This window comes from Symphalangus syndactylus, chromosome 2, assembly GCF_028878055.3.
Source record: "Symphalangus syndactylus isolate Jambi chromosome 2, NHGRI_mSymSyn1-v2.1_pri, whole genome shotgun sequence".
NCBI classification, from domain to species: domain Eukaryota; kingdom Metazoa; phylum Chordata; class Mammalia; order Primates; family Hylobatidae; genus Symphalangus; species Symphalangus syndactylus.
Genome location: NC_072424.2, coordinates 137,551,495 through 137,693,483, shown reverse-complemented (window position 1 = coordinate 137,693,483; position 141,989 = coordinate 137,551,495). Strand labels below are relative to the sequence as shown.

At 43.7% G+C, this 141,989-nt stretch overlaps 5 protein-coding genes, 3 non-coding genes and 1 pseudogene across 22 annotated transcripts; 5 read left to right on the top strand and 4 right to left on the bottom strand.

Annotated features, from left to right (window-relative positions):
• Positions 1-21,155: 21,155 nt before the first annotated feature.
• On the bottom strand, positions 21,156-43,418 carry PNLDC1 (PARN like ribonuclease domain containing exonuclease 1). Of its 5 annotated transcripts, none has more exons than XM_055268790.2 (19): positions 41,542-43,415; positions 41,097-41,154; positions 40,740-40,813; positions 38,568-38,607; positions 37,795-37,918; positions 37,245-37,333; positions 35,839-35,909; positions 33,065-33,141; positions 32,723-32,866; positions 31,774-31,843; positions 30,081-30,166; positions 28,242-28,297; positions 25,854-25,918; positions 25,257-25,310; positions 24,698-24,740; positions 23,185-23,284; positions 22,716-22,891; positions 22,500-22,598; positions 21,156-21,406 (listed from the first exon to the last, which is right to left on the bottom strand). In XM_055268790.2, the coding sequence occupies exons 1-19, from the start codon at positions 41,615-41,617 to the stop codon at positions 21,343-21,345; spliced, it is 1,566 nt and encodes a 521-aa protein (XP_055124765.1). In that variant the 5' UTR covers positions 41,618-43,415; the 3' UTR covers positions 21,156-21,342. The 5 variants fall into 5 exon arrangements, with proteins under 5 accessions (XP_055124765.1, XP_055124773.1, XP_055124757.1 ...); XM_055268798.2 differs by having other exon boundaries at positions 35,809-35,909; positions 41,097-41,222; positions 41,542-43,413; XM_055268782.2 differs by having other exon boundaries at positions 35,809-35,909; positions 41,542-43,413.
• A 74-nt stretch (positions 43,419-43,492) lies between these two features.
• On the bottom strand, positions 43,493-51,185 carry MRPL18 (mitochondrial ribosomal protein L18). Of its 2 annotated transcripts, none has more exons than XM_055268894.2 (4): positions 50,337-51,185; positions 49,850-50,036; positions 44,405-44,636; positions 43,493-43,870 (listed from the first exon to the last, which is right to left on the bottom strand). In XM_055268894.2, the coding sequence occupies exons 1-4, from the start codon at positions 50,383-50,385 to the stop codon at positions 43,799-43,801; spliced, it is 540 nt and encodes a 179-aa protein (XP_055124869.1). In that variant the 5' UTR covers positions 50,386-51,185; the 3' UTR covers positions 43,493-43,798. The 2 variants fall into 2 exon arrangements, with proteins under 2 accessions (XP_055124869.1, XP_055124875.1); XM_055268900.2 differs by having other exon boundaries at positions 44,554-44,636; positions 50,337-50,471.
• On the top strand, positions 51,138-62,634 carry TCP1 (t-complex 1). The gene is made up of 12 exons (XM_055268740.2): positions 51,138-51,567; positions 52,830-52,915; positions 53,102-53,230; positions 55,281-55,378; positions 55,780-55,890; positions 56,416-56,597; positions 57,512-57,638; positions 60,463-60,638; positions 61,018-61,141; positions 61,496-61,688; positions 61,791-61,954; positions 62,326-62,634. Exons 1-12 carry the CDS (start codon positions 51,504-51,506, stop codon positions 62,540-62,542), a joined length of 1,671 nt encoding a protein of 556 aa, XP_055124715.1. The 5' UTR covers positions 51,138-51,503; the 3' UTR covers positions 62,543-62,634.
• LOC129478167 (small nucleolar RNA SNORA29) lies at positions 55,545-55,684 on the top strand. Its single transcript, XR_008656322.1, has one exon. It is a non-coding gene; the product is annotated as a small nucleolar RNA SNORA29 (small nucleolar RNA).
• Positions 61,203-61,334, top strand: LOC129478162 (small nucleolar RNA SNORA20). The gene has a single exon (XR_008656317.1). It is a non-coding gene; the product is annotated as a small nucleolar RNA SNORA20 (small nucleolar RNA).
• Positions 62,536-79,854, bottom strand: ACAT2 (acetyl-CoA acetyltransferase 2). 2 transcript variants are annotated; one of them, XM_055268834.2, is made up of 9 exons: positions 79,619-79,854; positions 78,713-78,847; positions 74,604-74,785; positions 73,158-73,275; positions 66,270-66,413; positions 65,308-65,430; positions 64,115-64,269; positions 63,284-63,394; positions 62,536-62,921 (listed from the first exon to the last, which is right to left on the bottom strand). In XM_055268834.2, the coding sequence occupies exons 1-9, from the start codon at positions 79,671-79,673 to the stop codon at positions 62,751-62,753; spliced, it is 1,194 nt and encodes a 397-aa protein (XP_055124809.1). In that variant the 5' UTR covers positions 79,674-79,854; the 3' UTR covers positions 62,536-62,750. The 2 variants fall into 2 exon arrangements, with proteins under 2 accessions (XP_055124809.1, XP_055124799.1); XM_055268824.2 differs by lacking the exon at positions 79,619-79,854 and adding an exon at positions 78,988-79,285.
• Positions 79,855-85,408: 5,554 nt separating this feature from the next.
• Positions 85,409-141,649, bottom strand: WTAP (WT1 associated protein). Of its 9 annotated transcripts, none has more exons than XM_063623120.1 (9): positions 125,723-125,928; positions 115,162-115,390; positions 105,736-105,773; positions 102,998-103,053; positions 99,920-99,978; positions 98,269-98,396; positions 93,689-93,867; positions 88,451-88,605; positions 85,409-86,683 (listed from the first exon to the last, which is right to left on the bottom strand). In XM_063623120.1, the coding sequence occupies exons 3-9, from the start codon at positions 105,763-105,765 to the stop codon at positions 86,100-86,102; spliced, it is 1,191 nt and encodes a 396-aa protein (XP_063479190.1). In that variant the 5' UTR covers positions 105,766-105,773; positions 115,162-115,390; positions 125,723-125,928; the 3' UTR covers positions 85,409-86,099. The 9 variants fall into 9 exon arrangements, with proteins under 9 accessions (XP_063479190.1, XP_063479182.1, XP_055124657.1 ...); XM_063623112.1 differs by having other exon boundaries at positions 115,162-115,357; positions 125,723-125,914; XM_063623158.1 differs by lacking the exons at positions 85,409-86,683; positions 88,451-88,605 and adding exons at positions 136,426-136,663; positions 141,386-141,649 and having other exon boundaries at positions 92,636-93,867; positions 115,162-115,357; positions 125,723-125,810.
• LOC129478178 (U4atac minor spliceosomal RNA) lies at positions 121,826-121,951 on the top strand. Its single transcript, XR_008656332.1, has one exon. It is a non-coding gene; the product is annotated as a U4atac minor spliceosomal RNA (small nuclear RNA).
• On the top strand, positions 126,940-130,562 carry LOC129476080 (heterogeneous nuclear ribonucleoprotein H2-like; annotated as a pseudogene).
• Positions 141,650-141,989: the final 340 nt, after the last annotated feature.

The window sequence follows — 141,989 nt, the reverse complement described above, 5'->3', positions numbered from 1 at the left end:
GAATTTCTACGATGGATCTTCCTAGAGATGTAATGAACAAAGGCTTCAAAATCAACTTTACAATAAGTGCAACTCTGGAGTCATCAGATGGTGTTTCTTTTTCTTTTTTTCTTTTCTTTTTTCTTTTTGAGCAGCAGCAAGATTTATTACGAAGAGTGAAAGAACAAAGCTTTCACAGCATGGAAGGGGACCTGAGTGGGTTGCCTGAGATGGTGTTTCTTATGACTCTTTTTTTTTTTTTGAAGACGGAATCTCATTCTGTTGCTGAGGCTGGAGTGCAGTGGCGCAATCCCAGCTCACTGAAACTTCCATCTCCTGGGTTCAAGTGATTCTACTGCCTCAGCCTCCCAAGTAGGTGGGATTACAGGTGCCCACCACCACGCCCATCTAATTTTGTATTTTTAGTAGAGACAGGGTTTCACAATGTTACCCAACCTCAGATGATCCACCAGCCTCGGCCTCCCAAAGTGTTAGGATTTGGGATTACAGGCGTGAGCCACTGTGCCCAGAATTTTTTTTTTTTTTTTTTTTTTTTTTTTTTTTTTTTGAGATGGAGTCTCGCTCTGTCACCCAGGCTGGAGTGTATTGGCATGATCTCGGCTCACTGCAACCTCTGTGATTTTTCTGCCTCAACTTCCCAGGTAGCTGGGATTACAAGAGTGAGCTACCATGTCTGGCTAATTTTTGTATTTTCAGTAGAGACGGGGTTTTACTGTGTTGGCCAGGCTGGTCTCAAACTCCTGACCTCAGGTGATCCACCTGCCTCCACCTCCCAAAGTGCTGGGATTATAGGCGTGAGCCACCGTGCCCAGCCTCTTATGACTCTTTTAAACATTTTTACTGGAATATAATTCACATATCATGAAATTCACCCATTTAAAATGTATAATTCAGTGGCTTTTAGCATATTCACAGAATTGTGTAACCATTACCACAGCTTAACTTTAGAACACTTTATCATCCCTAGGAAAAAGCATGTACCCATTAGCAGTCATTCCCTACTCCCTGACCACACACATTTCTGTCTCTATAGATTTGTTCATTCTGGAAATTTCATATAAATGGAATCATACCATATGTGGTCTTTTGTCACTGGCTTTCACTTAGCACAGTGTTTTCAATCCGTGTTTTAGCATGTGTATACTTCATTTCTTTTTATTGCCAAATAATATTCTAACATATGGATTTATCTTATGTTTCCTTTAAAATTACACCGAGAATACACTTCTAGGGGGGTCGGGGTGGGTAGACTTTCTGGTAATCCAGCTGGGTCCCATGGAGTTAACAGAATATCTAAGAGATGAGATGTACAACAAATTCTTCAATTATGTTCCTAAACTTTTCCAGGGGAATATTTAATCAAAATTGAGTGGAGAACAGCCCAGTATATACTGACTAAAGGCTTGGACAAGCAAGACATATGCTTAGCCAGACTGAAGGTTGACTCACAAACGTCAAAAATTAACTGATCGGTTGAGATGAAGAAAGAACCTTTTGTGAAAATTAAGAACCCTAATGAAGATTTATATTTAGAAAGACAACCATTCCATCTGTGCATGAAGGTAGGTCATGGGAGCCCTGGCAGGTCGAGACAGGGATTTACTTAGAAAACGGTTCTGAGGACCAGGCGTGGTGGCTCACGCCTGTAATCCCAGCACTTTGGGAGGCTGAGGCAGGCGGATCACGAGGTCAGGAGTTCCAGACCAGTCTGACCAACATGGTGAAACCCTGTCTCTACTAAAAATACAAAAAATTAGCCAGGCGTGGTGGCGTGCTTCTGTAGTCCCAGCTACTCCGGAGGCTGAAGCAGGAGAATCGCGTGAACCCAGGAGGCGGAGGTTGCAGTGAGCCAAGATCATGCCACTGTGCTCCAGCCTGGAGACAGAGCAAAACTCATCTAAAAAAAAAACAAAAAACAAAAAACAAACAAACCAAAAACAAAACAAACAAAAAACCAACACACACACATACACACAAACTGTTCTGAGTCTTCCACGGCTTGTGTATGAAAAATAAATTTGCACGGCTTAAAGCCCCGCTCAGATGACTTTGATCTTGAAGACTTTCAGAGCAGCAGTTAGCAGTTGCCTACCATTATCATAGAAAAACATTAATGCACCCATGAAAAGCTGGAATTTGAGAATGTAACTTCTAAATCAACCCACTAAAATGAATAGGTTGCAAATGAACCTCTCAGTGAATACATTAGTTTACTTACTGGATGTAGACTAACTAAATCTGGGCAAATTATCTGCCAAAATAAGCCAAGAAAGCTATTCAAAGCAAAATGGGGCCAGCTCACTCCTGTAATCCTAGCACTTTGTGAGGCCGAGGCAGGTGGATCACGAGGTCAGGAGATCGAGACCATCCTGGCTAACATGGTGAAACCCTGTCTCTACTAAAAATACAAAAAATTAGCCGGGCGTGGTGGCAGGCACCTGTAGTCCCAGCTACTGGGGAGGCCGAGTCAGGAGAATCGCTTGAACCTGGGAGGTGGAGGTTGCAATGTGCTGAGATCACACCACTGTACTCCAGCCTGGGCGACAGAGCAAGACTCCGTCTCAAAAAAAAAAAAAAAAAAGCAAAATGGGAATTTGGGGACCTTGTTTAGATTGTAATATAGTTACGCCCTTTCTGTGATCCTTCTTCAGATGGGTACTCCAGACTTTAGAGAAGAGACTGCTGTCTTCTCACCTTAACTCTTATCACAGAAGTCCTAACTATAAGTCATCCCTATGAGTTGGACTGATGATATAGGGTGATTTAGAAGAATAAGATAATTTGAGGATCTCTTAATTTCTTTTAAGGCTTTATGTTATCCAAGGATCCTTCGAATTTTCATACTGAGCACACAATAGATCTAATAATCATGGCTACTATTAGTAAGTACTTATGTGTGCTGTGTGGTGTTCTACCGGATTGTTTCACTTCATCTTCACAGCATCCCTATTCCTCCACTCATTCATTTCTTCCATTCAGCAAATACTAGGCACCCACGCTGTGTCAGGCCTGGGCTAGCACTGCGAATAACATGAACAACAAAATCAGCCAGGTTGCCACTCTCATGGGGCTTACAGTGGCAGGGCAGGAGGGTGGAAGACAAACATCAAACAAACTAACACACATGTCATTTCCAACTGTGACAAACGCGGTGAAAGAAAAGCACAAGGTGCTGTCACAGAGTAGGATAATGAGAGTAATGCAGACCTGGGGAAGAGGGCAAGCCCTTCTGAGGAGACCACACTTAGATTGAAACCTGGAGGTTGAATGGGGCTTTGCATGCACTGACTCTGCCTGAAAAGAAAAGCATCATAGGCTGTATTTGAAATTGAAACAGGTCCAATTTTCCAACAAGCTGGATGCCCATAGAACTGAAGCTTGAGAAACTTAACATTTGCACAAGACACACCTGCTGCCTGTTGACCAACTCTTCCTTACTACTCCCTAATTCCTGTTTTCCTACAAGTAGCTACAATGAGAGGCTAGACCCCCCTCCCCCAACCCATTCAACCACCTCCTACCTGTTAACCAACTCCTCCTTCTTGCCCTGTCTGTTTTTCTTCCTGGCTGTATAAACCCCTGATGTTGGTTGGGAGGGAGGGATGGATTTGAGGTTTGGCTCCAGATTCTACAGCTGGTATCATCCATAATACATTAGAGCCTTCTTCCCTGGCAATACTTTTTGTCTCAGTATTAGCTTTCTGTGCAGTAAGCAAGGGGACCTAGACTGAACCCCTAGTGTTTAGTAACAAACTCACACATGAAATATATTTTTAGATGATTAGAAAGGGATAATAATTACCACTCTATGCACCTGTGCTAAGCATTTTCTTTGTTTTAAGAGACAGGATTGCCGCTCTGTAGCCCAGGCTGGAGTGCAGTGGTACAATCATAGTTCATTGCAGCCTGCTCCAACTCCTGGACTCAAGAGATCCTCCCACCTCGGCATCCCAAGTAGCTAGGACTACAGGTGTGCACCACCACACCCATCTAATTTTTAAAATTTTTTCTGGAGATGGAGATCTCATTGTGTTCCCCCGGCTGGTCTCAAACTCCCTGGCTCAAGCAATCCCCCTGCCTCGGCCTTCCAAAGTGAGCCACTGCACTGGGCCACTATAAGCATCTTACACATACCATTTCACCAAACACGAAAACGGCAAGGTTGATATTAACACTACTGGCACGACTTTCACAACCACAGACTTGGATGTGAAGAAATGTCCCTTCATAATTTCTCCAGAATTAAAAATAACTCCATTTCCCAGGTCGTGAGGTCGAAAATATTCAGTCCTACCAATTCAGAACTCAGTTTCTCAGGAGTCCCTTCCTCCGACGCTTCCCCGTCTCCCTGGAGGTGATGGCAGCCCCCTGGGGAGGGCGGGTGGTTTCTGCTCCTGCCACAGGGAAGGAGCACCCGGTCCTCTGGCTTCCTCTGCTGGCTTCTGTGAAATCTGTTTCTTGCTGGTCCTCACAGTCATGCATTGCCTCCTTGCTGAGATCCTACGTCCTGGCATGGGCCCCTGCTCGCGTGGTGCTCCCCTCCTGCATCGTTGGTCCCCCAGAGCTGATACGGTCCCCTTGGGGCGAGCTAGTTCTGGGCCCTGAGAGCCACACCTCACTTTTCCCACACTGTGTCTCCAGGCCGCCGGCCCCAGGTGACTTGCCAGCTACGGTCAGCTGGGTTCAGTCAGTGGGATGACCTGTGGGGAGGTGGGGGCAGGAGGAATGGGGGAGTCAGCTGATTTCATCCATTCTCACCCAGTCTCTTGGCTTCTCAGGCAGCACCTGCAGGACCTCCACAGCCTCCGCAGCACCCTCCTCCCTCCCAGCCCTCCTAAGGGCCCATGGGGATTTCGGGTGTTACTAAGCTCTGGGGCCTGTCTCATTCCCTGTGCAGCCTTTTGGCTCTTCCATCATCTGTAGAACTGAAATAGTGCATCCAATTCCCTAAAGTGGGTTATGTTTTCCTGATGTGAAGCTGCCTGACAGAAAGTCGCAGGACACTTAGCAGCTCCTGCCCTCGGCCCACCCCCCTGCCACGCCTCGCCAGTCCTGTTTGTTGTGGGGTCTCACTCACTCCCTGGGAAGCCCCCAGTAGCCTTTCTGCCTCGGGGTCCCTCCAGGCTTCTTTTCTACAGCTCCTTGGAGACCCTGGGCCTTCCAGCCCTGGCCTCCCACCAGCCTGGCTGCTTGAGCACGTATCTCTTCTTGGATGGAAAATGGCCCCTTTATCATCGTGCATTTTTCTACCCATGATTTCCCTCACAAACTGGGCAGCATCCAGGAGGCTCTGCTGGGGATATGCCATGCCAAGATTTCAGAATTGTGAAAAACATGAACTAAGACTTCTCTCAAGAGTCAGCTTTGCAAATCAAAAGCACTTTGGCTTTCATACAGTTGCCTCTGTTCTGTCTTCCAAAATCCTACACAGATTAAGCTCAGAAGCCAAGAATTTGACTTTCTGGTAGAGGCTATAGCCTACCATCCCCGTGGGACAGTTAATATTCCTGATTATGGTGGATAAAGAGCTGTGATAGGAGGAGCAGGAACCTCAGCTTTAAAATCTCCAAAATGGCCAGGCGCGGTGGCTCACGTCTGTAATTCCATCACTTTTGGAGGCCAAGGCAGGTGGATCACCTGAGGTCAGGAGTTCGATACAAGCCTGGCCAGCATGGTGAAACACCACCTCTACTAAAAACTAAAAAATAAAATAAAATAAAATAAAATAAAATCTCCAAAATGTATCCTGTTACCTTATTGCCATTTTACAAATAAAGAAATAGAGAAAAGTTTTTCTTCTCTTGACAACCGACTACTGGCAAATCAACAACCATTTTCTTTAATATTTGAGCAAATTGTATCCCAATTCCTGTCTTGATAAAGACAGTTGGGCATTCAAGAAAATTCCTGGCCAATGGCAATGAAATTGAGAAGAAAACAGACCACCCAGGGCCTTCTCAGATACAAATCTCATGTATTAGCGTTATGTGAAGATCCACTGATATATTCCTTCTCTCATGTGCTGTTTACTGTAGGCTTCCCCTACCCCATCTGGGCAGCCAGGCAGGAGAGCAGCCATGGGATAATAAAATGGATTATTCCATATTGAAGGCCTTTTTGGACAATTGTCATATGGTGGCCTTGAAATGTACTTTCTCATTTAGACGTGGTGAGCAATGGGTGAACCAGAGAAACAACGAAATCAGTTATTGGCTTTTAAGCTAAAAATAAAACAGGAAAGATTTGCAAGTCTGTCCTATTCCACAGAACTGCTTTCCCTCCTCCTCTCCTCCAGGCCTCTTGGCTTCTCAGGCAGCACCTGCAGCACCTGCACTTCAGGTGGAGGCAAAAGGAGCCAGGAAAGAGGAAAACTTGGGTTTTCGCCTGTTGCTGGATCCCTGGCGTTGGGCAGGGAAGGAGTGAGAATGAAGACAGGTGCCTCCAGGCCTCGGAATAACGATGGGAACCAGTTTAAAGGGGAGGTGAGAGACTGAAGTGTGGATTGGTAAGTGAATGAAAACAACAAAGAGAATGCTAGAGGGAAACTGCAAAGCTACATATGGACTGATTAGTGTCCTAAATAAAACCACAGGTTTTGGGGTTATCCTCTCCTATGAGCAAGAACTATTTTCATTGTTATTGGACAACAAGTATTTGCATCTTATCAGTTTTCAAAAAGTGAACACCTAACTTTACAGGATTGTAAAATGTTTGGCCTCTAATCGGTAGAAACTAATAAGCCAATCAAAGTTACATTGGCTTAAAATAAAACGACTCCAGGTGAGCTTGTTAGTATGCCAATGAAAGTCATGTGGGTTGGGCGCAATGGCTCACACCCGCAATTCTAGCACTTTGGGAGGCTGAAGTGCGAGGATTGCTTGAGGCCAAGAGTTTGAGTCCAGGGGTTCAAGGACAGCCTGGGCAACACAGACCTCATCTCTACACAAAAAAAAAAAACCTAAAAAATTAGATGGGCATTGTAGCATACATCTGTGGTCCCAGCTACCTGGGAGGCTGAAATGGGAGGACTGCTTGAGCCCAAGAGTTTGAGGCTGCAGTGAGCTACAGTTGTGCCCCACTGCATTTCAGCCTGGGTAACAAGGCAAGATACCTGTCTCCAAAAAAAAAAAAAAAAAAAAAAAAAAAAAAGTCATGTGGCTTGTTTTTGCCTGACATCCACATTTTGGATAATTTTTTTCTTAATAGATTCTCATGCAGAGTGTACCTGTCACCTGGTTGGTCTTTCTAGAACTCAGGTAGTTGACATGGCAGCCTCACCAGGGTCCCTCATGTGACGTTCACAGAGAGGCTACAAGAGGTATCCAGAGTGAGCTGTAGGGGTGTGCAGGAAGCCAGACAGCCCTTCCACCTGCCACAGGAAATGGTGGGGGATGGGGGGTCGGCGGTGGGGAGGAGGGGAAGAGAGAATATGAGGGACCTGAAGCACCTTTGGGGGGCTTTCAGCTGAGATAAGGGCAGCCTGTGGCAGAGATTGGATGGCCCATCCCCACAGAGATCACAGAGGAAGCCCCTCCCTCCCAGCCCACATACAGGTGGGAGTGTATGAAGGCCACCCAGCTAAGTCACACCCCAAAGGCTGCTGGCTTAGAATCAGGACAGAGAGAAGTCCAAACTGACCCCCCACCCCCCACCCCTCTCCCCCAACTTCATGCCCTTTGCATCTGCCTCTCAGAGCTTAGCCTCTGTCTTAGGGTAGGGAGGAGGGTGGACACCAAAGGGAAACAGCCCTGAATGTGCAGCGTTTATCTGGTATTGCCTAAATTATGGGTTCTGCATTGGGCAGAATGGGAGCTTGCAGCAAGGAATTAAATTGAGTTAAAGGAACTTACATGCCCACATCTGAGCTCATGGTTTGTGAATTCATTTTGACTGTATTTATAACCCTTTAAATCTCTAGAGTGAAGCTTTGTGGAGGTTCTCAGACTGGCCACTAGAACAAGCAGTGAGGCAAATTTCAGAATGTGCTTCCCATGGTAGAAATCTGGTGAGCAGGATCATGGAAGCTTGGATTCTGACTACCCGCTGGAGCTTTGCAGCTCCAATTTTTATAGAGCCGGACTTCCTAAGTGCCAGGACCCTCTCCAATTAGGTCCTCAGATAGAACTGATTGAAATCTTGTATTAAATATAAGTACTTTGGCTGGGCATGATGACTTGAGCCCATAATCCCAGCTCCTTGGCAGGCTGAGGCAGGAGGATTGTTTGAGGCCAGGAGTTTGAGACCAGCCTGGGCAACATAGCAAGATCCCATTTCTAAATTTTTTACAAAATTAATAGGGAGCAGTGGTGGGTGCCAGTAGTCCCAACTACTAAGGAGGCTGAGGCAGGGAGATCACTTGAGCCCAGGAGTTGAAGACTGCAAGTGAGCTATGATCATGCCCCTGCACTCCAGCCTGGGCAACAGATTGAGACCCTGTCTCTAATAAAATAAGTGAATAAATACTTTGAAGGCTTTTTTCATGCCAGGAGTGTCCAACTCTGCCTTCTGATGGGCTCCACTTGTTTCCTGCCTGCTTGCGCTGATTAGGCATGATGAGCGTGCTTTATGCTGCAGAGGGCCTTCCTTCCCTTACTGCCAAAGAAGAGAGACGCCACCTGTGAGGTATATGCAATTTCACCCGCCAGACAGTTAAACCTCTTTTCTGCTCCACCCAAAAAATAGCTGAAGGGAAGACGGCCAGGATCGAGGGTGCCCCTTTCAGGAGGCAGCGTCAGACTTCATCAGATCCTGAAGACATTGTGTCCACAGGTCTGGGTGTGGCTAACCACGGACCAGCCTCCAAGGCTTCTCATAAATCCCTGTCAAACTCCTCACGTTGATATTGAACCCAGGGAAATTACTAGAGCAAACAGTCTCCAAACTATTTCAATCCTGTTTCCTTATCACTGAAACAAAGCTGAGGACAAACCCTGGCTGTGCACATGTATTAATAAGATACATATGTGTATTCCATGTACTAATATATTGCATACATGATAAAACAAAATAAGAAATTTACTATTATTATATTTTTAGAGATGGAGTCTCCTTATGTTGCCCAGGCTGATCTCAAACTCCTGGGCTCAAGCAATCCTCCTGCCTCAGCCTCCCAGTTTTGGGATTACAGGTGTGAACCATTGTGCCCACAAAATAGGAAATTTAAAGGGAGGGGTGTGCATTGTTAGGGAACCCAGGCACCCTGGCCCTCAGCCTGGCCCTGTGGCTCTGGATGAGGCTCTCATCTCCTTTTTCCACCTTTCTGCTTTCCCTAATCCCCAATAAAGGAGAAACAACAGCATTATGTCATTCACAGGCACAGTGATAAAACAATTTAGATACAACCAGATGGCAACTCTGATGCAGGACAGGTGAAGCCCAAGACTGGGGCTTCGCCCAGGAGGGTTCTTGGCTTCCCCCAGGAAAGAATTCAAGAGCTACCCAGTGGTGTTCAACAGCAACTTGTATTGAAGCCGCAGCATCCAGGAGCAGCAGAGGCACTGTTCCTTGCGGTACAGGGCACTCTCCAGGAAGTGTGTCCAGAGGAGCAGCTCAGATTTAGGGCTGCACTAATATTTATACCCACTTTTAATTATATGTGAATTAAGGGGTGGTTTATGCAGAAATTTCTAGGATGAGGGTGGTAACTTCCTGATCACTGGGTCATTGCCATGGAAAGGGGCAATAATTTTTGGGTGTTGCCATGGCAATGGTAAACTGACATGGCACACTGATGAGTGTGTCTTCCGGAAAACTGCTTCCCCTATAACCTGTTTTAGCTAGTCCTCAGTTTGGCCCGGTGTCTGAGCCCTGCCTCTGGAGACAAGTCCCACCTTCTACCTCAACTCCATACCTTGGCTCAGGCCAAAACTTTATCATTCTTGACCCCTCTTTCTCTTAACTCCACATTCACTCTGTCAGGACATCATAGCAGCTCCACTGTCAAAATACACCCAGATCTAGAACCCCCGCACACCTCCCCACTGGGCCACAGCCACCTCTTTTGCCTTCCTCCTTCCCTAGTCAGCCAGACCTTGTCACTCTGAGCTGGCAGCCCCTCAATGGCTCACACCTCTGCTGAGAAGTCAAAGCAATCACCAGTGCCTTCTGTGCCCCCACCTGACCAGCCCTCCACTTCTTCCCTGGCCTTGGCTCCTGCCTCACCCACCCAAGTTCTCTCAGCCATCATGGTGGCTGGAGCCTCTTTGCAGGGCCAGGTGCTCCCACTGGGCCCTGGGCCAGACAGCGCCTGGAGCTCTGTCCACAGCCGGACAGGTGTCTCAGCCCTGATCTTTGCCAGGTCTCTGCTCAGGTGTCCCCTTCTCTGCACACCCTGCCTGAGCACTGGAAGGCAGCACCCGAACTCTCCTCCAAGTTTCTCTGTAACCAGCACTCGGTCACCTCACAGGCACTCTCATCTCGTTGCTTGTCTAATGACTCCACGCGAATGCAAATTCCTGAATCTTTGCTTTAATGGCTGCAGCCGGGGCATCTGGAACAGTGCCTGGTACAGAGCAGGTACATTTGCATGGAATGAAAGCCTGCGCTCCAGGGTCTTCCAGTGTAAAACATATGCAGATTTTAGGGACAGGAACAAGCCCAAATTGATCAATAAGGGAATGGGAGACTGAGTGCTTCCCTTCCTTTTCTGTTTTACACAATACAATATTCCTTTTTTAGTCTTTAAAAAACTATAACCTCTGGCTTCCAGGAGTTCAGAACATCCCATCTGACTATGAGCAGAGGTCTCAGCAGGGTCACCAGGCAGCGGCCACTGCTGCTGCTCCGCTGGGCTGAGGACAGGGCCTCGGCAGCCAGGAAGGGTCGGGCAGCTCCCTGCGATGGGAAAGAAAGCATCTTTACAAGCTCACATGTCAAAGCCTCTGTGCCCTCCACAAACCAGTCAGAGCCAACTTGAGAACAACTTTATCTGGCTTGTGCTGCCCAGAGAATACTTATTTTTGGATCTCCACTTTCTCACGATCTTTGGCGGAGCCACATCACACACTGGGGGAGCTCTTCTGAGGATTCGGACGAAGTCTACACCAGGGATTCTCTCCCAGGGGAGAGTAGGGACCGAGCAGGCAGCTGTGTGAGAGAGCTCTCCTATCTTGCGCTCAGAGCAGGCCCGGCCCGCAGTTCCCCTCACAGTGTCTTCCTCAGAAACACTATTGCTGGCAGGCAAATGTTTGAATCTGGTTCTTTTTGTAGGAAAAAGGGATAAAGGCAAACAATATCAAGAGCTGGGGCCGGCATGGGGCAGAATGAGGGACCTCTAGGGGAGCTTCCGAGAGCTGAAATCGGGCTGAAGCCATCCAGCACCGCGGCAGAGCTTCCAGAACAGCGTCGCAGGAGACTGTGTGGATGGTGGGTGCTGGGTCACTGTGGTGGCCGTGCAGTCTGCAAGGCCTGTAACCAGCTCAGCCGCATCAGACCCTGCTTCCTGGGCCGGGCTAACCCCACTCACTGGGGAGTATGCGGTAGGAATAGTACTTAACCTGGGCAGGTGCTTCATCAGTGTGTCGCTGGCGAATGTGGCAGGCAGAATAATGGCTCCCCAAAGATGCCCAGTGCCCACAGCCTAACCCCAGAACCTGTGAGTATAGCACCCGATGTGGCAAGAGGGACTCTGCAGACGTAATTAAGGGCTTTGGGATGCGGAGATTATCCAGGGTGATCTGGGGAGGAGGGTCCACCTAATCACATGGGTCTTAAAGCATGGCAAAGGATTCCCTGCTGTGGTCAGAGGAGACGAAGCTACAGAAAGATCGATCAGAGAGATTCCACATCGCTGCTGCTGAAGATGGAGGAACAGGGCCACGATCCTGAGAATGTGGGCGACCTCTAAAACTGGAAAAGGGGAGGAAGCAGCTTCTCTCTGAGGCCTCTGGAAGGGCACACAGCCCTTCCGCCCCGACATCTTGATTTTAGCCCCAAGAGCTGTGTTGGACTTCTAACCTCCAGAAATGCAAAATGGTAATTGTGTGCTATTTTAAGCCACTACATCTGTGATGACTTGTTACAGCAGGAAATAGAAAACTAATGTAAAGAAGTAGGTGTGACTGTGTCCAGTAAAATGCAATTAAATAAGAACTAAAAATATTTCATAGAGCTGTCCCCACAAGCAGGACAAGAGAGCTCTATTTTCAACAAAAAAATTTTAATGCATTTTCATGTTTAAAGTGATAGAAATACATGCTCATTGTAAAAAAAAAAAAAAAAAAAAAGGTAAAAAGATCCCTAAAAATACAGAAAATAAAACCATATGGTCCACCTACTCTGGGGTAGCCCCCACCAAGACTTCTGTGCATTTTCTTTCAGTTTTAAGTTCACTTTTTTTTTTGGAGACAGGGTCTCACGCTGTCAGGCTGGAGTACAGTGGTGTGTGATCTTGGCTCACTGCAACCTCTACCTCCCAGGCTCAAGTGGTCCTCCCACCTCATCCTCCTGAGTAGCTGGGACCACAGGTGGGCACAGTGATGCCCGGCTAACTTTTTGTATTTTTGGTAGAGATGGGGTTTTGCCATGTTGCCCAGCCTGGGGTGGAACTCCTGAGCTCAGGCAATCCACCTGCCTCAGCCTAAGTGCTGGGATTACAGGTGTGAGCCACTGTGCCCGGCCTTTAAGTTTTTTATTTTTTGAGATGGAGTTTCACTCATCACCCAGGTTGGACAGTAGTGTCACGACCTCAGCTCACTACAGCCTCCACCTCCTGAATTCAAGTGATTCTCCTGCTTCAGCCTCCTGAGTAGCTGGGATGACAGGCACCCACCACCACACCCAGCTAATTTTTGTATTTTTTTTTAGTAGATATGGGGTTTCACCATGTTGGCTAAGCTGGTCTTGAACTCCTGACCCCAGGTGATCTACCCGCCACAGCCTCCCAAAGTGCTGAGATTACAGGCGTGAGCTACCGCGCACGGCCGATTTCACTTCTAAAATATAACTGCCATCACTCAGATGCTAAGTTATATGTACTAATTTTTTAAAAATAGCACGTTTCTGGTTTTGAAGGGATGCACACTCAAGATTTTTATAGTACAGAAAAATATATGACAAAGAAATTCCAAATCACCAGGAGCCCCTCGAGAGATAACATTTTAATGTATTTTATTAGTTTTTTTAAAGGATTACCGAGAACACCTTATATAGTACACCTTTTCTTGCCTACACAGGAATAATCACAGGTGTTAGAAGAGGGGAGAGATGATCGATTACAGGTTATTAGTGTTTCCTGCCAACCACCACCATCCCCCAGATTCCATCACAAAACAAGAGTCCGAGTTATTTAAAGGTCAGCAATCCAAAGATCCAGATCACTTAGGTTCTTTGGCCATAAAAACAGGCAGCAGACGATGCTTGATATGGTTTGGCTCTTTGCCCTGCCCAAGTGTCATGTGGAATTGGAATCCCCAGTGTTGGGGGAGGGGCTGGGTGGGAGGTGATTGGATCCTGGGGGTGAACGACCCCCTGCTGTTCATGTGATAGTGAGTTCTCTGGTTGTTTAAAGGTGTGTAGCACCTCCCCCTTCTCTCTTCCTCCTGCTCCAACCAGGCAAGATGTGCCGGCTTCCCCTTTGCCTTCTGCCATGATTTTGCTTCCTGAGGCGTCCCTAGCCACATTACCTGTACAGTCTAGGGAACCGTGAGTCAAACCTCTTTTATAAATTACCCAGTCTCAGGTTTTTTTTTGAGAGGGAGAATCTTAGTGTCGCCCAGACTGGGGTGTAGTGGCACAATCGCAGCTCACTGCAATGTCTGCCTCCTGGATTCAAGTGATTCTCCTCCCTCAGCCTCCTAAGTAGCTGGGATTATAGGCACATGCCACCACACCTGGCTAATTTTTATAAAATTATACTAAAAGTAGAGAGGGTTTCACCATGTTGGCCAGGCTGGTCTCGAACTCCTGAACTCAAGTGATCTGCATGCCTCAGCCTCCCAAAGTGCTGGGATTACAGGTGTGAGCCACCACGCCCGGCAGGTATTTCTTTATAGCAGTGCAAGAAAGGACAAACGCTCTATAGCTCTGTTCCTATGAAGAAGAGAAAGTCTTTTGAGAACCACTCCTCCCTTCATACCTGGAGTGAGTGCTGGAGCAGCTCAGCACCAACTGTGGTTTCAAGAGCTGGACGAGTCTCAAGATGACAGGTGGGACACAAGAGCCACATGGCTGCAGCTGGAACAGAAGCCGCAGCCGAAGAGCAGCCCAGGAGAGCCCCAGGGCCACACTCTGCCAGGAGGCGCCGGGGCTGAGCCTGAGCCTGAGGCACGAGCTGCAGTCCTGTGGATGCTACCTGACTTGCCTTGTTTTTTTAAACCAGTTTGAAATTACACTGTATTCACGATAGACAACTCCAATATAAAACCAAAAAAATAAGAAAACTGAAATAACTCATGACCCCGCAGGCAGCGTGGCATCAAGAGAAGCTGTTCACCGCTGGCCGGGGCATGCCAAGGCCAAGCACCCGCCCTGTGGGTGTCAGGCATCTCCGTCCTATACGGGCACAGTGACAGTACTTACTTGGAAGGTCACTGGGCAGTGAGAGTACTTACTTGGAAGGTTACTGTGAGGAGTACATGAATTAATAACTGCAAAGGACTTTATTCAGCATCTGGTGTGCAGTAATTGCTCAGCAATGTCATCCCCTAACATTTGGGGGTGAACCTTCTCAGGTTTTTCCAGTGTACTTATGACCACACTGTACATGGTTGATACAGTTTGGATATTTGTCCCCCCTCAAATTTCACATTGAATTGTAATCCCCAGTGCTGAAGGTGGGGTCTAGTGGGAGGTGTCCGGCTCATGGGGCCAGAGTTCTCATGAACAGCCTGGGCCATCCCTTGGGTGATGAGTGAGCTCTGGCTCTGAGTTCAGCCGAGATCTGGTTGTTTAGAAGTGTGTGGCACCTTCCCCCTACACCACCCTCTCTTGCTCCTGCATCCACCATGTGAAGCCTGTTCCTGCTTCACCTTCCGCCATGAGTAAAAGCTTCCTGAGGCCTCCCCAGAAGCGGATGCTAGCACCACACTTCCTGTACAGCCTGCAGAACTGTGAGCCAGTCAAACCTCTTTTCCTAAAAATTACCCAGTCTTGGGTATTTCTTTATAGCAGTGGGAGAATAGACTAACACAGTGGTTTTCCCGTGCTAATGACAAAAACACCCTCCCTGTCGCTCACCCTTAGGAATTGTTCTGGATTAGGTACCCTTGGCGGGGACGCCCCAGCCCCTCCCTAGCCAGGACGTGCTGACCTTTACAGCCATTGCTTGTGTATTATCGCCCCACTAGACAGTGGGCAGGGACTGGGCCAGCCCCAGGCCCTCAATGGTGCTGCCAGCCCACATGAGCAGGAGGCACCCTGCTCCAGAGAGAAGCTGCATTGTAGAGAAGACACACACTGGGGAGTTAGGGACACAAATCTACCTCTCTACGTTATGATAAGCACTCGTGGCTCTAACTGATGTGAGGAGGCGCAGGAGAGGACGAGAGTCTGCAGAACGCCCGGCCCCGGCGCGGGCTCCTGCTTCTCATCCACCACCACCAGCAGCATCCTCGTAACCCCCTCCTCAGGGTAAATTGCCAAAAAGTAGAGTAGGAGTTGCAGTGGCAGCAGCAAGGCCACCCCAGTTGTGCCAAAACTGTCCTGCAACTAACCCACCGTGACAATGCTGGCTTCCCATGTTCAAGTAGTTTTGGGTGGTTTTTAGGTTTTTGCTTGTAAGTAAGCTTATTTTTCTGTGTTTCACCCATTCCAAGATGCAATTTCCCTCCATTTCAACATCTTTGAGATCAGGGTGTATCTCAGGATCAGGGACAAAAACCTCCCCGGCAGCATTTTTCCCTTAGTGGAACACAAAACAGTGGTCACTCTCCAGTGAAGGATGTTTCAGACAACATGAGATACGGTTGCACCAAATCAATCAACTATTTCATTACCACTTGAAGCTTTTGTTTCATGCTTAGAAAACCCTTCTTTATCCCAAGATTAAATTGTTTTCATTTCCTATGATTTGCCTTTCTTAACCTTAAATATATGACAGGTCTAATTTATTTTGATATAAGGACTAAAGAATTGGCTTTTGTTTTTTCTAAACGACTCTTTGTCCCAGATTTAATGTTACCTTTATCACAGCAAAATTCTCAGAGGCACTCAGTCTATTTCTTACCTATATTCTATTACTATGCCAATCTCACAATGTATTAATTATAACTTTATGCCATAGTCTCATCAACATGCAATTACAAAGGCACCAATTTTGTGCACATTAAGAAAACACCAATTAAATTAACACACACCATTGACTGTAAGAAATAACCCAATCTCAACGATGTGAAAATGGTAGAAAATGCACAGCTTTGATCAACGTACTCCCATACGGCAGGTGGGACAAGTCATCTTGGTCACTTTTCTTTTTCAGAAGTTTCCTGATTATTTGGGAAAATATAACAATTTTTTTGAGATGGAGTCTCACTCTCTTGCCCAGGCTGGAATGCAGTGGCATGATCTCGGCTCACTGCAACCTTTGACCCCCGGGTTCAAGCGATTCTCCGGCCTCAGCCTCCTCAGTAGCTGGGAGCACAGGCATGCATACTCCTGGCTAATTTTTATTTTTATATTTATTTGAGATGGAGTTTCGCTCTTGTTGCCCAGGCTGGAGTGCAATGGGGCGATCTCGGCTCATTGCAACCTCTGCCTCTTGGGTTCATCACGTGATGCTCCTGCCTCAGCGCCCCCCCCCCCCCCCCCGCCCCCGAGTAGCTGGGATTACAGGTGCCCGCCACCATGCCTGGCTAATTTTTTGTATTTTTGTAGAGACAGGGTTTTGCCATGTTGGCTAGTCTGGTCTCGAATTCCTGACCTCAAGTGATCTGCATGCCTCAGCCTCCCAAAGTGCTGGGATTACAGGCATGAGCCATTCCACCTTGCTTCCAGCTAATTTTTGTATTTTTTGGCAGAGATAGGGGCTCAACATGTTGCCCAGGCTGGTCTCGAACTCCTGACCTCATGTGATCCACCCGCCTTGGCCTACCAGAGTGCTGGGATTACAAACATGAGCCACCATGCCTGGCCCCAGATAATTTTTAATTTGGCAAGTCACCACCACACAAAAAAATGAGGTTTTAATTAGTATTACAGTGGATTTTCAGACAAACTTATAGAAAATTACCCCAAGGATTTTAGTGGTTAGAAAGTAACAGCCTTTTTTTCCCCTTAGTCAGAAAGTATCTCAAAATTTATAACCTCTACCACATACTTCATGTCAAGAAATTTAGTATTGCTGTCTCATGAGCTAAAAAGACCACAGAGAAAGAGAAAAGCTTTCTGTAGTAACAATAAATGATATGAACCTCTGTATCTTTCAGAGAAAAGGAAAGATACTTGCTATGGACTGAATGTTTGTTTCCCCCAAATTCCTAGGTTGAAATCCTAACCCCTAAGGGGATGGTCTTAGGTGAGGCCTTTTGGGAGGTGATGAGGTAATCAGGGTGAGGCCCTCTTATTGGATTAGTGCCCTTACAAGAAGGGACATGAGAGAGATGTTGGCTGTCTCTGCCACGTCAGGATGCAGCGAGAAGGTGGCCCTCTACAAGCCCAGGAAGAGAGCACTCTCCAGAAGCCGGATCAGCTGGCGCCGGATCTCAGAGTTCCCAGCCTCCAGAACTGTGAGAAATAAGATTCTGTTTTTTAAGCTACCCTGTCTATGGTATTTTTGTTACAGCAGCCTGAACTTAGTACTTGAAGGATGGAAAGAGAAAGATTAGCTAATTTTAAGATCATTTAAGGCTATTTCTAGTCACTTTCTTCCTCATACCAAAAATCTCATGGAAATAATTTAAACCACAAACAAGAACCAAAATTGTAAGAACAAGGATATGAAGTCACATCACTTCTAAGTGATCAGGCCGTGTGGGTCAGTGAGAACACCCCGGGCTGGGGAGATTTGGAGGCTGCCATTTGTCTTTTCCCTCTGCTGCAGAAGCAGAAGCACATCAGTTACCCAATGCCATTTTCAAAGCACCTCACCTGAGCAGCAGCAACAACAAACTCAAATCCCTGTCAAAAAACACAGCAGAGGCTCCAGTAATGGGGAGCACTACTGGCTTGTGAGGATACTGAGAGCCCCTGCAGGTTCCAGAACTCCACTGCCCACCTGTGCAGGGCCAGGCCAGGGGACACTGCCACATAGCACCAAGTGCTCCTGCAGGGACAGGCAAGAGGCACTCAGACAGGATGAGCCCCCGACACCTGACAGGTACAGCAGGCAAGTGACCTAGAACCTAGAGGAGACGTCCACTGAGCTGGGTCTTGAGCGGTGAGTGGCTCAGAGAACAGTGAGCCCAAGGACACCCGTGGGGGACCAGAGAGACAGCAGGACCCCAAATGGAGAGAGAAAGGGCTTGTGGACTTGGTGCAGAATCCACAGAAGGACCTTGGGCAGGAGAGATGACCAGATTTGCCTTCTGGAGCCCGCTTATGTCCGTGAGGGCCACAGCAGAAAAGGGAGAAGAGGAGGCAGGCAGGGCTCTCCCAGAGCTGAGGAGACCCTGAAACTGTCTAGGTAATATGAAGGGGGTCTGGACAGCCAGGAGGACTGCACGAAGACAGAAGTTGCCAGTGAGTGGCTGCTCAGAAGAGGGGCAGGGGATTGGGGAGGGTCTAGGAGCTGCAGGTGGGTGGCTGCTCAGAGGAGGGGCAGGGGATTGGGGAGGGTCTAGGAGCTGCAGGTGGGTGGCTGCTGAGAGGCGGGGCATGGAGGTGGGGAGAGTTTAGGAGCTGCAGGTGGGTGGCTGCTCAGAGGAGGGGCAGGGGATTGGGGAGGGTCTAGGAGCTGCAGGTGGGTGGCTCAGAGGAGGGGCAGGGGATTGGGGAGGGTCTAGGAGCTGCAGGTGGGTGGCTGCTCAGAGGCGGGGCATGGAGGTGGGGAGAGTTTAGGAGCTGGAAGCTACAGCTGGGGAGATGCTCACAACCTCCACCAAGGCAGGCGTCTTGGAGGAAAGTGATCCATCCCGCCTGTGTGGAGCTTGGCGTGTCTGTGGGAAAATCTAGAGGCTCAGTAGGTAAACTGGGACCCAGGAGAGAGACGTTAGCTGAGAACAAACTTCAGAGTCATGCTAGGGCCCGGCACTGTCACGGCGGATGGTGCCAGGTCCTTGAACATCACCATCTAAAGGGCCAGGGGAAGAGCTGAGGGCAATCGAGAAGAGAATGACCAGAGACTTACGGAGAGCGTCCAGAGGAGCTGCACCACCCAGGGCCGTGGAGGAGTGAGAGGGAAGCCAGGGGGCCCTAATGACTGGCGTGGGTCCCGGGCACGCAGGGGCGGGAACGATGGAAAGCACGTGCTCGAAAGCCCGGATGGAGAGGGAAGAGCAGCTGGGCCACTGGGAGAGGGGACAGAGTTAGGGAAGGAGAGAAGAATGGCTGGCTTTTTGCCTTGTTTCGGTTTTATTCATTTAATGATGGGAGGGAGACCTGCAGGTAAAACACAGCCCTTGAAGAGCTAGGGGAGCGGGGAGAGCACCTTGGGAGAGACTCAGAGCTTGCCTTGTCCCCCCACTGCCATCTAGGCAGGGTAAGAGCTGCTAAGGGCAGGGGGACCCGAACCACTCAGCATTACTGAGCAGTGCCCTGGTCAGCAGCGCCTGGGCACTGCTCAAAGTAAACGATCAACAAAGCCTGACTGTGGCACAGCTTCCAGCTCTTCCAGCTCAGGGCTGCCCTAGGGAACAGCAGGTGCAACACAGGGCTGTGGGGTCAGCCAGGTCACCATGGACATGAGGACCCTGCCCATAGCACAGTGCACTGAAGGGCATGCAGCAGGTGCCCAGTGAAGGCACGCTGAACAGAGAAGAGGTGAATGAACAAGGCCTTACGAAAGTGCTGCATGCCTCCAACTCCAGAACTCTGCAGAACAGCTTACAGCGCCTGGCCCTGCTCCGCCGCTGGGATGCCAAACAGCCCTCAAGACAGGCAGCTGAGAGGGGCTCGCAAGAGCCCCTCTTGCCCAAAGCAGGACTTACCCAAACACAGTCAAGCCCAAAGCCCATGAAAGAAAAGTGGAATTCTCCTCAGCAAAGTTATGTTCAATCAGCCTGGCGTGGTGGCTCACGCCTGTAATCCCAGCACTCTGGGAGGCTGAGGCAGGAGGATGGCCTGAAGCCAGGAGTTCAAGGTCAGCCTGGGCAACATAGGGAGACCCCATCACTACAAAAACAATTGTTTTAGATTAGTCATGTGTGGTGGCATGTACCTGTGGGTGCCAGCTAGTCGAGAGGCTGAGGTGGGAGGATTGCTTGAGCCCTGGAAGTAGAAGCTGCAGCTGCAGTGAGCCACAATTGTGCCACTGCACTGCAACCTGGGCGACAGAGACCCTGTCTCAAAACAAGTTACACTCAATGAAAAAAAAAACAAAAAACAACAAAAAAAACCCAACACCCTGACACTGACCTGACAATGCGGTTTGAGCAGATGAGGAAACAGCTGCTATTCGGAGTGTGGCGTGGCTGGTCAGATCGTAAGTCGCAAAGGATCCTGTAGGGCCACTGGGCCTCTCACCCCTCAGGAAAGGGGTGTGACCTCTGGAAAAGCAGTTCCCAAACCCTCCTGTGGACAGCTACCACCACTAATCCCTGTTTTTCTAGAGGAAAAATGTCTCCCAAGCTGAATTTAAATCAGCTTTGCAGAGCCCTCAAGTGAAGCTCCAGGTTGAACAAAGAGCCCAGCCGAGTCTAGATCCCCACAGAGAAAAGTTACCGAGAAAGCTGAGCGTAGTGCAGACCGCTGCGGAGGAGACACAGCGTCCGATTGTGCCGACATCGAAGGCGCACACTGGGGCTGTGGGTCATTGTTTCTAAATGCATGTGAATGTCTTACAGTTTATAACACTTATCAAAAATGTCCCCAGTGCACATGACTTTCCCTCTTCCAAGCTTCACATCCTTCCTTTACTAAACTTAGGAAGGCCATTTCTCAGACCTAAGTCAACAATAGCCAATAATAAGCCATTAGTTTTTCTCCCAGAAATAACGTCACCTTTTCTTCATCTGGTGTCCAGCTCCTAGCACAGTGACCTGCTCATGAGACATTAGCTTAAATCTCGAGGTGCTGACTGCTCCACCTGCATTTATAGCAAGAAAAGTTCTGACCACACATACAGGTACGATACCCAAGGACTGATTTATCATTGAGAGTGTTGACAGAATTTCACGTTCAGAACATAAAAGAATTTCTAGAAAAGACCAAACAGATTCATCTGCAAGCAGAATCTGATTTACACAAACACACCCAGCACGCCTCCGAGAGAGCATGGGGACCCGAGGGTGGCCGCAGGAGGCCTTGCTGCACTCAGGGACCAGATCTTCCGAGGATGAACGCGAGAAGGGCCCAGGCAGTCACTATGCCACAGACTCTGCAAGACAATGACACGTGTCAGTGGCCAGGGCACCCAGTAGGCCGAGAGGCACTGACACAGGCTTGCCCCTCCTCCTTCCCAGCCCCGTGCACTCAGATGTTCTTTCTCTCTGTCACCCTCCCAGTGCCAACACTGAACTTCTGCCTCTCGAGGTTAGGCTGGCTCTGGGATGCAAACCGCAGGTTGAAAGAAAAAGGGTTTGCCTCGGAGCTCAGTGCGCTCCTTCAGCAATGCTGTTTCCTAACGGATGTGCCCCTAACGCGCAAGCCAGAACCTCACCAAGCTCAACCGACAGCAGCTCTGCCTTTCCAGCTGTTCAGGACGCAAACCCTGGATTCGCACTTGATCCTTCTCTGGTCTGTCGCTGACTCCACCCCGCTGCCCCTGGCTGCACAGAGCTGTGACCCAGCTGAAGCATCTCCTTCCTGACTGCTCTCACGGCGTCACCTCTACAGTCTACCCCAACACGGAAGGCAACCTGAGTCGGGTTATGGACCTTCTTGCTGTAACCTCCACGATTCCCTCTCTCCTGAGAGAAGCCCACGTCCTCCCTGTGTGGCCCCCACCTGGGGGGCACCGGTTCCTTCTCCCATGTCCCCTCCATGCTGTTCTGCTCACAGTGGCTCCTCCCCTCCCCGTGACTCTCCTGGCACATCCTGACTGGAAGGCTCTGCCCTGCTGTCCCCTCGGCCTGGCTCACTCCACGTCTCTAATGAGGACCCCCATCAGCTCCTTTGAACTGTAGCCTGCCACCCACCCCGACCCTTCTCTCATTTTTAATAAACACTTGTCACCCAATACGTTATAGGGTCCATTTGTTTATCCTGTTTATCTCCCCCAGCACGTGAGGCTCCATGAGAACAGGGATTTTCTGCTTCACCGACGAGGCCCTAGAACTATGACGGTGCCCAGCACAGCAGGTGCTCGACAGACACACAGTCAGTGTCAGTGACATTCAGGACACCACACTCATCAACAACCCCCTTGGCAAAACACACCAGCGAGTGAGCTGTGCTCGAGTCACACCACGCTGGGATGCTGGGACCCCGGGGACTCCAGGACAGGCAGGCGGCCTCAGCCTGTCACTTACTGGAGCAGGCAGTTGACGTTTGGGGAGTGTCTCCAGTAGTGGTACAGGGAGATGCACAGGGTCGGGTGGCCCCGGTACTCCTTCAGGATGTTCCGCGCGCTGCCAAAACAAGTTTGCTGTGGTCAGCCAGGCAACAGGATCGCGCCGCCTGCTGTGATCAGGCGGGTGGAGTCAGAGAGATACAGGGGTCGGGGACGCGGACTTAGAGGCACCTACTCCTTAAACTTATTGGTCAGGAGTAAGAACTGGCTTCTTGTGAGTCGCCTGACATCAAACTTGCAGAGATTCTGAAACTTATGGTAGACTTGCTGCTCGCTGACCCCAGGCCACCTTTTGACGCTGAGGATGAGGATGGGAGGTCGGAAACTGGGATAATCTGGACCAGAAAAATTCTAGAAAACATGCAGAACACAAGAGACTTTCCACAGTGCTTCCTAACTTCTTATCCAGTCCGAAGATCTCAAAAAGAAACTAGGAAAGGCTCTGCTTGGGGTGGGGAGGGGAAGAGAAGGAAGGATGAGTCCATGTTGGCCTTGGTGGAGAAACATGAGAGGAAAGAAAAACCCAGCTCTCATCTCGGCGACCACTGAAATCCCTCTCACGAGTCCCAGAGAGCACTGGCCACTTCCCAGCGAAGCCTCATGAACTCTGAATGGGGCGACGGGGCCAAATGAGATCTACTCACGATCTTTGGGACCCCCGCTCGGATGAGGTTCACTTGGTTCACGTAAGGAGCCAGCACATCAAGGTACTGAGGAAAAGACGACTCGGGCACAGGGTCGATGCTGCAAGGACAGAAAACCCCAAAGCTGTTGGGCACATGGAAGTTCATCCATTTCCTCAGCCACAGCCAAGAACCCAGTGACAGAACAGGAGGAGGACACTCCCTCGGACGGCTCTCCCTCCCTCCTGCCCTCACAAGTTTTGGGGCTCCGGTTGGGCACTTCCCCAGCTGGCAAGTCTAAAAGCATTCTCCGTGGCCACATAGAAGAACAGCTTCTGGATGGTCACCATCTGCTGGTGATGGTTTGGTGAGGGTCCCACTGCTGACAAACAGCAATAGGCTCAGAGAATCAGCGCAAAGCCACTATTCAGAGAAAGCCCCATGCTGTCCCCCCTTGGCATGACATCACCTTTAATTCCAAAAGGGCATCCCTCATCCCACAGCCTCCTCCCACTGCCAGTGCCCCCTCTGTCCAGGGAGCACACACACCTGAGCGCAGGCCCCAGCAAAACCACGGGCCACACAGACAGGCAGGGAGGGCTTTTAGGCCATAAGGATTAAAAGAAATAAAAGACGTGTGACCCCGGGCACTGAGGTGCTCCACTACTGCTAGCTCCTTCACTGTCCAGCACACACATACTTACCAGGGGGCCCTTTAACAGTCAAACCACAAGAGAGGGGGATAGGCTGGCACATTTAAGAAATAAGCTCCCCATCCATGTGTCACAGAACTTTTGTATTTATAACATCCACTGCTAAAACGGACAAATATAGGCAGTACCCAAGTTAATAGATTATAGTCCAAAAAGATATTTCTACATCAATCCCAAAGCACACATTAGAATCTTGATGGGCTCCTTCACCTGGCCGGCTAAGTCCTACTTAACAAACATGCATGCCAAGGACGGTGCTGTAGCGTGCACGCTGCTAATGTGTTTCTGGTGCCTATGTGCCCAGGGCTGCAGGCATCAAAGATGGTGTTGCCGTGGGGAAATGCACTGAAGATTCCAATGTGGGGTTCCACTAATCTCTCCCCAGCCTATGTGCCCCCCAACAATGGATACATCATTCATTGACCTGAACACTTTCTCCTCATACCTCACTGTTGCTTACATGGCTATAAGAAAGCAAGTGAGAGACAATCAAGCACACACCAGGCTGGGAAGGACTGAGACAGGTGTCAGAACCTAAGCCTAACCCCACTGCCTTGGCCTCCTGACACCTGCGGGGATGAGGGGGCCAGGGCCCATACAGGCAGGCAGGCAGGCACAGGGGCGGTAGCAAGGGCTACTCCTGTGGCACAGGGCCATTTGTGGGCTGCTGCCCAGTCAGGGACAAGATTTCTAACCAGTGACACCTCACATTCTCCCTTCTTTGGTAGAACTCTGGGACTGGAGAGGTGTTGGCTTCCGGCAAGCGCTCAATAAATCCTGACCACCGACTGAACAGCAGGATGAAAAGAAAGAACACTTACCGGTGTATCTTCTGTAGAAGCAAGTGTGCCACTTTCAAAAGAACTAGGAAGGAAAAAAGACAGAAATGCAATAGAGCTTATCAAAATGTGCATGCTTATGCTTTATCTCATTATGTGCAAGCCAATCTGAAATAAATGCAGAATCTAGGGATGGCAGGGGCACACTGCCAACAAAAAGTGAGTCTCCAGCTGGGGGTGGTGGCTCATGCCTGTAATCCCAGCACCTTGGGAGGCCGAGGCGGGCGGATTGCTTGAACCCTGGAGTTTGAGACCAGCCTGGACAGCATGGTAAAACCCCATCTCTACAAAAAATACAAAAATTAGCCAGACGTGGTGGCGCACACCTGTATTCCCAGCCAGGCATGGTGGCATGCACCTGTAGTCCCAGCTACTTGGGAAGCTGAGGTGGGAGGATCACTTGAGCCCAGGAGGTAGAGGCTGCAGTGAGCCGAGATCCTCACCACTGTACTCTAGCCTGGGCAACAGAGTGAGACCCTGTCTCAAAAACAAAAGAAAAAAAAAAAAGTGAGTTTCCTTTTAAAGGAACCGCAATCCTTACCTGACCCACAGAGGAAGGCATCATACGCGGCTTCGTGGGGGCACTTTGTCTCAACTGAGGCATTTTCCACCAGGAGGAGAGAGAATTGGGCAGTCATTAGAAACACGCCCCATCCTAGCTCACCATCCACAGTGGCTGTGGCTCATACAACCTCCCCATGGTCCTGCATACCCTTCTCCGGGCCCACACACCAACTTCACCTTGGTCCTCCCCATGGTGGTGAAAGCCTCAAGATCAGAGCTGCCTTATAGACTAAGGGCCACATTAAGGAGGAAACAGACAACTCCCAGGGCTCTTGGATGCATTCTGGGCTTGCTCGTTTGGGGCAGGATTTACATGGAGTAAGTAGAGTGAAGGAAAACCCCACACAAACCTCCCCCTCCCCTGCTGTCTGGGACGGGGCGGGGCAGGGGGAGAGGTAGGAGGAGGGGAGAGGTAGGGGGGAGGGGAGGGTTGGGGGGGAGGGGAGGGTTGGGGGGGAGGGGAGGGTTGGGGGGGAGGGGAGGGGTGCAGGGGAACCAGGGTCAAGGACAAGCTCAGCTGAGCACCTCAGCACTCTGCCGACTGTGCAAGGATTGTGGGCTCATGGGAACGTACCGTATTTCTCACACCTGCTTGCGTGAACAATCTCTGGTCCAGAATTCTTGGTGGGATTCAAGTCACTATTGGAAAAGAAAAATAGAATAAAAAACAATTTGCTGAAAGTAATCCCTTCTTGTTTTCCCCCTCAGTCCCTTAAGTTAATATAAATTTTTTAAATGTACTGAGGACTTATCTTTAAGGTGCAAATCTAGGCATGGACAGGTAAGGTCTTGGTAACTGGGCAACAGGAAAGGGGAAAGAACAATGGTGCAGGAGGCCCCAGTGGAGTTACTCCAGACATTTATCAAATGCTTCACTTGAGCCCAGGCACCAAGATAGACAAGATACTGTCTCTATCCTCCGGAGCTGTCTAGTGGCCTGTCTAGCGACAACTACAGAGACAATTATCCCTGTCTCTTGTAAACGCAAGGCCTGAGGCATGACAGTCACGCCAGGACCCTGCAGGCTTCTGGAGGCAGACAGCACTCATGGAGAGTCCCAAACCACAGGAACCAATGGAGTTCAAGAAATGGGGAGATGGCAGGCATTTCCAGCAGGCAAAGACAGTGAGGAAAAGAAGGAGGTCTGACCCCAGGAGCTGTGAGCTGAGAAGTAGGGCTGAAGCCCCTGTGTGAAGGGAGGGCCAAGAAGGTGGGGAGGAGCCCCCATAACAGGCAGGGGCTTCAGAAACCATAGAAAGACTGTGACCAGAAAAAAACAGCCCATTTGAATTCACATTCTAGGTGAATTCAAGGGGCGGTGTGGGGTATGAAGAGGTCAGGCCACAAGGCTGGGACACCACTCAGGGGCTACTACCACAGTTCCATGGTTGGAATGAAAAGACAATAATCCTGAGAATGCAGAGAAAGGAGAGGTTTGAGAGACCTACAGGGTCACGTCCATAAAACCTGACTCAATAGATGTGAACAACTCAGCTCTGTGACCCCTTCTAGGTCTTGGCTCCAGGACCTGGGTGCATGGAGATGGCGTGTGACAAGGAAACCTTCGCTTCACTGGTTTGCAATAAGATGTTCTAGAACCTCATTTGCTTAGCCTCCTGACCCCTAATGTCCCCATCTGTAAAACAGGCATCGTTGTCGTGCGTGTGCCATGAGCTGTCCATTAGGATCAGGATAGTTGTCAACGGCAGCTAAGATTCAACAGACCTGGACTACATGCAAGGGGATGTTCTAAGTCCTTCCACATCTATGAACTCATTTAATCCTCACGACAACCTTGGAGTTACACACTATTTTCTCATCTCACAGATGGTTAACCTGAGGCACAGAGAGATTAAGTAATTCTCTCAAGGTCACTCACAGAACCAGTGAGTGGCAAAGCTGAGATTTAAACCCAGGAAGCCTGGAATCAGAGCCTGGGCATTTACAACAAAGCTCTCTCCCCACTTCGTCCTCTCATGCACACACAGCCCCCAGTATCACGCCTGGCACCATCAAGACTTCTGAGTTTGCAGGCACTGGAGTGTGCTTAAGGGACAGAGAGGAGGGTCAAGTTGAAGGTGCCCGTAGGTCATGTAGGGTGGGAACATCAAGAAGACAGCTGGTAAATGCAGTGTCCTAGATGCTGAGGTCTGGACCGCAGCCGCACACAGGAGCTGGGAGTTGAAGCCCAGGAGGTGGACCAGGCCACACGGGAGCCTGGGAATGAGCAGGAACAGGGCTGAGGAGGGGCCCGTGAGAGAAAACTTAGGAGACAGGTAGAGAACACAAACCACAAGGAATGGGATTAAAAAAATCGCACACACACATCCAGGACAGGGTGCCGCCCCGTTCCAAATGCCTCTCGTGCCTCGACCTGCTGACTGGGGACAGACCGGCGGCTCTGGGTGCCCCTGTGGAGAGCAGAAATGAAGGAGACAAGACCCTGCCTGCCGTGGGCTGAGGGAAGAGGAGTGCGGAGAGTTCAGGAGGCTTTGTTGTTAAGTTAGGAGAACACTTGTTGATGTGGAAGGAAATGAGAGGGAGACAAAGAGGTGGAGACACCCCGGGAAGGGGCAGGGAGGGGTGGGGAGTCGCTGAGCAGGGGTGAAGGTGACGAGTAGGTGGCAGCTCCTCCTGCCTGGCCTTGCACAGGGAAGGTGCTCCATTTGCTGGTGACAGGGGTGAGACAATGAAAAAGGGGACAGTAATCGCGCAACTCTTTGAGGGGCAAGGGTTGAGAGATTTCCTGTCTCTGGCTTCTCTCTCTTTGGAAACGGAGGCAAGAGGGTCATGGGAGGAAGGGGGCCATGAAGCAGGAGGAGCTGGAGGAGACCCAGTCCCAAGCAGGCATCACTGTGAATGGTGGGCGTGCCTAGGGAGCCCAAAGGCCTGCGGGGCACAGGGAGGCCGCCACGGCCGCAGACCCTGCTCCAGCAGCAGCTCCAGGAATCGCCGCCCTCACCTGTTCAGGACTTCATAGACTTCGGAAAGATTCGACACCCTCGGGAAATTCATCTCCTACAATGATGGAAAACAAACCAGAGGAAAACATTTGCGCTTTTGTTTATTCTCTGTTTCAGGAAGTACCAAATGGTCATTAAAACGGCCTGGAAAATGCTCACTCCTACAACCTCCTCTTTCTCTTCAAATGGTGCAACTATCCTTAATCCTTAGTTAGGATGTCAGGGTACGCAGTATTCCTGGGTTTCCTAGAAGGACTCTCAAAAACCCAGGCTAGAAAAAAACTCTACATACACTATCTCCCTTAGAAAATGTGTTCAACAGATTACCCATAAACACAGGAAAGGCAGGCACTAGGACAAAGGCCAGGGACATACATGTAGCATACAGGCATTCTAAGGCCTAGAGGGCCTTGGGGTAATGCCTAGTTACTAAACCCTAAAAGTTCATAGTAGCTGGAAATACGCCAACTACAAATAATAACAGCCTCCGGGCAGAGATAGACCACACACCCCATTCCCATCTGTGTGGCTCCCTTCCTGGATAATTCACTCATAAGGGATCACTCTAAGGCTTCACAAGATTGATCGGATGCCCCGTTCTCTGTTCCTCAGTTGTTTTCTTTCCCTTGAGACAGGGTCTCCCTCTGTTGCCCAGGCTGGAATACAGTGGTGCAATCTCAGCTCACTGCAACCTCCACTTCCCGGGCTTTAAGCAATCCTCCCACTTACGCCTCCCAAGTAGCCAGGACTACAGGTGTGCACCAACATGCCCAGCTAATTTTTGTATTTTTTGTAGAGATGGAGTTTCACCCATGTTGCTCAGACTGGTCTCAAACTCCTGGGCTCAAGCCATTCACCCACCTCAGCCTCCCAAAATGCTGGGATTACAGGTGTGAGCCACTGCGCCTGGCTATTCTCAGCTTCGTTTCTAAGCAGCATTTAAACCAGTCAGGTCTCTTTTCTCTACGCATAGTACATAGCCTCGACTCCACAACAGAATCACCCGGGGAGCTTTAGAAATACCACCTGGCCCCACTCTAGGTCAGACAAGAAGCTGCCAGTGCAGCCTGGCTATCAGCATTTTCAACTTCCCACATGATTCTAACATGTTGTCAGGACTGAGGAACCCATGACTGGAGGGCTCAATAAAGAAGAAGTTTTCTCAAGATTCTTCAGGAGGGAAACCCCTCCCCCCTGGTGCTCTGCACACATGTTGCAAATATTCCTAAGGCATGCATCAAGTTCTAAAATAAGTTGTTCTGTTGTCTGATCTAAATAAGCACAAAAACTCTATACAAATAAGTCAAAATGTGGAAACTGGAGTGAGAGAAAGGAAAGAGTCATATATAAGCTAATACAATGACGCACAGGTGCCAAAATACAAAAGGAAACTGATACTGGTTTGAAGAGAGAAAAGCATTCAAGTAACAACTTTAAAAAACACAAGTGGCAGGCCGGGCACAATGGCTCACCCCTGTAATCCCAGCACCTTGGGAGGCCAAGGCGGGTGGATCATGAAGTCAGGAGATCAAGACGATCCTGGCTAACGTGGTGAAACCCCGTCTTTACTAAAAATACAAAAAATTAGCAGGGCATGGTGGTGCGCACCTGTAATCCCAGCTACTCAGGAGGCTGAGGCAGGAGAATCGCTGGAACAAGGGAGTCGGAGGTTGCAGTGAGCCAAGATCGCGCCATTGCACTCCAGCCCGGCTTTGAGAGCAAGACTCCCTCTCAAAAAAAAAAAACACACACACAAGAAAAAAAATCCCACAAGAGAAAGCTAAGTGTAACCGGTATGGAAAAAGCAGTTCTTAACCCAAAGCAATTCTATTCATTACCTTCCAGATATCCTTTGTTACGCTCTTGGTATCAATGAGAACAGGAAACAGCCTGTGGATATTCTGCTTAAATTGATCGTAGCTTTCTGAGGGGAAAAACCCAGGCAGTCAAGAGTGAATTTGTTGGCAAAAATGGGAAGGGACATTCTTGAACCTAGCTTGCCACCAGCACTGATTAATAAAGCAAACTGAAACAAAACAGGAATTGAAAACACCATTAATCCTAGCCACTAAGGATTTCTAAACTCAGATCAAGCTGCCATCACCACTTTTAATAGTAAAGGCCGAACGGTTTTCTTATTAAATTCAGGATGCATTCTATTGCCAACCTTAGTTAATGTAGTTTGTGAAGTTCTAGCCGATGGGATAAGACTTAAAAATAGAAGTATTATCAGAAAAGCAGACATGAAATCATTTGTAAATAATTGCTTAGAGAAAAATCCAAGAAAAAAATCAAAAATTATAACTAGTAAAGTGTCCTGATAAAATTTACACAAGAACTCAGTTGGTAAAGTTATCAAAGTTATACCTGCATCTAAAGAGGCTTATTGCAAAACACACACACTAAAAACAAAACCCTGTGATCTCTTCCTGCTACTCTCCCATTTCCTACTCCCCAAAGGCAACCACTTGCAGTTTTTCCTTTTGGTATTTATTCCCATCTCTCTAGCACATGCATGGTGCAGTGTTAAGAGAAACACCTCACTCCTAACCTCCCACCAGCTGAGAGGGTAATGACCCCTCTCATTCCACCTCCACACACATGCCCATATTGCCCCACGAGCGTGATTCACAAAAGGCTCTGTGGTGGCTACAATGACTTCTCCTTTCTTGCACAGCTTTTGTTCTCCCAGCGATTATTTTGTTGTACTTAGTTTTTTGGTGAATGCATATTATTAATTTCACCGCTAATTCTCCAACTCTCTCAATATGTCCAAACTCAGGTGTTTCATCGTTTCTTGGGGAAATGGCTCCTAAAACTTTCTCACCCCTTGTAATCTAGACTAGTGTTCTTTGTACGTTTATTAATTCATTTACTCTCACAACTCTGATATTGACACTATTATCCCAATCTTACAATTAAGGTAATGTCAACTCACTGGAGACTACACACGTAGTGAGTGTGGGATGGATGAGATCACCAAGGCTCGAGTCCCCACTTTACCCACTAGGCTGCACCACTGCATGTCCAATAATGGAATCAACCATGAAACAGCAGGGGACAGCCAGAAGACAGTGTCACATGACATTGAAGCAGCATTTATTAGGTTTTTAACAACATAAAATAATGCTTTGGGTAAGTGGGAAAAAAAAGCCAAACAAAAATCAAATACATAGTGTAATCAAATATGTAAAAATTCAGGATACTAACTGATTAAAGGTGACTTCTGACTTCATGCATTTCTGATTTTGCCAAGTTTTATACAATAACTCTGAACAGCTTCAGTAATGGGGAGAGGGGTATCAATTCAAATTTAAATTTTTTTCCCCTTGACAAAGTCTCCTGGTTTTCCACTCTGGGGAGACAGTAACAGATCAGAGTACAGGCCTCTGCCCGAACTCTCCAGAAACCTGCAGACACTGGGGAGGAATGTGCATTTTAGGAGCTGCCTCAGGGGTACGATTCTGTACCAATCCCTCTGCCAGATGGCAAACTAGCATGAAGGAAGAGAAATGACAGGTTTGCCCCTACCTGGGAGGGGTCTGAAGAACTTCTCATGGAGGTGCAGCAGGTCCATCATCATATTATGTCCCACTAAGGGCTACTTGGAGTAAATCAACAGGTGAGAGAGAAAATAAAAAAATGTAATCCAGCCACTACAGACTAACAGTTTCTTGCAAAAGATACAGCGTTAGAACCCACTGCAATTCTGATCACTTCACAGTTCCATCCTAACCTTCGTTTGCCTCTGTGAAAGGTAGTTCAACTGCTTAAATGCCAACAAAAAGAAAAAAGAAAACAATTCACAAGTAGAAGGCACGCAAGGCAGGGTCTGCGCTGGAAATCTATACTGTGAAGCAGGCACTTGCAGTTTTCCCCAAGGAGTCTTAGGTCAGTTAGCACTGAAATTCCCGTGTTACGGAAAGGAGCAAAGAAGTCGTACTGTTTCTTATGGATACTCTTGCCCCAAATTAACCTATCATGATTTGGTGAAAGGAAGGTTAAATCCAGGAAGCTAGTTATAAATGAGAAGGAAGGCCAGGTGCAGTGGCTCATGCCTATAAATCCCACCATTTTGGGAGGCCAAGGCAGGCAGATTACTTGATCCCAGGAGTTCGAGACCACCCTGGGCAACACTGCAAGATCCCGTCTCTTAAAAAAAAAAAAAAAAAAAAGAAAAGAAAAATTAGCCAGGTATGGTGGCATGTGCCTGCAGTCCCAGCTACTCGGGAAGCTGAGGTGTGAGTTTCACTTAAGCCTGGGAGGTCAAGGCTGCAGTAAGCCGTGTTCATGCCACTGCACTCCTTCCTGCCTGGGTGACAGGTGAGACCCTGTCTGAAAGTAAAACACGAAAAAAATTCATGAGAAGGAATCATTTATCTTAAGGAATTTTATCTTGCTGTTGAAGGAGCCTTTAGTATCTATGACCAGAAATACTAAAGACGGCCTTTAGGCCAAGAAAAGAGACATGTTTTCCTACCTTCTGGGCTTTCACCAGCATTTGGAAAAAGACAGAAAAACCCCTTGCTGAGAGAAGAATGTTTTCCTTCCAACAGCTCTCTCGGTCACAAGAGGTGTTCTGAAGATACCGACGATGTTGTTTACTCACTTTCTTCACTACCACCTGAAAAGCAGGGACAAATTCCCTGAATCCTGGGTTACCGGGAGTGAGGCCTAAAGAAATGGCTCTGCATCTCGAAACAAAAGGAAACAGGGAAAAACTAGCAGCATGCAAGATAAAAGCTTTTCAGAGGCCAGATCTGGCCAATTATGAGAGAGAAACGATGGCGCCACTGATGCCCTGTTCTCAGTAAGAACTCACCCCCTCATCTTTCAGCACCGTCCAGATGTTGGGGAGGGCCTGCCTCAGCACCAGTTGGACCTCAAAGGCCTGGAAGCCTGCAGCAGGGAAACACAGGGGCACACAGCACCTGGAACCATGTGGCATGTTCCCCATAAGAGAAGCCCCAGAGGAGCAGAAGCTGAGAGACGGAGAGGTCAAATGGAAAGGAAGCTTGAAGGGTGCTCAAGCCCATGAGCCATGTGGCAGGGACTGGCCTGTCATGATGGGATCTGGGGCAGCATTCTAAGAGGTTTTTTTTTTGTTTTTTTTTTTTAAATCTCAGGGCCACTCTTAAGTTGGGGATGCCATAGAGTTTGTGTTTATGTGAGTTACAGCTATTGATATTAAGCATGTTAGAAATTAAAACTCTTACATTTAAAGAAGTTTTTTAAATAACAAAAACCCATTATACATGAACAAAAATAACACTTATAAAAAATAACTTTTCTAAAACAAAAACTTAGCGAGAAGAGTGACACTGTTTTACATTTTTGCAAATCTCTAACATTTGGCTGGAATGTTACATCGGCATTTGCATTCAATCTGTTGATATGTTGTGGTCGTTGAAACATAAGAAAATCCAGCCTCAGGGCTGGGCATGGTGGCTCATGCCTGTAATCCCAGCACTTTCGGAGGCTGAGGAGGGCGGATCACCTGAGGTCAGGAGTTCGAGACCAACCTGCCCAACACGGTGAAACCCTGACTCTACTAAAAATACAGAAATTAGCCAGGCATGGTGGCGCATGCCTGTAATCCTAGCTACTCAGGAGGCTGAGGCAGGAGAATCCCTTGAACCTGGGAGGCGGAGGTTACAGTGAGCCGAGATGGTGCCACTGCACTCCAGCTTGGGCAACAGAGTAAGACTCCGTCTCAAAAAAAAAAAAGAAAAAAAAAAAAGAAAAACAAATCCAGCCTCAAACAGATATGTAGGTGGAAAAGGGAACAGAATTAGTAGCCTTACCAAATGACTTTGGATATTCTTTAAAACTGTACCAAACTCAACAAGTGGTAGTTTCTTAAAGATTAATTGCACTGTGGAATCTGAAACCATCATTAATGAGTTTTCTTGTACTGCTACATTGCAATCCACTGGCCTACCTCATACCTAGAATAGATCTCTTATCCATGAGATAAGATAGTGCACAATAGTAATATTACGTGCTAGTAATCTGGAAAATGCTGGTTGGCAGGGTTATGTAGGTCTCCCAAATGTTTGCACATTTTATTACACAATACCAACAGAAGACATTGGAAAATATGATCACTGATCTCATCAGAAAGGTCGTGGTACTGGAAAGCTGTCAAGCTTATGGTGGCACATGTAAATTCTTCAAAATTCCAGGTTTTGATTGAAAGCCATAATTGTATCACTAGGAAATACTGTGAGTTATCTTCCTTAAAGTGACAGGCTTTTTTTTTTTCTTTGAAACAGAGTCTCGTTGTGTTGCTCAGGCTGGAGTGCAGTGGCGTCATCTTAGCTCACTGCCTTGGCCTCCCAAAATGCTGGGATTACAAGCATGAGCCACTGTACCTGGCCAACAAGCTCTTTTCACTGAGAAAATGATTGTGAAACCTTCAAGTCTAAGCAACCAATCAGTTCTTTCCAGTAAAAATGACATTTCATGGGGCCGGGTGCGGTGGCTCATGCCTGTTATCCCAGCACTTTGGGAGGCCAAGGTGGGAGGATCACCTGAGGTCAAGAGTTTGAGACTAACCTGGCCAACATGCTTAAACTCCATCTCTACTAAAAATGCAAAAATTAGCCAGGTGTGGTGGCGGGCACCTGGAATCCCAGCTACTCAGGAGGCTGAGGCAGGAGAATCACTTGAACCTGGGAGGCTGAGGTTGCAGTGAGCCGAGATCGTGCCATTGCACTCCAGCCCAGGGAACAAGAGCAAAACTGTATCTTTTAAAAAAAAAAAAAAAAGCAGCTAATTCAGCTCTCAAAAGACTCACAAGCACTTTTCCTTGACGCAGTCACTGTATTTTGGCACACAGCCGAGCAATGTTTTATGCATACTTATTTTTACATACCTATATTGACATACAATATTTAAAAGATGAGTAATCAAAAGATTGAGATTTAATACAACCAAGAATATTACTTTTTCATCAAGGAGGCTGCTAGTAACATTGGCCTTTCCGTTTTTAACAGAGTAAGTGGTAACAAAGAACATGGTATGATGCTCCTGCCTTACTGTGTGCTGAGGTGCCAGCAGCTTTGTCCGACATTGCTTGGGCATCAATGCAAATGGCACAATGACAATAGCAAGTACAGCTGAGGGATACTTGGAAAACCATTTTGACCTCACCCACTGGAAAGGGTCCCAGAGACTCTAGGGTCCACAGACCAATCTCTGAGAGCTGCTAAGCTACAGCACATTCACTGTGGCTCCACACCACATGGTGGGGGAAAAGCTTAGAGATTAACAAAAGTCAAGATAATACAGGGCACCCAGGACTGAGATAAAAGGAATGGCTCAGGAATGGAACTTGACCTTCTCAGCCTTGAAACCCAAAGTACGTTGAAAGCTTTGGGTGTGAATGCAGGTCAGAGCTTTCACCACAAAGATTACGTATCCGCCGAACAAATGCTGGCATCAGACTCAGTCACGAGGCATTTGGGACCAGGATCCCAAGAAACGGTGTGTTTCCCCCAACTCCTGGCAGGTGACAGTGACCTGTCCCAATGCTCCTGCGTTGGGAGAACAGCCCCTGCCTACCAGTGATCCCAGGAAGAGTCATCCAGTCGCCTTCCTTGGCCAGGTCCAGCCACCGCGTCACTTCGTCAATCACCACCTTGATTTGGTCTTTATCCGGAGTGCTGAAAATGGGCGCATGAAAGTGAACATGTCAGAGAAAAACACATCAGAACCGCAAGACTATGTCAACATGAGAGCAGTTTCTGAACCCTCTGGTTTTCATGTTGCAATCTACAAAGAAAATAGACCAAAAGAAGACGATTTCTTCTCTGAGGCTCTTATGCAATCGGAAGCCAAACAATTGGAAGAACAGCCCACAACCTTCCATAGGATCCAGGCATATATTCAATCCCCTCCTGCTTCACTAGGATGTATGGAGGAAAAGCTATTGGTATCTAGCCAATACCAAGCATTGCTGTCAGGATCGTCTTCTTTATTCAGCTTTCAGGGGTGATAAAGCCTCTATCTGGGACAATCAGGGAAAGACAAGGACTTTGGTAAACACATTGTCTCTTGCGTCAGAAACAGAACCTAATATTTTGAGATAAGGAAAGGCCTTTCTCCAACTCTTGCAAATAAAAGAAGGTTAAAAATTCAACTTGTTTTTCCCTTATAAAAAGCTACATTTTTATATGAAAAGCAGCAGGAAAAATACAAAGAGACAAAAATTCCTCCAACATAACAGAATTATCTGGAAGAGATCATCACTCATCGCATTTCAGATGTTCATTTAATCTCCCCCTTCCTGATAAAGGCAAAGAGCTTCCATGCCTTGTTCAAACCCACACCTAGCTGACAGCACTTGGCTCCAGGTGAGGGTACCAGCCCCAAGGACCCCGGTCCGTCTACCCACAATGCTGTTGCTCTCGCTGTGGTCACTCCTGACCCCAGCTCTACAGGAATACGAGGTTTCAGAGACTGGGGCTGGCACAGAGAGCCAAAGTAAAAAGGCAGAGGTCCCGGCCTAGGGGAGCAGGGTCAGGCACGGCGGGGCAGACACAGCCTAACCAAGGCACACATCTGAAGTCAGTGCCCAGTATAACTGGCACAGTCAAGGTTGCCCGAGAGATATCCTTGAAAAATCCCTCAGAAGATCACATGCGGGATCAACATAACATCTCACAGCAAGTCCAACAGAGCCATTTCTTCCCCTCTAGCACTGGAATGGAATTCTTGTTTCTTTGAGTTCCAAATTAGGAGTCAGTTTTTCTTTTTAAACACCGAAACTCACACTCGACGCAGTGAGAGGTTCATGAGTGGAACACGATGGAGACAGGTGAAAGCCATTCTCAGTTCGGGCACGGGGAGAGCAGCGCCAGCTGCACAGGCAGCTGAAGCCATCCCCGCCAAGCATGGATGGAGGTCGCCACACTCCTGGAAACAGCACACCCACCCACAGGAAATGCAGACAACAGCAACTAGGAAACCAAAAGACACCTGGAGAAAACAGGCCACACCTGCGAACTCTCCAGTTCCCAGTCAGGATATCGTGTCTAATTTTCTTCTCCTGTTCTTCATTCATATATGGGATTCCGTTTTTGAGAAACTTAAGACAAACAAAACAAGAAACAGAACAAGGAGACAAGTCAGAGGGATCCTCTGTGCCTGATCTCACGAGGACAGGTAGAAAGGGGAAAGGAGACGGGCTGTATAGGCCAGTTAGTCTAGATCACTTTTAAGATATTCCCAGGCCGGGTGCGGTGACTCATGCCTATAACCCCAGCACTTTGGGAGGCTGAGGCAGGTGGATTGCTTGAGGGTAGGAGTTCAAGACCAGCCTGACCAACAGGGCGAAACCCCGTCTCTACTAAAAATAACAAAAAGAATTAGCTGGGCATGGTGGTGGGTGCCTGTAATCCCAGCTACTTGGGAGGCTGAAGCAGGAAAATAACTTGAACGTGGGAGGCGAAGATTGCACCACTGCACTCCAGCCTGGGCAAGAGAGAGAGAGACTCCATCTCAAAAACAAACAAAAGACATTCCCGTTCCCCTCCTCCAATGCCATACCTTGTTATAGTTGAAGCCATACTGATTCAAAAACTGAACACTGGAAGCCTGGAAAGAGAATTCTGAGTCCAAAATCCCAAACGTTGTAGGGAAGAGATAGAAGTTACACGAATGGGCTATATACCTATAATAAAATAAACATACAGAGAAAAAGCCACAACCATTTAAAAAACTCTGGCTCCCAGGGCCGGCTTCAGGGTGGGCTCTTTATTTTAGGCAAGAAGAATCTGAGTGTGCCCGAGTGTCTGCTGTGTTTCAGGAGCTATGATTGGCACTGGGGGTGCTAAATGAAAAAGGCAGAGAGCCTGCCTTCAGGGCCAGGGTTTACCACAGAGACAGCCCCTCCACAAGCCGCCTAGGGATGCCAGGTTAGGGCCTGCAGGCTGGCATCCTCAACTGCTCATGGGGGGTGGGGAGGCACCCTGATGGTTGGGGCATCCTTTCTGCCTACTGTGTCAGGGAGTTTAAACATCACTTTCATTATACCACACTGTGTCAGGTGCTTTTATTAATATAGGTGCACACTGGAGGCGATGGAAATGGGGAAAGGAGCACTTAAGGCACAGAGCAAGGCTGGCAGGTACTGCTTCCAGAGAGACGTCAAAGACAAGCTGGAATCCGCAGAGGGCAGAGCGAGTGGAGGAACAGACACAGCAGAGAATACGGAACATCCAGGGCAAAAGTGATCGGGGCACCTGAGGCAGAATTTGAAGGGGGCAGCTGTGGAACATAGGTGGGAAGCACCTATGTTTGCAGAAGCTCTTGATACGTACTTGTTTGCCTCTCCTTCAACAGCAGAAAACACAGACAATCCTGGAAGAATGACCATAGAGGGAATGAATGCCAAGGAAAAGCAACCTGAATTTCACTACAAAGACAATTCAAACAGTACTTTGCGCCCACAGATACTATGTGGGCTGTACAACAGGATAACATCTTTAATGACAAAAAAGAAAAGACAGACTGGAAGCATGAGAAACGTCAAATTGTAATTCCCACTGAATTTGCTAAAATCAAATTGTGGCCTGTTCTTTAAATACAGAAGTAAATATTAAAGTGACATTCTCATAGTTTTAAAACTAACCACAGAAAATACCAGAAACCATTAAGATTTATATATTTAACTCATTTAAAATGTCTATTCCTCACCCCTCAAAGAAAACCATACGCAAACAAACAAACAAAAAAAAGACTTCAGGCCAGGTGTGGGGGCTTATATCTGTAATCCTAACACTTTGGGAGACCTAGGCAGGTGGATCACTTAAGGTCAGGAGTTCGGTTCGAGACCAGCCTGACCAACATGGTGAAACCCTGTCTCTACTAAAAACACAAAAATTAGCTAGGTGTGGTGGTGCACACCTGTAATCCCAGCTACTTGGGAGGCTGAGGCAGGATAATTGCTTGGGCCTGGCAGGCAGGGGTGTTGCAGGGAGCCGAGATCGTGCCCCTGCACTCCAGCCTGGGCAAGAGAGCAAGACTCTGTCCCCCCTCCCACCAGCCAAAAAAAAAAAAAAAAAAAAAAAAAAAAGACTTCAAATTTGGGTACAACACTGGAAACATAACTACAACTGTTTCCCATACTTCTCAAAGAGGTCTTATAATTAAAAACAAACAAACAAACAAAAAAAAAAACATAACAGAAAAGTAGCAAAGGATCAGGATAGAGAGGAAAACACACACACGTTCAGCATCATTCATGGTAAAAGCAGGGGCTGGGCATGGCAGCACTCCCAGCTACTTGAGAAGCTGAGACTGGAGGATCTCCAGAGCCCAAAAGTTTGAGCCCAGCCTGGGCAACATAACAAAAACCCCATGGTGCAGGAGAGGGCACAGACAAACCCAGAAAAGTAAAATCTGGCCCAGGGTCTGTTTCTGTAAATACAATAACATTTTAGTGGAATGGAGCCATGCTCATTTGTTCATGTATTATCTACAGCTAATTTCACATTACAAAAGCAAGTTCGTAATTCACATTACAGTTGAGTAATTGTAAAAGAAACCTCATTACGCAACTGTTAACAGCTCTGTCTTGACCAGCCTGGCCAACATGGTGAAACCCCGTCGCTACTAAAAATACAAAAATTAGCCGGGCCTGGTGGCAATTGCCTGTAATCCCAGCTGCTCGGGAAGCTGAGGCAGGAGAATTGCCCGAACCTGGGAGGAGGAGGTTGCAGTGAGCCCACATCGCACTACTGCACTCCAGCCTGGGCAACAGAGCAAGACTCCATCTCAGAAAATAAACTAATAAATAAATCAACAAATAGACCTGTATGAACCGATACAGAAAGATCTCCAAATCCCATCAAGGAAAAAAAAAAGTTTCTGAAACTGAGATGACCTTAAAAAAAATTATTTTTGTGTGTAAATTTTCTTAAGAAAAAAAAATCACAGGCCAGGTGTGGTTGCTCATGCTTATAACTCCATCATTTTGAGAAGCAGAGGCAGAAAGATTGCTTGAGCCCAGGAAGTCAAGACCAGCCTGGGCAACATGGCGAAAACCCATCTGAACAAAAAATTTAAAAATTAGTTGGGTGTGGTGGTGAGCCTGTAGTCCCAGTTTACTCAGGAGGCTGACGTGCTAGGATCACTTGAGCCCAGGAAGTCTAGGCTGCAGTGAGCTGAGATTATGCTACTGCACTCCAGCCTTGGTGACAGAGCAAGACCCTGTCTCGAAAAATAAAATAAAAATCGCACACACACAGTTTTACTTGAAAGAGTAACAGTGAGTGTTCCTTAATACTGACTTATTTAAGCACAGAAACAATGCTGCTAAATTTTATTTGCTCCGAAGTGTTGATTCCATATGTATAAAATTGCCCAACACAAAACAAGCATACAAAACGGTACTCAATATCCTTGAAAAAAATCTCAGAGCTGTTTTTACAGTAGGAAATCCAAGGACAATAAAAATACCTTTCTGAAAAACAGCTGGATATTAAACTCACCAATCTGACAGATTGTAAATTGCTGAACACTCTGACGGGTCTTTAGATACCACTCCGATGGCAAATCAAAAAGGCTGTGAACAAACAGGCATCTCATTCCACGAGCAATGACATCCCATCCCGGCACAATGGCCTCCGCGGCAGGATCACCACTCGCAACCGGGGAGGATTTTTTCCTTGTTACAACAACTAGGGAACACTACCATCATTTAGTGGACAGAAAGCAAGGTCCTCCAACACGTAGGAGCAAGCCACACAAAACGTCCTGCCCCCCAAATGCCAACAGGCTGCTGGCCAGAAGAAACAACGCTGGTCTGGCCAGGATCTTACACAGAGGGGACACAGCTTTAGTTTTACCTGATCTGCTGGGGCCCAGACAGGTTAGAACGAAGGCCCGTGAACTCCATGTCCAGACCTGCCGGGAAGGCAAAAAATACCAGTCCTCGGGTGCAGAACATCACCAGCACTCCTCACACTGTAGATCTGCAGGCGGCCAAGGCACCCGAGCTCACCTCTGTGCTCAAGAAGCCAGGCGAGGTCAGGAAGGGAAAATGGAGGAACCAAGGCAAGGAGCAGCCAGGCACCTGGGCGCACGGGGCTCTGGCCAACAAGGCACGTGGGGCTCGGAGTGTACTTGCTGCTCAAAGTCCCATCGCCCCGGGGCCGGAGAAGGAAGCCCCCTGTCCTTACCGAGGCCCTCTCTGAGGCCCTGTGGCCTGGCAACCGTCCCGCCACCCCCTCCCCAAGCTCGCCCGGGGCAAAGGGCTCTGTCCCGCACAGCCGCGAATCCCAGGCTCCTCACCCACGAAGTCGGCCTCCTGGACGAGCTCCTGCAGCAGAGGGAGGCTCTCCTCGAACTCGTCGGCGCCCACGTCCATGGCCGCGCAGCTCTGCCGAGTCGCCCAGCTCTATCACGTGCTGCCCACGCGCTTCCGTCGCGCCGCCGGGTCTTAAAGAGCGCCCGCGTGGAAACCAGGCAGCTGCCTCCGCCCCACGTGCCCAGCTCCCCGTGTGCCGCTGGCGTCGCCCACACCTGCCTGCGGGTGTTTTAATTGTACGATTTGCTACAGAGGTTTGATTGCATTTGCAATCAAAGCCTGTTTACCCGGCTCCTCACCAATTTCTTTGCAGCCCTTAACGTGAGAATGTCATTTACAGGGCTTAGAATGTTAAGAGGCGTGGCAGGAGAGCAAGACAGAGTCCCCAGAAAGGGTGAAAGCAGAAGAGCGGAGCAGGAACAACCCCGGACGCAACTGCAAGCAGCAGATCCTTTGCTGCGGCTCACGGTCTTCTAAATCACCTCTTCCCAACTTCTCCATCACTGCCAGTATTAGTCTGTCCCCATTCCCTCTCCCACGCCCCTGGACATCTTTTTCCTCATTCTCCTGTCCACCTTACCACTGTCTTGACACCTGCAATCAAACTTTGCAAAGCCTCAAGAACTGCCCATTAAATTGAAAGAATCCTTGGTCCCTAGGGATTATCTCGTGCACTCACTCCTTGCGGAAATCCCTACCTACACCATCACTTACACGTGGGCTTAATTTTTACTTTTGTTACTGTTTCCAGTGCAACCAGTCCATGATCTTCCTTAGTGTCCTCCCTTGAATGCTAGGCTTCTACTTGAACAGCGCTTTGGAACTATGGTCCTCAAAGTGAGGTGCTCAAATCAATCTTTAAGGTTAGGGGAGAAAACATTACCATTATACTTTTTTATTTCTTCCTTTTGAGACAGAGTCTTACTCTGTCACCCAGGCTGGAGTGCAGTGGTGCCATCTCGGCTCTCTGCAATCTCCACCTCCTGAGTTCAAGTGATTCGCCCTCCTCAGCCTCTGGAACAGCTGGGATTACAGGCATGCACCACGCCCAACTCATTTTTGTTTTTTAGTAGAGATAGGGTTAAACCGTATTGGCCAGGCTGGTCTCGAACTCCTGGCCTCAAGTGATCCACCTGCCTCAGCCTCCTAAAGTGCTGGGATTACAGGTGTGAGGCACTGCATCTGATATTCAATTATACTTTTAAATGCCTCTATGGGACATTAATTAAGCAAAACGGGACTATTAAGCCATTTGATTCTGAAGGCCTCTCAGAACAAATCATACTTCATACAGATGTGTTCCATTTAAAATAACACATTGAATACTCAAATTGGCAGAAGTAACATATTTCACTTCTAAACAAACGTGTAATTGGGGTATACATTTAAAAAACTGGAAAACAATGCTCTAGAAGCCACCTTAACTGCCTACAGGTTTTTTCTCACGTTTATCAAATAGCCAAAAATTAACACCTTAATCAGCTCCTTTCAGAGAACTGCCATGATTCCCATCTACCCAAGCTCAAATTTTAGATTAACTTGCATGCATTTCAAGTTTCTTCTATCTAATAAAATGTTCACTTCATGGCAGATTGAGCGCCCACTAACCCCATCCATTTCCACCTCTGCTTTCAGCTCCTCATGCCACCTCCTTCCTCTTTCAAATTTATTTCTCTTACTGTTGGGAACCAAGAGTTCAAGTGAGGTTGGCATTTGGTCCTTTCATTTTCACATACTGACTGTTCTATAATAAGCTTAGACTGATACTGACATTTCCTATTTTAAAAAACACCCCATACTCTGAGCAGCAAACAACTATCATTCACTGAGATCACTCGCCATGAACTAGACACAGTAATAAGTGCTTTACATCAACCTCATATGTGCTCCACTGCCACAGTGAACTCAGACAGAAAATGTCATATAACCAGAAAATAAGAGTTCATAATATGCCTTTATTTTGTAATTTATAAACAACTTCTGACTTGCCCTTTGAAAGTTAATTATAATTGATGACTGCTTTTCTTAGATGCTTCTGAAGCCCAAGAGAGGGGCAGAATGTAGTTCTTGATTTAAAAAAACAGAAAACGGGGGAGGATGACCTTAACTACAAATAATATTCTGCTGCAACATTATTGCTGTAAAACTTCCAAGCTGGCTGTTCTTCCAGATGCTCTCTTTTGACGGCTGTAGTGGCTGACAGTTTTATATTTACATGTTCAAAACAACTAATGCTTCCATTTATTCATAGATTCTCTGAGGTTCCCGTAGAACCACACCACCTTCTGTCATGGCACTTCGTAGTCGTTTCATCTGGTTTTGAAGATCAGGAAAAAAAAGGAAAAGATTAAGTCAGCAGCACGAGTAGGCTGGAAATACTTTCACCTTCCAAAAGACAGAAATAAAGTGATTTGTTCTTGCTAACTTCCCAGCCTACAATGGTTTTTCAGAAAGTGATCTTAATAATGACGTAAGTAAAAAGGAAATGCAGAGATGTCAAGGTTCAGCAGCATTTCAAAATATTATATGGACAAGATGTCAATATATGAACAGGAAATACAGTGGCTGACATCATGGACTACAGAATCAGTCACCCTGGGTTTGAAATCCACCATACACTGACTCTGGGCAAGTAAGCCTCAGTTTATTTCTGTATAGAATGAGAGTACTAGTCCCTACCCTATGGACTGATGTGAGGATTAAATGAAGTAACACTGTTGAGTACTCACCAAAGGGTCTGACACATGGAAAGTATTTGGTAAGTAAAAACTGTTATTATTACGTAAGTTATCTAATGCCAAGAATTAACACAATACCTTTTCAATAAGTACATGAAAACAAAAATACCGAGTCTGAGGCTGCCTCCCATGGGGTTGGTTGGTAGACCATGAAGTTGATTCCCGCCTCTAAGCATCTCTGTGCCAGCACTCGTCCTATACTCTCACAAGCCACCACATTTCTGGTACTATAAAGGTGCTTTTTAATAGCCCACTCACGAGTGGAGGCCGAAACCACAACCTTGCCATTCTGATGCTCCACAAGTGCTTCTACATGATGCTGAGTCCTTATAACTCGCAACCTAAATGGGGTGAGAAGATAATAAAATCACAGAAGAATCTGTATCCTAAAGTTACGTTAATTGAGGTGAATAAATGACTAAATATTTTTCAACAATCCAGTGTTTGGTTAATTTACTTCAACATATTTAACTTGGATTTTGCTTGGGAAAAGTGTTTTTCCTCTGCCTTTATGAGAATATCCTCAATAATAAACTAAATACTTCAAGTATCATGAAGAAATTTGTTTCTGAAGAGCTGAGTTTTATTTACAGATCTACTTCAAAAAGAGATTTGAAGAGGCAGAGCTAAGTTACTGAACATATGCATGATGTGGATATACTTACTCTTTGCTTTTATTTATAGCTAGCATGAAAATAAATATGAGACGGAGCAAAAATTTAAATGCAAAAACTGAAATCATAACAGTACTAGAAGAAAACATGAGAAATTTTTTAATAATCTCAAGGTATGCATATTTAAATATGACATCAAACCATGTCATATGGCTTTTATTATTTTTCAGAAACAGGGTCTCACTCTCACCCAGCTCGGAGTACAGTAGTGCAACCACAGCTCACTGTAGCCTCAAACCCCTGGGCTCAAGCAACTCTCCTGCCTTAGTCTCCCAAGTAGTTGGCATTACAGGTGCATGCCACTGCACCAAGATAATTTTTATTTTATTTTGTAGAGACAGGGTCTCACTATGTTGCCCAGACTGGTATCAAACTCCTGGCCTCAAGCGACCCACCCTTCTCAACCTCCCAAAGCACTGGGATTACAGGCATGAGCCACTGTGTCCACCTTCATATGGCCATTTTTTTTTTTTTTTTTTTTTTGAGACAAGGTCTGCCTCTGTCCCTCAGGCTAGAGTACAGAGGCACGAACTTGGCTCACAGCAGCCTCTGCCTCCTGGGTTCAAGTCATCCTTCCACCTCAACCTCCCAAGTAGCTGGGACTACAGGCACATGCCACTGCAGCCAGCTAATTTTTGTATTTTTTTGTAGAGACAGGGTTTGCCATATTGCCCAGGCTGGTCTCGAACTCCTAAGCTCAAGCAGTCTGCCCACCTCAGCCTCCTAATGTGCTGGGGTTACAGGCTGAGCCACCATGCCCAGCCCCTCATGGCATAAAAAAGAAATGATGGACAAAATTTGCTGCATGGTTAAAAAAAAAAAAAGTAAAATGAAGTCAAAAGAAAAGCAATGAAACAAAAAATATTTTAGGCTGGGCATGTGACTCATGCTTGTAATCCCAGCACTGTGGGAGGCTGAGGCAGGAGGACTGCTAGAGCCAAGGAGTTCAAGACCAGCCCAGGCAAAATAGTGACACTCTGTCTCTACAAAAAATAGAAAAAAAATCAGCCAGGCGTGATGGTGTGCACCTGTAGTCCCAGCTATTTGGGAGGCTGAGGTGGGAAGATTGTTTGAGCCCGGGAGGTTGTGGCTGCAGTGAGCCGTGATAATGCCCTGCACTCCAGCCTGGGTGACAGAGTGAAACCCTGTCACAAAAATATAAAAAGAAAAAATATTTTAAACTCATATATTGTTCAAAGAGCTAATTTACACAATACGTTAAAAGCCTCCTATAATTAACAAGAAAATGATCAATAACTTAATAGGCAAAGCATTATCTGAACAGACTGTTCACAGAAAAGAAAAATATTAATGACTCAAATTCACAAAAATATGCTCAATCTCACTAACAAAATGCATGGACAAGACAATTCAAAGCAACATTGTAATCATAAAAGAGAATCACCCTCTGGGAGCCAGTTAAGTAAAATCCATGCAATGGTATTCCATATAGTTAACGAAATGAATGAAGTAATGCTTTATAATGATGAAGATAATAGTTAACATTTACTGAGCACTTAGTATATGCCAGGCCTGTCTTAACGGTTTATAGATAAAGCTTATGTCTCAATTCTATTATTTTTTCTATTTTTTTTTCTAAGCTGCAGAAACTAACACAGAAAGGTTAAGTAACTTGAAAAAGATTAAAACTAGTAAGTAATGGAGCCATGGTTTAAGTCCCAGTGTCTGGCTCCAGTCAATGCTCTTAACTGCCATGAAGAATCTTCAAGATGTATTTTTAAGTGCGTGCTTGGGGTGGTTGAGGGTGGTGGTGAAGAAAGATGGGGAAGTGTTTATGGTATGCTAAGATTTATTAAGTTTTCGCTTATATGCATAGACAATCTTTAGAAGGACACACAAGAAACTGTACTCCCTTTGGATTTTATAACATACGTATATATTATACTTTAAAAAGTTAAGTTTAAGTTAATGAAAACACACCCAAATCAGAAGAGTCTCACTAGGATTCTCAATGTGAAATAGAAGAGGCATTAGATTTGGAAATACGGAGTCTACTCCTGGTTTTCCTGGTGGCTCTAGTAAAAAAACACAATCTCTTTTTTTTTTTTTTTTTTTTTTGAGACGGAGTCTCGCTCTGTTGCCCAGGCTGGAGGGCAGTGGCGCGATCTCGGCTCACTGAAAGCTTCGGCTCACTGCAAGCTCTGCCTCCCGGGTTCACGCCACTCTCCTGCCTCAGCCTCCGTAGTAGCTGGGACTACAGGCGCCTGCCACCATGCCTGGCTAATTTTTTTGTGTATTTTTAGTAGAGACGGGGTTTCACCGTGTTAGCCAGGATGGTCTTGATCTCCTGACCTCGCAATCCGCCCGCCTCGGCCTCCCAAAGTGCTGGGATTACAAGAGTGAGCCACTGCGCCCGGCCAAAAATCACAATCTCTTAAACCAGGAGTCAACAATCTTTTTCCACAAAGTGCCAGATAGTAAATATTTTGGCTTTCTAGGCCATACAGCTTCTGTTGAAACTGTTCGACTCAGCCATTGTAGTGCTAGAACAGCCAGGTGATGCGTAAACAAATGAGAATAGGTACAGCTATGCTCTAAGAACCCAGGCAACGGAATTTGATTTTCATTTAATTTTCGCAAGTCACAAAACATTCTTTTGATTTTTTTTTTAACTTAAAAAAGTAAAAACAAGTTTTTAGCTCACAAACTACCTTTGGCCCACGGGCCGTAGTTTGCTGACCCGTCTTAAACCATTTGTTCAATGAAGGGCCCAATTCATTACGTCAAAGGTCATTTCCTACTATAATATTCTGAAATTCTCTACTTTTAATATTGCGAGTAAGGCAGACAGAGAAAAAATGAGGAAATACATCTTTAGTTATTTTTAATGATCCAAATATTAAATCAAAGTAATAAATTGGGGTCGAGTGCAGTGGCTCACGCCTGTAATCCCAGCACTTTCAGAGGCTGAGTCAGGCAGATCTCTTGAGCTCAAGAGCTGGAGACCAGCCTGGGCAGTGGTGAAACCCCATCTCTACAAAAAATACCAGAAAAGAAAAAGAAAAAAATTAGCCGGGCATGGTGGTGTGTGCCTGCAGTCCCAGATGCTCAGGAAGCTGAGATGGGAGAATCGTTTGAGCCTGGGAGGCAGAGGTCACAGTGAGCTGGTACTGTACCACTGCACTCCAGCCTGGGTGACAGGGCCAGAGCTTGTCTCAAACAAAACAAAACAAATTAGCTGGGAGTAGTGGCATGCGCCTCTAGTCCCAGCCACTTAGGAGGCTGAGGTGGGAAGATTGCTTGAGCCCAGGGAAGTCAAGGATGCAGTAAGCAGATATCATACTGCATTCTAGCCTGGGCAACAGACCCAGACCCTGTCTCAAAAACAAAGAAAAAAGAAAGTAATAGGTTGGGTGTTTCAAAAGATTTTTAGCCTTAAGATCCAGATTATTTAAAAAGTGAAGTACCTACTCCCTTTCTTGGACTCCCTCCTCTATGAGTAAAAATGTATCACAGCAACTGTAACACATCATTATCCCCATTTCACTTTCCACTATGAAACTTAAGCCTTTTGATGACAGGGATACCATCTACTTTATCTTTGTAACTCCTGCCTCTAACACAATGCCTAGCAAGTGATACAGGTACAGGTACAATGTTTGTTCAATAAATAAATAACACATCACACAGTTATGATTTCCAATTTACTCTGACAACTTTATATAGTCCTTAAGAAATTCTAAAAAATCCTCACCAAGCAGATAAGCAGCAGATAAACCTGATAAACACCTACATGCTGTACTATAGTGGTAATAACTTAGCGTCCTGGCTCTGAGGTCAGTTAGAACATATGTAAATCTTAGCTCTGACACTTACTAATCATGTCTCCCTAAACCTCAATTTCTTCGCTCCTGTAAAATAGGGGAAATTATAACTACTTCATGATGTAATTTTAAGGATTAAATGAGAAAAAATATATAAAGCAAGTAGCATAATTCCTGGCAAATGTAAGTGTTCATTAAACAACCACCTTTATAACAAAGTATCTCAAGTCATACTAGACTCCTAACTGGTCTTTCTTCAACTCCTGCTCCCTTAAAAATTTAGTCTTCCAAAAAGCAGCTAGAATGATTTTTTTTTTTTTTTTTGACAGAATTTTGCTCTGTCGCCCAGGCGCTCAGCTCACTGCAACCTCCGCCTCCTGGGTTCAAGTGATTCTCGTGCCTCAGCCACTGGAGTAGCTGGGATTACAGGCGTGCACCACTACGCCCGTCTAATTTCTGTATTTTTAGTAGAGATGGGGTTTCACCATGTTGGCCAGGTTGGTCTCAAACTCCTGACCTCAGATGATCCGCCTTCCTCGGCTGGCTTCCTAAAGTGCTGGGATTACAGGCGAGAGACATCGCGCCCAGCCAGAATGATCTTGAAAAACCAGTTCGGGCTCAAGCTTTAAATCCTCTCGTAGTTTCCCACTATAATGAAAATAAAGTCTTAAGTGCTCATCTTGACTTACAAAGCTAATGATCTGTCGCCTCCTTACCCCTCCATGTTCATCTTAGGCCATTCACCCTCTGCCAATTGAGCTTCAGATCCACAAGCTCTTCGGTTCCTCACCCCAGCAGTTTCCTCTGCTAGGAATGCTCTTTCTGGCAGATGACTCGGCTTCTTCCTCTTTCAGATCTCAGCTTCTTAAATGTCACCTCCTCAGACAGGCCTTAGTAGGTATCCTGTCTGCTACTCTAACATCCTCTTTAAATATCCCCCATCACACCTATTTGTTGTTTGTTCCAGCCCCTCCGCGAACCCTGCCTCTACCCGCCGCATGGCAGCTACCTGGGAGAGCGCCTGGAGTTGAATGAATGAAAATAGTCTGTAGGGTGCACTGCCCTTCTCTGTCAATCACAAGCAGATTTAATTACCTGTGCCAGAACTCACGGGAGGGCCACACCGTCCGCCAGCCCCGCTCTTTCCTGGCTAAAGATAAAAGCTCCAGGTTCCGGGGGTTCCGGTTGGTGAACTCTGGGGCGACAGCTTCATTTTCCACAGGGTCCACTTCAGGTTTCGCTGCCGGCTCGGAGCTGGTTGACAGGGCTGCGAACCTGCACCCTGGGCAACGGAAACAACCGCACGGGACTTAAAAATGACGGATACGGACAGCGCACGAACCCGCTCTAACGTCTATCCGCTTTTACACCCCCAATCTTCAGGCCCGAGGGGACGAAAATTACGTATGCCCACAGGGTGGAGTCAGCACTGACCCCGTCCTTAACTTCCTACTGTGGTCTTCGCAGTGCCGCGAGCTCTAATTCGATCCGGCACGTCGAATACACAATAGAACCCGCGCGTTCCAATGTACTGTGCAAGCCCTGGCAAGTGAACTGGGAGAAGGGGTGCAAGACTAATTACCAGGGTTCCTGCTAACCGAGAACCCCCAAAACCGCGACCGAAGCGCCATCGCTGAGACGATCTCGGAAAAGCCTCGCCTCTTTTTCCTCACGGACGACTCAGTCGCTCGCCGGCCGCAGCCACATAAAGTCAAGGAAAAGCCTTTGGCTGCTGTAGATGCCCAAACTCTCCACGCCAGACGCCCCCGACCCGGAAGTAGCAAGTTCCCTGCCACTGAGTGGCCAAGAGGGCGATCTGTTATCCTGCACCGCCAATCATCGCTCACGTCGAGGGGCACGCAGGCCCTGGAGCCCACCAACCACCTCGTAAACCACGCCCACGACCACGCTTTTTGCTTAAGTCCAGGGTCAAAAGCATCCACTCAACAACTTCACCTAACCCTATTTGGGTTCTCTAGTCGGAAGGCTTGGGCGGTCATTGACTGGTGCACACACACCCCAACTGGGCACCGCGTAGGAATGAGGTGCAGTTTTCTCTTTAAAAAGGGTGGTTGTCTTCCTCGAACCAAAAATTTTCCCGTATGGCCCGCTGGAAAAACTGCCCCGTCCCACCCAGGTTCGCGCCCCTAAACTTATACTTCTGAGGCCTGGAGCAAAGCCGGCCGATCTGCCTCACGCTCCCCGAGCAGGGACAAGGAAAGGACACTAAAGCTAAAACGCAAGACTCGCTCAGAACCCCAACTCTACCTTGGAGACGGGCCCGCCCCTCCAGTTACACCCCAGCTAGCAGCTCCACCCTTCCTACAACTTTTTCTAGAAGGCACTAGAATGGCCCACTGCGTCTGCGCAACGCCGTTTGAGGCGAAGGTTCAGCCTCTTCCCAGCGGTCCAAGATCCGACTTCCGTTCTCCGCTTTCGCGCCCTTCTCATCGGCTATCTAATTGGACAAAAATGCCGAGCCCGCCCCTTCCCGAGAGCCTCACTTCCGGCACAGTCCAGTTCCTCTCCCTGTTGCCCCCGCCTCTTTTTCCTTCCCGCCGTGCCCCGTGGTCTGGCCGGGGCAGCCGGGAAGCGGGTGGGGCGGTGTGTTACCCAGTAGCTCCTGGGGCATCGCTCGGGTACGCTCCACGCCGTCGCAGCCACTGCTGTGGTCGCTGGTCGGCCGAGGGGCCGCGACACTGGTTGCCCGCGGTGTGAGCAGAATTCGACGTGTATCGCTGCCGTGAAGATGGAGGGGCCTTTGTCCGTGTTCGGTGACCGCAGCACTGGGGAAGCGATCCGCTCCCAGAACGGTAAGGGCGGGCCGGGCCTGGGTCGGGCTTGCGGGCGGGGAGGGCCGAGTCCTACCGCGACCGGATCCCGGCTGCCCTCCTCGTGCCTCTCCTCCTTTATCTCCGCAGAAAGAGCCTCGGGGCCCCGCAGCCGGACCCAGCCCACCCGCCGTTCTCTGGGGCAGGGCGCTGTGGCCCCCTCTTCCCACAGCGGGGAGGAGCCCCGGAGCGCGCGGTAGGGTTTTGAGACCGGCAGCGCGTGGATGTGCTGTCCGCGGCGGCGTTGGAAACGCGCCCTCCGCGGGAAAGCGGGCCTCCCGGGCTCGCATGTGCGGGCCACGCTTCGCACCCCCTTTTGTTTCAGGGCGACCCCCTGAGCGTCCATGTTAAACGCCAGGTTTCATTTTAGGACCATTTACCAGAAAAAGAGTAGGTTCCTCCGCGCGCCCTCGGATGAGCCCGGTGCCCTGTCCGCCCGCAGCTGCAGTCGAGGTCGGGCCCCCGGCACCAGCTCTATTCGGGTTGACAGCTTCTTACAGTAGAGTTAGCCCAGGAAAAGGCACTCGAGTGCGTTGACCCCAGGAGACGGCAGCGCCAACTTGGCAGAGCGTTTGCCGTCGGGCCTTTGGATACCTACAGAGCTTACTGTTTCTTGATAGATTCCTAATTTTTTTCGTAAACAAATCTGAAAGTCACCACCTTCCCCGTTGACTACCGATTTCTCTCCTCACAGAGTTTTAATGAGCAAAAAACTTGCAGGATGTGAAGGAAAAGGCTGGTATAGCTGTACGAAGTGGCAGAGCATGAAATTGTGGTTATTACTTTTTTTTTTCTCCCGCCATCAGATTCCACCCCCCATCAAAGCTGTGCCAAATAGGCTCGCTTTGTTTAGGGACAGGGTCCCACCTGTCGCCCAGACGAGTCTGAGTGCCATCATAGCTCACTGCAGTCTCCAAGCACAGGCCCGCGCCGCCACTTCCCGGCTTTTTTATTTTTTGTAGAAATGGGTTTCGCTATGTTGGGCAAAGGGGTCTCAAACTCCTGGCATCAAGCGATCCTCCTGCCTCGGCCTCCCGGTGTTGGAATTACAGATGTGAACCACAGTGTCTGGCCCCATTTAGACTCTTAGTAGGTGGTTTTTAAATAATTAACACAGATTTGTAGATTTGGGAAATATAGGGGCTGTTGGATGTCATTTACCTTTAGGCTGAAATTACTGTCTTTCAGAGTTGTGGCTTATCCTCATTTCTTGTTTATTTTTGTTTTTAATTGATTGTCTACAGTTATGGCTGCAGCTTCGATTGCCAATATTGTAAAAAGTTCTCTTGGTCCAGTTGGCTTGGATAAAATGTTGGTGGATGATATTGGTGTAAGTACACATAACTGTTGTGTTAGTTGCCTTAAAGTAAAACTATCTTCAGTGTTTTGCTATGTTCGTTCTTTGACTTTATCAGAATCCATGTACTGGAAGGTGATATTAAAGGTGAACGTGTATTATAATGGGGCTGTGTTGATTTCTGTAAGTGGTTCATATTTTTTCCTGCCAATTTCTTAGGATGTAACCATTACTAACGATGGTGCAACCATCCTGAAGTTACTGGAGGTAGAACATCCTGCAGCTAAAGTTCTTTGTGAGCTGGCTGATCTGCAAGACAAAGAAGTTGGAGATGGAACTACATCAGTGGTAGGTAGACTGAGTAAAGAATGATCATTTTTCTAAAAACGACCGACTTTCAGAAAGTTGAAGCCATAAGTGGGTCATTTGTGCTGTGTCAGAAATAAATTACATATTCTGAATGCCCAGAAGATTGAGCAAGAAGAAAAAACAAAAGAAGTTACACATTTAAGAGGGGAAATAAGCTTCTTAGGTACAGATTCAGAAACAAAATTTATAAGTTGACAGTTGCAGCTAGTTTGTACAGTTTAAGTAGGAAAGAATTTGAGTTCATTTAACATAGCCCCATTGTTTTAAATGTTGGTATTCACAAGTTTTGAGGGCTTATTTTTCCCTTTATGGCAGTATTCAGACATCACACAGATTTTTTTATGGTCTCTCAAAAGTCTTGTTTCCTCCCCCATCACCCCTTGAGACTTGGAAAGCTCTAAACTTTTCTGATTATGTGGAGGATAAAATGTTACCAATTTGGGGGAGAAACAATGTTTTTATATTATTAGTTTTTTAAGAGACCATCTGTAGCACAGGCTGCAGTGCTGCAGTGCTGTCATATCTTACTGCAGCCTGGAACTCCTGGGCTTAAGCAATCCTCCCGCCTTAGCCTCCCAGAGTGCTTGGGATTGCAGGCATATGCCACTATAACCAACTAATTAAAAACCTTTTTTTTTTTTTTTTTGTAGAGACAGGGTCTCTCTATGTTGCCCAGGCTGGTCTTGAACTCCTGGCCTCAAGTGATCCCTTCTTGGCCTCTGTAGTGCTGGGATTACAAGCATGAGCTGCACTCAGCCTGTTTTATTTTTTAAATCCTGACAGGTAATCTCAGGAATTCAAAATGGGAGTGTGAGAAATTAATAAATACATCATGATATGACAGTGTGATCTTATCGAGTCAGTAAATGTGATATACAACATAAACTCTTCATAGATCATCCAGCATGCTGGTATAGTAGAAACAATATTGTTTGGTGAGAAAGATGTTAATTCTGGAGAAACGAGATAGTTTGTGGGGAAAATGTATTTCTAGATTAAACTTCAGCCATGTGGCCGGGCATGGTGGCTCAGCCTGTAATCCCAGCACTTTGGGAGGCCGAGGCGGGCAGATCACTTGAGGTCAGGAGTTCGAGACCAGCCTGTCAACACAGTGAAACCCCGCCTCTACTGAAAATACAAAAATTAGCGAGATTTGGTGGTGCGCGCCTGTAGTCCCAGCTACTCCGGAGGCTGAGGCAGGAGAATCGCTTGAACCTCAGAGGCGGAGGTTGCAGTGAGCTGAGATCGCGACACTGCCTGGGTGTCAAAGCAAGACCCTATCTGCAAAAAAATAAAAAAAAATAAAAAAAATTAAACTTCAGCCATGAAAGAATGGAACCTACTCCTAAAATATGAATATCATCTTTGTCTAACTTACGATAATGTGGTTTAACAAATGTAGTTTTCCTCCCATAAGAAGCTGACAAAACTTTGTCTTTTTACTTTAAAAATATTTCTTAGTGTTTTATCAACTTAAAAGAACTGTTTTTTAAATAAAATAATAGCCTAACATATGTCATATGAATAGTCACACTTGGTTTAGCTTCTGTTGAGCACTGTCTCTAAAGGTAATAGATGTGTTGTCTTTTACGGTTGTATTGCTGAACTAGTTTCTTAGAACATTTTTCTGGCTCCTACCCAGTTTTGGCCATTTGCATTTATAATACAATAAGACCTCACTGAACATCCACAATGGATTCATGGAAACTGACTTTAAGAGGAAAGATGATGTATAAAAAAACAAGTGTTCCTTCCCCCATCAGCGTTACAATAAACAACTATATTTGAGAAATTGCTGTTCATTGTTTTGCTTAAAGTGGCAGTTTCCAAGAATTTATGAGTAACATTGAGGACTTAGAGTGTTTTGTAGCGTTCTTCTCCCTTCACCCCCCAGGTTTCTAATAACCAGTTAATTCATTTCACCACTACCATTTTGGTTAATAATATATGGCCATTTTAGTGTCATTTCATATGTATTGCACATGTTGAATATCCGGCATATTCAGTTCAGTGAATGTTTTCTTAACAGGTTATTATTGCAGCAGAACTCCTAAAAAATGCAGATGAATTAGTCAAACAGAAAATTCATCCCACATCAGTTATTAGTGGCTATCGACTTGCTTGCAAGTAAGATTGTTTGCATTCAGAGAAATTTTTTTTGATGTAATAGTTGTAAACTGTGTTGTCTTAACGTTTTGATTAATAACTAAATTTTAATTTGAAAACCTTCAATTTAAATGTTTTAGCATTTAAGTAGTAATATTTGAAGTTAAAAACTTGGACCAGTATCTTTTTTCCCATTTGACTACCACAGTTTCTCCTAATAATAGATTTTAGTGGCTATGCTTATGGGATAGATTAAACTTGCCATGATCTGAAGAGGGAGGGTTTTTTCATGTCCTCCTCCTATATGAAATGGCTGAACAGATATTATTACTTCTGACATTTTGGCTCTGTGTTAAGCATGATGAATGCAGAGTTTGAGTAGTGACTTTATAAGCGTTTTTCTCCCCCACACTTTTAAACAGGGAAGCAGTGCGTTATATCAATGAAAACCTAATTGTTAACACAGATGAACTGGGAAGAGATTGCCTGATTAATGCTGCTAAGACATCCATGTCTTCCAAAATCATTGGAATGTATCCTTGTGGTTGTCAGATAAAATTTAGGCTTTTTAAAGCATAAGACTTTGAGATGGGCATGGTGGTGTGTGCCTGTAGTCCCAGCTACTAAGGAGGCTGAGGCAGGAGGATTAATTGAACCCAGGAGTTCCAGTCCAGTGTGGGCAACATAGCAAGACCCTGTCTTGGGAGGGGGTGTGTGTGTGTGCGTGTGCGCGCGCGTGTAGTAGCAGCAGTATCAATTTCGTGCAATAAAATTTTGAATAACCAATTTTATGCAAATTGATATCAATAGAGAGGAGTAATGCTGTATTGAAATTAACTGTTGCCCTCCCTGCTTTTTTAGGGTGAAAAGGTAATAAAAAGCATGTCTAAAAGTGATATGAATTGCAGATAGTGATAATGTAACATTTTGGTGACATAAGTAATGCTTGCTTCTTTAATAGATTACTAAAAGGAAGTCCCTTCAAATTACCCTTGATTTTTCACGTGTGTACCCTTTGTCCATTCCAAACCTGTTACTGTCCTTAACTTTTGGCTTAGAAATGGTGATTTCTTTGCTAACATGGTAGTAGATGCTGTACTTGCTATTAAATACACAGACATAAGAGGCCAGCCACGCTATCCAGTCAATTCTGTTAATCTTTTGAAAGCCCATGGGAGAAGTCAAATGGAGAGTATGCTCATCAGTGGCTATGCACTCAACTGTGTGGTGGGATCCCAGGGTAAGGTTTGGGATTTGGTTTATAGAATGAGATTGCTATGGATTAAAACTAGCTTTTTTTTTTGGCTGGGCGCGGTGGCTTGTGCCTGTAATCCCAGCACTTTGGGAGGCCGAGGCAGGTGGATCATGAGGTCAGGAGTTTGAGAGCAGCCTGTCCAATATGGTGAAACCCCTTCTCTACTAAAAAATACAAAAATTAGCTGGGCATGGTGGCACCCGCCTATAGTCCCAGCTACTCGGGAGGCTGAGGCAGGAGAATCACTTGAACCTGGGAGGTGGAGATTGCAGTGAGCCAAGATCACACCACTGCACTCCAGCCTGGGCCACAGAGTGAGACTCCGTCTCAAAAAAAAAAAAAAAAAACAAAAAAAACTTTTTGTGGATTATGTGCAGTACATCTTTTTGTAATTTAAAGCACATACAACATGTTAGAAGGAATGTGAATTAAAAGAAATTACGAGCATTTAATGCCATAAAATTTTTCTAAGATAAAATGTAATGAATTACAGTCTAAATTTGTGTGTTTACATACAATCGATTACAGGTACTCTTTATTATGCTTTTAAGGATAAATGTATTAACTTAGTCTTATGTTCAGTTGTAGACATGCCCAAGAGAATCGTAAATGCAAAAATTGCCTTGACGCTAGCCTGCAAAAAAACAAAAATGAAGCTTGGTGTAAACTTTTTTTGTGGATTATGTGCAATACATCTTTTTGTAATTTAAAGCACATACAACATGTTAGAAGGAATGTGAATTAAAAGAAATTACATGCATTTAATGCCATAAAATTTTTCTAAGATAAAATAATGAATTACAGTCTAAATGTGTGTGTTTACATGCAATCGATTACAGGTACTCTTTATTATGCTTTTAAGGATAGCTGTATTAAGTTAGTCTTATGTTCAATGGCAGGCATGCCCAAGAGAATCGCAAATGCAAAGATTGCTTGCCTTGACTTTAGCCTGCAAAAAACAAAAATGAAGCTTGGTGTACAGGTGGTCATTACAGACCCTGAAAAACTGGACCAAATTAGACAGAGGTATGTTGGGAGATTATTTTTGGCCTTTTAAGTGTGAGTGTCTTGGAGGACTTTAACATTTTTAGCCAAGTCAAACTATTTTACTTCCAGAAAAATTAGCCTGGTGGCGTTTTTAGAGGGATTTGGGGTTATACAACCTATATGAAAATTGGCCTTTTTGTGGAATTTTGATTGTATGAGTCTATTAATATTAAAGATGTAAAAGACAGGAATCTAATTTCCTCAAAGCAGTACAGAACTCAGCAGTATGGTATTGACTGTAGCCTACGGTTTGCTAGATACTGGAGGTACAGGTGATATTAGTGGTTGGCATGCCAGAAGAGCTAATGGTGGAGGTAGTGTGACCACTGCTATAGATTTGACTGCCTGACAGTCACTTAAAACAATTGTTTAGGCTGGGCACAGTGGCTCATGCCTCTAATCACAACACTTGGAGAGGCTGAGGTGGCAAGAATCTGAAGTCCAGGAGGTCAAGGCTGCAGTGAGCTGTGATTGTACCACTGCACTCCAACCTGGGTGACAGTGAGACCCTGTCTCAAAAAAAAAAAAAAACAAAAAAACCCCCAAAAAACCAATGAATAGTTTAAACAGTAGTTAAACCAGACCTACAAGAAAGTTTTGCCAAGAGTAAGAAATGTGCTGTCATCTTTTAAATCAATCTGCACGGGTATTCTTTTTTCCTTTCTTCCATCAAAGCCAGTCCCTCTACAGTAAGCATTCTAGAGTCTGTTTCCTTCTGCTCTAGAGCCTTGTTTTTGATTCTTCTTTCATACCTGCATCTTCAACTAATTATGCTCTTTCCTGGATTCTTCGCGTGGCTCTTTTGTCCTTCAAGCTTCTTCATACATCCTTGTGCTGTAGGTACTCCCTATCCTACATCTTTACAGGCAGATGTCATGAGTGATTTACTACACAAAACTTTTCTGGTGCTTTTCCTCTCATCCCTTTTCAGCCCTGTTCTCCATTTGAGGGACTGCATGTTAAGGTCTCTAGTGTGAAATTCGGAAGACATTTTCAGCCTTCCTCTTACTTGACCTTTAGCAACCCTTTGATTATGTCCTTCTTGAAATGCTTTCGGGGATGGAAGGCTTTGTGATGCTGCTTTGTCTGGACCATCTCATAATACTCTCCAGGATAGCCCGTTTGTTCCCATGACTTCATGTATTATCTCTCCATGCCAGAGACTCTTTCAGCTGTTTCTCTGAGCTCCAAACACACATACCTCTATCTAATAGAATGCTTTTCAAGCATCTCAAAGTGAACATGTCTAAAACTGAACTTGTGATAATACCGCAAATTTGCTTTTGACCATTTTAGTGATGGGGACTCCTCCATACAGGCAGAAAACTAGGAAATGTCCTTAACTCCTTTTTACCAACACCTTTTCTCCTAATCTGTCGCCAAGACCGCTTGATTTCTACCTCCAAATTAAATTTACCTACTTTTCGTTTTCTTGCCTAGACTGTTGTAGAAACACACCCAAGCTAGTAGTCTCTTAGACAAGCTTTTCTTTCTTCTTCAATCTAAATTTTATTCTGTTGTAACTTCCTGTATTTTGTCTTCCTGCGGCTTACTACAGTTTTTACCATGAGTTTATATAACTGTGTAGCACACAGTACTTGTTCAGTAGACAAGCTGCTTTTGAGGTTGATCTGTAATTCATTTTACTTTAAAAATTCTTCGAATGATCTATTCACATGGCTTCACTTATATTGACTCTTCAAATCTGTATCTCCCATAGTTTGTGGTTTCCATGATGTAAGTGACTACCTCCTGGGAGCTTCACCTGAGTAACAACAGAGACTTCAAACTTAATCTTGTCCTAAACTGAACTCTGATTTCCCATCCTGCCCCCAAAACTGTTGCTATTTATTTTACTCCAGGACTCACCCAAGCCATAAAATTTGACTTTTCTGTTTAGGTTGTCTTTCAGCTTATATCTCACGTTACTATCTTGTCTTCAGCTATTCAGTGCAATTTCCACATTGATATCAGGGAATCCTTTTGAAAACGCAGATAATATACTAGTCTTGCTTAAAGATATTAAGCTTCTTAGTATCTAGACTGTTTGGTGTATCCTGCAAGGTTTTTCACTTTTCTGGTTCTACCTTTTGTGCTTTCAACTCTGGACTCCTGTTTTTTTTTTTTTTTTCGTTTGTGAGACAGAGTTGGTCTTATTGCCCAGGCTGGAGTGCAATGGCGCGATCTCAGCTCACTGCGACCTCCGTCTCCCGGGTTTAAGTGGTCCCCCTCCTCAGTCTCCTGAGTATCTGGGATTACAGGTGCCCATCATCAGGCCCGACTAATTTTTTGTATTTTTAGTAGAGACGGTTTCACCGTGTTGGCCAGGCTGGTCTCGAACTCCTGACCTCAGGTGATCTGCCCGCCTCAGCCTCCCACAGTGCTGGGGTTACAGGCATGAGCCACTGCGCTTGGCCTGGACTTCTCTTTATTGTTCACCTCCTAGGCTAAATTTATGTCTTTTATGTGCTTGTAATCTCTGCATACCACTTTAGTGACACTTGCCCTGGAATGTGATTAGTAATCCCTCTCCCCACTAGATCCTTGAAGGCAGGACCTGTGTTCCCTGTTTAACCATAGTTCTCAATTGGTAATTCAAATTTGGGTTGGGGAGAGCTAAGTGGTAATTTTTAATTCCTTCAAATTTTCCATGAATTGGACTAATTTAAATTCTGGTCAGAGATAACAAAGGTTAATACAATTTGATCTATGATTATCTTGTGATAAATACTTAATGGAAGTTAAAGCTAAATTATTTTTAAAAATCACAGAAGGTAACTCAGGTTACAAAAATACCTTGCAGAGAATCAGATATCACCAAGGAGAGAATTCAGAAGATCCTGGCAACAGGTGCCAATGTTATTCTAACCACTGGTGGAATTGATGATATGTGTCTGAAGTATTTTGTGGAGGCTGGCGCTATGGCAGTTAGAAGAGTTTTAAAAAGGGACCTTAAACGCATTGCTAAAGCTTCTGGAGGTATGTCTTGTGCTGGCTGTCACATAAAATACTTTTATTATACCTGACCCCATCAAAGGTCTTTTTACATTGGAATATTGACAGAAAACAGCTTCGAAAACATTCATATTCTCTTAATGCTTTGTGCTACCAACACATTTATAGAGCCATTTTTCATGTAACTGGAGAAATTGATTAAGTTTGTTGGAAATTCATGAACTGAACTTGTTCATTTCTAAAATGACATAGTTCCATCTTAGGATAAAAGGAGTTACTGTGTGCTGCCTAACTAAATTCTAAACTTGTAATATAGCACTTTTATCACAAATGCTACTGAGTCCAAGGATATTAAAATCATGAAAGAGCAATATTCACAGATGCTTTGTAACTCTCTTAATAGCAACTATTTTGTCAACCCTGGCCAATTTGGAAGGTGAAGAAACTTTTGAAGCTGCAATGTTGGGACAGGCAGAAGAAGTGGTACAGGAGAGAATTTGTGATGATGAGCTGATCTTAATCAAAAAGTAAGAGCTACTTTCTAAAATTGTAAAGTTATACCGATTTTGTTAAGTAAAAGCAGGTTTTCTTCCCATTTATTTGCTGCTTGTAGTCTCACAGTGATATGAGCAGTTATACGCATGGGATAAAATAACATTGGGCCACTGTAAATTGAGATGAAGTAACCATTTTCATCTCTTCTGCATGGACTAGACATTGTTTCTGTATAGTATATCTAAATATCCTGTGTAAGCAGGACTTAAGGGAACTTTATGTAGACGTATTTTATTAAAATGCCATTTTTTTGAGAAATTGGTGGTCTTGGCAAAAAAAATTTAAAAAGAATGCTGTTACAAGAATTTCACTTTTGTTTTGAACAGTACTAAGGCTCGTACATCTGCATCGATTATCTTACGTGGGGCAAATGATTTCATGTGTGATGAGATGGAGCGCTCTTTACATGATGCACTTTGTGTAGTGAAGAGGGTTTTGGAGTCAAAATCTGTGGTTCCCGGTGGGGGTGCTGTAGAAGCAGCCCTTTCCATATACCTTGAAAACTATGCAACCAGCATGGTAAGAACAGTTATTTCTTGTCTTAGAGGCCTGAGAGCAGTAGCTGTGGACCTTAATTTTTTTTCCCTTTTGTGAAGTCACCTAATTGTCTTCTTTTTCTAGGGATCTCGGGAACAGCTTGCTATTGCAGAGTTTGCAAGATCACTTCTTGTTATTCCCAATACACTAGCAGTTAATGCTGCCCAGGACTCCACAGATCTGGTTGCAAAATTAAGAGCTTTTCATAATGAGGCTCAGGTTAACCCAGAACGTAAAAATCTAAAATGGTAAGCATACAATTTCCCGCTTTTTGTTAACCTCTGCAAAACAGGTTGCATTAAAAAGGATAGTAGTCAATTTACATGTCAGCAAACATAAGTAACAGACTTGTCAAATACTTAACATGAAAAACTTCACAGCAAGCATTTGTTGTTCAGTCACTGTAATTCAAGAGACAATGATTAATTATTAGCACTGGTGTGCCTTAGTTAACAATTCTGATTGCTAATCTCTCCCTGCTTCTTTGGGTAGAAAGACTACCTACAAGATCTCTAGTCTGACTTAAAAATCAAGCTTAATACTTGAGTGAAATGCTGGAGTTAATAGGCCACCTAATTAAGTTGTAAGCGGCCATTTAATAGTTCTTTCTTAATTGCAGGATTGGTCTTGATTTGAGCAATGGTAAACCTCGAGACAACAAACAAGCAGGGGTGTTTGAACCAACCATAGTTAAAGTTAAGAGTTTGAAATTTGCAACAGAAGCTGCAATTACCATTCTTCGAATTGATGATCTTATTAAATTACATCCAGAAAGTAAAGATGATAAACATGGAAGTTATGAAGATGCTGTTCACTCTGGAGCCCTTAATGATTGATCTGATGTCTTTTATTTATAACAATGTTAAATGCAATTGTCTTGTACCTTGAGTTGAGTATTACGCATTAAAGTACAAGCTGTAAACTTGGATTTTTGTGATGTAGGAAATGGCTCCCATCTGTACTTTGGTCCTCTGATTTCACATATTACAACCTAGTACTTTATTAGTTTAAAAAGAAATTGAAGTTGTTCAAAGTTTAAGCAATTCATCCTCTCTGAACACACATTGCTATTCCCATCCCACCCCCAATGCACAGGGCTGCAACACCACGACTTCCGCCCGTTCTCTCCAGTGCGTGTAACAGGGTCACAAGAATTCGACAGCCAGATGCTCCAAGAGGGTGGCCCAAGGCTATAGCCCCTCCTTCAATGTTGACCTAAGGGGGAGAAAAGATTTAGATTGTTTATTCTTCTGTGGACACAGTTTAAAATCTCTTTTTCCTCTTAATGTATCAGCATGCTACCCTTTCAAACTCAAATTTTCATTTTTTGCTTAGGAATAAATTTACACCTTTGTGAAAATTCATCCCTGCCTATCTTACCTCGTTCCTTTTATGCCAAGTAAGCTAATGTCTTTTTTTTTTTTTTTTTTTTAATACCATGGGAAGTAATGAACTCGGTCCTAGTAACTAGTATTTCTTTAACTATTACCCACATGGCCAACACCTGGAAGATACTAGCTTAAAATTGGATTGTGAAATTCACTGGTAAGCTCTCAGGGTTACTTGTGCATCTTTACCTTCTCTGGGTTTAATCCAAGTTCTTTAACTATTGCAACAGAGAGGGCTGCAAAGGCTTCATTGATTTCAAATATGTCAACATCCTCCAGTGACCAACCTGCTTTTGTAACCTAGAGGAAAGATACATAGAAAAGAGGTTAAACTTGGGTGGAAAGGCTAAAGTTAAACCATTCTTTGTTAACATAAATATGAAATATGCTGCATGATACTGATAACTGCTACTTTGGTTTGTTCTTAGGTTAATACAGTGACATTCTCACACATTTTTGCCTTAGTGACATCCATTCCATCCAAAAGGTTAAGGATGTGATCTAAAAGATCCCTTAGAAATTCTAAATTGTCTTAAATTTTGAACCAGTAGCATCTGTTATGTGTTCCTAAGGGGAATGTAACAATCAGTTCCCCTAAAAAGCATGTGATCTAAATGCTCTCACTGGCTGGGGGTAGTGGCTCACACCTGAAATCTCAACACTTGGGGAGCCTAAGGCAAGAGGATCAATTGAACTCAGGAGTTCAAAACCAGCCTGGGCAACACAGACCTTGTCTCTACGAAATGAAGAAGGCATGGCAGTGCACCTGTAGTTCCGAGGTAACTTGGGAGGCTGAGGCAGGAGGAATATTTGAGCCTAGGAGTTTTGAGGCTGCAGTGAGCTATGATGGTGCCACTAAACTCCAGCCTGGACAACAGAGCAAGACCTTGTCTCAAAAACAGAAATAAATGCTCTTGGTTACTCTTCTGGTAGTGAAAGACTAGAGATAACTACATGAATAAGCTCATTTAAGGCTAACAGGAAGACAAATTTCATAAAAGGTAATAAGGTTATACTCACAGCTTGCTTTATGGCTGGAATTGGTCCTATTCCCATAATGGAAGGCTCTACACCCACTTGGGACCAGGAAACTATCCGTGCTAAAGGTGTAAGCCCACGTTTATCAGCTTCTGACTTCTTCATAAGAACCACAGCTGCAGCACCATCATTCATCCCTGTAAAATATGAGTGACTTAATTTCTATAGTGCTTATTAACCTCAGTTACATATCTGTGGCTTCTTTGCCACCTGAAGACATGAGTTAAATTTGATTTTAACCTGTTGGCTAAGGCATTTACTACAATTCAACAGACTTTACAGTATACATGGAAATTATGTTTGGCAATATATTGACCACAAAACTTTCCAACTAGAGAAAGTGGTAGGATTACAGTAGTCAGGGCTGGGCATGGTGGCTCCCGCCTGTAATCCCAGCACTTTGGGAGGTGGAGGAGGGTGGATCACCTGAGGTCTGGAGTTTGAGACCAGCCTGACCAATAGGGTGAAACTCATCTCTACTTAAAATAGAAAAATTAGCTGGTGTGGTGGCGTGTGCCTGTAGTCCCAGCCACTCAGGAGGCTGAGACAGGAGAATTGCTTGAACCTGGGAGGCAGACGTTGCAGTGAGCCAAGATTGCACCGCTGTACTCCGGCCTGGGCGACAGAGTAAGGCTCCGTCTCAAAAAAGAAAAAAAAAGATTACAGCAGTTGGGGAGGGGAGATCTCTGACAGGAAATGGAAGAATAAGCCTGGGCCTCACAAGGAGGTATTGGGAGTTTCTGGTACTGGAAAAATACAAAGGTAGATAAACTGAAGTTCCCTAATTTACTTCTTCATTTGTATGTCTAGTTGGGATGTCAAGAAACCAAATTAATTCTTTCAGTATAGGTTAAGTCAGTGATCAAATACAGAGAAATGACATGTTTCCTTAAACTGTTTTAAGAATAATTTTGTATATAAATAAGAGTTGGGTGTGGTGGCTCATGCCTGTAGTCCCCCAGCTACTTGGGAGGTTAAGGCAGGGGGCTCACTTGATCCCAGGAGTTTGAGGCTGCGAGTGAGCAATGATCATATTGCTGCACTCCAACCTGGCTGGCAGAGTGAGTCCCTGTCTCAAAAAATAGTACTTTTGTATATAAATAAAGAGAAAAATATTCACTTGGTAGACCTTATAGAACATAGTATTCCCCCAGATGTCCTTCAGAAAATCTAACCTGAAGCATTGGCTGGGGTGACTGTTCCCGTTCCATCGGTAAGAAAGCAAGGCTTTAGCTTGGATATGGTTTCTATGTTGCTCCCATGGTGAGGAAACTCATCTGTTTTAACTTCAATAAGACCTAAACAAAGGAAACCCAATTACTCAAGATTAGTCCAGAGACAGAAGTAAGTGTGCTAGGAATGGTGGGTTCTCTGACATTAAACATGAGGATTCATATTCAGCAGAAAAGTTTTAATATGTGACCACTTTGATTACAACAGGAGGAAAGTACACACAAGAATTATTGTACATGAAAACAATTTGTGAGTATGTCCTTATGAGACACCTGTGTTTTCCAAATCCATAGGGCTTCCTGAGGAAAGTAGCTACCAGGGGCCTGTTTGTGCCAAATTCTGCTATAGTTTGGGTCATAGTACTTGGCTGGTTACGAGTGAGTGGATCAGGGAGTCTCAAAGCCAATCGTGCACTGCTAGCAGGACATAAGAGATGTCAGTTATCAATAAGGGAGCTTGACGGGGAGCATTCTGTATTAGAAAATAGCGAGTGACCCCAAAAGATCCACCCTTTGAATGTGAAACAGAGATCACACAGAAGCAGCAAGAAGTAATGGGTGTCCACTTCTGAGGAGGTTGAGCCTATACAGGAAACAGGTCAGCTGGTGCCTTCTAACAACCATGAGCCAGTGCTCCAGCTTCTCATGAAATCTGCTGTGTGTGCACAGTGGTCATGGACACTCTGGAACAAAGAGTGCCTGAGTGCTGACATAGGTCCCATGTTACCGTGTCCTGTAAACCCAGCATACCCCCTCCCCACATTCATGTATCCAGGGCATATATTTGCAACCTGAAAAACATAACTAAGATACAATTTCTAAAGATTCCTATATATTACTCTTTTAGATGTTATTCTTACCTATAAATAGGTTGATGTTTAATTAAACCATTATGATATACTCACCCTTTCTAGTTGACACCAAAACTGGTACAATCTCTTTGTCAAAATGGCCAGCTTTCTGTGCATTCTCTGTCCTGTTCTGGGACAGAACTGCAACCTTGTCCTGATCTTCTCTACTCACTTGCCATTTTTTGGCTACATTTTCAGCTGGGAAAAGAAAAACAGCAAAAAAACTAACATTTTCATGAACTGGCATTTGATAGCTCAAGTTATCCACATTTGACCAAGCACTGACTGACCACACATGCTAGCAGGCTCATGGTGGCCTGTGCAATGCTCTGTGTGGGGTGGTCCTGCCTGCCACTGGCAGTTGGTTTGGAAATGTTGCAGTGACTTTCAGGAGTCATACTTCTCTCCTTCCCTTTCTATATAATTGTAAACTTACAGAAATTTCCTTCACCCAGTCACCATTTATATTTTCCCTCCATTTGCTTTAATATTTTCTTACCAAACCATTTGAGAGAAAGTTGGAGATACAATGCCTTCTTACTCTTAAATTTTAATTTCAGTGTATACTTCCCCAAAACAAGGCTACTTTCTTACATAAGCACAGTTATAAAACTCAAGAAATTGGGCCAAGTGTGGTGGCTCACACCTGTAATCCCAGCATTTTGGGAGGCTGAGGTGGGAGGATCACTTGAGCCCAGGAGTTTGAGACCAGCCTGGGCACGGCAAGACTGTCTCCATTAAAAATAAATTTAGCCGGGCATGGTGTGTGTGCCATGTAGCTAGTAGTCCTAGCTGCTTGGGAGGCTGAGGCAGAAGGATCACTTAAGCCTAGGAGTTCAAGGCTGCAGTGAGCCATGATTGTGCCTCTGCACTCCAGCCTGGGTGACCCTGTCTCACAAAACAAAACAAAAATCAGGAAATTTAACATGAATCAGACACTATAATCCTTGGTCCACATTCAAATTTCACCTATTATTCCAGTAATGTCCTTCTAGCTCCTTTATTTGTTCAGTCCAGGAGCCAATAAAGCAGCATGCATTCTACAACCATCAATCTCTCTAGTTTGCTTTTATCTGTAACAGTTCTTCAGACTATGCTTCTTAAGCTTGATATTTTTGAAGAACATGGGCCAGTTCTTTTGTTAAGTGTCATCAATTTTGATTTGTCTGATGTTTCCTCAGAATTAGATTAAGATTCTGCCAAAAGGCAGGTATACCACTGAATGATAGTATGATTTTTCTCAGCGAGTCTTATTAGGACACAAATGACAATCAGTTTATCCCAGGTGATGTTATCTTTGATCACTTGGTTAAAATGGTTTGGTATTCACCAGGTTTCTAGCTTTTAAAGGTACCATTTTTTCATTTATAAGTAATAATTTATCAGAGGTTCTTTTTAGATTATCAAAATATCTTCCCCATCATATTTTCACCCACTAGTTTTAGCATTCATTCATGACTTTCTAACTCCAACATTCTTTCTATTGGTAAGGTATTAATTGGCATTTTACCATAAAGAAAAGCTTTTCCTTTTCTCCCATGTATTCAGTTATTTGTATCAGGATGGACTCATACATTTTCATTTTATTAAGTTATAACTCATTACTATCATTACTTACTTTGATGCTGAAATTGTTCAAAATTTGGGCAGTTATAACCCATTACTATCATTACTGACTTTGATGCTCAAATTGTTCAAAATTCCACTACAGGAAAGTGGAAGCCCCGTAGGCTGCCTCCTGTGTACTTTCGACATGTCCCCGAGTATGTCCTTAATTTTTTAGCATTTCTTCCCTAGCGTTGAAAAGGGCCATTTCTCCAAACAACCTTAGTTCCTTTTAGTGGATAAATGTATTTAGAAGATCTGGGTGTCAGGACTGCTTGTTGTTACTGGTTTGTCATTGTTTCTAGGTCTGTTCAGTAGAAACTTCCATATGTATTATTTATGTATGTATGTATTTATTTATTTATTTATTTATTTATTTTTGAGACGGAGTCTTGCTCTGTCCACCAGGCTGGAGTGCAGTGGCGCGATCTCTGCTCACTGCAAGCTCCGCCTCCCGGGTTCACGCCATTCTCCTGCCTCAGCCTCCCGAGTAGCTGGGACTACAAGTGCCCGCCAACACGCCCGGCTAATTTTTTGTATTTTTTGTATTTTTAGTAGAGACGGGGTTTCACCTGACCTCGTGATCTGCCCGCCTCGGCCTCCCAAAGTGCTGGGATTACAGGCTTGAGCCACCGCGCCCGGCCTCATATGTATTATTTATAATTTTACATATACACACACACTCATGGTAACACCTTGAGTTCATACTGCATTTTGAGTTCTTCAAAATGCAACCTAACACCACAAGCTACATTCTTCTCCCTTTCCGTATTTGTAACTCTCTTCTACAAATGTGAGAATTGGCCAGGTTCGGTGGGTCACACCTGTAATCCCAGCACTTTGGGAGGCTGAGGTGGGAGGATCCCTTGAGCTCAGGAGTTTGAGGCCAGCCTGGGCAACATGGTGAAACCCCATTTGTACAAAAAATACAAAAAATTAGCCAGGCATGGTGGTGCGTACCTGTGGTCCCAGCTACTCAGGAGGCTGAGGTGGGGATTGCAGTGAGCCAAGATTGAGCCACTGCACTCCAATCTGGGTGACAGAGTGAGACCCGTCTCCACAAAAAAAAAAAAAGAAAAAAAAAAGTTATTGCTTTGCTTTCTGTCTTATCTTTACTTACCAAGCTGTTTTTCTTTTTTTTTTTTTTTGGATGATGTCTCACTATGTTGACCAGGCTGGAATGCAGCAGCTACTAACAGGCAAAATCAACCATAGTATACTATACAACTTCAAACTGCTGGTCTCAAGTGATCCTCCCACCACAGCCTCCCTAGTAGCTGGGACTACAGGCACCTGCCACTGCACACTGTAAAAGCTATTCTCTTATATATATTTCTAGAAGCTTTACAGTTTTTGCTTTTATTTTTAAATCCATGATTTATCTCAAATTAGCTTTTATATAGGGTGTGAGGTAGGGATCTAGGTTCATCTTTCCCTGTGAGTAATCTGTTGTTCCAGCACCATTTGTTGAAAAGACTTTAATTTCTCCATTTCATTCCATTGATGCCTTTGTTGAAAACGAGCACAAGTCTGGGTCTATTTCTGAACTCTGTTCTCTTTCTCTGTCCTTATGCCAAAACCACATTGTCTTGTTTACCACAGCTTTATAGGTAATGTTAAAATCAGAGCATGTAAGTGCTATTTTCTAACTTCAAAATTGTTTTGGCTATTCTGAGTGCTTTGCATTTCATACAGTATTTATTTACACTATTTATCTATTTACTTATTTATTTAGAGATGGAGTTTCATTCTTGTTGCCCAGGCTGGAGTGCAATGGTGCAATATCTCAGCTTACTGCAACCTCCGCCTCCCAGGTTCAAGCAAGTCTCCTGCCTTGGCCTTCAGAGTAGCTGGGACTACAGGTGCCCGCCGCCACACCTGGCTAATTTTTTGTAGTTTTAGTAGAGACGGGGTTTCACCGTGTTAGCCAGGATGGTCTCGATCTCCTGACCTCATGATCTGCCCGCCTCGACCTCCCAAAGTGTTAGGATTACAGGCATGAGACACCGTGCCCGGCCAGAAGCTATTCTTTTGTTGTTGTTGTTGTTGTTGTTGTGTCACTATGTTACCCAGACTGGAATGCAGTAGATACTCACAGGTGCAATCATAGTAGACTATGATAGCGTTGCCCAGGCTAGACTCAAACTCTTGGACTCAAGCAATCTCCTGCCTCAGTTCTTGAGTAGGTGGGACTACAGGCACATACCACCATGCCTGGCTCCTTTAGTATTTCTTATAGTGTAGGTGTACAGGCAATTCATTTTCCTTCATCTAAAAATCGCTCTTCACTTTCAGTCTTGTATTTTTTTTTTTTTTTTTTTTGAGACAGAGTCTCACTCTGTTGCCCAGACTGGAGTGCAGTGGCATGATCTTTTTTTAACTTTTTTCTACAATTTGCTAAGGTGCAATTTTTCCCTTGTCCATCTTGGTCTTTGAACTTCTTTTCACACCAAATTTGGAAATTTTCTTCAGTTTTTTTCTGCCCCATTCTCTCTCTTCCTTATGTATGAGATTCCTATTCCATGCATGCTAGTCCTATTCATTTTGTCCTGCAGACCACCAAGGCTCTGTTCATTTATATTTTATTTTTTGGAGACGGAGTTTCACTCTTGTTGCCCAGGCTGGAGTGCAATGGCATGATCTCAGCTCAACGCAACCTCCGCCTCCCAGGTTCAAGCGATTCTCCTGCCTCAGCCTCCCGAGTAGCTGGGATTACAGGCATGCGCCACCAGCCTGGCTAATTTTGTATTTTTAGTAGAGACGGAGTTTCTCCATGTTGGTCAGGTGGGTCTCGAACTCCCAACCTCAGATGATCTGCCTGCATTGGCCTCCCAAAGCGCTGGGATTACAGGCGTGAGCCACCGCACCTGGCCTATTTTTTAATTTAATTTAATTTAATTTAATTTTTTGAGACAGAGTTTTGCTTGTCACCCAGGCTGGAGCACAATGGTGCAATCTTAGCTTGCTGCAACCTCCACCTCCTGGGTTCAAGCTATTCTTCTGCCTCAGCCTCCCAAGTAGTTGGGATTACAGGCACGGGCCACCACATCCAGCTAATTTTTGTATTTTTAGTAGAGACAGGGTTTCACCACCTTGGCCAGGCTGGTCTTGAACTCCTGACCTCAGATGATCTACCCGACTTGGCCTCCCAAAGTGCTGGGATTACAGGTGTGAGCTACCGTGCCTGGCCTGTTCATTTATTCTCCATTATTTTTCTCTGTGTTCTTCAGGTTGTGTATATGATCTATCTTCAAATTTCCTGACTCTTTTTCTTCTGTCTCCAAGATGCTGTTAAGGCCATTCAGAATTTTTTTTTCTTTTTTTTAGAGATGAAGTCTAACTGTGTTGCTCAGCCTAGTCTCAAACTCCCAGCCTCAAGCAATCCTCCCGCCTCAGCCTCCCAAGGTGCTGGGATTACAGGTGTGAGCCACCATGCCCAGTCCCATCCCAGTGAATTCTTAATTTCAGATTGTGTATTTTGCAAGTTCTAGAATTTCTATTTGGTTCTTGTTTGTATTTTTTCCTTTTACTCCTGAGATGTCCACATCTACTCCTCCATGAAGATTATATTTTCCTTTGTATCTTTAAACATCTGTAAAGTAGAGCCTTTAAGATCCTTGTCTGATAATTCTAGTATTGCAGGGTCTGTTGACTGTTGTGGTTTTTTTTTCCACCCTGGTTGTAAGCTATATTTTCCTAATTCTTTGTGTACCTAGAAAGTTCTTATTGCATGCTGCACATTATAGTTGCTACATAGTTGGACATATGGATTTTATTATCTGTAGAGAATATATTGAGTTTTGTTTCCACAAGCCGTCAAAATACTGGCAAATCACCTTGATCCTTTTGAGGCTTGTTTTTAAGCTTATTAGTTTGGGTCTAGAGTAGCTTTTACTCTGTGGCTTTGGCCCTACCCCTAAACTGTGGTCTTTCTGAGATGTCAATGGAGTGTCTAAGGGGTTCAGTAAGGTTTCCACTCGCTTGTCCAGAACTTTTATCTCCTAGTAATATATAAAATCTCCGGTTCACCTCTCCCTTGCAGCTCCTTTCTACTAGGCCTTGTAAGCTATTATCTACAAGCTTAGTATTTGATCAAAGACTTAAGGGGACCCTTTTGCAGATTTGTGGGGCTCTTTTTTTCTTCTCCCCCTTATTCTGCCCCACAAACTCCAGCCATCTCAGAAGCCCCAAATTCTCTGCTTCTTCAGATCACTGAGACCACTGTTTCCAGCTTAGGCTCTGCCTCTCCATAACACAGTTTGGGAAGTGCCCCAGGTAGAGACAGTGACAGTTGGGTTTTCCCTTCTCTCAAGGACCTCAGTCTTACATGAGTATTAGTCAAAACCTGACATATATAAAACAGTGGCTTTATATATTTTCACAAGTTTTATGCTTGTTTATAGTAGGAAGTCTAATCTTTGTCAATTACTCCATCATGACCTGAGGCTTTTTTCTTTTTTTCTAAAGAAGAGCAATTTATTTTCTTACAGTTCTGGAGGCTGGAAGAGTACAATTCAATCCACAGTACACCTTGGAAAGCGCTCGGGATCTGAATTTTTAATGACCACTTGTAGTTATGGTTGAGGCAGTTGGTCACACAGTGTCTTCCATGGTCTGCCTGTGTTCTTATAGCCTTCTCTGTTGGGGCTCTAAGTCGAGAAGTGGTCAAGATGCCTTGAGCTTCTCATTGCTTCCCATATCCCTAAGCCCTTCCTTCCTTCCTAGCATTCATGCACACAGTTTCCTCTTAGAATCTTGTACTTTTCCCCATTACCTTTTTCACATATTTGTATGTTACACAGAACCAGAGCCATTGCTGCATGCATTTGAGCAAGGTGCTTAACATCTCAGCGTTTGATTCTTTAACTCTAAAATGTCTACTCTGTTTCCTAAGTTTTACATGTATACTAAAGACAAGAGTTATTTTGATTTCCCAGTTGCTTTGCCATTAAACCTAGACCACAGGACCCCTCAACATGAATGACCAATAACCCAATTGTGTAGTACAAAAAATACAGTTAGGTACCAAAAAAACTGGTTTATCTCTGTTACTACCTCTGCCACACAAGCACTATTTGTGGGCCCTGTTTCTTCATTTGGTATAATGAGGGGTTGATCCAGAAGAACTCTGACGTACTTCCCACTTCCAACATTCTCTGATAATCAAGGGTTCACGAAGAAGAGAATACTTACTTCACTTCAGTTAATCAAAGAAGAGATACAAAAATCCTTAAGACAGTCTCTGGCCATAAGGACGAAAGCACCTAAGAAGCAGATTACTATATGGTCTTTTTAACCTTTTTAAAGCTAATACAGTTTCAGCTATGTCTGCCTTACCTGTAATACCCATATGACAGTTGTGAAATGCATCTGTAAGACCATCACAGAGTATACTGTCAGTCAGTGGCATCTCACCTATCTTTACTCCTGTTCTCAAGTAAGCCAAGTGAGGAGCCTAGAAGTAAAAAATAAAAATGGATTTAGGCTTAGTTGTAATTAGTCTTCTCCCCAGAATACAACTCAAAACTATCTAGTATTTCCTAAGTCTTCATCTAGGCCCCTTTGCAGCCCTTCTCCCCAGCTCCAGGTCCTCAGCCAGGCCAGGGTCTAAACACCCCTGGAATTAGCAGACTTCATCTTTCCTATTGTTGGGAACCATTACTCTCCTACCTACCCATTTTCAATTCTCCCTCAAACCTACCCCCATTCTGTGTCCTGTTTCCTTAAGAATCCGATTTATTCTTTCCATCGAGGCGATTAATTATCTGTTAAATGAAGAAATCTTCTAAGGGCTTAAGTAAAGCTAACAATGTGTTACCTATTTTAATGGATGACATAATGTCTACAGTGAGAATAATCAGGCTAACTAAATGATCGGGAGGGATTTCTGAGTAGCGGCCAGTCTTAACTCTCACCAACTCAACAGCAGGTATATTAGAATGGAAAGAGTCATTGACTGGACTTAGAGTCGGAAGAGTTGTATTTGAATGCTGGCTCTGGCCTTCAGTTTCCTTACCTGTAAACTGGGAATGATATCATCTACCCTATATGGGGCTGTTGTGAACACATGTTCAAAAGCACCTGGTAAAGTACTACACAGATGTCAGTGTCATCCCATCAAAATCACTGATTATTTTTGCTACCTTTAGCCTGCCTCCTCCTGAACCTCAGCAATGGCTGGGTTGAATCAGCTGCTATCTAGGGAATCTGCACCTCGGTCCCTGAGCTGCCTCAGTAGGAAGCAGGGGATATACTTTTTCTTTCAACCGCTATGCCAATTGGAGGTATGGAACTTGGTGAAACAAATCGTGCCTGACAAACCTACTGGAGAAGGGCACCACTTGGTGGTCCTCTTTTACAAGTTTTATACCCTGAAAAGGTCAAAAAAGTCTGGTCCCCAGGATCTCCTTGTCATGTGCAGGAAGGTAAGTGGCAACATCTGTCTTTTGCCTTTTACTCACAATGGGAAAGAAATTTAAAACCAAGGACATCAAGCAACTAATATTATGAATGTAATTCAGAAAATATTACACACTTCATTAATAGTTTAGAAAAAGTATATTCGGTTCCAATCACACTGGTTGATAAACTTTTTATCAACCTGGATTTCCCACCCAAACTGAAGAATAATTCACATTCAAGTAGGGAACAAGGTTGTCATTTCTGTTTATTTGTTCACTGTTTGGTTCCAGCTCTGCTATGCATCAGTTTACTCTGTTCTGGCATAGAGATGAGTTTCTCGGTGTGTGGTCAGTGAAAGCCATCTCATCAGAGAGGCCTTACCTTGCTCATATTTTCCATGCCTCCTGCAACCACAATGCTGGAGTCTCCTATCCCTATTGACTGGGCTGCAAGGCACACAGCTTTTAGGCCTGACCCACAGATCATCTGGCAGCTCCATGCTGGAACAGGGTAGGGAATTCCTGCACCCACACTGGCTTGTCTAACAGGATTCTGCCCACAGCCTAGAAAGAGGAACACAGAGGACTCTTAGCAATCAAGGAGAAAGACAAAAGGTCACAGTGAAAGTGTGTGTAAAATTGCCAGTTGGGTTACCTGCCACTTCTGAAAGCCTACAGGTCAGGTAAGTGCCCACTGGAGTCAAAAAGGCCTGTATACACTCTCCACCTGTCACAGTCTAGCCCTTGAATATATACTGCCTTATGCTGCTCCATAGGTATTTCATAGACATAAGCTTTCTCCTCCATAAAGAAGTCATTAATACCTTAAGAAAGGAGTGTCATCCTCATCTTTTGATATGGCTTAAATAGCTGGGCGCGGTGGCTCATGCCTGTAATCCCAGCACTTTGGGAGGTCAAGGAGGGCAGATCACCTGAGGTAGGGAGTTTGAGACCAGCCTGACCAACATGGAGAAACTCCGTCTCTACTAAAAATACAAAATTAGCTGGGCGTGGTGGTGCATGAACGTAATCCTAGTTACTCGGGAAGCTGAGGCAGGAGAATTGCTTGAACCCGGGAAGCGGAGGTTGTGGTGAGCTGAGATCAGGCCATTACACTCCAGCCTGGGCAACAAGAGCGAAACTCCGTCTCAAAAAAAAAAAAAAAAGGCGGGGCGGGGAGGCTTAAATAAGCATTATCAAACCTATGTCCAATAAACACAGGATATAACCTAGGCATTATCAGTGTTTCTAACTAGGGCCATTTGCTCCCAAGATCATGGCTTAAGATACTTGAGAAGAAAAGGGGTTACTTAAAAAGGAAAACCTTTGATAATAAGCAGTTCTGTTCTTGCTTAGTATTCATTAGACTATGCTTAAATGGTTATATAACAAAATATATACAAACTCAGAATTCACAAATACCTTTTTTTCTCATTCTGAGTGCTGAAACACAAATACCTTTTCATAATTCAACTATGGGACTTCCTTTAGTTGGGAAGAAATACATAATTTAGTTAAAGTAGCACAGAAGAGAATAGAGTTAAAAGTTTCAAATATTCTCAATTGTCACTGTCTGTTATCAGAGTCAACGGTAAATGTTTATACAGTGGTTACTCTATTCCAAGTTTCAGATATATTCATACCTACCACTCTTCCTTGGTGAGTTTGTGGGGAAGAACTAGCAAATAAGTCATTGACAAAAACTTAGAGATCATATTCATCACAATGTTATCAATCTGGGATTAGGCTGGAAACTAAAAACGGGTAGGGTTACTTGAGACTGAAAACATATGCAGGATCATACACATATTAAAAAGACAGGCCCGGCGCGGTGCCTCAGGCTGGGAGCAGCGGCTAACGTCTGTAATTCCAGCACTTTGGGAGGCCAAGGGGGGGCGCATTACTTGAGGTCAGGAGTTCGAGACCAGCCTGGCCAACATGGTGAAACCCCCCTCTCTACTAAAAATACAAAAATTAGCTGGGCATAGTGGTGCATGCCTGTAATCCCAGCTACTCAGGAGGCTGAGGCAGGAGAATCGCTTGAACCTGAGAGACAGAGGTTGCAGTGAGCCGAGATCGTACAGCTGCACTCCACCAGCCTGGGCGACAGAGTGAGACTCCATCTCAAAAAAAAAAAAGAAGAAATGAGGTACAGGGCTGGGCATAGCAGCTCACGGCTGTAATCCCAGCACTTTGGGAGGCCGAAGCGGGTGGATAACTTGAGGTCAGAGGTTCGAGACCAGCCTGGCCAACATGTTGAAACCCTATCTCTACTAAAAATACAAAAATTAGCTGGGCACAGTGGCAGGCACCTGTAATCCCAGTTACTTGGGAGGCTGAGGCAGGAGAATCACAGGAACCCGGTAGGCAGAGGTTGCAGTGAGCCAAGACTGCGTCACTGCACTCCAGCCTGGGCAAGAGTGGGACTCCATCTCAAAAAAAAAAAAAAAAAAAAGAAAAAGAAAGAAATGAGGTGCTAACATAATTAATAATACTAGCATTTAGCATACTATGAGCTTCATGAGAACGAGAATTTCTATCTGATCTGAACATTGCTTATCTCCAGCTGCTAAAATAGTGCCTGGCACAAAGTAGGTGCTCAATAAACATTCGTTACATGATTGTAGAAGGTTATCTGGCTTAAGGAATAGGACAGATCTAAGTTCAAGTGCTAGCTCCACTTCAAACTGTGACCCTGGTAAGTCATAACACTCATTTATTCATTTGTAAAATGAAGATAATAGGATATAACAGACTTGTGGGGAAGATTAAATGAGGTAATGAAAGGAAAGCATTTAGCACAGTGCTTTAAAAGCCTTAAACTTAGTAGACATGCACCGGTAGTCTCAGCTAGCTCAGAAGTTCAAGGCCATGGTGCACCATCACTGTGCCTGTGAACAGCCACTGCACTCACGCCTAGGCAACAGACAGACTCCACTTCTACAAAAAAATTTTAAAAATTGGCCAGGTGTGGTGGCCTGCTCCTGTAATCCCAGCTACTCCAGAGGCTGAGGTGGGAGGATACCATGGAGCCCAGGAGTTTGAGGTTATAGTGGGCTATGATTGATTACACCACTGCATTCCAGCCTGGATGACAGAGTAAGACCCTGTCTCTTTAAATAATAATAATAATAACAAATTAATTAATTACGAGTGTTCAAACCCAAAGAATCAGAAGATGGGGGCACTCTCAGGACTCAGCTATATTCTTCTAGGGAGTGATATGCCCCATTTGCAAGGGGCATGATGTGGCACCTATTTTCCAAGCTCAGAACTGAGCCCTAAGAGGGCAGGGAACTTACCTGTATTGTTAGAGCCATACTCCCACCACTAAGCACAGTCTGGGGCACATAGGAGGAACTGAATACATTTTTGTTGAATGAATGACACTTTGAGGTAATAAGGAGGAGCAAGCATACTTTCCTATGCATCAGGCTGGCCCTGCTTCTTATTTTTTATTTTTATTTTTTGAAACGGAGTCTCACTCTGTCGCCCAGGCTGGATGGAGTGTGGTGGCACAATCTCAGCTCACTGCAAGCTCTGCCTCCCGGGTTCACGTCATTCTCCGGTCTCAGCCTCCCAAGTAGCTGGGAATATAGGCGCACGCCACCACGCCCGGCTAATTTTTTGTATTTTCAGTAGAGATGGAGTTTCACCGAGTCAGCCGGGATGGTCTTGATCTCCTGACCTCATGATCCGCCCACCTCGGCCTCCCAAAGTGCTGGGATTACAGGCGTGAGCCACCGCGCCCGGCTGGCCCTGCTTCTTAAGAATGAAAAGGCAGTGGGCTGCCTGTAGTCCCAGCTACTCGGGAGGCTGAGGCAGGAGAATGGCGTGAACCTGGGAGGCGGAGCTTGCAGTGAGCCGAGATCATCTCCAGCCTGGGCGACAGAGCGAGACTCTGCCTCAAAAAAAAAAAAAAAAAAAAAACAAAAGAATGAAAAAGCAGTGTAGGTCAGTGGTCTAAGTTCATTCACAAAAAGCATATTAATGAAGCTAAGTCTTTTTGTTTGTTTAGAGAAAGGGTCTCACTCTGTCACCCAGGATGGAGTGCAGTGACACAATCACTGCAGCCTCAAACTCCTGGGCTCAAGTGATCCTCCCACCTCAGCCTCTCCAGTAGCTGGGAGGCACAGGCCATCATACCTGGCTATTTTATTTTTTGTAGAGACGGGGTCTTGCTTTGTTGCCCAGGCTAGTCTCAAACTTCTGGCCTCAAGTGATATTTCCTCCTCTGCCTCCCAAAGTGCTGGAATTACAGGCAGGAGCCACCCTGCCTGGCCAAGAAGCTGAGTCTCAAGCTGGATAGAAGCTACTGACAGGGCTGGAAGAAGGGGGCCACAGGAGGAATCTTAACAGAGGGAACTCTGAGCAAAAGCATGGAGGCAAGAACTTGAGTAAGAGAGTGTGTGAGTGTGTGTGTGTGTGTGTGTGTGTGTTTATGGGCTGTTTCTAATAAGCCTGACTTCTCCTGGAATCACTGAGAGTTACCTGCTGCCAAAACATGTCCAAAGATGACCTCAGACACATCTTCCGGAGCCACCGTGGCCCTCTTCAAGACTTCTTTTATGACAGTGGAGCCCAGGTCCTGGACAGGAACAGCAGCTAAGGCACCATTGAAGGAACCTACAATAGAAAGGCGGAGAGCGTGGACATCACAAGCCTGCGGGTAATGCAGAAACCACCCACGAGCAGTGGGGCCTCATGACCCTGTTCGGCAAGACCACCGCGAGGAGGCAGTGCCCTCTCCTCCCACACGTTCCTACACCTGCTGGTCTGAGTAAAGGTCAAGGTGGGTGCGACTCGCAGCGGCCAAGGGCCGGACAGGCGACTTCCAGAACGGCCTAGGGACGCCGCTGTAGCCTTTCTATTTCCCCAAATCCGAAGGACTGGATGCGGCCCCATGCTTCCCAAACAAAAGGAACCGGCGGGTCAAGGGCGTTGAAAACCATGCGGCACGAAGGAGACGAAGTCACGACTTCCAGCCATTGTGTGACAGCCCGAGCCCAGCCCAAAGCCGGGCTCAGACCACCCAGCAGTTCCGTCCCTGCCGCAGGCATTACTGATGGCGCCTCCCGGAGCCGGCCAATCAGGGACCCCGGAGGAGAACGCCTCCCTAAGCCAACCAATGGAAGAGGCGGGCCACGCGATGGCTCTATCCCGGGAGCCAATCTGAGCACGAGGGACGGAGTGCGCACATCGGAAGAGGGGGTGGGACTGTAGCGCCAGGTCAGGGAACGCGGGAGGCGCGGGGTTCCAGGGATCCCGCAGGTCCCCATGGCTTGGCCTGACCGGCTTCCTCCACATACGCCCCTCTCCTACACAAGTCCGGCCCTCGGCGCTCCTGCCGAAGCAGCAGGCGCCTCGGACTCTGCGCGGGGCCCGCCGGCCACTCACCTATGATGGTCCGCGCCGCCGAGACGATGACCACGGGATCTGAGCCTGCATTCATCTTGCCCACCACCGCTTCTCCTGCCGCCGTCTACCCTGCGCTGCCTGCAAACTAGGCAAAGCTCCTCCTCGCAGCCCACGTGCCGCGCCGCGGGCGGGACCTGAGATAGCTACGCCCCCCGCCCACCACCTCCCCGCGCATCCCACTGTGCGCAGGCGCAAGGCCGGAGCAGGGGCGGGCGGGGACGCGCGGGGCGCGGGGCGCAAGGCGGAAGTGAGGTCGGGGTCTGGGGCTGCGGGCAGAACCGCGGACCTCGGACGCATTTACAGAGCGCCTGAAGACCCCAGTGTTTCTGGACACCCCAGTTTTGGAGTCCTCCGAATTGACGTTTTGGGCTTTTTTTTTTTTTTTAATCTTAGGGTTTTTCGAAACAGTAAAGACTGGGGAGTGACAAAGACTATCTCTCGTTCAGCTCAGGACTCGAATCCCCCGGGCGAGAATCTCGAGTGCGAGCCCAGCCCGCCGCGGGTCTCAGCACAGCTCTGATGGGTCCTTTTGCTCTCGGCGGCTTCGGGAGGTCCTATGCACCAGTCATTCGTTCGCGTGAGGCGCTTGCTGGGAGCATCTCGGTGAGAGCCCCCGTGGAGCTGGCGCCCACGGCCTTCGAAGATCAACTCTGGCGGTGAATGGGTGAGGACGCCGGGAGCGTCTTAACGTCCCACAGTGGAAAGTTCCTTTGGTTGACGTTTGGACAGTGAAAGGAGCATGTAACAAGTGGGGTCAGTTTTGTTTAAAACCCTTTCTGACTTCCCAGCCTCTTACTGGGCAAAGTTCATAATTCTTCTGAGCTTTCTAGGGTTTCCAGGCAAGCTTATGAGGGGCCACCATTACAGCAACTTGTTGGGAACACCTGGATAGTGGAACAAGAAAACTTTGTCACAAAGTCATGAAGGGGAAAACTGTTGACGGACCTGGAGAATCTTCCTGAAGAACTTTAAGTACATTGAAAGAATCATTAAATCCTGGAAACCTACATTAAGACTTTGCAGAGATATGTGGATGGGTCAGATAAATCAGAGAAGATAAACTAGAGTGTAGGCCCCAGAAGTGGGGCAATAGAGAAGGAAAAAAATTGCATAACAGTGCAATTTCAGGAGAAATCTTTAGGGTCTGGAATAGTGAAATCAGCTGTCTCCCCTGCTAAGAACTCAGCAGCACACTTAAGTCTCTTCTTTTCAGTTGTCTTGAATGTGTTTCCTGTCCCCTAACATAGATGAGTCCAAGGGAATGTGCTTCCTGTCCCCTAACATATCTGAGTCCAAGGAATTCAAGGAATGCCTCCGTGGCTTTTGCTCTATTCTATCCCATTTTCCCCTTACTCCCTGGCCACTTCTGAGTCTTTGTGGGCTTACTCTGACATCCCCTTAACATGTTCCCCAAGGCTCCTAGTTTGCACCAGCTCCCTGGGTAATACCAGTCATTCACCACCTGTATACTGACAAGTCTGAAATCCTTACATCTAACCTCGTCTCCTAAGCTGACTGACCCTCTTCATTTAAATTCTTACAGGCACATCAGGTCGGGCACGTTGGCTCACACCTGTAATCCCAGCACTTTGGGAGGCCGAGGAGGGCGGATCATTTGAGGTCAGCAGTTTGAGACCAGCCTGGCCAACATAGTGATATCCCGTTTCTACCATAAAATACAAAAATTAGCCGGGAGTGGTGGCGTGCGCCTGTAATCCCAGCTACTGGGGAGGCTGACATGAGAGAATCGCTTGAACCTAGGAGGCAGAGGTTTCAGTGAGCCGAGATCACACCACTGCACTCCAGCCTGAGCAACAGAAACTCTGTCTCAAATAAATAAAATTTCCTATAAGCATATCAAATTTGACATATTGAAATCAAACTCTTACAGCCTTCTCTAATCTCAGTGAGCAGTGTAACTATCTTCTGTTAACCAAACCAGAAATTTACCTCTGAAACTCCTCTTAAACATCACTTCTTATAGAAAAACCTTCCCATCTCCTGCATTTGGTGCAGCATCTTACCCCTAACTTCCTCTTTCAACTTACTATATAATTCCTAGTTTATCTGTCTCCTCTACTAGACTAAGCTTTGCAAGATGATCCTGTTACACTGCTTTATGCACAGCTCCTAGCACATTATAGGCAGTTATGAATGAACACCAATACATTCTTTATGGCCAGTGCCTAGCACATTTGAATGAGTGTGAATATATTCTTCTGGAGACAAGGAATGTATTGTTTCCTGCCTGAAGGCTCTATCTAGAGTAAGTTTAGGAGCAAATCTTGAGAAGGTAATTGCATGCTTCTGTTGAGTGGCCAAACAGCATCTGTCCCCTGAGGAGTCCTCATTATAGCTACTCATATGATTACCTACTCATATGGGATAGACGGGGACTAAGAATAATGAATGAAGGAAAGAAGAGGAATTTTTTTTTTTTTTTTTGAGATGGAGTCTTGCTCTGTCACCCAGGCTGGAGTGCAGTGGCGTGATCTCGGCTCACCGCAACCTCCACCTCCCGGGTTCAAGCAATTCTTCTGCCTCAGCCTCCCGAGTAGCTGGGATTACAGGCCCGTGCCACCATACCCAGCTAATTTTTGTATTTTTAGTAAAGAGGGGGTTTCACCATGTTAGGCTGGTCTCGAACTCCTGACCTTGTGATCCGCCCACCTTGGCCTCCCAAAGTGCTGGGATTACAGGCGTGAGCCACCGCACCCGGCCAGCTGGAAAATAATTTTTAAAATTACGTCTTGGCCGGGTGCGGTGGCTCATGCCTGTAATCCGCACTTTGGGAGGCCAAGGCGGGCAGATCACCTGAGGTCTGGAGTTCAAGACCTGCCTCACCAACATGGAGAAACTCTGTCTCTACTAAAAATACAAAATTAGCTGGGTGTGGTGGCACATGCCCGTAAATCCCAGCTACTAGGGAGGCTAAGGCAGGAGAATTGCTTGAACCCGGGAGGCGGAGGTTGTGGTGAGCCGAGATCACTCCATTGCACTACAGCCTGGGCAACAAGAGCGAAACTCCGTCTCAAAATAAATAAATAAATAAATAAATAAATAAATAAATAAAATTACATCTAGATCTCAAATCATAAACTACCTGGACTGGTGAGCAGGGTGAGTGGGCAGGAAGCCACAAAAATCTCCAAGTGCTTACTCATGAGGAGCCACCATTACAGCAGTGCTATGGAGCCAGTTTATCCTGAAGGGGCCTTCTCAGCATCCTCCCCCTCATAAGATGCAATCATTCTTGGTTAAGTTTCATAAAGGCTTGCAGGAGTCCAAGCCAGGTCTTTATGCTAGAGGCTGGATTCACCAACCTACCATGTAGCAAATTCCTCCTTGGTCTCCATGAGGCGAACAGTGAATCACAAAAGTGGATTTGTCATAGGATGGAGGTCAGCAGTGTGCACCTTACCACTAGGGGCTAGCTCAACACTGCCTCAGCACAGCCACCCCATGATGGGTCCAGATCAGTTCATGACATTACCTGGGACTATGAAAGTGTTCACTATAACCACAGGGATAGGTGAACTCCCAAGACAGTGACATAGAGCAGCAGGCAATGATTTGAGTACAGGGCATAACTACTCATGAAAGAGGGAACATCTGAGAAAGAAAGTTGTCAGAAGGAATGGCTTTACATTGTTTTGCAAAAGTGTCTAAAAAACTGGAGTAGTCAGTTGTATCCAATACAGCTGAGGAGCCAAGGAAACTGACATCTATTGCACTCTCTATATATAGAGGACTCCTAGCAGGAACCAAACTGGGGCACCAATCAGGGGGCACTGTGATCTTTAGACTTCCCAGCCTCCAAAAACAGTGAGGAATGAGTGTGTAAAGCCACCCAGTCTGTGGTTTTTTTTTCATAGCAGCCCAAGCTAAGACAGTAGTGAGTGCTCTTACAGCGGAGAAAAACAAAACATCGAGCCTCGAGGATACATTTGCCCAAATCAATTAAGTGTAATACCAGGATTCAAACCAATTAGATGCAGAAGCCACTCTATCACCTCTTATCATAGTCATACCAGAAAATAAAGCATCTAACTCCAGAAATGAGAAATACTGACTCTATGTACCACAGCATAAGTGCTCTGAGTTATTTATCAAGGCAGACTCAACAGAAACATGAAAATGTCACATTAACAGGTCAATATTAAATTCAGTCATAAAATTGTATCACTGGTTGAAAAATTAATTTCCTATCACAAACTCCTGATTACATTACACCAACAGGAAAGAGAAATTCCATTTTTGTTTAAATTGGTCAAGTTGAAGGATGTACATAACAAAAGCCAAACACAGTATCTGATATATCAAACACCAAAATGTTTAATCACATGCAAATTAAAAATCGTACAGGATTTTTTACTCACTTGAGCAGACTGTAGAAAAGGTTAATCAAGGCTGGGCACAGTGGCTCACGCCTGTAATCCTAGCACTTTGGGAGGCTGAGGTGGGTGCTTCACGAGGTCAGGAGTTCGAGACCAGCCTGGCCAACACAGTGAAACCCGGTCTCTTCTGAAAACACAAAAATAAGCCGGGCGTGGTGGCGCACGCCTGTAATCCCAGCTACTCAGGAGTCTGAGGCAGGAGAATTACTTGAATCCAGGAGGTGGAGGTTGCAGTGAGCCGCGATGGTGCCACGGCACTCCAGCCTGGGTGGCAGAGCGAGACTCTCGCAAAAAAAAAAAAAAGAAAAAAAAGAAAAGGTTAATCAAGAGACAGTGCAGTATTTAATATACTTCTGAAGACCGGATATACCTGTATCAGCTAAACAAGCAAAAGCAGCAGTTACTTTCAAATAAGTTGTACCTCAGTTTTCGAGTATTACAACTCCACTTCCAAGGTTCCTTGATTGTATTACAAGTTATGTCTAAAACAATACTTTGCTTTTAGCAGAAATGGAATTTCAACCATATATGAAAGCTACACATTTGAAGGCCATTCAGTATCAGACTTTTATACTTAATTACCTCTGAGAAAATGGAGCAAACTTTGACATTCTTCCACCTTAAAAACATTTTCTCCTATCTACATTCTAACACCCCTTACTCATGTAATATTACCAGATATGTTGCTGGTAGAAGTCAGTAGTACTGGCCAGCGTTTTAAAACAAACATCACTGACTACAAAGCTACTCTACTTGAAATCAGATCACAAAAAACAAACCCTGCTTTTCAATTAAAACTCAAAAAGGGCTGGGAGCTGTAGCTCACTCCTGCAATCCCAACACGTTGGGAAGGCAAGGCAGAAGAATCCCTTGGGGCCAGGAGTTTGAGGCAAGCCTGTGCAACATAGCAAGGCCTTGTCTCTATTAAAATTAAAATAAATGTAGCTGGGTGTGGTAGTATATGCCTATAGTCTCAGGTACTCGGAAGGCTGAGGTGGGAGGATCACTTGAGTCTAGGACTTTGAGGCTGCGGTAAGCCATGACTGCACCACTGCACTTGAGCCTAGGTGACAAAGCGAGACCCTGTCTCAACTTAAAAAAAAAAAAAATAGATGACTATTTTCTTTATACTTTTCTGTATTTTAAAATATTTTGTAACAATTATAAGTCAAGAAAAAATTTTCAATGTAGCCCTAAACTCCAGCTCCGTTTTGCAAAATAAGGCATAAATTAAAAATTGTGTGCAAAATCGTAATCAATGCTTAATTAAGTTTGACTGTTGTGGTACTTGAAGGATAATGAGTAGAAATTCAGTGACTCAATGAAAATGACAAATGCTAAACATACATCCAAAACAAAACAAAAAAGCTAATTAAGGAGTTACAATAAAAATCTTTATTTAGGTTTGGTCAGTACAGGTAAGATATACTGGAGTCACAGAGCAATATGCATTAACAGGATACAACAGTTCATAAAAACTGAGTAACTATGCACACAAATTTCTTAAACAGTCACCTAAAGAGAAAATGCACAGATGTATGGTGGAAAAAACTGTATCTAACACTGAAACTACTACAGGACTCCATCAATGAGTCCAACTTTTAGTGATAAAAAACTACTGTACTGGGCAAACTTGGCAGTCATAAACCCACATCTACTCTAACAAGTCTGAATGGTGCATAAGTACAGTAACAGCATGAGTAAGAATGCCCTTACACAGCACAGATTCTACATAGACATAGATTTATACAGACGTCATTGTGTTATATTTTAAGGAAAAATTTCCATTTACAATTTCACATTAACTCATATAAAAATAACTTGACCCTACACAAAATGTCCTTTTAGCAACAAAGTAATTAACTGTTACAATTTCCAAAGGGGCAGAGGTATTGAAGCAAAAAAAAAAACAAAAAAAAAAAACAAAACAGAAAAAAACAACAAAAAAAAAACAAAACATACACCCACAAAAAGGCAAATTGTGACAAAAGTATGCATTAATTTTCTGGACAGTATCCTCTCCCAAATTAAATGACACTGTATAAAAATTTGCTGAAAAAATATTACAAAACTGAACCCTGTACATTTACACTTGAGTCCAAGCCATTCTGAACGTGGCGGGAACCCACAGTTCGGTTACCTTTCCCACTCACTGCTTTCTCCTCTTGAGGGTCATGATTGGAGTCTGTGTCATTTGATTGGTGTGTGAGAGAGTTTTCACTGCCCGTGGGAGAGTCTACACTTTCATACCCCGCACTGAGTTGATTTACGTAACCACTACCTCCTCTGCCAGTTCTCTCCTCTGAGCTGTTGGAGGACTTATTACCATTCCCTGGAGAAGAAGGAAAGTCATCTTCGGTTGTGTTGCCCTCCCTGTGAAATCCAGACCCAGACGTCCTCTGGCGGGAGGAGCTACCATTACTTGGTCCGTTTGTCAGACGGCTGCAGTCTTTACTTGTGGCCTCTGACTGTTCTACAGGTTCAGAAGCTGTAGTCCTGCTGGTACTTGGGGCAGAGGCCTGAGACTGCTGCTGCTGGTACTGAGCCAACTGCTGGCGTGTCTCCTTCAGCTGCTGCTGCAGAACTAGAATGGTACTCTGCATACCCTCTACTTCTTCATCAAGCTGGATGATGAAGTCATTCAGTTCTGTGCAAAGGAGAGTCAGACCAACTTTAATATCGCTTATAACATTAAAAAATGTTTCTTTAGTGCCTGCCACAAAGCAAGGGAGTCAATAAATGCTTAAGTAAACAAATACAATTCTAAAATCACACTACATTTAAAAATTTTGCTTAGAATCTTAAAATATGACTGAGTTTGTTTTGGGGGAAGTCAGATACTTAATATACAGTTGGCCCTCCACATGCAACCATGAATTCAACCAACTGTAGAAGGAAAATATTCAAGGAAGAAAAAACTGGGTCTATACTGAACATGTACAGATTTTTTTTTTCTTGTCATTATCCCCCAAACAATACAGTAAAATAACTATTTTCATAGCATTTATATTGTATTAGGTACTGTTAAGTAATCTAGAGATGGCTCAAAGGGGAAGATGTACATAGGTTTATATGTAACTATGACATCATTTTATATGAGGGGCTTACTGTGGGAGGTCCTGACACCAATCCACCACGGATACCGAGGGCGACTGTATTAAGCAACCAAGTTAAAATTGTTTTGATCCGGCAGGGCGCGGTGGCTCAAGCCTGTAATCCCAGCACTTTGGGAGGCCGAGGCGGGCGGATCACGAGGTCAGGAGATTGAGACCATCCTGGCTAACACAGTGAAACCCCATCTCTACTAAAAATACAAAAAAAAATTAGCTGGACGTGTTGGCGGGCGCCTGTAGTCCCAGCTACTCGGGAGGCTGAGGCCGGAGAATGGCATGAACCCAGGAGGCGGAGCTTGCAGTGAGCCGAGATCGCGCCATTGCACTCCCGCCTGGGAGACAGAGCAAGACTCCGTCTCAAAAAAAAAAAAAAAAAAAAAAAAAAAAAAAAAAAAATTTGTTTTGATCCATCTTGCCATATGCCTGATTACAGCCCCAAAGTTTGACTCACGTTTACTTATGGGCCCACTATGGCCAATCCCCTTATTCCTGACCCAGTGCCTTAGTTCCATAGCAGGTCTGATCCTTAAGGACAGTGTGGTCCTCTATAACACTCCAAAGAGGCCCATGTTCTCAACCAAGGACTGTTACATATATAAGGACAAAAGTCACAGGAAATAATTCCTGAAGATTTTGAAAAGGTAGGTAGTTCAGAAGAAATTACTTGGTTACTGATCATCTTTGCAATTAACCAGACACTAATTTTCAATTTAAAATTTCAAAGAATTTGGATATTTTCCTTATTAATAATGCACCTTACAAAGAAGAGAAACAGGGATGCAGCTACACTTGCACTAAAAAGGATGGAGACGGACAAGTTTTGTTTATCTCAGCAAATTTAAAGATTAAATCTCTTATTCACTAATAAAACCTTCACAGATACAATTAACTATATTACTTTCAGATCGCTGAAAACTACCAATGTTTCTAAAATTTACGCTTAACGAGAAATGCTTAAAAAGATATTCTCTCTTTCAAACAATGAATACAAATTTGTCCATCTTGTTAAGTAATACAACACCCTTTTATCTTTTACCAAATCCTACCCCCGACTAAAAACAAAAATGAAGAAATTTTGAACAAGAATTAGGAGGGTGGGGATAAACATACTAAAATTATATGGCTTTGTTTGCAGACTCAACTAAAAATGCTTCATTCACAATAATATACAATCATAGAGCAGAGGTTAACAATGTACAGAATCTAACCTATAATATTCATGACTGGCAGTTTTAAAAAGCCAATGCAAAGTTAAGAGAACTTTTCAAAAAAAAAAAAAGAAAAGAGAAAAAACCCCTTACCATCCTGACTGCTTTTAAGCTCCTCACTGTATTTCTTCTGTAAAGCCAACTCTGCTTCAAGTTGTGCAATACGTCCCTGGGACAGCTGCCTTCCAAGCTCTTGATTCTCCTGGATAAGCATTCGACACTTCGCCATTAACTTTTTCCCTGTTTGGCTGCAAAGGAAAGAGCCATCCATCACAAAATGAAGACAAAACTCTCTGTCTTTGCTTACAATTATTACAGTGATAGATGTAACACATACAAACATAACTCTATCACAGCAGATGCTTCCCCATAATTACCATCTTCTTTTCTGGGACACATCCATCTTCTGCATTTCAGTATTTTGCCAACACAGCAGCAAAAATAAACCCTAAACAAAAAGTGCCCAAACAGCTACACCTTGTTTCTATTACATCAATAATCAATTCTGAAATCCATCTATTTTCATCTCAAATTATCACTTGAAATGGAAACAGAGCCAGTTAATTAACACACACCTTGGCTATACCAGTATTATTACACTAAGGAATCTAGCACTTTATCAGAAAAGTTCTTGAAAAGGTACATGCAACATCAATCACAAATACTTCTCTATGAAAATCAGTACCTACAAATAAAAATGAATGAGGGTATTCTTGCTAGAAAAACATTTAATAAGGATTTTCCTTAACAGGAAGTCCTCCAGCATGGGCAACACAGTGAGACCCCAACTCTACAAAATTTTTTTTAAAAAGTAGCCAGGCACACATGCTTGTAGTGCCAGCCTCTGGAAAGGCTGAGGTGAGAGGACTGCTTAAGCCCAAGTGGTTGACGCTGTGACCATGCCACTGCATTCCAGCTTGGGAAACAGGAACCCTGCCTCAAAAAAGAGGAGAGAAGGAAGTTTTCTGGTACATCCATCTTCCATAACTCTCAAGAATATATTATATTAATTGAGGCACATTCAGCAATTAAGTTTTTTTTTTTTTTAAAAGACTTAAGACTTTATTAACAGAAAAGATCATCCTTTTGACACAAAAATAAGACCAGTGGTCACGTATCACAATTCAAACATGCAAATATGTGCCAATCTAGGAGTGTCACACTTTCCACAAATTAGTTTCCAAATGCTAGTGCAACATACTATAGAACCTATGTGTACATACATAGCAATTGCAAATATGTAATGAAAAGCTCAAATGTTTCCCAATAAAATTTTACTGCTTTTCTTTAGCCTCAGCAATAAAAGGAGAAATTATTTGCTTGTTCTTGTAATTATTTATGAAGACAAAAAAGAAAAAAAAGAAATGATCACTTTTAAAGGGATCTAAGTAAATAATTGTGATAATTACCTTTGAGACTTGGATAAAGACAGTGTGACATTCTTGTCCTTGGGGTAAGTCCAGGATGACCTTATTGGTAAAACATTTTTTAAATTCTAGTCTTTCCTTCTTCTAGTGAGGCTTTCACTTGCCTGATACACTACTTCAGTATGCCTTTAAAAATGTAAATATTTAAACTTTAAAAATGTAAATAATTATCAGTCTTTGAAGTGTTGCATGGTTCTTTCACCTACAGCATATTTTTTTTTGAGATGGGGGTCTCACTGTATTGCCCAGGCTGGAGTGCAGTGGCGTGATCTCAGCTCACTGGAGGCTTGATGTCCTCAGGCTCAGGTGATCCTCCCACCTCAGCCTCTGGAGTAGCTGGGACTATAGGTGTGCATGAGCACCCCCAGCTAATTTTGGATTTTTAGTAGAGATGAGGTTTCGCCATGTTGCCCAGGCTGGTCTCAAACTCCTAAGCTCAAGTGATCTGCCTACCTCAGCCTTCCAAAGTGTTGGGATTACAGGCATGAGCCACTGTGCCTGGCTGCAAGTTTTCTAACCTAATGTAATTCAAGGAAAAGTTTGTAATTAAGCTTTCTTCCAGAAAAGAGTTCAACCTGGGTTACTACTGCTCAGAGGAGCCCAAGGGTGAAAGCCACCAGTGAGCATGTGGTAAAGGCTTTATTCTTTGATATGATAACTTTATTAGCTGGTGTTCTTGTTCACTGCTACTGTAGCTCCAGATTTCCACCATTTCCCATGAGCACTCTCAGGCGTTAGCCTCCACTGAACATCCACTTAGAAATTAAACAGTGGGAAAATAAGAGATATGCAAGATTGTTAAAAACAATGGAATTCCTTCCACTTTACTGCCTATGCTCTCAAAACTGTCTTCTTGCAAAGTATATATTTCATTGGTGTTTACAACTAACCTTCTTACTATATGAATTTTAAAGAGTAGAAAAAGACAACTGTAGGATACATTAATTTGTGACCCGACTTAACCCCATATAAAAATGTCACAAATTCTAATGCAAAAAAGGTTTCGTTTAAAAAGTCATACCTTTTAATAAATAAATGTCTGAGCTAAGATAGTCATATCACGTTTAAAACTAGTGATTAGTAAAATAAATTTTAACAAAACCACAGTTTTGAAAAATAATTTAATTACAAGTAATTGTTTCTGAAATAATTTTTTTAAATTACAAACAAAAAAATCAACCCATTCCTAAAATCGATTAACCCACAAACATAATAGAAAGCACTTTGAAAGATATACCTCTAAACACTCTAAAATGTGTGCATTCTCACATGAATGAAATATTTTAACTGAACTGGACAGGTTATTTCTGGGAATCTTTCTTCCTCAAAATTAAAACAGAAAAACAGTAAAGCAAAGACACACACGCGCGTGCGCGTGCACGCAACCCAAAGCAAAACCCATTCCACTACTGGAAATATTCCAGACAGGGGATTGCCTGAGCCATTATTTGTTTCAAATTAGTGATGTATTTATAGTACCTGATATACTCTGGCTTACAGCCAATTTTATAGAAAAAAATTCCATTTATAAGTGATTCAAATAAATTATGATTCCTTAATATAACAGAAATACACTATGTAACCATTAAAAATGTAGTTGTCTAGATACACTAAAAAATGGAAAAATGCCAGAGACCAAGTAAAAAAAAACAAGGTGCAACTCATCTGTGTTTATGGTATGATCACATTTGTTTAAAACAATATACATAAAATGACTGTATACACATAGAAATTATCTTGATGATACCCAAGAAAAAGTAATAGCAGTTACTGCTCTTGGAGAACAGAATGAGGATGTCAAGGTCACATCTGGGAGTGACACTCCCTTTTCATCTCCCCCTTTCTCTACAGTATTTCAATTTTATACACAAGCATGTATTATCTTATTAAAAGAGAAAATTTTAACAATGACAAGAAAAAACCCACAGAACTCATGACTGTTATCTAAGTGGCAAAGAAAGATGCCTGCTAAATTTGGGTACATGTTAATAGTACATTTTATGGATTACTTTTCCACTAAAATCTACTAAAAAGATACTTAGGCCATTTCTACTGTGAACTTAAATGGTATAAAATATTTACAAAAGCCTTAATGCAAGCACATAAGCTAATTTCAAACAGATCTGGTTACTTACCCTCCAACCCTCACAAATAGTGAGAATTTTAGAAGCAGATTTCTTGCTGAAAAGTCACACAAACCACTTCTTCAACCCACCCTCTGCCCCACAATCAGTTCCCTAAAGCACAAACGTATGATACTTACAATTGATTTGAATGATTAAGAGAGAACTTAAGTCACCCTTGTTAAAACTGCACTTAAACGTTGGGACAAGCTGGAACATTTATCTTCCACTCATCTTAGACTCCATTATCACCAAGCGAAAATTTGAATTGGTGACTTATAGAATGATCTGACGGAAAAAATTCACCTCCAGGATTGGATGGAAGCATGAAGAAAATAATGCCTCATTTATCTAAATGATTAAATGAATTTGCTAGAAATGATCACTATACCTTTTTTCAATTCACAAAATGTCTTACTTAGGCCAGCCCACAGTTCCAACACATTATCTTCTGGCAGACACCCTGTGAAGCTGTCCCGCATTACTTTCTACTGCAATACCCTGGGACAAAGTGTCATAAAAGTAACAAGTGTCAAGTCTCCTTGTCTTTTATGTAGGTCTTTTAAAAATGAGGCACAGCGCCTTTTCCTTCACTTTGAAGAGCACAGCAACAGTATTTCCAAAATGAATCTGCTCTCAACAGGCCCTCCCCGCCCCAAATTAAAATGTTAGAGAGTACAACAAAATCATCATAATATTCTTTGAACTTAAAAAAAAAAAAAACCAACTATTTCAAGGCACATTTAATTTAATATCAAGGTGCAATACAAAAGGCCCAAATACAATGAAGGAACACATTCCCCCATTAACACCAACGACAAAGCTCTTTTAAAACATGTGCCTGTTGAATGGAATGGGGATTTCATAAAATTCACTAAAAAAAATAATGCAGTGAGTCTCATCACAGCTAATATCCTTATACAATCTAGTTGTGAAATGAATGTTTATAATGCTTCAAACAGTTTCAACCTGAAGTTTGATACCACACCTTCATGTTTGTACAGTCCTCAGTAAGATTATCTACAGTTTTTGCAACCATTCAAACAACAAACCATTGAATAAAACCACATTGATTAAGGCTCAAGCAAGTAATATAGAGCCCCAAACTAAATGTTTAAATATATGCGCTACTTGTACGGACATCTACCATTTGATTCTCTCATGACTATTGAAAAGTTGGTTCTCAGCAAATAAACCCTTTAAAGGCAAAATTCACCTCATTTGAGTTTTGACCCAGAAGTTCAACAACAATCATGAAGTCCACAGTCTTATTGGCAAAACTGATACACAGTGTCTCTAAGTCACTATGCTCAAGGTTAAGAGCGATGCATATTCCGTTTTTACATTTTACTGGAATTTTACATGTTCAATTCATGATTTAAAATCTCTAGGTTTTCATTCCTTCAAACTGTCTGAAGACACAGTGTGCCACAGACTTAAGACTTCTGCTTCTCCCTCTATTTTCTTCAAACAGAAACATTTCTCAAGTGTCTACATGTTCTAGAAGGGGAATTTTTCGGAGGTGGCCACTTCTTCGGAATAGTCCGACGCCATCAGGCCTCTGAAGCAAGGGGAAGGGGAAAAGAAAAAAGCTGAAACACAAGGTTCATCTGGTAAGTTTTACATTAACCATTACAAGCTGGACAGTGTAAGAATGTGGCTTTTTTTTGGCTCAAAAAGTCTGAGTCTTGGTGTGGAAACGAGTACTTGGCTGTCCCACCACAGCTTTCTCGTAGTGGGACTGTCAGGGAAGTCTTGACTGGGGAGTATGATTTGTTTACCTATCAGGCGTAAACTTCCAGGCACTCAGTTCATTTTGGGCTTGTTCCAGTTTGTCTTTAGTCTGTTCCAGTTCACCTTTCATTTTTAGGAAAAACAAGTTGATCGCTGGGTCTACCATTGTTGATCTCAGTTGGGCAACGCTCGGCTGCTGGACTTGCTTGAGGTACTGGATTTGAGTCTGTGCAAAGCAAAAGAAACAATTACGACCAAATCAAAGGAAACATACATAAGAAGGTGGGGAAAACTCCCTCCATTCACTTGATTTACCAACTCTTTCATTAAGCTCCTCCCCTCTTTGATCCTGAAATTCTCTAGAAAAATCTTAAAACTTTCTAGAAAAAGTACAGATTAAAAACTATTTGATGAATATGCTAATCACCCCGATCTGATCACTGTACATTATATGTATTGAAACATCACTATGTAGTAGTCCTTGAGTATGTACAAAAATTATTTGTCAATTAAAGAAATAACTATTTAAGGTTACTCATTTAGGAATTGAGGCCATTTGATTACATCTCCAAATCTGGGACTTAACTTTAAAGTGGCTACATACATTTTACTTTACAATCTAAACATTACCAAAAAACAAACAAAAATCAATGTTATATTTACTAAAAATGCTGACAACCCACTGGAAAAAAGCAAAGCTTAAAATATTAATTACCTAAGAGTTAATGAAGTCTTTTGGTTTGCTTAATTTTTTGCCTATGGAAATTATTCTATGTAAAGTCCCCTAAAAATACATCAGGTGCAAGATTATAACTTAAAATACACATTTGAATTTCTAAAGGAAAAAATATACAGTACTTATAGCTATAAGAGTTGCTGTTACAGCTTTATGAAAGCAAAACTCTATAGGACCTTAAGCCAAAATAAAGTGTAATTCATATTTTTCCCCTTCTGAATAGATCCGAATCATAGAATTGTAAAGCTGGAAAGTAACTAACCTAATCCAAACTGCTTATTTTGAGATTAAATAACCCAACTGTTTAGTTCAGTGCCATAGCGGGACTAGAACTCTAGTTCTCCAGCCTTCTGATTCCCAGTCTAGAGCTTTTTCCACCATACCAGAACCCTTCTACTTACATATGAAACCTTCAATTTCGACTTCAGTTGTGCTATTTACTAGCACACTAAAAATACATTTCTAAAATATGAAATATAGTTATTAGCAACAAATTCATCATTTTCTGCATACTCAAAGTAGATCTGGCCCAAGATCTAACTCCATACTAAGGCTTAAATAGGATTACAGTTAAAATTTTCTAATATAAATTTAGTAAAAGGAACAAATATACTAAGTGGTTTGGGAATATATTTGTTTCATTGAGCAAAAATCTAGTACAACTGCATAGTCAATGTGAAGCCAGCTGCTAAGATAACTTAACAGAGCAAAAATAAACCATGAGTTACAGTACACTCCATGTACTGACACGACTGATTAAAACAGTCTACAGCACTGACTGAGACTCAGTTACTATTTAGCTATATAAAGACCCAACAGTCAACACTTTCAATCATGAAGAGAGGTGAATCTGACTAGAATAAATTCCATGTTCTAGGGAAGAGAACACTGAGTAAAGTGTTTTCAACGTTAGTTTTATTCCTAAATCTATTTTGAGTTGATTGGCAAAAGACTAAATGAAAAACAGAAATATCACTGAGGTGAACAAAAATGATAGATTTTACTTACCAACAAAATAGAATATAGTTAAGAATATAGTATATAGTTCAGAATATAGTAACTACGTGGCTAACTTATGCCTTACACTCAAAACTAACTAAATTGACTAATGATGTACTTGGCAAAGACTGCATGCAGACAAAAAAATAAAGCATTATTATTAAAAGGTCAAATGGATGAGTTAGTATGCTGGACAAACAAAAGATCTACACAAATAGACTCCTAAGGATGTATTTTATTTTTTCTAAGCTTAGTTTAATTTGAAATACCAAGTGTAAATGCAGCAGCTCTGTTTTAAAGGACAGGTACCTAATACAAACCTTTCCACTATTTTTCACTCTCAAGAGGGTAAGAAACCCTCCTTCTCAGGGCCAATCCTTTCAACCATTTGCTTAACCTATTCCCTCCGAACTCCTATAGTACATAACTCCCATTCTTTCTACTCTTTAAATTCAGTTTCTCTCACTTCCCACTTGACAGTTCCTCTAGAGCAGGGATATCCCATCTTTTGGCTTCCTTGGCCAACAACCTCTTAACTGCCAAGTCTAACGAACAATTTTAAATTCGTATTGTACAGAACTTTATGTATGCCTTTGTTTTAATCACTTTATATTTTGGGGAAGGAGGAGGGAATGCCGGATTTCCTCAGTTTTCCTAACACCACACTCTACTCTTCTTTTAAAATTTGATCTTTGTAGGCTCTATCCTAGTAGCATCGTTACTCCGTCAAACAAGACAAACCTGAAGCTGTGATTCCTCCCTAGAATTTTTTCATTCCTTCCACAACAGCATCCAAACTAAACAAGTCCTATTGACTGTGCCTCCAAAACACCTATTCTATCCTGTCTGTTATCACCAGTGGCTTCATGTATTTCATCTGGACTATTTTAACAGCCTCACAGTTGGTTTTCTTGCTTAAAGTCCTGTTCCTCTCAAATCCATCTTTCATACTCAAGCCAGAGTGATCTACCTAAAATGTAAATCTAAATCTGATCCATCACATACATCTCTTGGTGAAAAATTCTTCAGTGGTCCCCTCTCTTCTAGAATACCCAAGATTCCAGCCTGACTTCATCTTTTTTCACTCTCACCTGAAACTTTATCCTCATCTGCCATATATAATCTTGCCCTTTCCTTGTGATTTTGCTCCTGCTGCCCTGCCCTGTCTACAAAACCTCACTTGTATTATAATTGGAAGAATAGGAAGTTGCTCAGCTGGCGTGTGCAGGTGACAGCTATTAAAAAAAAAAAAAAAAAAAGCTGGAAAAGGTTAGGTTCCATTACAGTTGAAATAACCTTAAAATCCAGGTCGAGGAGACAAGAGTGATGAGGTATCACCGAAGGCCTTGACCAGGCATAATATGATCAAAACTGCCAGCACATATACGACAGATGGAGAATCGGAGGTGCATGAATAGCACACACATTGTGATGTGCACACATCAACTATGATGTCAAGAGTAGGAATCCAGAAAAGAAAAGGAATTCAAGACATTCTGATCCTATGAGATATTAACATCAACACCATCTATTCACACTCTGTCTCCCAAGTGCTAGCAGTCTAAAGGTAAGATCCATTTTTCGTGTAAAGGGAAATTTGTTAAAACATTCATTAGTAACTATGGAGAAAGAAGTATTAGTGGTGGTGAAAATTACAACAAAACTGACAAACAAAAGGACAAAATGTGGTAAGAAGGTAGAGAAAATGATGATGGGCCAGGTGTGATGGCTCACACCTATAATCCCAACAGTTCTGGGAGGCCAAGGAGTAAGGATTGCCAAAGCACAGGAGTTCAAGACCAGTCTGGGAAACATAGGGAAGACCTCATCTCTACAAAAATTAAAAAATTAGCTGCGCTTGGTGGCGCGTGCCTGAAGTCCCAGTTACTCGGGAAGCTGAAGTGAGGTGTGATTACACCACTGCACTCCAGCCTGGATGAGAGAGAGGCCCTGTCTCAAGAAAAGGGGGGGAGAGTAAAGAAAATGATAAAAGCCAGCCTTTAGAAAAGTAAAATGTGAAGAAGTCATTTAGTAACAACTGAAAGAAGAGTGAACAGGTACTTTTGTGGAAATTTAAACAATCTCTGTAAGGGAAGTAAAAGGACTGTGACTGAGCCTTAAGGAACATTCTATTGGCAAAAGAAACAGGAACAGGACTGTGCCCATAGATTTTTGGTGTCTCCAATGACCAGAATACTACCTTAGAAGATTTTAATAACACATTAGAAGACTTCTATATGTATCAAATGAATGGAGAGTACACAAAGAATTGAAGAAACATTCAGATTTTAAAATCAGAAACAAGGATACAGCTGCCTCTAATTATTTTGTATAATTACACTGTAAGATTGAGCCTAAACTACCAGAGCTGGATGATCAATTATGTCACTAGATTTCAGATCTACGTAGACATAGTAAATACTACACAGTACACATCAAAGTTCTAACAATTAAAAAGGAGACAGTGAAGAAGTTGCTGACACTAGGAAAAACAGTTCTATACACAGAGGGGACAAGACAGCAGAGATAAAGTCATCAGATGGCTTTCCTAATCAGTGAAAGCAAAGCAATAAAGAGCAAATGCTCTTTTATTGATTACACCCTCATACACCAAGGTATCTGAAAAATGTCTGGAATTGATGAACTAATATTTATAAGGCATGAAAATTTCAAAAAAAAACAAAACAAAACTTTGCCATCTTGGCCACAAAAAAATGTCTAAATGAGACATTATCAAAATTTTTCATCTAGCATTCTTAAAGCTCAAAGCATACGTACCTATAAAAGATAAGCTCTTATATTTAGCATTAAGTGTTTAAAATTAACATGTAATAATGTGGACTAAAAACCAATTCCTCAACTAAAGACATTTATACAACTTGAAATACTTACAGTACACTCTTGCATCTCTTGTTCCTTGGTTGCTAGTCGCATTACAAGGATGTTTTCCCTGCGTGCAGACTCCTGCTGTTGTTGCTTTAGTTTCTCTTCAGACTCTCTTAGGCCAGTTACATCATTAGCTGATGATTAAAAAAATATTATAAATATAATTTTAAGATCAAGTTCTAAATACCTCTGTCAAGAACAATAAAAACTAGGGTCAAAAAATTAATCAAGTCTTTAGTTTCCATCCTAACTACTTTTATAACAAGCGAATTTTTTCCTGGTCATGAGAGCTCCTTTAGGAGGCAATGGTGTCATAGTGCTCCATGGCTACTAACTGAATTATGTTTTTATAGTTTCATCTATTCCCAACAGAAGACAGGAAACATCTGTGTTATACACTATTCACAAATCCTGATTAGTATGTTTTAACCTATTTAATACAAAAATGCTGTCTGGGCACAGTGGCTCACGCCTGTAATCCCAGCACTTTGGGAGGCCGAGGCAGGTAGATCACCTGAGGTCAGGATTTTGAGACCAGCCTAACCAACATGGTGAAACACCATCTCTACTAAAAATACAAAATTAGCCAGTCGTGGTGATGCATGTCTGTAATCCCAGCTACTTGGGAGGCTGAGGCAGGCGAATGACTTGAACCTGGGAGGTGGAGGTTGCACTAAGCCCAGATTGTGCCACTGCACTCCAGCCTGGGCAACAGTACAAGACCCTGTCTCAAACAAACAAATAAATAAAACAGTAATAACTGCTGGACAATTCGTATTTTAAACTTGAGGCAGGATCTTATTCTGTTACCCAGGCAGGAGTCCAGTGGCACAATCAGGGCTCACTGCAGCCTTGACCTCCCGGGCTCAAGTGATCCCCCCTGACTCATTTTTTTTTTTTTTTTTTGTCGAGACAAGGTCTCCCTATGTTGCCTATGCTGGTCTCAAACTCCTGGGCTCAAGTGATCTTCCCACCTTGGCCTCCCAAAGTGCTGGGATTATAGGTGTGAGCCACTGTGCCTAGCCTTAAACTTTCATAATGTTCATGACTTCTATGGGTAACATAAGTCATGTAAAATTAGAATTTCAGGGTATTAACCCTTCTGAAGTTAGAAAACAATATATATTGGTTTTTATACTCAACAAATAGTATGTGATTCAAACAGTAAAAAGTGAGACTAAAATGGCTTAAAATGATAAACTTTCTTATTTTCAGCAAATTTATCTGTATATATTAAATATAATTAAGTTATATATATTGATTTAAGCTGCCATAAATCTGTTACTGGTTGCTTCTATTTATTTCTCTTCTAGACAAGTAACTCATGCTTCAAGTCAAATTCCTATGTAGAAGGGGTTAGGGACAAGTAAGAAAAGTTTCAAGTAGTTCTGAGTTACCGTATCTATACTCAGAACCTCGCATATAATTTTGCTAAGTCATGCCATTACATGAGTATTACACATCTGTCTTCTCCAATGACTGAGACTGTGTCTCATTCATCTTTGTATTTTCTTGCACCCAACACAGTGCCTATGTATAGTTCTTATAATAAAATACGAGAAAAATTACATTTGCTTTAATAAAACCAATTACTCTTTTGATTGTAACAATCAAAAGGAGATTATTCAGTCTTTAGGAAGCTAAAACTCAAACTTACAGTTAAGATCTGTGTACTTGCCCTCCAAAGCTTGTACATATGCTTCATATTGTTTCCATCTAATAAAAAAAATCCATACATTAGTTGTTATAATAAAATAGTTTTTATTAAATAAACTAGAAGTTATCTATAAACTCACAGATTTTAGTAATACTGAGCATTCTTCTGGATTTTTCATTTTAAATCTAGTTTTTTTTAGACAGAGTCTCGCTCTGTCCCCCAGGCTGGAGTGCAGTGTGGTGCAAACAGGGTCTGGGCTCAAGCGATATCCCTGCTTCAGCTTCCTGTATAGCTGGGACCAAAGGCACATGGCTAATTTTTTTGTAAAGATGGGGGTCTCACTATGTTGCCCAGGCTGGTCTTGAACTCCCGAGCTTAAATGATCCTCACACCTTGGCCTCCCAAAGTGCTGAAATTACAGGCCTGAGTCACCACACCTGGCCTAAATCTAGTTTAACTGATAATAAAGTAGTCCCTCATTATTCCTTGCCATTTTACAGGAAACAGGTAAAAGGAGATATATAGAGAAGGTGTTTTCTGCTGAGAACATGCCAAGCATGCTCTGGGTGAGATCAAACTCCAGATTCACTTTGGTGTCACTGATGATGTTCAGGATAATCCTAGATTATAGACTCTGAAAAAAAAAATCCTACTGCTGCTTTCATATGTTGTCCACTTAGAAAAAAAGGCATATTAGAAATGTGCCTCATTATGTAGAGTTGAAGGTTATCTTGGCTCTTTTGTGAAAATACCATGTGACTCTTCTCAAGGTAATATCAATTTCTGCCTGTAAACATAGGGGGAGAATATAACATTTTTCAAGACTGTAATTTAACAATCACATCTAACTGTCAGAAACCTGCATAAATGCCATATGCTATCAGAATATAAGGGGACTGTTTTTCTTCATTATACTTCTCTACCCTGAATATATACACTGCTAGGTCCTCTTAGCAATAAAGATTTTTCCTAGTCTTATTAGGCAGTTCCTAATGGAAAGTACCCTGCCGTGAATGTCTGCCATCCTGCATACTTAAGAGCCATGTTTTCAAGCTGCTCTTCAGGTACAGTTAATTAAAATTTGGCTTTAGAAAACCATTTTATAATCTTAAAAACAGGCTTGTCGTGAGTTATTAACATTACAACATAATCAACAAAAAGGCTCATGCCTGTAATCCCAGCACTTTGGGAGGCCGAGGTGGGCAGATCATGAGGTCAAGAAATTGAGACCATCCTGGCCAACACAGTGAAATCCCGTCTCTACTGAAAATACAAAAAAATTAGCAGGGCATGGTGGCGCATGCCTGTAGTCCCAGCTACTTGGGAGGCTGAGGCAGGAGAATTGCTTGACTGGGAGGTGGTGGTTACAGTGAGCCGAGATCGCGCAACTGCATTCCAGCCTGGTGACAGAGCAAGACTCTGTCTAAAAAAAAAGGAAAAGAAAAACAAAAAACCTTCCTAATACCAGACTAATCCACTTTCTATATAAACACTAATGTTCAGCCAAGGCCATGCTTTATTTTTATGGCACTTACAACCTAGGACACATACAGTTTACCAAATATTTGGGGATGTATAGAGAAAGGTCTTCAGTGGAGGCTATAAAAGAATGATTTATTTTAGAAGAACAGAAAAATATAAAAACTGAAGCAAGAACATGTATATCGCAAGGATAGAAGGCACAGACTAGTTAAATAAGTAGCAGCTGGCTTAAAATCTCCAAGAGAATTAAAGAGAAAAAAACTCACCTAAAAGTCTTACATGAATTCTCTAAGGAAAGATGTTAAACTGACCGCAAGGAAATACACTGCATATGATTTAGAAACCTTAAAGGTATCTTAAAATAAAACATTTCTATGATTCTTTATTAAGATTACTGATTTTTCCCCTCCCACAGTTAAATCAAGAAAATGACTGCACAGACTAACCAGAGCAATTATGTAAGAAGGCATAAAAAAAAGTGTACAATGCCAGAGATAGGGAAAAAAAAATCACGGCCAGGCATGGTGGCCCATGCCTGTAATCCCAGCACTTTGGGAGGCCAAGGTGAGAGCATCACTTCAGGCCAGGCATTCAAGACCAGCCTGAGCAACACCTCACCTCTATTATAATTTATATGCACATTAAAACAAACAAAAAAAACCCAGCATTGAGTAGTAGTATATCTTAAGTAAGTATATACTTCAGCATAAGACAGAAGTGTTTTAGAATACCAAAAATTTAAATTTTATGTGCAGAAAGACAAAGGTATGCAATGCAAACTGTCCTATGTATGAGATTATGGCAAAAAAAAAAAAAAGATAAAAAGTGTGTTCATAATACAGTAGCTGTGCAAAGGTGAAAGTAGGAAATTGTCACACTCTACGAAACAACAAAATTCGTGTTAGCCTATCTCACAAAACATCTTTTCTCTCCTCTGCTTTCACCCTGTTAAAATACTCATTTTATTTTTATCTATAAGTTATCAAGAAACTTACTGACCACAGCAATAAAATACAGAAAGAATATACTTAAGTTATAAAACAGAACATCCTACTTCCTGATTTCTTACACAATTTAAAAAGATTATATGCTGTACTTGACAATCTGCTTTTGTAAGACATTTACAAGATAACCACAGAAATTTGGAACTGGAAGTCACCTTTAACAATAACTTAACCCAACCTCTTCAACTTACAGATGAGAAAATGAAAAGAGTATGAAGTTATATGACATGGTGAAGGTCACACTAATAAGAAAAAGTAACCTCACTTCATTAGTAAATTATGTATTTCTTCCATAAATATAAGTGCATCTTTTAGGATTACATTTTTTTTCAAATGTTAAACATGAAAGGAAAAACTACACAAAACAAGCCATATATTTGTTAAACTTATAGCTTCCTAGTAGTTCTTTAAAGTGTTACGTTTTCCTCAGTGTTAATGTAAGAAATAGGTCATAGTATGCTCAAAAAGTACATTAATTATTTGAGGATATAACAACATTAAAAACAATATCTGGCACAAAGACAATTACAGTGTAGAGTCACAATATAATGTTCTATAGAAAGACTTTGTTTTTGAACAAAGAACATTTTACCTTAGAATCAACTCATCTCTTGCCATAACTTTGAAGTCTGTTTCACTCAATCGAACCTATAAAGAGAATTACAATATGAATTTAGTGATCTTCCTGAAGACACAAAGTTCTATAATGAGACCTATGAACCATCTCCCGAGTTTGAGATTTAAACGGCTCAGTACATATTATGATAAAAAAAAAAAAGTGTTTTATTACAAAAGTTTTTTTTTTTTTTTTTTTTTTTTAAGGTGAACTATTTGGTATCTTAACAATGGGTATCATCATTAGGAAAATGCACATTAAAACCCCAGGTATCACCACACACCACACACTGATTAGAATGGCTAAAATAAAAATTAGTGGCAACACCAAATGCTGGTGAGGATTCAGAGAAACTGAAGTTTCCTACACTGCAGGTAAGAATGTAAAATGGTATCTGAAGAGGTATGGCGGTTCCTTTTATTAATACAACTAAAAATGAATGTGCCATATAACCCAGCAGTTGCACTCTTAAACATGTATCTCAAAGAAATGAAAACTAACATGCAAGCAGCTTTACTTGTAAAAGCTAAAAAACTGAAAACTATCCAAATGTCCTTTAACAGGCAAATGATTAAACTATCATACAGCCACACCATGCAACACTTCAAGCAATAAAAAGAAACAGGACTACTGATACATGAAACAATTTGTATAAGCCTTAAGGAAACTGCGCTAAGGAAAAAAAAAAATAGTCTCAAAAAGATGCATACTACATGATTACATTTATATAACACTCTGAAGTAACAACTATACAAATGGAGATAAATTAGTGGTTGCCAGGGGTCAGGCAAGGAGAGGGAGGGGGTAGATGTGGCTATAAAAGAATAACTCGATGAAGCTTTATGGTGATAGTTCAGATATGTATCTTGATTAATGATGGTTACACAAAGCTAGACATGATAATAGTGCATATAGCTCTTCCCTACTCCCCCCACTAACAGTGCAAGTATAACACGAAATGTGAATAAGCTCTGTGGATTGTACCAATGTCAATTCCCTGATTTTCATAGTTATGAGAGATGTCTGCTAGTCACGCAAGATGTTAACAATGAAGCACGCTCAGTGAAAGTTGCACAGAACCTCTCTGTACATTTATTTGCAACTTCCTATGAATCTATAATTATTTCAAAATAAAAAGTTGAAAAAGGGCATAAGCTAACATGCTTCAAAAATTGAGAAACAGTATATTCACTACACCAAATAAAGGCTGTAAAGGTGAGATACCTCTCCTATCTCAGTATAAAATTAAGGCTTTGGCTGGGCATTGTGGCTCATGCCTCCTGCACTTTGGGAGACTGAGGCGGGAGGATATCTTGAACTCAGGAGTTCAAGATCAGACTGGGTAACATGGCAAAACCCCATCTCTACCAAAAAATACAAAAATTAGCCAGGCGTAGTGGCACACCTGTAGTCTGAGCTACTTTGGGGGGCAGAGGTGGGAGGATCGCATAAGCTGGGGTACGAGGCCACAATGAGCCAAGATTGTACCACTGCACTCCAGCATGGGCGACAGAGTGAGACCCTGTCTCAGAAAATAAAAAAAATAAAATAAAGGCTTTATTAGTATTCCCTTACAAGACACTTAAATTTTTTTCCTTAAAAATGTTTCAAATTATAATACTAACCAGTAAAACAGTATTACCATAAAATGCAATGGGAGAACTATTATAGTGTAATATACTGAAAGGCTGCCAGAGGCAGCTCATGCCTATTATCCCAGCACTTTGGAAGGTAGAGGCAGGTGGCTATCTCTTGAGCCCGGGAGTTCGAGACCAGCCTGGGCAACATGGTAAAACCCCATCTCTACAAGAAATACAAAAAAGAGCTGGGCGTGGTGGCACTTGTAGCTCCCAGATACTGAGGAGGCTGAGGTGGGATGATCGCTTGAGCCCAGGAGGTGGAGACTGCAGTAAGCCAAGATTGCACCACTGCACTCCAACCTGGGCGAGAGAGCAAGACCCTGTTCCAAGGGAGGAAAATCAAAGGGTACCAGAGGGAGCACACAGTAATTCTCAGATTATGAAAGCATAGTACAATCTTTTATTCATTTAATGAGTAATTTGACTCCACAATAGGAAACTTCTGTAATATCTAAATTATTCACTTAAATATTAAGTTTAGTAAGCTTTCCCAATTGAATCACAAATTCCTCCTAGAGACCATGTTACCTCTTTTTTAACAGCCACTGTGTATGTGTGTATGTAAGAGTAACTAAACTCAAGGTAGGAACGCACAACAGGGGGAGATTTGAGACTAGACAACAAAACTTCAGAGAAAAAGGTAGAATTTGAAAATTAGCTATAACCATTTTTTAAAATAAAGTGTTTAATTACAATCAAAGGGATTTACACTAGGAAAATAATAACAATATACTCATAATGTCCATTTTTGACATTATTTGTATATATGTACCTGGAAATATTCACATAATGAACATTAAGAGTAGACCATGGGAATATTATAACTAAAGTTTTCCAAAATCTGAGAATATTCTAAAAATATACAGGATATAAGATACAATATCTGGCACATTGTACAACTCCAATGCTATTATTGTTATAAAGGCAAAGAAATGAAAAATAAGCAAACAATGATAATCCCTTCAAGTCTATTTTTTTTAAAAGTGCTTAAAACCGCTTAAAAAACAAAAAAACCCAAAACAAAACAAAACAAAACAAAACAAAAAAACCCAAATCCAAAACCAAAACCCATACCTTCTTGGGAAGAGGTTCTTCGTTGGTCATCTTGAATCCTAAAAAAAAAGTTGAGGAAAACAAGTTCAATTGATTTTCTTCCAGTGAAAGTAGGAATAAAAAATAGTGACTCTTTCAAATCAATTTATTAGTGAACTAAATTACTGTCAAATAATTAGAATTTAAATAAACAATTTTAAAATAGTTTTAGATTTACAAAAAAGTGGCAAAGATATTACAGAGTTCCTATATACTCTGTACCCAGATCCTCCTTTGTTAACATCTTCCATTATTATAGTTATTGGGTAGTTTTTACAAATTCCCTCCTAAAAAAGCTGATCAGCCATTCAAATCATTTGATATCGCCATAAAGGGTCAAGAGAAATATAATGACCTCAAGTAGTATCCTAGGCATGTTGCTAAGGGGCTACAAAAGGGTAATAACAGTTTAAGTCTTTCTTTTTATAGCATTATGTTGTTAAATTAAGGTAGTACCTACCACAGTCATAATTTACTACTGCCCAATAGTTTTTTAGACATATTATATATTTTATTTTTATTTTTTTTGAGACACAGTCTCGCTCTGTCGCCCAGGATGGAGTGCAGTGGCGCAATCTCAGGTCACTGCAACCTCTGCCTCCAGGGTTCAAGCAATTCTCCTGCCTCAGCCCCCTAAATAGCTGGGACTACAGGTGCGTGCCACCACACCTGGCTCATTTTTGTATTTTTAGTAGAGACAGGGTTTCACCGTGTTGGTCAGGCTGGTCTCAAACTCCTGACACTGCAATCCGTCCGCCTTGGCCTCCCAAAGTGCTGGGATTACAGGCATGAACCACCACGCCCATCCTATTACATATTTTAAAATATATGTTACACTGGCTGGGCGTGATGGCTCACGACTGTAATCCTGGCATTTTGGGAGGCTGGTGGGTGGATCACTTGAGGTCAGAAGTTCAAGACAAGTCTGGCCAACATGGTGAAACCCGGTCTCTACCAAAAAATTTAAAAAATTAGCCCGGCGTAGTGGCACATGCCTGTAATCCCAGCTACTAGGGAGACTGAGGCAGGAATCGCCTCAACCTGGGAGGCAGAGGTTGCAGCAAGCTGAGATGGCGCGCCACTGCATTCCAGCCTGGGCGACAGAGACTCCATCTCAAACAAACAACAAAAACTCACATACACATGTACGTCACACCTTAATAAAAATATTCCTACAGTATTTAATTTTATGCCAAATATTTTGTATCTCAAAATTAGCTTCTTTATTATACAAAATTCACTTAACCCTGTTTCAAAGATAGGTTAATGAATTCAAGTAGGGAACACTTTATTATGCTGTTTTTTTAGAACGAATGCTAATAGAAGCTATTATTCATTAAACTACAAATCCACACACACTAAAAAAAAAAAAAAAGACAAAGAAAAAATGTGTAATAAACATACCATAAATACCACGTTAAAATATAAGGTTGGAAAAAAAGTATACAACATGAAGAGCTAACCTGACAAACCTAAAATCTTTATATAAAAATTCTATGAGGATTAAAAAATTGAATCAGGGTTCTGAGTACCAGTGCTCTTCTGAAAAAGCATCTAAATTGCATCTGGCATATTATTAACTTATACAAATTAAGTAATTAGTTCTTATACTAATTTAGTTATTCCTATTCTTTCTTTCTTAAGAGACGGGGACCCACCATAGTGCCCAGGCTAGTCTTGAACTCTTGGGCTCAAGTCATCCTCTCACCTCAGCCTCTCAAGTAGCTATGGACTACCTGTGGAAGGATCACGCCCAGCCCTAGGTATTATTTCTAATAGCATACTCATGAATGTTCCCTTACTTTAAAGTATTTATGGTTTATTTTACCCATACTTATTATAAATTCTAAACTACTAGAAATTTGACCAAAAGCTTGGTATGTTAAACTGAATTTTTTTTTTTTTTTGAGATGGAGTCTCACTCTGTTGCCAGGCTGGAGTGCTGTGGTGCCATCTCGAAAGCTACTTGAGGCCGGTGTGGTGGCTCACACTTGTAATCCCAGCACTTTGGGAGGCTGAGGCAGGAGAGTTGCTTGAGCCTAGGAGTTTGAACCAAGCCTGGGCAATGTAGTAAGACCCTGTCTCTCATTAAAACAAACAAACAAAACACACACACACCAAGACTACTTGATTTCTCCCACTTGATTTTGAGATTCCTCAAAAGGAGAGAATCTTCCAACAGCATTTTTTATACTACGTACAATCTCAACTCTACTTTATAAATGAAACATTCTAATCATAAACCCTGGTTTTCAGATTAAGTAAATTGTGTTGAAGAAAGCAGAATTTAGAGGAAAAGTCATAAATTGATCTCAGATTACTGGCTTGCTTCTTTCTCTCTCTCTTTCTTTGGAGATGGAGTTTCACTCTTGTTGCCCGGGCTGGAGTGCAATGGCATGATCTTAGCTCACCACAACCTCCGCCTCCCGGGTTCAAGCAATTCTCCTGCCTCAGCCTCCCAAGTAGCTGGGATTACAGGCATGCGCCACCATGCCCAGCTAACTTCTTTGTATTTTTAGTAGAGATGGGGTTTCTCCATGTTGGTCAGGGTGGTCTTGAAATCCCGACCTCAGGTGATCTGCCCACCTCAGCCTCCCAAAGTGCTGGGACTACAGGCATGAGCCAGCGTGCTGGGGGTTTTTTTTTTTTTTTTTTTTTTTTTTGAGACAGAGTGCAGTGGTGCGATCATGGCTCACTGCAATCTTGACCTCCCAGGCTCAAGTGATCCTCCCACCTCAGCCTCCTGAGTGCCTGGGACTACCGACATGTGCCACCACACCCAGCTAATTTTTGTACTTTTTTTTTGGTAGAGACAGGGTTTCACCATGCTGCCCAGGCTGGTCTCGAACTCCTGGGCTCAAGCAATCCAACTGCCTCGGCCTCCCAAAGTGCTGGCATTACAGGCGTGAGCCACTGCACCCTGCCTTCCCTCTTTAATCTTTCTCAAGGGATATAGCAAACAGATAAAAACCTCAGTATTTGTTTCTGAGCTAACTGTATACAGTCTGTTTCACTGAGCAAGTCACTCTGTCCTATGAAGACAGAAACCATATTACTATGATACAAAATGTGTATTCTTTTTTTCTTTAAATTGGTTCCTGCCTACTTTATGATCCTTGTTGCCCAGTTTATTATCTCTGCTGCCATTATAGAAAGCTGCTTTGTAACTACCTTAACCTGGTGGCAGTCATTTTAATCATTTGAGAAACCATCACCATATTTAACTCCACATGTCTAACTACTTCTATTTTAGCATGACACATACATTAGGCTGCAAAGTCTTAGAACCCAGATATCAAATCTGGCATTTCCTTGTAATTTCCCATTTGTCTAGAGCTAAAGATCAATTTTACACACACACACACACACACACACACACACACACACACACAGAGAGAGAGAGAGAGAGAGACAGAGACACCTCACCCTCCGTCCCCGGTCTCTGTCGCCCAGGCTGGAGTGCAATGGCGCGATCTTGGCTCACCGCAACCTCCGCCGTCTGGATTCAAGCGATTCTCCTGCCTCAGCCTCCAGAGTAGCTGAGATTACAGGTGCCCGTCACCACGCCCAGCTAATTTTTGTATTTTTAGTTTCACCATGTTGACCAGGCTGGTCTTGAACTCCTCACCTCAGGTGATCCGCCTGCCTTGGCCTCCCAAAGTGTTGGGATTACAGGTGTAAGCCACTGCGCCCGGCCAATAATATTTTTAATTTAAAAAATCTTAAAGACAATTTTAGCTATTTGAGCTGTACCTATTTAACCAGTGTATCAGTATCTGTATCTATGTATATGTGAACATAAACTTTTGAGAACCAACCAGGAACTTCATGTAACAGGTACTGTGGTAGAGATCTGTGAATAACAGTTTGAAAACAGCTATGTTTATCACCATGGCTGGGTGGTATACCTTTTATCTAGTTACTGGGCATCCTACCTACTCAGTATGTACAATTTTAGTTGTAATACTAAAGTATCATGGATGCTATTCAATAAAAATTCCAGCTTATAAAAGTTATTACAGTTGGTCCTTGAACAACCCAGGTTTTAGCTGCATGGGTCCATTTATATGTGGATTTTTTTCAATCAAACTCAGATTAAAAAATACAGTACTCGGATCAAAAATACAGCATTCATGGGATGTGAAACCTGAGTATGCAAAGGGCAGACTTTTCATACACCGGGGTTCAAATTCCTATGCCAGGATTTTGGCAAGGATCATCGGTATGTGGTTCTACAATCTGATACTTCCCCTAGGTTTACTTGCTTACTCTCTTCTTAAAGACAGGTATCCATGTTCTTATTCCACTAAAATAAAATTAACTGTAAGCATAGCAACAAATGAGATGATAATCTGTTTTTAAAGGGCATTAAAAGGACTGAGAAACACATGAAAAGTTCTGATAACCTTGGTATTCTAAAACAGGCTGTCAACCTTGCAAATACAAAAGTAGCAAAATCTCTGCACCTCAGTTTCCCCATCTCAAAAAGAATTACCACAACCAGGGCCCAAATACTGTGCTATTTCCAAAGACAGACATTAATCTTTAGCATGGTAACTGGCACAAAATGGGCATTTAATTAATAGTTTCTTCTCCACATCAAAAACACAGACTCAGTGTTTCTTGAAAAACCTAAAGAGATAATCCACAGGTTGAGGATAATAATCATACTGTCCTCCTGACTGTTTCTAACACTTACTGCAGAATTCTCTGGCATCTCCAATATTTAGAATTCTAAACAAAGTTACTAAAATTTTCTTTTTTTCTCTCTCTTTTTTTGAGACAGAGTCTCACTCTGTCGCCCAGGCTGGAGTGCAGTGACTCGATCATGGCTCACTGCAGCCTCCATCTCTTGGGCTCAACTGATCCTCTTGCCTCAGCCTCCTTTGTAGCTGGGATCACAGGTGTGAACCACCACGCCCAGCTAATTTGTTTTTTTTTTTTCTTGTTAGTAGAGATGAAGTCATGCTATGTTGCCCAGGCTGGTCTTGAACTCCTGGGCTCAGGAATCCTCCTGCTTGGGCCTCCAAAAGTGCTGGGATTACAGTTGTGAGCCACCATGCCCAGCCTGCAATTAGCGAAATTTCTTTTCTTTTTTTTTCTATTTTTGAGACGGAGTCTCTCTATGTTGCCCAGGCTGGAGTGCACAGGCATGATCTTGGCTCACTGCAACCTCCGCCTCCCGGGTTCAAGCGATTCTACTGCCTCAGCCTCCCTAGGAGCTGGAACTACAGGCACGCACCACCATGCCCAGCTAATTTTTGTATTTTTTTTTTTTTTTTCTCATAGAGACAACGTTTCACTATGTTGGCCAGGCTGGTCTCCAACTCCTGATATTGGCTTATGTTCTTTTTAAAAAGTTTGATGTTGAGTAGATTTTAATTAAATGGTGCTTTTTATTGAAATTTTCTTTAAAAATAAAATTCTGTATTTGTAATATAAGTCAGGAGTAAATACAGGTTTTGGATAAATGTCTACACTTCCCAAGTCAACTCTCAGAGTCACTTTTAAGATAACTCTAGCTGTCTGGGGTATCCAATTTGGGAAATTCAGAGCCTCAGTATTTAGAAAGAAAATCCTTCAACTTTAATCTGATGAAAAGTAAATCTTTCCTTGAAAGTCGATGATATGCCACAAAGTTAAATGCACCATCTGGCAAAAGGCAAATTAGAACAGGTTCAAAATTTACAACTGTCTACAACATTCAACTATTTGGTCAAAATAGAACCTAATTGGCAATTTTGACTTTCACACCACACGAATGTACCGAGAAGTTTGGTATTCCCCAGGGCAAATTTTTTTTTAGCGCAAATGACAAACACAATAACCATTTAAAGTCAATTCTAGATTCATAAAGGCAATGAATATTCTAGGTTCTCAGAACAATCTATTCTCGTATCAGAAAAATAGAATGACCATAACATCATTTGGAGTCAATTAAAGTTGAATCCTGAAGGAAAATAATAAAGAAAATATGTTCAGTTCTTATGAGTTACACATTTAATAACAACGGTTTTCAAAGTCATAGTTCGCATTTTCCAGGATGAAAATGACTGTGAGTCATAAGGTGATCAGCTATTAGGTGATTAAAACAGCTATTAATTAATAAATTGGGGGTAAGGGTCTCAAATTTGGTGCCCCTCAAAAAGGTGGTAACATGATTGACTAGTTTTAAAATTACGTAAAGGTTTCAGTTATTTATGTAGGTAATTCAGAGACAATATATCTCCGAAAATCAGGACCACCATCTACTTTTGATGTCTTAACATAGAAAAACAGCTTAGTATGGAGTTCAGTCTAGCCTGGTTAGGTGCCTAGCATCCCAGATTCCAGTACCTTCCTGGCTCTTAGCATCATAAAGTTAGGTAACTCAGTTCCCTCTGAACAGAGGCAAGCGCCAGCCAAAACAACTTCAGTAAGAAGACACGGTACCTTGGTGAAACAAATCATAGCTGAATGTAAGACACCAATCTTCAGACACTGTAGTAGCAAGGTACTGATGAGGAACTGAAAGGCTTTTCCTTATCCTCTATCTGCCATGTGTGATTCCAAGCAAGTCTTTTAACTCTTGCAGTTTCCAAATCAGCAAAAAGATAATTTTGCCTGCCTCACAAAGTGCTGCAAATTATTAATGCTTTCAGCACAATAAAAATGCTATACAAATAATTTTTCAAATAAAATATGAACATAATATGAACATAAAAGGCAACTTCAATGTGCACTTAGAAAAGATTAAATTCTATTAACTACATCTTCAAAGGCAGAAAATATTTATAGCAATATATTTTAGTCAGATGGAACACCTTGTTATACACAATACACAACGAAGTATACTATTGTGGAGATACTGAAAAGTTTTTCTGTGTTAAGCTTAGTAACTACAAGAAACAAAATATTTAGAGACAGAAAAGTTGGAGACAACTAGAAAAATTAAAAACAAGAATAAAACCAAAATACTATCTTCAGTCTTGTTTTGCTGAAGGACCTACTAACACACAATTTTGAGGAGCAACAAACAAATACGTAATGATCAAAACGGCTAAACAACATATTCAAGGGGATTCAATACTACATACAAGACCATAAGAGACCTTGAATGCTTTAATGTACTGTACAAATTGTGACAACGCTCATCTCCACATCATAGGGCTTTTTACACATTTTGTTTCATCTCTACCAGCTTATTTCTGACAAACAATACACAAAAAAATTTTCAGCAAACATGACTCAACATTGAATTGGAAAAGCTAGACATAAAAGAGCCATGTAAAAATAAGCAGTGCCTGGGACACACTATTATTATTACTTTTATCCTTTAGGAGTTAGAAATTCTGGTAGCTTGTACAAATTCTGCCAATGAAAAAGTACTAAAAATACTAAACTTTTAAACTATGTGTCTGCTTAAGATACTTTAAGATCTAAAAGCACTGTAAGAAACACACCTACCCAAACCCTTAAAATGTAACCTCAACCTTATCACAAGCCAACCTGCGGACTGCAATCTTTCCCCGACTTGGCTAATCAGATGCTACTTGAATGAATTAAAATGTATCCATCTTGAAAAGATTTTTCGCTCATAATTTTAAATTACGGTTTTAAATGTCCACAACATGTTTATCTATCGTAGAAAACTTAATGGTCAAAATTTTAAAATCCAAAAAACGAGAACTTGTGACGGATCTATGACGTCCACTTATCTTCCGAAGCAACGGAATTAACTAAAACTAGATAAAATAGGCACAAATACAACTTCCAACTGTAACATACTCATCGAAGTATTTCCCTACCAGACTAAATAATAGTTTTTTGGTTTTTTTTTTCTTTACATAATCACAGTTATGCTAGTCCTTGATAATGTTAAGCTAGTCATTTGGGATCAAACAACCGAGTGACTTTATCAAAACAAGAACTTGGGCTTTTCCACTACGTGTACACTGACTTATGAAAAACAGCGGAAAAAAATCTAGTAACTGTCTCACAGGGATCCAAGGTAAGACTCGGATTTCACAAAAATCTGCAAATAATTTAGTTTCCTCAGAATGCTTGTACTCATTTAAAAATGGAAGTCTACAAGAGAACGTAGCTGCAGTAACATCCTACTGCGTGACATGAAATGCAGGGAACGAATGTTTCTTTTTTTCCTTGCTGAACTCGTTAGTGCCGCCAGGTCCTCGGGAGAGAACCAAGGGAGGTGGAGGGGGCGACACCGAGGCGAGGAAAAAAGGAGCGCCGCCGCTCAGCCCGGGGAGGGCATCCTCTGGCCTCCGTGAGTGGCCGGTCTCTCCGGCCGCCAGAGCACCCCTCTCAACCCGGGCCACCCCTCTCACCCCGGGCCTTGGGGACGGAGGTCGGAAATAAAATGGCCTCGAAGCGGTGGAAGTGTTCCCCGCAGGCGGGAAGGTAGAGCTGATAACGAGAGACCGGTGCCGCACCAGGCCCGAGTGGCCTTTTGGGCCCTGCCCACCCCTTACCCGCCTGGGGCGGCTGCGCGCCAGCCCTCAGGCCCCAGAGGTCCCCCGCGTCCGCTCCCGCCAGCCGGCCCGCACTTACCTCTCCAGGCGGAAGCCGCGCCGGCGCCACCGGTCGCATAGGCCGAGGCCGCGCTGCTTGCCCTGCCGCCCGGGCCCCCCGGGCCACCGCGCAGCCGGACAGCTCTGCCGCCGGCCCCGCCGCGCTCCTACTCCCGCCGCAACCCCAGTGCTCCCCTTTATTTGTGGGTCTCGCTGCCACAAAATGGCGCTGAGGGAGGAAACCAGGCCCCGCCACCCGGCCCCGCCCCGCCGCACGGCTCCTCTCCGCCCTGCCCCGCCCCACAGCCGGTCCGAACGCGCCGCAGGCCAGCGCCACTGCCTCCCGCCTCCCGCCAGCCTCCCCGCTCCGCCATGTTCGCATTCTGGCCCACTCACAGAAGAGTCGCCTTTCAGGCGTGGCTGCAGTCACTCGCCCGCCGCCAAGCCCCGCCAGGAGAGGAAAGGTGAAGGGAGGGAGGCCGCCGGCCTAGCCCGATCGGGGCCTCGAGGCGCAGTGGAGTAGCTGCTCCCCGGTAATACGCCCCGTCCTTTCCCGGGAGCCTGGAGCGAGCTCCGCGGGCCCCGGAGCTCAGCAAGCTCAGTAAGGGAAGCGGCCGAAGGGAGGGGCGAGCCAGCGAGGTCGGAGGTTAGCCCCGGGGCATCACGGGAAGGGAAGGTGGAAGCATTCGCCGGAGCCACCTGCGGCTGCGGGGGGGGGCGGGGGGGGGGGGGCTGCCTCGTGCGGAGGGATCTGGGCGAAGGCGGCGCGTGATTGGCCGCTCTGTGTGTTCGCGTCGCTCATCTGTGATGCTTCCGCGTGCCGGAGGACCAGGTGCCGCCACCTGGAGAGAGGCCGTGGTCGGCGAGCCGCGGGCGTTTACTCTTAGCAGAAGCTCACCTGTAAGTTTTGAGAACTTAGAAACCGATGCCCTCCCTCTCTTCAGTCGTGAGGCGCAGTCTCCTGGCCGCTGGGTTCGTTCCTCCTTGACATCTCCGGAGACGCATCGAGGAGCTATTGTTCTGTGGCGTCGGAGGTTGCGCTGTGTCCGCGGCGCTGAGGGCCCGTTGCTAACTGGAACGCGGGGAAGGCGGCCCTGTGAGGTTTAGTGAACCCGATCAAAGAGGTCCTGCAAGTGGAGTAGACTCCCTGAAGCAAGACTGCTATCTGGACCGCCGAGTAAGGGCGGTGTTATCTGGAGAACGTGAAACAGTCTGTAAACACTTACTAGAAGAGTACCTAATTCTTTTGATTGGTCTGCCCTTAGCCGGCTTTATCAAACCTGTTCATCCCCAAAGGAGTGTCTTGTACTAAGGTGATTTATTAGGATAAGATTAAAGTACACTCCAGATGGTCGTAGTGTATTCCCAGTGAATCAGATCAGTCTGGAGAAAATCTTTGCAACTTGTATCACAAGAACTCTCAAAAATTGAAAACAGTCAAAAAGCCAAAGGAGAAAATGGGGAAGGACATGAACAGATGATTCTCAGAAAAAATACCGTAATGGTCCTTAAACATAGAAAGTCACTCCACCTCACTTACAATGGACATACACATTAAAATTACCTTTCCTGGTGGGAGTGGAAAAATGGTTCAAGTTCTGTGGAGTACAAAATTACTTGTGTTTATTCTTATACCATGCAGTTATACTTCTAACCCTAACCTTATTCTGAAGGTGCAACTCCACACATGGAAACAATAGGTATACAAAGTTATTGCAGTGCTTTTCGTCATAGCAAAAGTTAGGGATAACCCAAATATCCATTAATAGGAAACTGACTGGGAATGGTGCATCCATACAGCAGAACACAATGTAACCATTAAAAAGATTCAGAAAATAATCACGTGTTGCTTTGGAATGAGTCTCAGGTTATATTAAGTATTCACTTAAATACTTATGTATAATAAGTATTCACTGTATTCAAAAGCAAAAATAAGCATATATGCTTTTATGTATTAAATATATAAAAATATTTATATTTAATATGAATATTTATGTATATATGCTTATTTTTGGGAAGGAATTGGAAGGATATCCTGGAAACTTAAAATTTTTAGTTACCTGTAAAGAGTGCAGGGGGGAGACAAGATTTCTGTCTTTGAACTTTTAGTTTTACATAGCCAAAAAAGTAAATAAAAAAGGAAACAAAGTAAATCCTAAGGTTGAAAGCAAATTGAAACAAATGAACTTAACTGTTAACTAATATAACTAAGATACACAGAAATAATAATTATTCTTTGGGTTTTTTTTTTTTTTTTTTTTTTTGAGACAGTCTCACTGTGTTGCCCAGGCTGGAGTGCAGTGGTGCAATCTCAGCTCACTGCAACCTCTGCCTCCTGGGTTCAAGCGATTCTCCCACCTCAACCTCCTGAGTAGCTGGGATTACAGGCATGCGCCACCATCCCCTGCTGATTTTTGTATTTTTAGTAGAGATGGGGTTTCACCATGTTGGCCAGGCTGGTCTCAAACTCCTGACCTCAGGTGATCCGCCCGCAGGTTGGCCTCCCAAAGTGCTGGGATTACAGGAGTGAACCACCACCACTGGCCCCTCCGAGCTTTTGAACACAGTACTCTAGTAGTGTATCTGTGTTGAGATAGTGTAGTCTTTCCTTATATGCAGGAGATTGGATTTAGGACCTTCTGGGAGCATATGCAGAAATCCGCATACTAAAGCCCCGGAGCTGAGCATAGGGAAAGTTGGTTCTTTGTATAGGCGTGTTTTGCATCCCACTGTACTTCTGTTTTGTTTTCTTCCTTCCCTTTCCTTTCTTTTCTTTTTTTCTTTCTCCCCCTCTCTTCTTCCCTCCCTCCTTCCCTCCCTCCTTCCCTCTCTCCCTCTCTTCCCCCCCCCCTTCCTTCCCTTCCCTTGCTTTTCTTTTTTTTTTTCTTTTTTGAGAACAGGGTCTGACTCTGTCGTCCAGGCTGGAGTGCAGTGGTACGATCACGGCTCACTTACAGCCTTGACTTCCTGGGCTCAAGCAATCCTCCCATCTCAGCCTCCCGAGTAGCTGGGACCACAGGCATGTGCCAGCACATCTAGCTAATTTTTTTCTATTTTTTGTAGAGAGCTGTGTTGCCTAGTCTGGTCTTGAACTCCTGGGCTCAAGTGATCCTCCCACCTAGCCTCCCAAAATGCTGGGATTATAGGTGTGAGCCACCGTCCCCCGCCCCACTGTATTTTTCATCTGTGTTGGAGTGCAAAAAATCCACATATAGGTGGACCCTGGCATTCCAAACCAGTGTTGTTCAAGGGTCAACTGTGTATTCTAAGGATGAAAAAAGTGCACAGGAGCTTTCAGCTTCACTGATTTATGATTAATGGTAACATTGTTACTGTGGTTTTGAAACTATGTACTGTATATGGTAGGATAACATAAGTATTTTAATGTTACTATATACAAAGATTTGCAGTGTATGAGAGAATGAGATACAAATGCAAGATCGAAGAAGTTCAGAAAAGGGCCAGGTGGCTGATGCCTGTAACCCCAGCACTTTGGTAGGCCAAAGCGGGAGGATCACTAGAGTCCAGGAGTTTGAGACCAGCCTGGGCAACATAGCAAGACCCCATCTCCATTTTTTAAAAAATTTAAAACAATTTTTAAGAAGTTCGTTCATCCGGGGGTGGGGGTGGAAACTAATATAAAGAATTTTAACAAGTTCAGAAAAAAAAAAGTCTGTAATATTGAGTTTAAACTGGAGGGCTGGGTGCAGTGGCAGACACCTGTAATCCCAGTGCTTTGGGAAGCCAAAGTGGCTTAGGAGTTCAAGACCAGCCTGGGCAACACAGTGAGATCTTGTCTCTACAAAATACAAAATAATAAAATAGCCAGGGGTGGTGGCCTGTGCCTATAGTCCTAGCTACTTGGGAGGCTGAGGTGAGAGGCCCAATTGAGCCCAGGAGTTTAAAGTTACAGTGAGTTGTGATCTCACCATTGCACTCCAGCTTGGGCAATAGACCCTATCAAAAAGAAAAAAAAAAAGAAAAAAAAGTTTAAACTGCAAAAAAAAAAAAAGTCCTAGTCCTGTGGACTGAATGGGCCTAGAAGCACTAGGGTGACCAGTTGTTCTAGTTTGCCACAAACAGAGGGGTTTTCTCTGGATGCTGGACTTCCAGATTAAAACGAACAGTCCTGGCTGAACCAGGATGTACAGGCATGGTCACCGTACAGTAACAGTGAGCACATCTAACACCGAGATCTTGGTTTCTAAATTCCATTTTCCACTAAAAAGATCCAGAGCTCCTTTGGAGAACTGGCTGATTCCAGCCCTGGGACGGGAAAGGTGCAAGATGAGCCAGGTATTTCGTTGTGCCTGAACGCAAAGGAAGTGCTTACACCAATGAGGCTATGCCAACTGTATTTAGGAGAACAAACAACACTAATCCATAGTGATAGCAGATCAGTGGTTGGCTAGGAGGGGAGGAGAGAAGGAATTGACTGGAAAGGAAAATGGGAGAACTTTTGGGGGTGATGGAAACGTTCTGTGTCATGGTTAATGGGGATGTATACATTTGTCAGAATTCATCAAATTGTGTCACTATAAAGGATGCATTTTATTGCAAACCAAATGAGAAAAGCAAAGTCGATTGAGAACTTGCCGTAGCAAGGGAGTCAGCCACCATCCCTTATGTTTTAGCAGAGGTTCAGAGGCATGCAGAGGAGTGGGAAAGCTTTACAGCGGACAAAAGGAAAGGTTTCACAGGTATGCCTGATTGGAAGCTGTTGGCATGGGGAAGCTGGAAGCTAACTACAAGTTGGCATCCTATGGTCTTGGTTAAAGGAGCATATTTGGCTTTCTCTGGATGGTCATAAGCTAGAAGTGGGGACAAAAATTAGGGAAGCTATCAATTTTTAATCAAGTCCTGGCCATTTTGAGCTGATTGTCATAGAAGTTATTATTTAGCTTCCTGGATTGCTACCAGAGATAGCAGTCTGACTTCCTACATGTCTGGTTGATAGCAGGTTTGGCTTTCAGGCTGGGAGTACACTTATGGTAGATAAGTGGTTGGTTTGCTGGGCTAGTTGTTGTAGGTAATGGGTCAGAATTCTGTTTTTATGTGTATTCTGGCCATTCACCATTTGTATTTTTAGTCTCTCAAAAATAAATTTTAGGCCGGGCGCGGTGGCTCAAGCCTGTAATCCCAGCACTTTGGGAGGCCGAGGCGGGCGGATCACGAGGTCAGGAGATCGAGACCATCCTGGCTAACACGGTGAAACCCTGTCTCTACTAAAAATACAAAAAATTAGCCGGGCGTGTTGGCGGGCGCCTGTAGTCCCAGCTCCTCGGGAGGCTGAGGCAGGAGAATGGCCTGAACCCGGGAGGCGGAGCTTGCAGTGAGCCGAGATCGCGCCACTGCACTCCAGCCTGGGTGACACAGCAAGACTCCGTCTCAAAAAAAAAAAAAAAATAAAATAAATAAATAAATAAATAAATTTTAGAGACATGGGAGCCAGCTTGAAGGATCTCCCACGGGCCAAATTTAGGGCAGTTTTAGCGTCAAAAAGAAAATGAATACAATTGATTGCAAATACTGAATAAATAAAAATCTACTCTCTAGTACAGAGAAGAGAGAATGAGAAGAGGGAAACTATTTTTCCATCATTGGTAGTGTCTATTACACCAATTCGATATTCTGAAAATTAGTTATTAAAGGGAGATAGCATTTACCCTGTTTGTTTTTTGTTTCATTGGTTTTTGCTTTTAAGACAGACTCTTGCTCTGTCATCCAGGCTGGAGTGCAGTGGCATGAACATGGCTCACTGCAGTCTTGACCTCCTGGGCTCAAGTGATCCTCCTGCCTCCTCAAGCTGGGACTACAGGTGCTCACCACCATACCTGGCTAAGTGTTTTTGCTTGTTTTTTTAGAGATGGGGTCTTGCTATGTTGCCCAGGCTGGTCTTGAACTCCTGGGCTCAAGTGATGCTCCCACCTCAACCTCCCAAAGCGCTGGGAGTACAGGCATGGGCCACTACTCCCAAACTACCCTGTTTTTTTTTTTTTTCGTTTTTTTTAATAAAGAATGTGGTTGATACCCAGTTGATGAGGAAAAACTCTTCTTTACTATAGGATGCCAGCTAATAAGTATAGAATAAATAGAGAATTAGACAATAACCATGTTGCAAACCTTAATGAAATAATTAACTCAGACAAGGACTATCAATGGACTTTAAAACCTTTAGATGAAAGATTGCTGGGAAATGCCATCAAAGTATCACTCTACAGGCTACTTACCTAATTGTAAAAGAAATTACAGGCTGGGTGCGGTGGCTCGCGCCTGTAATTCCAGCACTTTGGGAGGCCGAGGCAAGCAGATCACGAGGTCAGGAGTTCAAGACCAACCTGGCCAACATAGTGAAACCCCATCTCTACTAAAAATACAAAAAAAAAAAAAAAAAAAAGTCGGCCGCAGTGGCTCACGCCTGTAATCCCAGCACTTTGGGAGGCCAAGGCAGGCAGATCACCTGAGGTTGGGAGTTCGAGACCAGCCTGACCAACGCGGAGAAACCCCGTCTCTACTAAAAATACAAAATTAGCCGGGCATGGTGGCACATGCCTGTAATCCCAGCTACTCAGGAGGCTGAGGCAGGAGAATTGCTTGAACCCAGGAGGTGGAAGTTGTGGTGAGCCAAGATCGCACCATTGCGCTACAGCCTGGGCAACGAGAGCAAAACTCCGTCTCAAAAATAAATAAAACTGCTGGGCGCGGTGGCTCATGCCTGTAATCCCAGCACTTTGGAAGGCTGAGGTGGGCACATCACGAAGTCAGGAGATTGAGACCATCCTGGCTAACACGGTGAAACCCCGTCTCTACTAAAAATACAAAAAATTAGCCAGGTGTGGTGGTGGGTGGCAGTGGTCCCAGCTACTCGGGAGGCTGAGGCAGGAGAATGGCATGAACCCGGGAGGCGGAGCTTGCAGCGAGCTGAGATTGTGCCACTGCACTCCAGCCTGGGCAACAGAGCGAGACTCCATCTCAAAAAAAAAAAAATTAAAAAATAAAAATAAATAAATAAAAATAAAAATACAAAGGAAAATTAGTTGGGTGCAGTGGCATGCGCCTGTAGTCCCAGCTCTTCAGGAGGCTGAGGCAGGAGAATCGCTTGAACCCAGGAGCAGAGGTTGCACTGAGCCGAGATCGCGCCATTGCACTACAACCTGGGCGACACAGCAAGACACTGTCTCAAACAAAACAAAACAAAAAAAAGATAAAGAAAATACACCTGTATAGTGGAGCCATCTGGTGGTCACCATTTGAACCAAACCATCAAATTTAGTATCAGTAATAGTGGGACAACCTCCAGTTTAGAGAATACAAGAGAAAGGTTGTCATGCAAATCTGATAGTACTAGCAAAGATAATTATTCTAAAAAACGTCATAAGATTATAAGCTTTTGTATATATTACATATATTATATAATATATGTAATATATATAAGCTTATATAATTATTATAAGTTATTGAGCAGCTGAGTTAGGCATACTATAGTCTCAGTTTCAGTATCTAACCAGCTTCAAGTCACCATTTTGAATGAAATATTAACGCATGATGAAAGTTAACTTACAACCATCCTTTTCTTGGGGTTGTGCTATTGTCCAGTGGGTACCTAGTGAGGGCAGTACTGCTAACTCCTGCACAACACACTGAAATCAACTAGAGCTTTGCTTTGCCTTGGTGTAATTTTTGGAAAAATGAAAAACAGCTTTCCCATACACAGTTATTTACATATTACTGTATTAAAAAGTACATACAGGCTGAGCACGGTGGCTTACGCCTATAATCCCAGCACTCTAGGAGGCCGAGGTGGGCGGATCATTTGAGGTCAAGAGTTCGTGACCAGCCTGGCCAACATGGTGAAACTCTTGTCTCTGCTAAAAAAAAATATATACAAAAAAAAATTAGCCGGGCGTGGTGGTGGGCACCTGTAATCCCAGCTACTCTGGAGGATGAGACAGGAGATTCACTTGAACCCGGGAGGCAGAGGTTGCAATGAGCCGAGATTGTGCCACTGCACTCCAGCCTGGGAGACAGAGTGAGACTGTGTCCCAAAAAAAAAAAAAAAAGCAAGGCTGGGCATGGTGTCTCATGCCTGTAATCCCAGGACTTTGGGAGACCGAGGTGGGCAGATCACTTGAGGTCAGGAGTTCGAGACCAGCCTAGCCAACATAGTGAAACCCTGTCTCTGCTAAAAAATACAAAAATTAGCCGGGCATGGTGGCACACACCTGTAATCCCAACTACACGGGAGGCTGAGGAAGGAGACTCTCTTGAACCCAGGAGGCGGAGGTTGCAGTGAGCCGAGATCGTGTGACTGCACTCCAACCTGGGGGACAGAGCAAGACTCTGTCTCAGAAAAAAAAAAAAAGAAAAGAAAAAACCATAATACTGAGTTAGATTAAGTGAATTGGCCACTTCTTTGCCATCAGCCTAATACTTAGCCTATAACTTTTTTTTTTTTTTTTTTTTTTTTTGAAAAAGGGTGTTGCTCTGTTGCTCAGGCTGGAGTGAGGTAGCACGATTTTGGCTCACTGCAGACTCCGCCTCCTTTGCCCAGGTGATCTTCCTGTCTCAGCCTCTCCAGTAGCTGCGACCACAGGCACAAGCCACCTCTCCCGATCTTGGCTCACTGCAACCTCCGCCTCCTTGGTTCAAGCGATTTTCCCACCTCAGCATCCTGAGTAGCTGGGATTACAGGCACATGCCACCGTGCTCAGCTAGAGACATGGGTAGAGACATAGTAGAGACAGAGTTTCACCACATTGGCCAGGCTGGTCTTGAACTCCTGACCTCGTGATCCACCTGCCTCGGCCTCCCAAAGTGCTGGGATTACAGGCATGGGCTACCGTGCCAGCCGACTTCTGTTATCTCTTATGTGGTGAAAATGGGAAAAGAGAGCTCTATGGGATCCCTTTTATAAGGGCACTGATCTCATTGATGAAGGCCCTACCTTCATGACCTAATCACCTTCCAAGGGCCTCACCACCTACCTCCACATTAGGGGTTAAGATTTCAACATGAATTTTGGGTGGACGCAAACATTCAATCTATTGCAGAAGTAGAGAGGGAAAAAAAAAAGATTTGCAGTAAGTCTAGGTTTTGTTATTGGCACCCAGAAATCCAGGGATCCTGGAGAGATTATCAGAGTTGTTGGTTAAAAATGTTAATGTTAATCCATGACACTCTCAAGAGCTCACATCTGGTGTGACTATGACCATGTCATGCTGTTTCACCAGTTAGTACCTCTGCTGAATCCATTCTTTCTGTCTGGAATGCTCTTTCTACTCTTCTGTGCCAGGTTATCTCCATTTACCGTTAGCAATTAGCCTAAGAAACATTATTTGTTTACCTTAGTTTGTGTCAAGCATAGAGAGTTGTGGTTTTACAGATAGGGAAGCCAAACCAAACTTCCTAGCCTACTTTCTTTTTCTAATCTAGTGGATTTTATACTGACTTACAAGATTTTACTGTGAGCAGCAATGCAACATATCAACCCAATGTATCTAATCTTTCAGATTTAATGAACATTTAGATTTTTAAAATTACAATTAAAGCTAATAATGTTTAGTCTTCATTTTCTCTGCAGACCACAAAGACTTCTGACATTCTAAGTTTTTTTAAAAAAATAACTAAGTAGATTGTTATCAAAATTTTTACTAGACTATTATTAAAATATTATTTCAGAAATTCATATGTTGATGAGATATCTGCGTTCCCGTGTATATTGCAGCACCATTCACAATAACCAAGATAAAGACTCAGCCTAAGTGTCCATCAACAGATGAATGGATAAGGAAAATCTGGTATATATGACCAGGCATGGTGGCTCATGCCTATAATCCCAGCACTTTAGGAGACTGGGAGTTCAGAAGTGGGAGAATTGCTCAAGGAGGGTTTGAGACCAGCCTGGGCAACAAAGTGAGATCCCGCCTCTACAAAAAAATAAAAATTAGCCAGGCATGGTGATGTGTGCCTATAGTCCCAGCTACTTGGGAGGCTGAGGTGAGAAGATTTCATGAGCCCAGGAGTTCAAGGCTATAGTGAGCTATGAATGCACCTCTGCATTCCAGCCTGGGTGACAGAGGGGAGAGACCCTATCCCAGAAAGAAAGAGAAAAGGAGAGAGAAAAAGAAAGAAAGAAAATGTGGTATATATATACATACATACATATCCATACATATATATATATATGTTGGAATACTATTTAGCCACAGGAGGACATTAAGTGAAATAAGCCAAGCACAGAAAGAGAAATACTGCATGTTCTCACTGATATGTGAAAGCTAAAAAAGTTGATCTCATAAAAGTAGAGAGTAGAATAGTGGTTACTAGAGGCTGGAAAGGGTAGGGGTAGGGAGGGGACAGCCAGAGGTTATTAACAGATACAAGAGTACAGCTAGATGGGAGGAATAAGTGCTAGTGTTCTACAGCACCATTGGGTAACTATAATAACCAATGATTTATTGTATATTTTCAAATAGAAGAGCAAATTTTGAATATTTTCAACACAAAGCAATAATAGATATTTGAAGTGATAGATGTGCCAATTACCCTGATTTGATCACTACACATTGTATACATGTATGGAAATATCACAGTGTACTCCAGAAGATGTACAGTTATTATGTGTCAATTAAAAATAATAATTTTATGGTTAGGCGCAGTGGCTCATGCCTATAAGCCTAGAACTTTGGGATACTGAGGTGGGAGAAGTCCTTGAACCCAGGGGTTCAAGACCCTCCTGGGCAACATAGCAAGACCCTGTCTTTAATTCTAAAATAATAATAGTAAGAAAAATAGAGTTAGGTTTTCAACATTCTGAACTCCTTGGTGGGAGTGAGAAGCATCCGTTAGTCAACAGAGGTAACAGAGATATGGGTAACTCAGAGTCAATTATTCTCGGAAACAGGCTTGTCCAGCTACTGGAAAAAAATCCCTTCATTAGGAAAAATAAAGGCACCTTTTGCATGTAATTTCCCTGTCCTGATCCCTGTAATTCTTTCCTAGTTGCCCATTCGGTACAAATAATAGCAGCTTTCTGAAAAGGATTTAGCATGCCAGAATGACTAGGCATTGCTGTACTCCTTCCAACATCTGCTGGGATATTGTGGCACACACTACTGGGAGCCATGTTCCTCCTCTTGCACAATCTAGGAACTTCTAAATTGTGTTTGAGTCATAGTATCTTCAGGCCAGGGGATGAATTATGGCTGGTGTAAGCCAGTGTTTCTCAACAAATGTGCTACTGGAATTTTGGACAAGACAATTTGTGTGTGTGTGAAAAGTATTTTGTGCATTTTAGGACATTTAGCATCCCCAGACCAACCCACTAGATGCCAATAGCACCTCCCCATTTATGTGACAACTGAAAGTGTCCCTTTCTATATTTTCAATACTGCCCCCTCCCGTCATGCCCTTGATGAGAACCCCTGGTCTAAGGCAAGCATGGCTATCATGGTCTTTACCACATAGTGATGGTGCTCAGTCTTCTTGCAGGCAGAGTTGGCCAGTCGAGCAGTTCTGGCTGGGATCAGAGGAAATCTCTCGGGGCTTCTGAGAAAAATTTTCCTTCCTGAGAGAGGCACACAAGGTGAAATGTTTTCCCCCTCCCTTCCTTCTTGTCTCTTCCTAGGCTGTGAGAGGCTGTGATGCTTGCACCTATAGAAAACATCTTGTGACAATGAGGCAACAAGTTGGAAAATGAAAGCAGGCTGCTGGGAATTCAGAGTCAAGAATGGAAAGTCCCTGGGTCCGGGATGACCTTGTTAATCTTCCAGACTCACCAAGGGACTGCCAGTTCTTGCACTTTTTATTAGGTAAAACAGATATGTCCTTACATTTAAAACCACTGTTCATCAGGATTCCTGTTACCCATAGCCAAACACATTCTAACTTAGTTAGAGAGGAAGGGCATTTACGTGATCAGCAAGTGAAATAAAATGGAGAGGGGCCAGCAAAACTAGGTTTTTCTGTGACACTTTGCTTTATTGTTGTTGTTTTTACATTATGATGTACATAGCCCTTGTTTCAGAATTTAATAAAGCAAAAATTTAAGTCATTATTCATTTCCAGAAAACCAAATTTTTATAAGACAAAAAGCTAACTACAATAAAAATATAAGGGTCTTGAAGGATTTTATTTTCAGAACTTTTTTTTTTTTTCCCTTGAGACAGGGTCTAGCTCTGTTGCCCAGACTGGAGACCAGTGGTGTGATCTCAGTTCACTGCAGCCTACACCTCCTGGGCTCAAGCGATACTCCCACCTCAGCCCCCCAAATAGCTGGGACTACAGGTGTGAACTACCATACCCAGCTAACTTTTGCATTTTTTATGGAGACGGAGTCTCACCAGGTTGCCCAGGCTGGTCTCAAACTCCTGGGCTCAAGTGATTCTCCCACCTTGACCTCCCAAAGTGTTAAGATTACAGGCGTGAGCCACCATGCCTGGCCTATTTTCAGAACTTTTCAAAATACTATTCTGTTTGCCTCTGTTGCTTGCTAATTGTGTTTAACTTTATGGATGCAACAGTAAAATCCTGTGTGGTCAAACCTTCAGTCAAATCTCTTCAGTTTTTAAAAGGACAATTTTTTGTTCCCCACAAATTGAAGACCCACTAGTCCATTCAAAAACTACATGCCTGTTGACAAACTGTAAATCTGTTCTTCTGCCAGAGGATAGCACTGGGCCTTAAGCAATGGTTCTACTGTGGACCACACTGACTGCCTGTTAGACTTGTTTTTGTTGCTCTTCCCTGTTTTTCCTAACCTCTAAATAGTTTTCTCTATCCCACTCATTTGGGTCCCAGTGCCACTGGCCAATGCAGGTCTTCAGCTTTTCTTGTCGACTAACAGTGGCCCCCCAATTGGTCCTCTGCCACCCATCTTTGCTTCCCATCAAAACTGTCTCCTACACAACAAGCCGTTTCTAAACACAATTTTGGGAAATTTCCACTCCTGGGGAAATGGAGTAGACATACTTTTCCATGTTCCTCTCACCAAGTACGGCTAAAAATCCTGAATATTATATGTAAAACAAGCAGAAGACTGAAAGGCAAACTGGCTATGGACTTCAGGACCCAAGGACTGACCCACTCCCTGTGTTTCATTTTTGCCTCATATATCCCGGAAGCCAGCAATCTGTAAACATCAACAAGCACAGACAAAAACATCCACCAGCAAAAGCCTCTTACGTATAAAGGTCCAGGAAAGGAGGCAGTCTACCAAGACAGAAAACCTTTAGACAGTAACTGCTGTACTCCAGCCAGACAACAGGGAAGAATCTGCAGCCTGCCCCCATCCACTCAAGCAAAGGCTTCTGATGAAAATGCCAGTGGGCTGTGATGTGATTAATTAGGGTAGGCTTATCATAATCTGGGCACACAGAATTGCAGTCATTTGGCACACCTTTTCAGCAAAGTGAAAAACAGGAATTGCTTTATAGTACCGTGGGAAAGAGCACCGCCTGGCGATGAAACAAGAGCAAAACATCTAGAGGATGTGCTGCTGAGCCTGCTGGTGGAAGTCAAATCAGTGTTGGTTCTTAAAAGTTCACTACCCAGGCCCTGCCTGGGGAGTGAAGTAGGGAATGTACAGTCAGGAGAAGGGACTGATGGAGTGTGCTGGTCTGTTCCTGATGGAAGCTCGGCTCATCTTCCCTTGGAGGGAAGAATCCGTATGTAATATGTCAACCAGTGCGGGACTCAGGGAAGTCCAAGGTCATTGGGTTTCTGGAGGGGAAAAAGAATAGAGGAAAAGGTATAGGCAGAGAAAGGGGAATGATGTTTCTTTGGTCCTCACAACCCGACATCTAGGGAAGTGAGGGCCTGTATTAGTCTCGTGTGACAGATGGGACAGCAGAGGCACAGAGAAGTTAGATGGCAGCAGAGTTAAGAGGTAAAGCCGGTGTGCTCATGTGATCACTTGCTTATGTGAGCAGAAGTAGTTCTGGTTGTCATCTTGCTATAGCCCATTTGAAGGCAGAAGGAGGATAATTGCCCACTACACCAAAATTGCATTCAGCCAAACTTGCCACCAAGAGCTCAACAGTTGCCATGATGCTGAGCACAGAAGGCAGGGAGGGGTTCGTGGTGAAGGTCCAGGGCCTACCCTGGTCCTGCTCAGCTGATGAAGTGATGCACGTCTCTGATTGCAAAATACAAAATGGCACATCAGATATTTGTTTCATCTACACCAGAGAAGGCAGACCAAGTGGTGAAGCATTTGTTGAACTTGAATCTGCAGATGAAGCGAAATCGGCTTTAAAGACAGAGAAACCATGGGACACAGATACGTTGAAGTATTCAAGTCTAATAGTGTTGAAATGGATTGGGTATTGAAGCACACAGGTCTGAATAGTCCTGATACTGCCAACGATGGCTTCGTCTGGCTTAGAGGACTTACATTTGGCTGTCCAAGGAAGAGATTGTTCATTTCTTTTCAGGGTTGGAAATTGTGCCAAATGGGATAACACTGTGAGTGGACTTACAGGGCAGAAGCACAGGGGAAGCCTTTGTGCAGTTGGCTTCACAGGAGATAGCTGAGATGGCGTTGAAGAAACACAGGGAAAGAATAGGGCACAGGTACATTGAAATCTAGAATAGCCAAGCTGAAGTTCATACCTACTATGATCCCTCTCAGAAGCTCACGGCTGTGCAGTGGCCAGGTCCCAGTGATAGGCCAGGGGCTGGCCGAGGGTATAATAGCATTGGCAGAGGAGCTGGGTTTGAAAGGATGAGGCAGGGTCCCTATGGTGGAGGGTATAGAGGCTATGACTATGGTGGCTGCAATGATGGATATGGCTTTAGGTCTGATAGATTTGGAAAAGACTAATTACTGTTTTTCAGGAATGTCTGATCATAGATATGGAGATAGTGCGTCCAGTTTCCAGAGCACCACAGGGCACTGTGTACACACGAGGGGTTTACCTTACAGAGCCACTAAGAATGTTATAATTTCTAGTCACCTCAACCTCATGAGAGTACATACTGAAATTGGACCCGATGACAGAGACTACTGGTAGAACAGATGTTGAGTTTGCTGCTCACGAAGATGCAGTGGCAGCTATGGCAAAAGACAAAGCTAATATGCAGCACAGATACATGGAGATCTTTTTAAATGCTGCAGGAACAAGTAGGGGGGTTTATGAACACAGCTATGTAGAACTTTTCTTGAATCTACAGCAGGGGCAAGTGGTAGTGCTTATGGTAGCCAAATGATGGGAGAGATGGGCTTAGCCAACCAGTCTAGTTATGCAGCTGAGTGGTGGTTATGGAGGTGGTTATGGTGGTCCGAGCAGTGTGAGTGGTGGTTATGGAGGTGGTTATGGTGATCAGAGCAGTGTGAGTGGTGGTTATGGAGGTGGTTATGGTGATCAGAGCAATGTGAGTGGTGGTTATGGAGGTGGTTATGGTGGTCAGAGCAGTGTGAATGGTGGTTATGGAGGTGTTTTTGGTGATTAGAGCAATGTGAATGGTGTTTATGGAGGTGGTTATGGTGGTCAGAGCAATGTGAGTGGTGGTTATGGAGGTGGTTATGGTGATCAGTGCAGTGCGAGTGGTGGTTACAGTGGTCAGAGCAATGTGAATGGTGGTTATGGAGATGGTTATGGTGATTAGAGCAGTATGAATGGTGGTTATGGTGGTCAGAGCAGTGTGAGTGGTGGTTGTGGTGATTATGGAGGTCAGAGCAGTGTGAGTGGTGGTTATGGTGGTCAGAGCAGTGCGAGTGGTGGTTATGGAGGTGGTTAGGGTGATCAGAGCAGTATGAGTGGATATGACTACGTTCTGGAGGAAAACTCCAGTGACTGTCAGTCAAACCTTGGTTAGGTAGGGAAGGAGCACTAAAGAGCTACTCCAGATATAAAAGCTGTGCATTTATGGGAGTTGAATAGAATGGGAGGGATGTCTAGTATATCCAGTATGATGGGTAAATGGGAAATATAATTTATTCTGATCACTCTTGGTCAGCTTCTCTGTCTTCTTTCTTTCTCCTCTTTTTTTGAGACGGAGTCTCACTCTGTCGCCAGGTTGGAGTGCAGTGGCACGATCTGGACTCACTGCAACTTCCGCCTCCCAGGTTCAAGTGATTTCTCCTGCCTTAGCCTCCCAGTAGCTGGGACTATAGGCACGCGCCACCACGCCCAGCTAATTTTTGTATTTTATATATATTTATATATATATATATTTATACTTTAAGTTCTAGGGTACATGTGCACAATGTGCAGGTTTGTTACATATGTATACATGTGCCATGTTGCTGTACTACACCCATTAACTCGTCATTTACATTAGGTATATCTCCTAATGCTATCCTGCCCCCTCCCCCCACCCCATAACGGGCCCCAGTGTGTGATGTTCCTCTTCCTGTGTCCACGTTCAATTGTTCAATTCCCACCTATGAGTGAGAACATGTGGTGTTTGGTTTTTTGTCCTTGAAATAGTTTGCTGAGAATGATGGTTTCCAGCTTCATCCATGTTTTTTATGGCTGCATAGTATTCCATGGCGTATATGTGCCACATTTTCTTAATCCAGTCTATCACTGTTGGACATTTGGGTTGGTTCCAAGCCTTTCCTATTGTGAGTAGTGCCACAATAAACATATGTGTGCATGTGTCTTTATAGCAACATGATTTATATTCCTTTGGGTATATACCTAGTAATGGGATTGCTGGGTCTAATGGTATTTCTAGTTCTAGATCCCTGAGGAATCGCCACACTGTCTTCCACAATGGTTGAACTAGTTTACAGTCCCACCAACAGTGTAAAAGTGTTCCTATTTCTCGACATCCTCTCCAGCACCTGTTTCCTGACTTTTTAATGATTGCCATTCTTACTGGTGTGAGATGATATCTCATTGTAGTTTTGATTTGCATTTCTCTGATGGCCAGTGATGATGAGCATTTTTTCATGTGTCTGTTGGCTGCATAAATGTCTTCTTTTGGGAAGTGTCTGTTCATATCCTTTGCCCACTTTTTGATGGGGTTGTTTTTTTCTTGTAAGTTTGTTTGAATTCTTTGTAGATTCTGGATATTAGCCCTTTGTCAGATGAGTAGATTGCAAAAATTTTCTCCCATTCTGTAGGTTGCCTATTCACTCTGATTGTAGTTTCTTTTGCTGTGCAGAAGCTCTTTAGTTTAATTAGATCCCATTTGTCAATTTTGGCTTTTGTTACCATTGCTTTTGGTGTTTTAGACATGAAGTCCTTGCCCATGCCTATGTCCTGAATGGTATTGCTTAGGTTTTCTTCTAGGGTTTTTATGGTTTTAGGTCTAACATTTAAGTCTTTAATCCATCTTGAATTAATTTTTGTATAAGGTGTAAGGAAGGGATCCAGTTTCAGTTTTCTACATACAGCTAGCCAGTTTTCCCAGCACCATTTGTTAAATAGGGAATCCTTTCCCCATTTCTTGTTTTTGTCACGTTTGTCAAAGATCAGATAGTTGTAGATGTGTGGTATTATTTCTGAGGGCTCTGTTCTGTTCCATTGGTCTATATCTCTGTTTTGGTACCAGTACCATGCTGTTTTGGTAGACTTGTAGTATAGTTTGAAGTCAGGTAGCGTGATGCCTCCAGCTTTGTTCTTTTGGCTTAGGATTGACTTGGCAATGTGGGCTCTTTTTTGGTTCCGTGTGAACTTTAAAGTAGTTTTTTCCAATTCTGTGAAGAAAGTCATTGGTAGCTTGATGGGGATGGCATTGAATCTATAAATTACCTTGGGCAGTATGGCCATTTTCACCATATTGATTCTTCCTATCCATGAGCATGGAATATTCTTCCATTTGTTTGTGTCTTTTATTTCGTTGAGCAGTGGTTTGTAGTTCTCCTTGAAGAGGTCCTTCACATCCCTTGTAAGTTGGATTCCTAGGTATTTTATTCTTTTTGAAGCAATTGTGAATGGGAGTTCACTCATGATTTGGCTCTCTGTTTGTCCGTTATTGATGTATAAGAATGCTTGTGATTTTTGCACATTGATTTTGTATCCTGAGATTTTGCTGAAGTTGCTTATCAGCTTAAGGAGATTTTGGGCTGAGACGATGGGGTTTTCTAGATATACAATCATGTCATCTGCAAACAGGGACAATTTGACTTCCTCTTTTCCTAATTGAATACCCTTTATTTCTTTCTCCTGCCTGATTGCCCTGGCCAGAACTTCCAACACTGTGTTGAATAGGAGAGGTGAGAGAGGGCATCCCTGTCTTGTGCCAGTTTTCGAAGGGAATGCTTCCAATTTTTGCCCATTAAGTATGATATTGGCTGTGGGTTTGTCATAAATAGCTCTTATTATTTTGAGATACGTCCCATCAATACCTAATTTATTGAGAGTTTTTAGCATGAAGGGCTGTTGAATTTTGTCCAAGGCCTTTTCTGCATCTATTGAGATAATCATGTGGTTTTTGTCTTTGGTTCTGTTTATATGCTGGATTACATTTATTGGTTTGCGTATGTTGAACCATTCTTGCATCCCAGGGATGATGCCCACTTGATCATGGTGGATAAACTTTTTGATGTTCTGCTGGATTCGGTTTGCCAGTATTTTACTGAGGATTTTTGCATCGATGTTCATCAGGGATATTCGTCTAAAATTCTCTTTTTTTGTTATGTCTCTGCCAGGTTTTGGTATCAGGATGATGCTGGCCTCATAAAATGAGTTAGGGAGGATTCCCTCTTTTTCTATTGATTGGAATAGTTTCAGAAGGAATGGTACCAGCTCCTCCTTGTAGCTCTGATAGAATTTGGCTGTGAATCCGGCTAGTCCTGGACTTTTTTTGTTGGTAAGCTATTAATTATTGCTTCAATTTCAGAGCCTGTTATTGGTCTATTCAGAGATTCAGCTTCTTCCTGGTTTAGTCTTGGGAGGGTACATGTGTCTAGGAATTTATCCATTTCTTCTAGATTTTCTAGTTTATTTGCATAGAGGTGTTTATAGTATTCTCTGATGATACTTTGTATTTCTGTGGGATCGGTGATTCTGTGATATCTCCTTTATCATTTTTTATTGCATCTATTTGATTCTTCTCTCTTTTCTTTTTTATTAGTCTTGCTAGTGGTCTATCAATTGTGATCTTTTCAGAAAACCAGCTCCTGGATTCATTGATTTTTTTGAAGAGTTTTTTGTGTCTCTGTCTCCTTCAGTTCTGCTCTGATCTTAGTTATTTCTTGCCTTGTGCTAGCTTTTGAATATGTTTGCTCTTGCTTCTCTAGTTCTTTTAATTGTGATGTTAGGGTGTCAATTTTAGATCTTTCCTGCTTTCTCTTGTGGGCATTTAGTGCTATAAATTTCTCTCTACACACTGCTTTAAATGTGTCCCAGAGATTCTGGTATGTTGTGTCTTTGTTCTCATTGGTTTCAAAGAACATCTTTATTTCTGTCTTCATTTCGTTACATACCCAGTAGTCATTCAGGAGCAGGTGGTTCAGTTTCCATGTAGTTGAGCGGTTTTGAGTGAGTTTCTTAATCCTGAGTTCCAGTTTGATTGCACTGTGGTTTGAGAGACAGTTTGTTATAATTTCTGTTCTTTTACATTTGCTGAGGAGAGCTTTACTTCCAACTATGTGGTCAATTTTGGAATAGATGCGATATGGTGCTGAGAAGAATGTATATTCTGTTGATTTGGGGTGGAGAGTTCTGTAGATGTCTATTAGGCCCGCTTGGTGCAGAACTGAATTCAATTCCTGGATATCCTTGTTAACTTTCTGTCTCGTTGATCTGTCTAATGTTGACAGTGGGGTGTTAAAGTCTCCCATTATTATTGTGTGGGAGTCTAAGTCTCTTTGTAGGTCTCTAAGGACTTGCTTTATGAATCTGGGTGCTCCTGTATTGGGTGCATATATATTTAGGATAGTTAGCTCTTCTTGTTGAATTGATCCCTTTACCATTATGTAACGGCCTTCTTTGTCTCTTTTGATCTTTGTTGGTTTAAAGTCTGTTTTATCAGAGACTAGGATTGCAACCCCTGCCTTTTTTTGTATTCCATTTGCTTGGTAGATCTTCCTCCATCCCTTTATTTTGAGCCTATGTGTGTCTCTGCATGTGAGATGGGTTTCCTGAATACAGCAGACTGATGGGTCTTGACTCTTTATCCAGTTTGCCAGTCTGTTTCTTTTAATTGGAGCATTTAGCCCATTTACATTTAAGGTTAATATTGTTATGTGTGAATTTGATCCTGTCATTATGATGTTAGCTGGTTATTTTGCTCATTAGTTGATGCAGTTTCTTCCTGGCATCAATGGTCTTTACAATTTGGCATGTTTTTGCAGTGGCTGGTACCAGTTGTTCCTTTCTATGTTTAGTGCTTCCTTCAGGAGCTCTTGTAGGGCAGGCCTAGTGGTGACAAAATCTCTCAGCATTTGCTTGTCTGTAAAGGATTTTATTTCTCCTTCACTTATGAAGCTTAGTTTGGCTGGATATGAAATTCTGGGTTGAAAATTCTTTTCTTTAAGAACGTTGAATATCGGCCCCCACTCTCTTCTGGCTTGTAGAGTTTCTGCCAAGAGATCAGCTTTTAGTCTGATGGACTTCCCTTTGTGGGTAACCCGACCTTTCTCTCTGGCTGCCCTTAACATTTTTTCCTTCATTTCAACTTCGGTGAATCTGACAATTATGTGTCTTGGAGTTGCTCTTCTTGAGGAGTATCTTTGTGGCGTTCTCTGTATTTCCTGAATTTGAATGTTGTCCTGCCTTGCTAGGTTGGGGAAGTTCTCCTGGATAATATCCTGCAGAGTGTTTTCCAGCTTGGTTCCATTCTCCCTGTCACTTTCAGGTACACCAATCAGATGTAGATTTGGTCTTTTCACATAGTCCCATATTTCTTGGAGGCTTTGTTTGTTTCTTTTTACTCTTGTTTCTCTAAACTTCTCTTCTCACTTCATTTCATTCGTTTGATCTTCAATCACTGATACCCTTTCTTCCAGTTGATCGAATCGGCTACTGAAGCTTGTGCATTTGTCATGTAGTTCTCGTGCCATGGTTTTCAGCTCCATCAGGTCCTTTAAGGACTTCTCTGCATTGGTTATTCTAGTTAGCCATTCGTTTAATCTTTTTTCAAGGTTTTTAACTTCTTTGCGATGGGTTCAAACTTCCTTCTTCAGCTCGGAGAATTTTGATCGTCTGAAGCCTTCTCTCAACTCGTCAAAGTCATTCTCTGTCCAGCTTTGTTCCATTGCTGGTGAGGAGCTGCGTTCCTTTGGAGGAGAAATGCTCTGATTTTTAGAATTTTCAGCTTTTCTGCTCTGTTTTTTCCCCATCTTTGTGGTTTTATCTACCTTTGTTCTTTGATGGTGGTGACGTACAGATGGGGTTTTGGTGTGGGTGTCCTTTCTGTTTGTTAGTTTTCCTTCTAACAGGACCCTCAGCTGCAGGTCTGTTGGAGTTTGCTGGAGGTCCACTCCAGACCCTGTTTGCCTGGGAATCAGCAGTGGAGGCTGTAGAACAGTGAATATTGCTGAACAGCAAGTGTTGCTGCCTGATCATTCCTCTGGAGGTTTCCTCTCAGAGGGGTACCTGGCCGTGTGAGGTGTCAATCTGCCCCTACTAGGGGGGTGCCTCCCAGTTAGGCTACTCGGGGGTTAGGGACCCACTTGAGGAGGCGGTCTGTCTGTTCTCAGATCTCAAACTCCATGCTGGGAGAACCACTACTCTCTTCAAAGCTGTCAGACAGGGACATTTAAGTCTGCAGAGCTTTCTGCTGCCTTTTGTTCGGCTATGCCCTGCCCCCAGAGGTGGAGTCTACAGAGGCAGGCAGGCCTCCTTGAGCTGCAGTGGGCTCCACCCAGTTTGAGCTTCCTGGCCACTTTGTTTACCTACTCAAGCCTCGGCAATGGCGGGCTCCCCTCCCTCAGTCTCGCTGCCACCTTGCAGTTCAATCTCAGGCTGCTGTGCTAGCAGTGAGCAAGGCTCCATGGGCGTGAGACCCTCTGAGCCAGGCACAGGATATAATCTCCTGGTGTGCTGTTTGTTAAGACCATTGGAAAAGCGCCGTATTAGGGTGGGAGTGAACCGATTTTCCAGGTGCCATCTGTCACAGCTTTGCTCGGGTATGAAAGTGAATTCCCTGCCCCCTTGGGCTTTCTGGGTGAGGTGATGCCTCGCCCTGCTTCAGCTCACACTCAGTGTGCTGCACCCACTGTCCTGTACCCACTGTCCGACAAGCCCCAGTGAGATGAACCTGGTACCTTAGTTGGAAACGCAGAAATCACCCGTCTTCTGCATCGCTAACGCTGGGAGCTGTAGACTGGAGCTATTTCTATTCAGCCATCTTGGATCCGCCTCTCCTAATTTTTGTATTTTTAGTAGAGATGGGGTTTCACCATGTTGGCCAGGATGATCTCGATCTCTTGACCTCATGTTCTGCACGCCTCGGCTTCCCAAAGTGTTGGGATTACACGCATGAGCCACCATGCCCGGCCTTTCCTTTTTAAAGAAAACAGAAGTTTAACAGTTTTGCATTACAGGCTTGTGACACATGCTTACTGTAAAAGTGGAAGATTATTTTAAAACTTTGAGCTCAGTAATTTTGAACACTGAAACATTCATCTAGGACATAACAAAGTTCAGTATTGACCATAACTATTAAAACAATTTTCAGTTTTCTTCAAGTTAGTTATGTTGTAGGAGTGTACCTAAGCAGTAAGCATATTTAGGTTGATGCAGTTTCACTTATGTTAAATGTTGCTCTTATACCCCACAAATACATTGAAAATTTTGAATGCACGTCAAATATAGGGGCTGTGTATGCGATTCAAAGTGAAAACATTTGGCATGTTTGTTAATTCTATCTTTTTGGTTTAATATCCTGTAAGGCATGTGAGTGTACACTTGAGTATACACTTTTACTTTTGTTTTAAGATATGGGACAATTTTAAGATGTAATACTATATTTTAGGAGTTTTGTCATGTTATTTGTATGGAATTCTGAGGCTTTGGTTTAAATCTTTCCTTGTGATTTCCATTTAGAAGTATTGTACTAAGTGAAATTTGTTAAATCTTCCTTTAAAAAAAAAAGAGGTAAAGCCTCAACTTGCATGTAGTAAGCTGCTTTCTTTGTCCACTCCTTGAAACACACACAACAGAATTTCCATACGTACATACAAAAACAGAAGCCCTTCGCTCTTGTCACCCAGGCTGGAGTGCAATGGCGCAATCTCGGCCCACTGCAACCTCCACCTCCCAGGTTCAAGCTATTCTTCTGCCTCAGCCTCCCAAGTAGCTGGGATTACAGGCACGCGCCACCACGCCTGGCTAATTTTGTATTTTTGGTAGAGACAGGGTTTCTCCATGTTGGTCAGGCTGGTCTCGAACTCCCAACCACAGGTGATTCGCCCGCCTCGGCCTCCCAAAGTGCTGGGATTACAGGCGTGAGCCACCATGCCAGGCCGGAAGCCATTTTTTTTTAAAGATGAGGTCTCACTGTTGGCCGGACTGGAGTGCAGTGGTGCAATCAGAGCTCACTGCAGCCTCGAACCCCTGGGCTTAAGCAGTCCTACCTTAGCCTCCTGAGTAGCTGGGACTATAGGCAAATACCACAACACCTGGCTTTTTTTTTTTTTTTTTTTTTTTTTTTTTGAGATAAGTTCTTGCTCTGTCGCCCAGGCTGGCGTGCAGTGGTGCCATCACAACAAACTGCATCCTCTGCCTCCTGGGCTCAAGTGATCCTCCCACCTCAGCCTCTCAGTAACTGGGACTACAGGCGCACACCACCATGCCTGGCTTTTTTTTCTTTCTTTCTTTCTGTTTTTTTTTTTTTTTTTTTTTTCTTGGAGAGAGAGAGTCTCCCTGTATTGCTGCTGGCTGATTTTTTAAAAAATTGTTTATAGGCTGGGCAGGGTGGCTCACACCTGTATTCTCAGCACTTTGGGAGGCCGCGGAGGTGGGCAGATCATCTGAGGTTGGGAGGTTGAGACCAGCCTGGCCAACATGGTGAAACCCTGTCTACTTAAAATACAAAAATTAGCTGGGTGTGGCGGTGCACGTCTGTAGTCCCAGCTCCTAGGGAGGCTGAGGCACAAGAATCACTTCAACCTGGGAGGTGGAGGTTACAGTGAGCTGAGATTGCACCACTGCACTCCAGCCTGGGTGACAGAGTGAGACTCAGTCTCAAATAAAAGAAAAATAATTGTTTATAGAGACAGGGTCTTGCTTGGCTGCCCAGGCTGGTCTTGAACTCCTGGCTTCAAGGGATCCTCCCGCCTCAGCCTCCCAAAGCACCGGGATTACAGGTGTTAGCCACTACAAATGCTTAGCAGCATAAAGGCACAACTAACTACAGAGGATGTAATCTAAAGTACATTTAAGCTCATCAGATTTATATGATAAAAGTAAGGTCCCTTATTTAGGGCATCCTTATTTTATGCCCATAAACCATTGAACTGAATAACAAGTCTCTCTCTCAGTAGGAAAAACCTTAGATACATGGCAAGGAGATTTTGTTCTTGTTCTCTAGGAAAAAGTGAGAGAAAAGAAAATGCTTAATTAGCCAAATGATCCAGTAAGTTTGAGTAGTGCCATTGCCCCTGACAGGGGAAGGGGCAAATGGTAATGAGGGTAGATTTGGGTAGGAGGCGGCTAAAAGGGGCTGCTGTGGAGATCATCAGGGCCCCAGAGGCTTCCTTAATAAGGAAAACTGGGCTGTCTAAGGCTATGGCCAGAAGGCAGGGAAAACTTAGGCATGTTTCAGGCAAACAAATGTTTCCAGAGGTCCATTCTCCAAGCAGGGCTCAGCAGTGAGAGAGTGCAGGAAGTGGAACTGTGTGGCGCACCAGCTGGTTATTACTCCAGGTAGGACTGTGAGTGAAAGCCAGGACACAGACATGAGTCTGGCCCCTAAAGAAGGGATTGGCAAGGGCCAGGGTGTGTTCGGGAGCCTCAAACACTGAAATTAGGGAATGAGCAAGATATACAGGATAAATGTCAGCAGATAGGTATGCCTACTCTATACAGGAATCTTACTAGAAGGCACAGAAAAGATAATATATATGTAATAAGTGTTTTAAGGATAAAACATGGCATAACTTTGACCTAGGTAGTTTTCTAAAATTTATGTAGTTTCAGCCTTGACTTTTGGAAAGCTGGAGTCAAGTTATCATTTTAATGTCACTTGGGCTGTCCCTGACCTTTGCTAGATGAGTGATTATGTAACAGCATAGGTTACCATCATATTCAACCAGGCTAACATCATCAGTCATATGAACATGCCATGCCATTTCTATTATTTTCACTATCTAGATAGTAGATGAAGTATGGGGTGAAAATATTCTTAAGTTCTGTATTCACTGAAATTCTGTAAGTTAAAATATAAATGTGTATATATTATGCAATAACTTTAAATGAGCTAAATACATCTCATTCTGTTAATATCATTATTTAAATTCATATACATTTGTTGATTCAAAAGAACATAATGGTCTTTCTAAAGTTATCTAGCTAATAACATACTCTTTTAATGCCTTTATTAACTTTCCACTGCATTTAGCTTTTTTTTTTTTTTTTTTTTTTTTTTCCTAAAGAGAGCAGAGTCTCACTCCATCACCCAGGCTGGAGGGCAGTGGAATGATCATAGCTCACTGCAGCCTCTAACTCCTGGACTGAAGGGATCCTTCCATCCCAGCCTCCCGAGTAGCTAGGAATACAGGTGAGTGCCACCATGTCTGACTAATTTTTATTTTTTGTAGAGATAGAGTCTTGCTATGTTTCCTAGGCTGGTCTTGAACTCCTGGCCTCAGGCGGTCCTCCCACCCCAGCCACCGAAAGCACTTGAATTACAGGCATGAGCCATCATGCCCAGCCTATTTAGGTGTTTTGTTTTGTTTTGTGACAGAGTCTTGTTCTGTTGCTCAGTCTGGAGTGTAGTAGTGTGATCTCGGCTCACTGCAACCTCTGCCTCCCAGCCTCAAGCAACTCTCCTGCCTCAGCCTCCCGAGTAGCTGGGACTACAGGCATGCACCACCACTCCTGGCTAATTATTTTGTATTATTATTATTTTTTTTGAGATGGAGTTTCACTCTTGTTGCCCAGGCTGGAGTGCAATGGTACAATCTGAGCTCACTGCAACCTCTGCCTCCCAGGTTCAAGCAATTCTCCTGCCTCCACCTCCCGAGTAGCTGGGGTTAAGGCGCCTCCCAACGTGCCTGGCTAATTTTTGTATTTTTAGTAGAGACGGAGTTTCTCCATGTTGGTCAGGCTGGTCTCGAACTCCCAACCTCAGGTGATCCACCCGCCTCAACCTCCCAAAGTGCTGGGATTACAGGCATGAGCCACCGTGCCCAGACATTTTTGTTTGTTTGTTTTTTGAGACGGAGTCGTCCACTGCTGGAGTGCAGTGGGGCAATCTTGGCTCACTGCAAGCTCCGCCTCCTGGGTTTATGCCATTCTCCTGCCTCAGCCTCCCGAGTAGCTGGGACTACAGGTGCCTGCCACCACACCCGGCTAATTTTTTGTATTTTTAATAGAGATGAGGTTTCACCATGTTGGCTAGGCTGGTCTTAAACTCCATACCTCAAGTGATCCACCTGCCTTGGCCTCCCAAAGTGCTGGGATCACAGTCATGAGCCACCGCGCCTGGCCCTATTGAGGTTTTTAAGTTCTTAATAATTATCTTTGTACAGAAAACTAATTATTAAAATTAACTTTCAGCCATGATTGTATAACGGTTAATTTTTTAAAAATAGAAAAAATAAAATTAACTTCCACAATCACTATTAAATATTATGGGATTTTGCCCTTGCAATAATACATACAACACTTATACTTCATCTGACTAATAGTTCTGCAGTGACCTCTGCAGTAATCTAGCAGCTGACATGCTGAGAAACTACATCAGGTATTTAAAATTAATGAATTTTAAACTACTACTATTAAATGTTTTAATAGTTTACTTTGAATAAAACTTCAGATTCATTCTTGAATTTCAGAAGTTTATTCTCTAATGGTAATATTTGGATTTGATCAAATATTGATCCTAACAACTGGTCACTAGGCATTCAGCTAAAGCATCCATTTCTTGCATGTCTAAATTCTTTAGAAAGTGACTAGAATTGTGGCATAACATTTCTTGATAGTCTGTGAATATTAATTGATATCTTAACATTTACTAATTACCAGTTACAGAAACCTTAATAAATTTTTTGTGACACAGACTTGTCAAATAGTCACCAAATCCATTTCCTCTTCTGCCTGGTCACAGAGGTATGGCCAGGATGTGGCCACGTAGCTGAGCTCCAGATAATCCAGCGGGGATGTATGATGTTTCCACTCCACAACAACCTTTCTCACTCTCTTTGCCTTGTGCCAGCTGGATGGAGGGGAAGCCAAGGACCTAGAGGAGGATGAAGCCATGAAGTGGAAGCCAAGGAACCTCTGCATGAGACTGTGATGAGAATGCAGACCATGGAGAAGCAGGAATGTATCTGTCAAAGCAGCTAGTGTTACTCTTCTAAAGGGAATTTCAAAAAATGTTTCAAGACAACTCAGGAAGCCATAAAAAGTCTTTAAGATCCCAAGCCACAGCTGTGTATAGCACTTTCTAACTGTAAAGGTCACACTTGGGCTGACTGGGGGTGGGTGATCCTCCGGCAAGAGGGGGAATGAGCACAGGTTCTCTCCTAAAATCCCCGCTGAAATGACTCATAGAATATACAAATTGCTGGGGAAAAGTCCACATTCAAGCTGGAAATGTTGGGTACCATTCAAATACCAAAAATGTTGGAGATTTTGAGATTCCACCATAGCACTGATGTGTGAC

Coding starts and splice junctions, on each gene's coding strand:
- PNLDC1 (XM_055268782.2), bottom strand. CDS start 41,617: ATGGACGTGGGCGCCGACGAGTTCGAGGAGAGCCTCCCTCTGCTGCAG. Junction 35,910..37,244: donor GGGAACTGGAGAGTTCGCAG/GTGTGGCCTGTT, acceptor GCCCATTTTCAG/CACTCCGGATAAAGACCAAA. Junction 25,311..25,853: donor AAGCAGGTGTGAGAAATACG/GTACGTTCCCAT, acceptor AAAATGCCTCAG/TTGAGACAAAGTGCCCCCAC.
- MRPL18 (XM_055268894.2), bottom strand. CDS start 50,385: ATGGCGCTTCGGTCGCGGTTTTGGGGGTTCTCGGTTAGCAGGAACCCT. Junction 44,637..49,849: donor TCCCGTGAGTTCTGGCACAG/GTAATTAAATCT, acceptor CACCCCATTTAG/GTTGCGAGTTATAAGGACTC. Junction 43,871..44,404: donor GGGAGGCAGCCTCAGACTCG/GTATTTTTGTTT, acceptor CTTCAAAACCAG/ATGAAACGACTACGAAGTGC.
- TCP1 (XM_055268740.2), top strand. CDS start 51,504: ATGGAGGGGCCTTTGTCCGTGTTCGGTGACCGCAGCACTGGGGAAGCG. Junction 52,916..53,101: donor TGTTGGTGGATGATATTGGT/GTAAGTACACAT, acceptor CCAATTTCTTAG/GATGTAACCATTACTAACGA. Junction 56,598..57,511: donor CTGTGTGGTGGGATCCCAGG/GTAAGGTTTGGG, acceptor GTTCAATGGCAG/GCATGCCCAAGAGAATCGCA.
- ACAT2 (XM_055268824.2), bottom strand. CDS start 79,126: ATGGGGCCGCATCCAGTCCTTCGGATTTGGGGAAATAGAAAGGCTACA. Junction 73,276..74,603: donor GCATGGAAAATATGAGCAAG/GTAAGGCCTCTC, acceptor TTTTACTTCTAG/GCTCCTCACTTGGCTTACTT. Junction 64,270..65,307: donor CACCCCAGCCAATGCTTCAG/GTTAGATTTTCT, acceptor CATATTTTACAG/GGATGAATGATGGTGCTGCA.
- WTAP (XM_063623120.1), bottom strand. CDS start 105,765: ATGACCAACGAAGAACCTCTTCCCAAGAAG. Junction 99,979..102,997: donor AGAGATGAGTTGATTCTAAG/GTAAAATGTTCT, acceptor TTTTTTTATTAG/ATGGAAACAATATGAAGCAT. Junction 93,868..98,268: donor AAGAGATGCAAGAGTGTACT/GTAAGTATTTCA, acceptor TGCTTTGCACAG/ACTCAAATCCAGTACCTCAA.